This window comes from Bos taurus, chromosome 2 (genome assembly GCF_002263795.3).
Source record: "Bos taurus isolate L1 Dominette 01449 registration number 42190680 breed Hereford chromosome 2, ARS-UCD2.0, whole genome shotgun sequence".
NCBI classification, from domain to species: domain Eukaryota; kingdom Metazoa; phylum Chordata; class Mammalia; order Artiodactyla; family Bovidae; genus Bos; species Bos taurus.
Genome location: NC_037329.1, coordinates 70963721 through 71099151, shown reverse-complemented (window position 1 = coordinate 71099151; position 135431 = coordinate 70963721). Strand labels below are relative to the sequence as shown.

At 46.1% G+C, this 135431-nt stretch overlaps 1 protein-coding gene across 3 annotated transcripts; it reads right to left on the bottom strand.

Moving 5' to 3' along the window:
* Nucleotides 1–37808: 37808 nt before the first annotated feature.
* On the bottom strand, nt 37809–89524 carry STEAP3 (STEAP3 metalloreductase). Of its 3 annotated transcripts, none has more exons than XM_002685438.6 (5): nt 89385–89524; nt 59109–59608; nt 56954–57481; nt 48515–48679; nt 37809–40626 (listed from the first exon to the last, which is right to left on the bottom strand). In XM_002685438.6, exons 1-5 carry the CDS (start codon nt 89473–89475, stop codon nt 40345–40347), a joined length of 1566 nt encoding a protein of 521 aa, XP_002685484.2. In that variant the 5' UTR covers nt 89476–89524; the 3' UTR covers nt 37809–40344. The 3 variants fall into 3 exon arrangements, with proteins under 3 accessions (XP_002685484.2, NP_001291267.1, XP_010800450.1); NM_001304338.1 differs by lacking the exon at nt 89385–89524 and adding an exon at nt 83939–83987; XM_010802148.4 differs by lacking the exon at nt 89385–89524 and adding an exon at nt 76927–77337.
* Nucleotides 89525–135431: the final 45907 nt, after the last annotated feature.

Genomic DNA, 135431 nt, shown 5'->3' with positions numbered 1-135431 from the left:
CCTGATGGAAAAGATTGAAGGCAGGAAGAGAAGGGGGTGACAGAGGGCGAGATAGTTGGATGGCATCACCGATTCAATGGACATGAGTTTGAGCAAGCCCTGGGAGATGGTGAAGGACAGGAAAGACTGGTGTGCTGCAGTCCATGGGGTTGTGGAGAGTTGGACACAACTTAGCGACTGAACTCCCAAGTCCCCATGCTAAATTCTACCCTCTGCCTTCTCCATGTTTGCCTGGCTGGATAAAAACATGTGGGCTGGCAAACCGTTTTGTTTGGTTTGTGACTGCTAAACTCAGGTGAGTTCCTAATGCTGCCCTGCAGTTCTTACGCTTCCCTAGTTCCATCACTCTACTTGGCCCTCAATTTTAACACCTCCTTTCCAACTTTAAGCTGCTATCACTGCTTCCTATTTCACTTGAGAAAATAGAAGTCATCAGAAGATAACTTGCTTCTGTCCCGCCAGTTACTGATGAATGAGAAGACTCCTTTCAAGTCTGGCCTCTACTTGTGTATCCATCCCTGCCTTTGAAGCACCACCACAGCACTTGGCCTCTCTCCCTCTCTTGTGTTGTCACATCTGCCCTGTACCCCAGATCGTTCCCACCAGTATATGAACATATAAACATGCTGTAGTGTCTCTCACCTTGACCCACAACAGTTGTCCCCTTTTCCCTTTACAGCAAAGTTCCTTAACAGAGTTAATCATACTCTCCTTTCCCCACTTTCTCTCTTCCCATTTTCCCTTGAACTCTAGTTGGGATTTCATCCCCATCACTGTACTGACTTGGGTCTGGTCAGGATCACCAGTGGATTCCCTCTTGCCAAAGGAGTATGATGCTTTGGCTTCAAATTACTGGGCCTATCAGAAGCATTTGGTACAGATTCACTTGGCACCCTCCTGCTTGTGTTCATTCGGCTTTCTGGTGCTCCCCTGGCCACTCATCCTGATTTTCTTTACTGGTCCTTCCTCATCTTCTTTCCCTTTCTACTCCCTTGATGACCTCGTGCATCTCACAGTTTTAAATGACAACTAGATGCTGTGGACTCCTGATTTTTTAATAATTTTATTCATTCATTCATTTTTGGCTGCACTGGATCTTTGTTGCTTTGTGCGGGCTTTCTTTAGTTGCAGTGATGGACTTCTCATTGCAGTGGCTTTTCTAGTTATGGAGCACAGGCTCTAGGTGTAAGGGCTTCAGTAATTGCAGCACATGGGCTCAGTAGTTGAGGCTCCAAGGCATGTGGAATCTTCCCAGATCAGGGATTGATCCTGTGTCCCTTACATTGGCAGGCAGATTCTTATCTACTGCGCCACCAGTGGATAAGTTAGAAGTCCCTTCTAACTCTATCTACTCTTAAAAAATCTGTTTCTGGTCAGTCTGCTACCAGGCTGTCCCCACTATATAGAACTGTGCTGGCAATAGGCCAGCATAGATATTTCTTGAATGAATGCCTTTGGGACTATATCTGCATCTTAAAACTTTACAGACTCTTGAAGCTCATCTCTTAGCAAAGTAGACCCGAAGTAGATTGGATGAGTTCTAGACACTTTTTTACTTGAAGACAGTCATCTAGATTTGTATACTAATAGACTGGGCCCTGTAGTAATCGGCCAGCAGTCCTTAGGGCACATGTGTTTCAAATGGTATTGAGGAAATGAGATTAAAAATCTTGTTACAGTTGGTGTTTATTTGTCTGAACCTGGTGGCTGTCACACCTGCCTGTGCGTGCAGCTGACAGCTCTCTTCACTGTGCAGTCCCTGTGTGTGCCTGGAGGCCATCATGCACCTCGTGTGAGGGTTTTTTACCAGCTGGAAAAAAACACAGTGTTGAGTACTCACAATAGACAAGACAGGTGTCCTAGATTGTCATCTCTTTCTGTTTGAACTGTCCCTGGAAAGCTGAGTAGAAAACTGCACAGTGGATCTTACAACTGTACAAATTACAGCAGTATTTTTTCCCCTACTTGCCTTAAAGCAAAGTTTCTTGTTTTAAAAGTGACCTAGAAGTGAACTTGTGGTGACATTTAAAATTATACAAATTGAAAAAAGCAAATGGTACACTTCTGCCTGTATTGGAATTGTTTATCTTTCAGTGTTTGCTTTAAGCAAGTGTGAGCAGGAGGAAAGAGCATTGGCTCTGAAGTCAGCGCTGGGTTGGAAGGACAGACACACCGTCACGAGTACGGAGGTGTACCCTTGGGCAAGCCGCTCGGCCTCTCTGGGTCTCAGTCTCTTCTACTGTTGTTGTTTAGTCTCCAAGTTGTGTCCCACTCCTGTGACCCCATGGACTGTAGCCCTCCAGTCTCTGTCTATGGGATTTCCCAGGCAAGAATACTGAAGTGTGCTGCCATTTCATTCTCCAGGGGATCTTCCCAACCCAGGGATCGAACCTGTGTCTCCTGCATTGGCAGGCAGATTCTTTCCCACTGAGCCAGCTGGGAAGCCCCTTTTCTCCCATTACATGGAGCAGGGGGTGCGGGGGGGGGGATAATAATTCTGACTGCACAGGATTGCTCTGAGCTTTAGCAAAATGGCCTACTCAGTGCCTGGCATACAGATACTCTATTTTGGGAGGAACTATCATGTTGGCTGTTTCACAAAGAAGACCATTCATCCTATTTAGGGACAATCTAAACAGAGAATGGGGTTGTCCTACATCAAACACTGGGCAGTAGAGCCAAGCCTTTACAAGTATTTCCTGCTGCTTGCCAATTTTCTCTTGACCTGTTAGCTCCAATAATACAGCCCAGTAATGTTCTTGGGACCTGGTGAAGAATTCATTTTTCTTTTTCCAAGAAATCTTCCCATCTATTCCCTTTCCTGCAGAGCCTTGCCCTTGAATGCAGCTAACCATTAACAATGTTAAATGTTTCTTGTACCTGTCCCTTTTCTTCTGGTTGGCATTGTTCCCAGTTAGGATTGAGTTAATTGACAACAGCAGAACAATTTAAATGCCCCCTTTAAAAGAATAAGGACTATTCTTTTTCTATTCTCTGGATATAACTTGCTTAAAATGGGGATAAGGGCAGGAGTTGGTAGAATGAATGGATTCCAGAAAGGTGGATACAGAGGTTGTTCAAACAAATTTCATCTATGGGAAGAACAATTTTGAAAAGCAGATTTTGCCATTTGAATTTTCTAGATACCTGCTTGGGATTCTTTATTGGTGCTCATTAATTTCTGGCCATTAATGTGACGATCTTACACAGCAGCTCTTCCTCTAATGTAACATCATTCTTGCCCTTTTAGCGGATATCCACTGCAGACCAGAAGTCCAGGCAGCAGGGCAGGTAGAAGGAAATCCTCCGTGGACTCAGCGCCATCTGCCTGCTTTTCTGCCACCAGGTGTCAGCAGAGGCCGCTGGGCCTCCGAGTTGCCAGGGCAGAGAGGGCTGAGCCCTTTGTCAAAGACTGTGCTTAGTGGATGGGCTTTCCAGGAGGTGCTAGAGGTATAGAACCCACCTGCCAGTGCAGGAGATGGAAGAGGCGCGGGTGCGATCCCTGGATTGGAAAGATCCCCTGGAAGAGGGCATGACAACTCACTCCTATTCTTGCCTAGAGAATCCCATGGACAGAGGAGCCTGGCAGGCTACAGTCCATAGAGTCACAAAGAATCGGATGTGACTGAAGTGGCTTAGCAGCAGCAGCAGAAGGTAGGTTTGTACACCTATCAAGTCGGCCTTGCGGTACTTCAGCAGAAAGTCAAAGCCTTCAACCAGTAAATGATTTGTTGTACTCCTGTTCAAAATGATCCTGTGGTTTCTACTGCCTAAAATTTTAATTTGTTTCAGAAATCAGTGCCTAATGATTACAAAACCAATGGCTACTTTTAGTCAGTTGCACCTCTGTAATCTTCCTTATTTCTACAATGAATACCAGTAAGGTGTTCATGCTTCAGAAAATGCTCCTACTTATTTGTTGAGGATTATTTTTTGAAGGTAAGGATCGAGAGGTGGCGAACAAGTCTTAATAGATCCTTTGTTAAAAGCTTCCAAGTATACTGCATTATGTGCGACTTCCTTTGTTCGGCTGAAGTTAGATGCTTAAGCCAGTTCCTTCCCAAACCAGTGATGTTTGTGAAAACATTCTACTTGGTGGAAGGCCTTGGGAGCTCTCTTTTTTTGAGCTTTAAAGCAGTGCCCACAGCTCCGGGAGCAAAGAGTGACTCGCACCTCAAGGACATAAAAATTACTTTGCACAAGGTGGTGTCTCTCTTCCCTTTTAAAGGCTGAATGTTCTCACACATGATTAGGCAATGCCTTTAACCCCTAACAGTTTACAAAAACCCCTGTGTTTGTTTCTGAATTATTTAAAACAATTTTTAAAACATCATTTTGAGTTAGTGAACAGAATTAAAAACCAATTCGGCATGATACAGAATTGCCTCTGTGGGTTCTCTTCATGGTTCGGCTTCAGTCTGGCCATTAGAAGAGAACTTTTTGTGTAGACAGAGGGCTGAGCTGGTGCTGGGAGTGGGGCCTAGAGTAGATTTTAAAACTTTAAAAAAAAATTCTCTATTTTTTGTTTTTGGCTGTGCTGGATATTTGTTGCTGCATGGGGGCTTTTTCTCGTTGCAGAGAGTGTGGGCTTCTCTTCATTGCTGTGTGTGGGCTTCTTGTTGTGGTGTCTTCTCTCGTTGAAGAGCACAGGCTTGAGGCACACAGTGGCTGCAGCATGGCACGAGGGCTCAGTAGTTGAGCGGCATTTGAGTCGTCCCGGACCAGGGATTGAACTGGTGTCCCCTGCTTTGCAAGGTGGATTCTTAACCGCTGGACCACCAGGGAAACCCCTGACAGTAGATTTGAAGTAGCAGTGTCTTTCTGTAGCTTTGGGGACTCTATTGGTGTCTAATTTCAGCCCCCAGTGCTGTCTATGTCACTCAGCTCTTTAATGCATGTACCGCAGCTGGTGGATGCTTCCAGACTAAGACATTGATGAGAGGCTTGGCAAAGTATAAGATGAAACACAGTAACTGAAAAGGAGGAGGAGAATTCTAAGAAGCCTATTGGATGTAGGAATGAGTCCAACCCTCCCCTACCTCTCCATTTTCCAAATTCTTACAGCCCTGGGATGAAAGGGGCTTCTCTGATCTAGTGAGCATTCTGTGGCCTTAGGTCTCCTATATTTCATGGAAATGTGTTGGGACCTACCTGTTGTGCAAAGGCCTGGTGACTGCCCTTCCTCAAGGTCTCCAGCACAAGGGGACACAGTAGTATAGAGACAGGAATTTGTGTGTGGTCCTCTGTATTCTCCCCTCTTCTTATTCTAAGATAGTTGGGCTCTTTGGTGTCCTAGCCCAGGGGTGCTTGAAGGGTTGAAAGCAGAAGCAACTTGAAGATAAATTCTGTAAGTCTTTCTTGAAAGCCTTAGCTGGTCAGGTACATTTTGGAAGGCACAGTGGGGGAGACTGGGAAGCTGGAGTGATTCTCCAAGACAGGAGGGGAATGGAGGCCTGTGAGTTCTACCATAAGCAGCTGTCTGCATTCTTGGGGCATGGCGGGTGGGTCTGACCTTGGAGACAAAGAGGTAGTTGTACACAGGGGAGCACTCCAACTCCACTCAAGACCGCAGGCTTCTCTATTCCTCATGAGAGCAGCCAGGTCGTTAGCCTCTCGGAACCACGTGGATTGAGATAACAGGCATCTCTGGGAAAGCAAGTATGAACCGAAGACTAAGAGCCCCAGAAATATTTTGCCCCAGGACCTTTGCGTAACCCTCAGGTAGGGGATAAGGAAGATCGGTAATGTCTGAGGTTGAACTTCAAGCCAGATAGGGACTTGAAATCAGACTTCAGGAAATAAAAAATATGAAATTTCTTTTACACATTATTTCATAATTGCAAATTCATACACACTATACTATGAACTCTTTATTGACAAATTCAGACTTAAATTGAAGAAAGTAGGGAAAACCGCTAGACCATTCAGGTATTACCTAAATCAAATCCCTTAGGATTATACAGTGGAAGTGACAAATAGATTCAAGGGACTAGATCCTGATAGACAGAGTTCCTGAAGAACTATGGACTGAGGTTCGTGACATTGTACAGAAGGTGGTGATCAAGATCATCCCCAAGAAAAAGAAATGAAAAAAGGCAAAATGGTTGTCTTAGGAGGACTTACAAATAGCTGTGAAAAGAAGAGAAGTGAAAGGCAAAGGAGAAAAGGAAAGATAAATGCATTTGAATGCAGAGTTCCAAAGAACAGCAAGGAGAGATAAGAAAGCCTTCCTCAGTGATCAGTGCAAAGAAATAGAGGAAAACAATAGAATGGGAAAGACTAGAGATCTCTTCAAGAAAATTACAGATTTCAAGGGAACATTTCATGCAAAGATGGGCAAGATAAAGGACAGAAATTGTATGGACCTAACAGAAGCAGAAGATATTAAGAAGAGGTGGCAAGAACACACAGAGGAACTATACAAAAAAGATTTTCACGACCCAGATAATCACAATAGTGATGACTATGATGGTGATTACTCTAGGTGATCACTCACCTAGAGCCAGACAATCTGGAATGTGGAGTAAAGTGGCCCTTAGGAAGCATCACTACAAACAAAGCTAGTGGAGGTGGATGGAGTTCCATTTGAGCTATTTCAATACCTAAAGGATGATGCTGTGAAAGTGCTACACTCAATATATGAGCAAATTTGGAAAACTCAGCAGTGGCCAAAGGACTGGAAAAGGTCAGTTTTCATTCCAGTCCCTAAGAAAGGCAATGCCAAAGAATGTTCAAGTTCAGTTCGGTTCACTTAAGTTGCTCAGTCATGTCCAACTCTTTGCGACCCCATGAACTGCAGCATGCCAGGCCTCCCTGCCCATCACAAACTCCTGGAGCATACCCAAACTCATGTCCATTGGGTCGGTGATGCCATCCAACCATCTCATCCTCCATTGTCCCCTTCTCCTCCTGCCCTCAATCTTTCCCAGCATCAGGGTCTTTTCAAATGAGTCAGATAGCATCAGGTAGCCAAAGTAATGGAGTTTCAGCATCAACATCAGTCCTTCCAATGAATACCTAGGACTGATCTCCTTTAGGATGGACTGGTTGGATCTCCTTGCAGTCCAAGGGACTCTCAAGAGTCTTCTCCAACACCACAGTTCAAAAGCATCAATTCTTCAGCACTCAGCTTTCCTTATAGTCCAACTGTCACATCCATACATGACTACTGGAAAAACCATAGCCTTGACTAGATGGACCTTTGTTGGCAAAGTAATGTCTCTGCTTTTGAATATGCTATCTAGGTTGGTCATAACTTTCCTTCCAAGGAGTAAGCGTCTTTTAATTTCATGGCTGCAATCACATCTGCATTGATCTTGGAGCCCCCAAAATAATGCAAGCCACGGTTTCCACTGTTTCCCCATCTATTTCCCATGGAGTGATGAGACCAGATGCCATGATCTTAGTTTTCTGAATGTTGAGCTTTAAGCCAACTTTTTCACTCTCCTCTTTCACTTTCATCAAGAGGTTCTTTAGTTCTTCACTTTCTGACATAAGGGTGGTGTCATCTGCATATCTGAGGTTATTGAGATTTCTCGTGGCAATCTTGATTCCAGCTTGTGCTTCCTCCAGCCCAGCATTTCTCATGATGTACTCTGCATGTAAGTTAAATAAGCAGGGTGACAATATACAACCTTGAGGTATTCCTTTTCCTATTTGGAACCAGTCTGTTGTTCCATGTCCAGTTCTAACTGTTGCTTCTTGACCTGCATACAGGTTTCTCAAGAGGCAGGTCAGGTGGTCTGGTATTCCCAGCTCTTTCAGAATTTTCCACAGTTTACTGTGATCCACACAGTCAAAGGCTTTGGCATAGTCAACAAAGCAGAAATAGATGTTTTTATGGAGCTCTCTTGCTTTTTTCAATGATCCAGCAGATGTTGGCAATTTGATCTCCAGTTCCTCTGCCTTTTCTAAATCCAGCTTGAACATCAGGAAGTTCATGGTTCACATATTGCAGAAGCCTGGCTTGGAGAATTTTGAGCATTACTTTACTAGCGTGTGAGATGAGTGTAATTGTGTGGTAGTTTGAGCATTCTTTGGCATTGCCTTTCTTTGGGATTGAAATGAAAACTGACCTTTTCCAGTCCTGTGGCCACTGCTGAGTTTTCCAAATCTGCTGGCACATTGAGTGCACCACTTTCACAGCATCATCTTTCAGGATTTGAAATAGCTCAACTGGAATTCCATCACCTCCACTAGCTTTGTTCGTAGTGATGCTTCCTAATGTCCACTTGACTTCACATTCCAGGATGTCTGGCTCTAGGTGAGTGATCATACCATTGTGATTATCTGGGTCATAAAGATCTTTTTGGTACAGTTCTTCTGTGTATTCTTGCCACCTCTTCTCAATATCTTCTGCTTCTGTTAGGTCCATACAATTTCTGTCCTTTATTGAGCCCATCTTTGCATGAAATGTACCCTTCATATCTCTAATTTTCTTGAAGACATCTCTAGTCTTTCCCATTCTATTGTTTTCCTCTATTTCTTTGCATTGATCGCTGAGGAAGGCTTTCTTATCTCTCCTTGCTATTCTTTGGAACTCTGCATTCAAATGGGTATATCTTTCCTTTTCTCCTTTGCCTTTCATTTCTCTTCTTTTCACAGCTATTTGTAAGGCCTCCTCAGACAGCCATTTTGCTTTTTTTGCATTTCTTTGTCTTGGGGATGATCTTGATCCCTGTCTCCTGTACAATGTCACAAACCTCCGTCCATAGTTCATCAGGCACTCTATCACATCTAGTCCCTTAAATCTGTTTCTGACTTCCACTGTATAATCATAAGGGATTTGATTTAGGTCATACTGGAATGGTTTAGTGGTTTTCCCCACTTTCTTTAATTTCAGTCTGAATTCGGCAATAAGGAGTTCATGATCTGAGCCACAGTCCCTCCCGGTCTTCTTTTTGCTGACTATATAGAGCTTCTCCTCTTTGGCTGCAAAGAATATAATCAATCTGATTTTGGTGTGGGCCATCTGGTGAAGTCCATGTTTAGAGTCTTCTCTTGTGTTGTTGGAAGAGGGTGTTTACTATGACCAGTGAGTTCTCTTGACAGAACTCTGTTAGCCTTAGCCCTGCTTCATTCTGTACTCCAAGGCCAAATTTGCCTGTTACTCCAGATGTTTCTTGACTTCCTACTTTTACATTCCAGTCCCATATAATGAAAAGGACATCTTTTTTTGGGTGTTAGTTCTAAAAGGTATTGTAGGTCTCCATAGAACCATTCAACTTCAGCTTCTTCAGCGTTACTGGGAAGGGTATAGATTGGATTACTGTGATATTGAGTGGTTTGCCCTGGAAATGAACAGAGATCATTCTGTCGTTTTTAAGATTACATCCAAGTACTGCATTTTGGACTATTTTGTTGACTATGATGGCTACTCCATTTCTTCTAAGGGATTCCTGCCCACAGTAGTAGATATAATGGTCATCTGAGTTAAATCCCCCCATTCCAGTCCATTTTAGTTCGCTGATTCCTGGAATGTCGACCTTCGCTCTTGCCATCTTCTGTTGGACCACTTCCAATTTGCCTTGATTCATGGACCTAACATTCCAGGTTCCTATGCAATACTGCTCTTTACAACATAAGACCTTGCTTCTATCACCAGTCACCCCCACAACTGGGTGTTGTTTTTGCTTTGGCTCCACCTCTTCATTCTTTCTGAAGTTATTTCTCCACTGATCTCCAGTAGCATGTTGGGCACCTACTGACTTGGGGAGTTCATCTTTCAGTGTCCTATCTTTTTGCCTTTTCATACTGTTCATGGGGTTCTCAAGGCAAGAATACTAAAGTAGTTTGCCATTCCCTTCTCCAGTGGACCACATTCTGTCAGACCTCTCCAGCATGACCCGTCCATCTTGGATGGCCCCACACGGCTTGGCCTAGTTTCACTGAGTTAAACAAGGCTGTGGTCTATGTGATCAGATTGGCTAGTTTTCTGTGATTGTGGTTTCAGTTTGTCTGCCCTCTGATGCCCTCTCTCAGCGCCTGCCATCTTACTTGGGTTTCCTTTACTTTGGACGTGGGGTGTCTCCTCACAGCCACCACTCTTGACCTTGGACGTGGGGTATCTCATCTCTGCCGCTTGCCTCCCCTGCACTGCATAGCCCCTGCTCACCACCCTGACTACCGCACAATTGCACTCACTTCACACGCTGGCAAAGTAATGCTCAAAATTCTCCAAGCCAGGCTTCAACAATATGTGAACTGTGAACTTCCAGATGTTCAAGCTGGATTTAGCAAAGGCAGAGGAACCGAGATCAAATTGCCAACATCCGTTGGATCCTTGATAAAGCAAAGAGTTCCAGAAAAACATCTCCTTCTGCTTTATTGACTATGCCAAAGCCTTGGATTGTGTGGATCACAACAAACTGTGGAAAATTCTTGAAGAGTTGGAAATACCAGACCACCTGACCTGCCTCCTGAGAAATCTGTATGCAGGTCAAGAAGCAATAGTTAGAACTAGACATGGAACAACAGACTGGTTCCAAATCAGGAAAGGAGTTCGTCAAGACTGTATATTGTCATCCTGCTTATTTAACTTATATGCAGAGTACATCATGAGAAATGCTGGACTGGATGAAGCACAAGCTGGAATTAAGATTTCCAGGAAAAATATCAATAACCTCAGATATGCAGATGGTACCACACTTATGTCAGAAAGTGAAGAACTAAAGAGCCTCTTGATGAAAGTAAAAGAGGAGAGTGAAAAAGTTGGCTTAAAGCTCAACATTCAGAAAACTAAAAGATCATGGCATCTGGTCCCATCACTTTATGACAAATAGATGGGTAAATAATGGAAACAGTGACAGACTTTTTTGGGGGGCTCCAAAAATAGTGCAGATGGTGACTGCAGTCATGAAATTAAAAGGTGCTTGCTCCTTGGAAGAAAAGTGATGACCAACCCAGACAGCATATTAAAAAGCAGAGACATTACTTTGCAAACAAAGGTCCGTCTAGTCAAAGCTATGGTTTTCCAGTAGTCAGGTATGGATGTGAGAGTTGGACTATAAAGAAAGCTAAGCAATGAAGAATTGATGCTTTTGCACTGTGGTGTTGGAGAAGACTCTTGAGAGTCCTTGGACAGCAAGGAGAGTCAACCAGTCCATCCTAAAGGAAATGAGTCCTGAATATTCACTGGAAGGACTGATGCTGAAGCTGAAGCTCCAATACTTTGGCCACGTGATGCAAAGAACTGACTCATTTGAAAAGACTGATGTTAGGAGTGAAGGTAGGAGGAGAAGGGGATGACAGAGGATGAGATGGTTGGATGACATCACTGACTCTATGGACATGAGTTTGAGTAAGCTCTGAAAGTTGGTGATAGACAGGGAGGCCTGGCATGCTACAGTCCATGGTATCACAAAGAATCGGACACAACTCAGCGACCAAACTGAACTGAACTGAACACAGTATACCAGATTCATATAATCTAATGTTTAAGGAGGAGCAATGTAACCTCTTGGTTACCAACCAAAATGATAATTTAGTAAAAATGGAGAACAGAATTAAATTCTCCTGCCAAATTATCAAAAGAAACACCTATTTTTTTTTGGGGGGGGAGAATTAAAAAATATATGTTTATCTTACCAAGTTAAAAAAAAATAATGTCCGACAGTAGTAATGCCTTATACTAGCTTCCATCTCCTCTCTCTGGTCTCAAGTCCCCAAAGCAGCTACTTTAAACTCTTGATTAGTTCCTTCTGCTATTTTTCTTCATGTTTCATCTTATCTGCTCCTGTTCCTTTCCTTGATCTGCCCATTTGGGGAACAATCTATTGACTTTCTACTGTAGACGGGAATTGACTCACCTATTTTAAATAGATGAGGATTTAACTCTCTTATGCTCCTTTCACATTTCTATCCTTTATTTTCATGATTGTATACCATGATTATGCCTTTTCTTGGGAATTTGTAAATGCTTTCCCCCTTCACATGTATAGCATTTCCCCATCAGAGTGGTCTAAGGCTTTTGTTAGTTTTTTCCCAACTGCTGAAGCATATCAGATAACCTCTTCTCCGTGGCTTGCTGAATCTTAAGACCTCTATCCTGCTGTGACCGGATGGGCTGCTCCTTGGGTCTGCTGTAAAAATATTACAGGGGGCTATCATCTGGGGCTCCCTTCCTTGTTTTCCTGTCTTCTTGGTTCCTGAATGCTTTATCCTTTTTTGTCTCACTTCTTGCACTGTATCACAGCTTCTATTAGATTGGTGCAAAAGTAGCTGCAGTTTTGCATTGTTGATCTTTGCATTTTGATATTGGAATACATTCTTAAATAAATGTGATTATGTTATACATCATTTCAGTGCTCATTTTTTGCTTTATGTTTTTTTGCTAATGACTTATTGCTTGCTATTTATGTTTATTTTAGACCATGGAAATGATGTTAGATAAAAAGCAAATTTGAGCAGTTTTCTTATTTGAGTTCAAAATGGGTCATAAAGCATCAGAGACAACTTGCAACATCAACAACACATGTGGCCCAGGAACTGCTAACAAACATATAGTGCAGTGGTGGTTCAAGAAGTTTTGCAAAGGAGATGGGAACCTTGAAGATGAGGAGCGTAGTGGCTGACCATTGGAAGTTGACAATGATCAACTGAGAGGATCATCGAAGCTGATCCTCTTGCAGCTACATGAAAAGTTGCCCAAGAACTTAATGTTGACCATTCTATAGTCGTTTGGCATTTGAAGCAAATAGGAAAGGTGAAAAGGCTTGATAAGTGGGTGCCTCATGAGGTGACTGCAATTTAAAGAAATTGTCGTTTTGAAGTGTTGTCTTCTCTTGTTCTACACAACAACAACGAACCATTTCTTGATTGGATTGTGACATATACGACAATCAGCAATGGTCAAATTTGTACCAAAAAATGGGTCATGGTCACTGGTGGTTGGCTGCTGGTCTGATCCACTACAGCATTCTGAATCACGGCAAAACCATTACATCTGAGAAGAAAGCTCAGAAAATCAATGAGATGCACTGAAAACTGCAATGCCTGCAGCCAACATTAGTCAACAGAAAGGGCCCAATTCTCCACGACAGCACCTGCCCACACAGCATACAACCAACACTTCAAAAGCTGAACAAATTGGGCTACAAAGTTTTGTCTCATCTGCCATATTCACCTAACTTCGCATCAACTGAGTACCACTTCTTCAAGCGTGTTGACAATTTTTGCAGGGAAAATGCTTTCAAAACCAGCAGAACATGGAAAATGCTTTCCAAGATTTCGTTGAATCTTGAAGTATGCTACAGGAATAAACAAACTTATTTCTTGTTGGCAAAATGTGTTGATTGTAAAGATTCCTATTTTGATTAATAAGCATGTGTTTAAGCCTAGTTATAATAATTTAAAATTCAGGATCTGAAACCTCAGTTACTTTTGCACCAACCTAATAGTAGGTTCCCCAAAATGGGCTAGCCTGGTAGCTCAGCTGGTAAAGAATCCACCTGCAATGCAGGAGACCCCAGTTCAATTCCTGGGTCAGGAAGATCCACTGGAGAAGGGATAGGCTACCTATTCCAGTATTCTTGGGCTTCCCTGGTGGCTCAGCTGGCAAAAAATCTGCCTACAGTGCAGGGGACCTGGGCTGGATCCCTGGGTTGGGAAGATCCCCTGGAGAAGAGAATGGATACCCACTCCAGTATTCTGACCTGGAGAATGCCATGGACTGTATAGTCCATGGGGTCGCAGAGAGTCGGACATGGCTGAGCAACTTTCACTTTCTTTCAAAAATGGGCACATAGAAGGTCTGTGTTTTAAAATGTTTGAAAATGGCTGTTTTTTTTTTTTTTTTTCAGACACTGGTAGGTATTAAAGTCTAGACTGAAACACTGATGCTTAGAGTTTTGAAGGTGCCATCTGCTTTTAGATTATAGGAAGCTGTTGAGAGGACTAGTGCCTTATTTTTTGTTGTTCAGTGGCTCAGTCATGTACGACTCTTTGTAACCCCATGGACTGCAGCATGCCAGGCTTCCCTGTCCTTTACCATCTCCCAGAGCTTGCTCTAACTCATGTCCTTTGAATCGGTGATGCTATCCAACCATCTCGTTCTCTGTTGTTCCCTTCTCCTGCCTTCAATCTTTCCCAGCATCAGGGTCTTTTCCAATGAGTCAGCTCTTCACCTCAAGTGGCCAAAGTATTGGAGCTTCAGCTTCAGCATCAGTCCTTCCAATGAATATTCAGGGTTGATTTCCTTTAGGATGGACTGGTTGACTCTCCTTGCTGTCCAAGGGACTCTCAAGAGTCTTCTCCAACACCACAGTGCAAAAGCATCAATTCTTCAGTGCAGCCTTCTTTATGGTCCAACTCTCACATCCATACATGACTACTGGAAAAGCCATAGCTTTGACTATATAGACCTTTGTTTGCAAAGTAATGTCTCTGCTTTTTAATATGCTGTCTAGGTTTGTCATAGCTTTTCTTCCAAGGAGCAGGTGTCTTTGAATTTCATGACTGTCGTCACCATCTGCAGTGATTTTGGAGCCCAAGAAAATAAAGTCTGTCACTGTTTTCATTGTTTCTCCATCTATTTGCCATGAAGTGATGGGACCCAATGCCATGATCTTCATTTTTTGAATGTTGAGTTTTTTTTTTTTTAATTATTATTGACATTGCTTTATTTTCATTGACTTTTAAAAAAAATTATTTATTTTTAAATTGAAGGATAATTGCCTTACAGAATTTTGTTGTTTTCTGTCAAACCTCAACATGAATCAGCCATAGGTGTGTGTGTGTGTGTGTGTATATATATATATATATATATATATCCCCCTCCCTTTTGAACTTCCCTCTCATCTCCCTCCCCATCCTACCCCCCTAGGTTGATACAGAGCCCCTGTTTGAGTTTCCTGAGTCATACAGCAAATTCTCGTTGGCTGTAATGCAAATTTCTGTGTTGCGCTTTCCATACATCTCACCCTCTCCTCCCTCTTCCTGTGTCCATAAGTCTGTTCTCTATGTCTGCTTCTCCATTGCTGCCCTGTAAATAGATTCTTCAGTACCATTTTTCTACATTCTGTATATATGTGTTAGAATATGATATTGAATACAAATGTTGAGTTTTAAGCCAGCTTTTTCACTCTCCTCTTTCACCTTCATCAAGAGGCTCTTTAGTTCCTCTTCCCTTTCTGCCATAAGGGTGGTGTCATATTTCTCCCAGCAATCTTAATTCCAGCTTGTGATCTAAAGATGTTGCTTGTAGTTTTATTGAAATGTCTTATTCTGTTCCTTACATGGTTTCTGTTTCCTCTGGGTTCTTTTTCTCAGTTTCTTGTGTGGTAGAGGTATTTATCACAATGTCTGTCCATTTACATTAAGCTTGAAGTTTGAAGCTTATAAGCTTGAAGTTACATTACAAACAACTTCTTCAAAGTGCTCTGTGGATGGATGGGACCTTCTGAATGGTGCTCCAGGGCCCAGGGTCTGGAGGATAAATCTCCATTCTCCTGTCTGGGAATGGCCTGAGGTTCTGAGGATGCAGAAAGGTGAATTAAGCCAGCTTCTTATCACTTTTTGAGGGCACTTTACTAGGAGCATCTTAACTCTGGCAGTTCCTACTCCTCTATAAACTTTCCATCTTCAAAAATGGGATGAACTATCTTAATCTCTTTGTCTTGATGGGCTTATACCTATCCTGTCCCTTTATCCTCATTTTAGTGGAGTTTCCAGAGGAGATGATATAATGAATATGTTCAGTCCATCATGTTTAACTGGAAGTCTGCATGCAAGCTTCTTTCCCTGTTTCCTTTTTAAAAATTGAAGTATAATTTACATACAGTAAAATGCAAAGACCTTAAGTGGACAGTTCCATGAGTTGTGACAAATGTACAACTTACATCCCTATCTGTATCTTTACAGACTGTGCCCATGCCCCCAGATATTTCCTTCATGCCCCTTTTCAGGTCTCTCCCCTCTTTTCCACCATTAAAAGCCACTGTTGTGATTTCTGTCAATGAATTTGGGATCCTAATTTTTGAATATTTGAGGGAAGTATTTATATGGTACAAATCATCCTCCCAGCTTACCTAACTGAAGAACAGCTCTATTATTATAAGAAATTGAAATTTAAGTGAGAGCAATTCTGTTTTATTAAAAAAAAAACACACCAAATTTTGTCCAATTTAATGTCCTTCTTCAGGAGTGAAGAGAGGTTTATTGTTACCTCGAAAAGCTTTTAAGGAAATCAGTTTCCTCCATAACCACCAGAATGTCATATCACATATTTAGTTAAAAACTCAAGTACTCCAAAATGATCCTTAATATCTTTGAACAAACATCATGTCCTCTTTCCATGTCTTCAAGGTCACAATCCCCAGGTTCTTCTGAACAAAAACTGAGATCCCCTTGTTTTTAGATGGATATGTGATTAGCCGTCCTTTCAAATACCTTCTGATGTCTGTGCACTTGTGGGCACAAGGCTCTCCTGGCAGGGGTGGCGGGGAGGGTGGATCTTGACTGGCACTGTGTATATAGGGGGATCTGTGATACTGACATGATAAGGACTGGGGTGTGCTAATTGCCTGGCTTCTGCCTGGTGGTTGCTCCTTTCATATAGACCTTCCACGAATGACAAAAGTCATATTTTTAAAATGCTAAGTCTGAGTGTTTTTTCCACAACAAGAGTTAGCAACCTCTGCAGGACAAGCTAGGCCATCAGAAGAGAGACCCAGCCTGGTCCAAGAGCAGCTAGCATTTACTGAGTGCAGCTACTAATATTAATAGATTTATGTATTTGGTTACCCTGCTAGTAAGTGATGGAGCTAGGGTTTAGAGTCTGCTTAGGACCAGCTATCACTCTGTCTTCGTATGGAAGGCAGGAGGGACTCTAAGGTTAAGAGGGAAGATCCTTAGAATCACCAGCTGCACTGCAGAATACTTGCTAATTGTAACTGGAGCAAATGATATCCTTCTTTGCCTTTTACTGCTTTCTGATACCTCCTCAAGATGAGACAGCTCAAAATTTTTGGAACTGACATCTTACAAGACTGCCTTCCCTTTCTCTTTCCACTTCCTCTGCCTTCCTTTGGGCCTTCATTATTTTTCATTTTGATCATTGAGACACCATTCTGTCTGCAGGAGACTGTCCTGCAGACTCTCATCCAGTGTGTCCATCTGTCATGCGTATTACCTGAATAATCTCTTAAAAATGTAAGTCAGAAAGAGAAAAACAAATATCATATATTAATGCCTATATATGGAATGTAGAAAAATGATACTGATGAGCCTATTTTCAGGGCAGAAATAGAGATGCAGATATAAAGAACAGACCTGTAGATATGGTGGGGGTAAGGAGAGGGAAGGAGGAATTGAGAGAGTAGCATTGTCATATATACACTGCTGCTAAGTTGCATCAGTTGTGTCTGATTCTGTGTGACCCCATAGACGGCAGCCCACCAGGCTCCCCCGTCCCTGGGATTCTCCAGGCAAGAACACTGGAGTGGGTTGCAATTTCCTTCTCCAATGCATGAAAGTGAAAAGTGAAAGTGAAGTCTCTCAGTCGTGTCCAACTCTTCTCGACCCATGGACTGCAGCCTACCAGGCTCCTCTGTCCATGGGATTTTCCAGGCAAGAGTACTGGAGTGGGGTGCCATCGCCTTCTCCGATATATACACTACCATGTGTAAATTAGCTAGTGGGAAGCTGCTGTATAGCACAGGGAGCCCCGCCCCATGCTCTGTGATGACCTAGCGAGGTGGAGTGGGGGTGGGTATGGGAGGGATGCTCAAGGGGAGGGGATTTGTTGTTTAGTAGCTAAGTCCTGTCTGACTCTTTGTAACCCCATGGACTATAGCCCTCCAGCCTCCTCTGTCTATGGGATTTCCCAGGCAAGAATACTGGAATGGGTTGCCATGCCCTCCTCCAGGGGATCTTCCTGACTCAGGGATCGAACTCTTGTCTCCTACATCTCCTGCACTGCAGGCAGATTCTTTACTGCTGAGCCACCAGGGAAGCCCCTGAGGAAGGGGATATATGTATACATATAGCTAATTTGTCAGTAGAAACTAACACAACATTGTAAAGCAATTGTCTTCCAATAAAAAGTAATTTAAAAAATTCAAGTCTGACTATGTTCCTGTCTGCTTAAAACCAGCTGATGATGGGTTCCTGTTTCCTTCAGCATGAAGTACACGCTCTAGTGTGGTGCTGGGGACTTTTTGGTTTAATCTCGAGGCATATCTCCAACCTTTTCTCTTGCTATGTGAGCTGGCATGCCCCTCCTCTAGCCTACAGCTCTCCTTTGTCCCCAGCGTCTGTTTTTCTGCACATGCCATGCTGCCATGGCTTCTCTGGAATGTTCCACCCCTCCTCCACCAGACAGGCATTCACCTTGGGAGACACTGCCAAGGCCAAGGATCACCTCATCTCTGAGATCTTTTCTGACCCACCCCTCCCACCACCTCATGGCCAGTAGCCTAGACTGTGCTCTCCTTTGGGTCCTCACCAGGTCCTGGCCAGTTTTTATAGAGCTTATTACAACACACCATGGTCTTGCTTTTTCATATGTTCATCTTCCTAACAAGACAGGGATCTCCCCAAGATTGAGGATTGAGTCTAATTCACTGTTGGGGTTCCCTTGCCTGGCACATATCAGGACTTAATAAAGCTATAGTTCTATTTATTTATATATGAATGGATGGATTTGCTTTCCTTATTGCATCATATACTTTTCTAAAAGTTACTTGGCTTTCTGGAACTTATATTAAGAAATTTAGATACCAGCAATAATATCTGGTTAGCTCAGCCAGTGCCAAAATTGCCTGTTGAGATTATCTGTGCCTCTCAGCTAGGACCACAATTTCTGCTGTTTATCTATGTTCTCCCCATGGACACAGTGTTGGACATGCATTACCTGTGTACATGTATCTGTTGATTTGAGTTGGGGGGGGTGTGGAGGTGATGGAATTCCAGTTGAGCTATTCCAAATCCTGAAAGATGATGCTGTGAAAGTGCTGCACTCAATATGCCAGCAAATTTGGAAAACTCAGCAGTGGCCACAGGACTGGAAAAGGTCAGTTTTCATTCCAATCCCAAAGAAAGGCAATGCCAAAGAATGCTCAAACTACTGCACAATTGCACTCATCTCACATGCTGGTAAAGTAATGCTCAAAATTCTCCAAGCCAGGCTTCAGCAATATGTGAACTGTGAACTTCCTGATGTTCAAGCTGGTTTTAGAAAAGGCAGAGGAACCAGAGATCAAATTGCCAACATCCGCTGGATCATCGAAAAAGCAAGAGAGTTCCAGAAAAACATCTATTTCTGCTTTATTGACTATGCCAAAGCCTTTGACTATGTGGATCACAATAAACTGTGGAAAATTCTGAAACAGATGGGAATACCAGACCACCTGATCTGCCTCTTGAGAAATTTGTATGCAGGTCAGGAAGCAACAGTTAGAACTGGACATGGAACAACAGACTGGTTCCAAATAGGAAAAGGAGTTCGTCAAGGCTGTATATTGTCACCCTGTTTATTTAACTTATATGCAGAGTACATCATGAGAAACGCTAGACTGGAAGAAACACAAGCTGGAATCAAGATTGCCGGGAGAAATATTAATAACCTCAGATGTGCAGATGACACCACCCTTATGGCAGAAAGTAAAGAGGAACTCAAAAGCCTCTTGATGAAAGTGAAAGTGGAGAGTGAAAAAGTGGGCTTAAAGCTCAACATTCAGAAAACGAAGATCATGGCATCCGGTCCCACCACTTCATGGGAAATAGATGGGGAAACAGTGGAAACAGTGTCAGACTTTTTTCTGGGCTCCAAAATCACTACAGATGGTGACTGCAGCCATGAAATTAAAAGACGCTTACTCCTTGGAAGGAATGTTATGACCAACCTAGATAGCATATTCAAAAGCAGAGACATTACTTTGCCAACAAAGGTTCATCTAGTCAGGGCTGTGGTTTTTCCTGTGGTCATGTATGGATGTGAGAGTTGGGCTGTGAAGAAGACTGAGCGCTGAAGAATTGATGCTTTTGAACTGTGGTGTTGGAGAAGACTCTTGAGAGTCCCTTGGACTGCAAGGAGATCCAACCAGTCCATTCTGAAGGAGATCAGCCCTGGGATTTCTTTGGAAGGAATGATACTAAAGCTGAAACTCCAGTACTTTGGCCACCTCATGCGAAGAGCTGACTCACTGGAAAAGACTGTGATGCTGGGAGGGATTGGGGGCAGGAGGAGAAGGGGACGACAGAAGATGAGATGATTGGACGGCATCACTGACTCGATGGACGTGAGTCTCAGTGAACTCTGGGAGTTGGTGATGGACAGGGAGGCCTGGCGTGCTGCGATTCATGGGGTCGCAAAGAGTCGGACACGACTGAGCGACTGATCTGATCTGATCTGGGGGTGGGAGACAAAAGACAGAAAAAATAGGGTCCCTACTATTGAGGACCTGACGCTTAAAAGGGGAGACGGGACACATCCTGTAGGGGGAAAGCCAATTACTAACGACGTCCCTGGTGCTCCAGTGGTTTAGAATCCACCTGCCATTGCAGGGGACATGGCTTCAGTTCGTGGTCCTGGAAGATTCCACCTGCTTTGGGGCAGTTAGGCCCATGCACTGCAGCTACTGGGCCTGCGCTCTAGAGCCTAAGCTCTGCAATGAGAAGCCACCACCACAAGAAGGACATGCATCACAACTGGAGAATAGTCCCCACTTGCCACAACTAGAGGAAGCCCGTGTCCAGTGAGGAAGACCCATCACAGCCAAAAAGACTGTTCTAAATCCCTTATATAGGACAGTCCTTCGAAAAATAAACAAATAAATAAAAACATATTCTCTTGAAAAATGACTAAGACTTTCCTCCCAAGTCCCCAAAGGTGCTTGCACGTATCCCCAAAGAAGCCATTCTGAGTTGCATGACCCTGATGAAGGTCTTCCTTCACCATATGATTTGTTGCAGTAAAAATAAGGAAGGAATTTTTCAGCAGTTAAGGTCACTTTGTACCGAGACTATGGCACTCTATCATGTAAAATAAAATGTCAGTTGATAGTATTGTGTCATTCTTTTCAAATGATTTTATGCACAGTACATGGTTTTATTATAGATGAATTGGATTTGACTGTTGGTTTTTAAGAATTTAGTAAGAATATGCAAACAAATGTATATATCTTATTTAAAGAATCCTAATAAGGAAATTGCAACAGTACTAATGTTGAGTGAAAGCTGTGTTGGGTGTTTTGGATATGAATGCCCTTGTCTGATCTTCTCTACAATCCTGGGACAATGATTTTAAATTGCCTATTCACAGAAGGAAAAACCAAAGCTAATTAACTGGCTGGAGATCTCTACAGCCACTATCATGTACCATTTATAAATAGTTAAATCTAAATTCATTCATGTGAAATTCTGGGTTAAATCTTTTAGAAAATTGACAACTATAAGATTCTGTTGGCTATACTTATGTGTATTTATTTATTTATATTTTTATCCATGTATACATTTTTTAAAATTTAATTAAAAAATTTTAAATAATTTTTATAGGTTACTTTCCATTTACAGTTATTACAAAGCGCCGGCTATATTCCCTGTGTTGTACAGTACATTCTTTCCATGCATATGTTTTTAAGTTTCAAACATGAAAACTATTTTAGCCACTAGGCTGCAAAAGTAAATGCATAGCATACAAAACGAATGTGGGCTGCTGTATATCAGTATTTCCATATAAATATATTTTCTCAGGTAAAAGCCTGAGGAAACCTGGAGCAGTATTTTGGGGTGGAGATAATTTGACAGTATATACCTAAATCAACAGTACACAAATCCAGTGACCCACTGAGGCCTCTGGGGATTCTATATGATACAGTAACATGATAGTTAAGAGCAGAGGCCCTGGGGTCCACATGACTCTGGGAAATTTACTTTGAGCCCCACATTCCTCATCTGTAGCATTAGGCTAATGGTGCCTACCAAGTGAGGTGTCATTAGGATTAAATGTCAGATGTCTGTCTGGTGCTTGTTCATGTTGTTATTCAGTTGCTCAGTCATGTACCACTCTTGTGACCCCATGGGCTGCAGCATGCCAGGCTTCCCTGTCCTTTACTATCTCCCAGAGTTTGCTGAAACTCATGTCCATTGATTCAGTGATGCCATCCACTCATTTCATCCTCTGTTGTCCCCTTCTCCTCCTGCCCTCAATCTTTCCCAGTGTCAATTACACTGGCACTTATCACAAGCATTGCCGATGACTGAACAACAAAGGCATGCTGCTATAGCTGTTGACCTTCAACAACCCCTGAGGGAGTTCAGGGTGCAGTAAGGCTCTCTGTGGTCCAGGGAATCTGGTGGGACAGGTCTTTAGATAGTTGGATGTTTTTAGGAACAGATTTTATGATACCTATCCTTGCATCTCCTCATATCTAGAGAAGCACTAAATCCTTTCATGGTGACATCAGATCCTCCTGACTTACAAAAACCTTCTGTAAATTAAGTGCTTCATGGTATTGAACTCCCCCTTCACTGAAACCTTATATATTGACTTTCCCCCACTGCCGCTTTGGAGCAGTCTCTCAGAACTATCTGAGATCATGCCTCCCGGGCTCCAGTCCTCATTTTGCCCCAAATAAAACTTAACTTGCAACTCTCAATTGTACATCTTTTTTTAGTCAACACCAGAATCAGGATCTTTTACAGAGTCCACTCTTCACATCAGGTGGCCAAAGTGTTGGAGCTTCAGCTTCAGCATTAGTCCTTCCAATGAATATTCAGGGTTGATTTCCTTTAGGATAGACTGGTTTGATCTCCTTGCTGTCCAAGTTGCTCTCAAGAGTCTTCTTCAGCATCACAGTTCGAAAGCATCAGTTCTTCAGGGCTCTGCTTTCTTTATGATCCAACTCTCACATCTGTACATGACTGCTAGAAAAACCATAGCTTTAACTATATGGACATTTGTTGGTTAAGTGATGTCTATGCTTTTTAACATGCCATCTAGGTTTGTAATAGCTTTTCTTTTGATTTCATGGCTGCAAGTCACTGTCTGCAGTGATTTTGGAGCCCAAGAAAATTAAGTCTGCCACTGTTTCCATTGTTTTCCCATCTACTTGCCATGAAGTGATTGGACTGGATGCCATGAGCTTAGTTTTTTTAATGTTGAGTTCTAAGCCACCTTTTTTACTCTCCTCTTTCAAAGAGTACATAGCTCTTGTCATTGGCTAGAAGTACACTCTCCTTCTCACTGGTTAATGAGGTGCTCTCTTCTGATTATGCAGACTGAGAGGGCATGGAGAAACTGAGGTTGGCTGCTGGGCGATTATGGAAGGCTTCTAGGAGCTCCAGGAGGGAGAAAAGATGTCACTTAGAAGAGAAGTGAGCTTGATGTTTGAAGCCATTTTCATATCATCGGTGAGCAGAAAGCCCAGATTCTATCAAGAAACCACCCCTGGATGTCTTAGTTGTGCTCCCAAATGTCTGTAGTCATTTGATTGTGCAAATAGGGCTTGTATTCTCTACTTCCTGAGAAGTCTCAGTTTCCAAGATTCAGTCCTATCAGCAAAGCCCAATTTCTGATTTTTTGAATTTGATAATATGGAACCTAGAAGTGGAAAAACCCTCCAGTGTTAATCTTTAAACATTGTACATTAGTTATGGGATATGGCAAAGAGAAAGGGGAGCAGGTGGGAGGGGTACAGAAAGGACAGAGGGAGGAGAAAGGCAGGACCAGGGCTAACCCAGAGCTGGACACCCAGGAATGTTGGGAGAGGGGGTTGCTACACTGGGTTGAGTGAGCACATTACATAAACCAAAGACTGGGAGTTTAAGGCGATGCCCGCAGAGGCTGCAGAGTGCTGACCCTTGTACCTTCCACTTGCCCCTGCTGCTCTTTGGTGTCTCCAGGGGCATCCTGCCTGACACCTCAAGGGAGGTGGTCACCAGCATCTCTCTGGAATCCCCTCCTCTCCATCAAGGGGCCCGAGGAGAGATTTCCCAGGTTGGGACATGGGCCTATCAGGGCATCACTCAACTATGAGTGGCCCCTTAATTATTCAAGACACTCACCTAACGTGGCCAACTCTCCAGCCCTTCCTGTGCTCATCCACAAGGAGAGAAACTCTGAATTGGATACTCTTTCCTAGGGCCTTGGAAGAATTCTCCCAAGGGCTGGAATCATCTCCTACCTCAGTCTTGAGGTTTTAAAAGAGTGAAATGAGAGCATTTTGTGATTCTGGGCTTCATGCTTTCACTCTATTCCCCATTTCATCACACCCCTCAGTGCTATGAAATGTGGATTAGTTTTTAATCTTCCTTTCTCATTTTTGTTGTGTTGGTGTTGAACTGATTATGCAGAACTGTGTGTTGATATCTCTTGGCATCTTCCCTCCAGGGATGGAGCTGTGCTTTCTAAACATCACCTTTAATCCTCTTATGGAAGGAGGCTGTATAAGGTGCTCACCCCATCCATCAGGACCCATTGAGACTGACAGGTTACAGGCCCTTGTAACCTGGGCACACAGGACAGGAGGTTCAGAGGTGCCAAGATCCCAAATCTATTGCTACCCTCCAGCCATCCATCTCAGGTGACGCTGGTGGCTACAAGAATAAATACATGAAAATTAAGCCCACTCTGCCTGCAAAAGAGAAGAGAAGGCAAGCTGGCCGTAGGCTGTCACCTGGAATCACCTACTGGGAGGTGCTGAGTCACCTCTAGATGAAGGATGGAGAGGAGGCTTGAGTGACAGGCTCACTGGCAGCACCTTGTACAAGGGAGCTGCAGTTCAAGGTGAAAACAGATTCTCTGCCTTGGAGCCAACCTATCAGTGTAAAATATTTTACTCTTAATACAGGGATATTTGTGATAAGTAGATCAACACAGGAATGCCTGGTTTCATTTTTCATTTACATGTGCTCCTTGGAATACCTCTCACTTTCCTATCTTAATGGCCTTTCCAGAACTTTTCAGAGCACATCCAGCTGACTCCTAGTGTGTCTGGGGATAATTTCTGGTGGTGGTGCACTGAGAAAGTTACTCTTGTTTCATCTGCCCTGCTGCTTTTCTGGTTGAGTGGAGAAGAGGCTTCACTCTGGTGCTTACAACTTCCTTCGCCTGATTCTTTCTTGTTTGTTTTCTGTTTTTAAAGATACCAGGGCCAGTCCACTAAGCATTTTAGCAGGTAAATATCTAGCTAGACTTAGTAAACCCTCTTTTGTTTCTAAGATTTTATTTGTTTTAAGATTTTATGGAAGGTAGTACTGGTTTTCCATTTACATTAGAGGCATTTATTTAGCAAACACTCATATAGCATTTATTCTATGGAAGGCCTGTTTCAAACACTTTGTAAAGAGACAGCCCTTTGTTTCTCACAACCTGATTGTAAGCCTTTGTGATAAGAATTATAATCACCCTCATCATGCTTGTGTCCATGCTAAGTCACTTCAGTCATGTCTGACTCTTTGAGACCTTGTGTATCACAGCCCACCAGGCTCCTCTGCCCGTGGGATTCTCCAGGCAAGAGTACTGGGTTGCCATGCCCTCCTCCAGGGGATCTTCCTGACCCAAGGATCAAACCCAGGTCTCTTATGTCTTCTGTATTGACGAGCAGGTTCTCTACCACTAGCGCCACCTGGGAAGCCCACCCTCATCACATAGATGGGGAAACTGAGGCACAAGGGAGTTAAATCAGGTTAGGAAGTGGCAGAAGCAGTGTTGAAACCAGGGCAGCTTGACTCCAGACTGTGTTCTTCACCTCTGTGCACTGCTGCCTCTCCAGAAGGAATGCTTTAAAAATTGATATAGTCAAGGGGAAAAAAAAAAATGAGCCGATTCAAAAAACATGATATGAAGAAAATGAGGTTCATGTACTATTTGTAAATGGCAGAAATGGTGATGGTGAACTAAAATGAGCGTCGCTGGTCGCTCCCCTGGCCTGCAGGAGAGGAAGTGACTGGCCGACTAAGCACTCTACCTCAGACACAATGCACTGCACCTGGAGGATCCCTGGGGCTGCAGATAAAACTTCTTGCAGGTTGACTGTGTTGTAGAGACCTCCTGCTGCAGTAGACGATGTATTTGTAATAGTATGTACATGAATTCACAGGTACACGCATGTGCACAGTGCTGCTTGCACTGCTGTCATGGACCAGGAATGGAGCCGCACAGCTTGATCAGCACCATTCCTTCTTTTCTTTCTTAATGGAAATATAGTTGATTTACAATGTTGTGTTACAAAGGCAAAACAAAACAAACAAAAATACTAGTTTCTGGCATACAGCAAGGTGATTCAGCTTTATGTGTGTGTGTTTTTGAGATTCTTTGTCGCTATAGGTTATTGCAAGATGTTGAATATAGTTCCCTGTGCTGTACTGTAGGACTTTGTTGTCCTCCATACAGTGGTGTGTATATGTTAATCCCAAACTCCCATTTCATCCCTCCTCAACCTTTTCCCATTTGGTCACCATAAATTTGTTTTCTTTGTGAGTCTGTTTCTGTTTTATAAATAAGTTCATTTGAAACATTTTTTTTTAATTCCACAAATAAGTAGAATATGATATTTGTCTTTCTCTGACTTACTTCACTTAGTATAATAATCTCTATTATTCACATTGCTGCAGATGGTAATGTTTCATTCTTTTTTATGGCTGAGTGATAGCCCCTGGAGGAGGGAATGGCAACCTACTCCAGTATTCTTGCCTGGAGAATTCCATGGACAGAGGAGCCTGGTGGGCTACAGTCCATGGAGTCACAGAGAGTTGGACAGGACTGAGCGACTAACACTTTCATTTTCACAATATTCCACTGTATATATGTAGCACATCTTTTTTCATTCATCTTATTTTCTTTAACCTGTATTATCTCTTTAAATTTTCACAACAGCCTCTGTGGTGGGTTTCATCTTCATCCCAGGATGAGGAAGCTGAGTCTGGGCTATTCTACAGAACTTATTCAGGCCACCCTGCTGACAGGGGTGGGCCTGGGCTGGGAGACCAGGCCAGGCTGCTCCTAAAACCCAGCAAGGTCTCAGCCATGATATAACACTCTCAGTTACTTATTCCTTAAGGGTGAACTCAGTCTTCCTACATTCTCTTTCAGAAACAAAATGTTGGGTCTGACCATAACTCTTGACTATAAGTCTCAGACTCTGGCATTTAAATAATAAATAAATCTTAGAGACTGATTACATTTGTCAGCTCTTTATTTCATCAGGTAAACACATTACTTCCCTAAGTAGTTGCAAAGTTCAACAATGCTTCTTTAACATTGTCAATACACAAATGAAAGGAGATCATAACAAAGAAACATAGGGAGGACATAAGCTTGGAATAATCTGTGTGCATGTATGTTCATGTGCACAAACATGTGTACATGTGTACAGTATATTTTTAAGACAAATGAAAGCTTCTTCATGGAGCCAAGTTGGTAGTATTGGGGAACCACTGTCTTAAGAGTTCCTGCCTAGTGTTTCTGCTGTCTTCTGTTGGCTGGTAATTAGATAATTTTTTAAATTGAAATATTTATAATGTGTTAGTATCAGGTATGGAGAAGGCAATGGCACCCCACTCCAGTACTCTTGCCTGGAAAATCCCATGGATGGAGGAGCCTGGTAGGCTGCAGTCCATGGGGTCGCTAGGAGTTGGACATGACTGAGCGACTTCACTTTCACTTTTCACCTTCATGCATTGGAGAAGGAAATGGCAACCCACTCCAGTGTTCTTGCCTGGGGAATCCCACGGACGGGGGAGCCTGGTGGGCTGCTGTCTATGGGGTCGCACAGAGTCGGACACGACTGAAGCGACTTAGCAGCAGCAGCAGTATCAGGTATACAGCAAAGTGATTTGTTATACATATGTGTATATATGTGTGTTTGTGTGTGTATCTTTTCTTTTTCAGATCCTTTCCCATGATAGGTTATTATAAGATTATTGAATATAGTTGTACTATACAGTAGGACCTTTTTTTTTTAATCTATTTTATATAAGTAGTGTGTATATGGCACCCCACTCCAGTACTCTTGCCTGGCAAATCCTATGTACGGAGGAGCCTGGTGGGCTGCAGTTCATGGGGTTGCTGGGAGTCGGACACGACTGAGCGACTTCACTTTGACTTTTCACTTTCATGCATTGGAGAAGGAAACGGCAACCAACTCCAGTGTTCTTGCCTGGAGAATCCCAGGGACGGGGGAGCCTGGTGGGCTGCTGTCTACGGGGTCGCACAGAGTCGGACACGACTGAAGCGACTAGCAGCAGCAGCAGCAGCAGCAGCAGCAGCAGCAGCAGTGTGTATATATTGATCCCAAACTACCAATTTATCCCTCCCCGATCCTTTCCCCTTTGGTAACCATAAGTTTGTTTTCTCTTTTATGTATTTATTTTGGCTGCACTCAGTCTTCATTGCTGCACGCGGGCTTTCTCTGGCTGCAGAGAGTGGAGACTACTCTCTAGTTGCGCTGTGCCGGCTTCTCACTGCGGTGACGTCTCTTGTCGCGGAGCACAGACTCCAGGTGCACGGGCTTCAGTAGTTGAAGCATGCAGGGTCAGCAGTTGCAGCCTGTGGGCTCTAGGGCATGTGAGCTTCAGTAGCTGTGGTGCGTGGGCTCACTACCAGGCTCGAGAGCATGGGCTTAGTTGCTTTCCAGCATGTGGCATCTTCCCAGACCAGGGATGGAACTCGTGTCCCCTACACAGGCAGGTGGATTCTTACCTACTGTGCCACCAGGGAACTCCAGTAAGTTTGTTTTTTGTGTCTGTGAGTGTTTCTATCTTGTAAATAAGTTCATTTGTATCATTTTTTTTTAATTCCACAAAAAAGTGATATTATGATATTTGTCATTGTCTGACTTATTTCACTTAGTAGTTTAGTTGCTTCAGTCATGTCCAACTCTGTGTGACCCTATGGACTGTAGCTCACCAGGCTCCTCTGTCCATGGGATTCTCCAGGCAAGAATACTGGACTGGGTTGCTGTTTCCTTCTCCAGGGGATCTTCCTGACCCAGGGATGGGACTTGTGTCTCTTATATCTCCTGCATTGGCAAGTACGTTCTTTACCACTAGCGCCACCTTGGAAGCCTATGATAATCTCTAGGTCCATCCATGTTACTGCAAATGATATTATTTCATTCTTTGTAATGGTTGAGTAATATTCCATTCTATGTATGCACCACAGTTTTTAAAACCCATTTGTCTGTCAATGAGCAGTTATGTGACTTCCACGTCCTGGCTATTACTTCACTTTCACTTTTCACTTTCATGCATTGGAGAAGGAAATGGCAACCCACTCCAGTGTTCTTGCCTGGAGAATCCCAGGGACGGCGGAGCCTGGTGGGCTGCCGTCTATGGGGTCGCACAGAGTTGGACACGACTGAAGCGACTTAGCAGCAGTAGCAGCAGTATCCATTTAGTGAAGCCTTCTTGTCATGGACTTTTTTTGGGTAGGAAGTAATCTAAACAATTTTGATTATTAATTCATTGTTTTACTTGTTATAGATCTCTTCAGATTTTGTTTCTTCTTGATTTGGTGTCAGTAGCTTGTGACTTTCTAGGAATTTGCCCTGGAAGACTATCTAATTTGTTGGCATATAGTAGCTCATAGTATTCCCTTATAGTCTGTTTCATTTCTGTAAGGTTGGTAGTAATGTCCCCACTTCATTTGTGATTTTACTGATTTAAGGCTTCTGTTTTTTTTTGATCAGTCTTGTTTGTCTATTTTGTTGATTTTTTAAAAGAGCCAATTTTTTGGTTTTATTGATTCTATTGTTTTTCTATTCTCTAGTTCATTTATTTTCACATCGGTCTTTATAATTTTCTTTCTTCTGCCTTTTTATTGGGATTTTTGCTTGCTCTTGTTTTTCTAGTTTATTCAGATTATTGATTTGAGGTCTTTAGTCTTTTTAAATATAGGTATTTACTGCTATAACTTTCCTCCAACCACTGCTTTAGTTATATCCTAAGCTTTGGAGAAGGAAATGGCAACCCACTCTAGTATTCTCTCCTGGAGAATCCCATGGACAAGGAGCCTGGCAGTCCATGGGATTGCAAGAGTCAGACATGACTTAGTGGCTAAACCACCATAAGCTTTGGTATGTTTTTCATTCAACTCAAAATATTTTCTAATTTTCTTTGTTATTTCTTCTTTGATCCATTGCTATGTTGTTTAATTTCCAGATATTTTGAATTCATAAAATTTATTTTTGTTATTGATTTCTAATTTCTTTCCATTGTGAAGAACATACTTTGTATGATTTTAGTCTTTTAAAATTTATTGGAACTGGTAAATTTTATTGGAACTAATGTATAGTCTGTCCTGGGGAATATTCCATGTGTGGTTGAGAAGAAGGTGTACACTGCTGTTGGAGTGTTCTATAGATATGTGTAAGTCTGATTGGTTTATAGTGTTCAAATCTTGGATTTTCTTATTGTTCTTTTGTCAGGTTTTCTACCCATCCCTGAAAATGGACTATTGAAGGCACCAGCTATTATTTTTGAATTGTCGAGTTCTCTCTTCAGTTTTGACAGTTTTACTTCATGTATTGGGGGGTTGGTAGGACATTTATCTTTATAACTGTTATATATTCCTGATATATTGATTTTTTTTTTAAGATTCTGACTCCATTAAATTATTTTGTCTTAAGTCTATTTGTCTTTTTTCATATGGTCATGACAGTTCTCTTTTGGTTATTGTTTGCATAGAGTATCTTTTTCTATCCTTTTACTTTCAACCTACTTGTGACCTTGAATCTGAAGTGTTTCTCTTGTAGCCAACAGATAGTTGACTCATTAAAACAATCCATTTTGCCCTTTAAATGGAGTGTTTGATCTTTTTACATATAATGTAGTTATTTATAAGGTAGGAGTTATGTCTCCCATCTTGCCATTTGTTTTCTATATATCTTCTCTTTTGTGCCTCAGTTTCCCCATTATTTATTTTTTTGTGTTAAATAGACATTTTGTAGTGTACCATTTTAATTCCCTTGTCATTTCTTTAACTATATATTATTTTCTTACTGGTTGTCTTTGAAATTATAGTTAACATATTAATTTATAACAATTTAAGTTTGGGTTAATACCAACTTAATTTCAGTATTATACAAAACTTTGCCCCTATGCTGCTGCTAAGTCACTTCAGTTGTGTCCAACTCTGTGCGACCTCATAGACGGCAGCCCACCAGGCTCCCCTGTCCCTGGGATTCTCCAGGCAAGAACACTGGAGTGGGTTGCCATTTCCTTCTCCAATGCATGAAAGTGAAAAGTGAAAGTGAAGTCGCTCAGTCGTGTCCGACTCTTAGTGACCCCATGGACTGCAGCCTACCAGGCTCCTCCATCCATGGGATTTTCCAGGCAAGAGTACTGGAGTAGGGTGCCATTGCCTTAATTCCATCCTCTCTCCTTTGTGTTGTTTATTGTTGTACAAATTACACCATTATACACTGTGTGCCCATCAACTCAGATTATAATTATTGTTTTATGTGTTGTCTTTTAAATCACATGGTAGAAAATTACAAATTAAAAATATGTTTATATGTTTACCCCTGTCGTTACCTTTATTGGTGTTCTTTACTTTTCATCTGAGTTTGAGTTGCTGTCTAGTGTTCTTTTAATTCAGTCCGAAAAAAAATCCCCTTAGCATATCTTGTAGGATTGGTTCACTAGTGATGAATTATCTCAGTTTTTGTTTATCTGTGAATATCTTCATTTTTCTTTCATATTTGAACACATTTATAATGGGTATTTTGAGGTCCTTTCTGTGAAATTTGATATCTGGTTGTTTCCAGAGGCAGCTTTTGTTATTCTTTTATTCCCAAGGTGTATGGGTTACATTTTCTTGTTTCTTGCATGCCTCATAATTTTTTGTTAGAAACTGGACATTTGAGATGATATATTGTAGGACTCTGGGTACTCGTCTCCCTTCTTCCCCAACCAAGATCTGTTATTTTTGTTTGCCTGTTTTTTAGTGACTGGATTATTTTAGCAATATTATTTTCTCCATCCTATAAAGTGTGAAGTCTCTGATGTTGTTCCTCAGGGAGTGAAACCAAGCAAGACCCTCTGGGGCTCCTGGGTATAGAAGCATTTCTGTGTCCCCATTCCTTGTTTGTAGGGAACAGACCCCAACCTCCATGACCTTCCCTGCCTGTGTCCCAAAGAGCAGATTCAAACAGTTGCTAATCAGGGAAGGGAGGAGATTCAGAGACAAAGAAAACACAGCCAAGAAACAACAGTGCAGCCTTGGGGCAGGGTCCTGTTTCTTTCCGGATGGCATCAGATCAGATCAGATCAGATCAGTCGCTCAGTCGTGTCTGACTCTTTGCGACCACATGAATCGCAGCACACCAGGCCTCCCTGTCTATCACCAACTCCTGGAGTTCACTCAGACTCACGTCAATCGAGTCAGTGATGCCATCCAGCCATCTCATCCTCTGTCGTCCCCTTCTCCTCCTGCCCCTAATCCCTCACAGCATCAGAGTCTTTTCCAATGAGTCAACTCTTACCATGAGGTGGCCAAAGTACTGGAGTTTCAGCTTTAGCATCATTCCTTCCAAAGAAATCCCAGGGCTGATCTCCTTCAGAATGGACTGGTTGGATCTCCTTGCAGTCCAAGGGACTCTCAAGAGTCTTCTCCAACACCACAGTTCAAAAGCATCAATTCTTTGGCGCTCAGCCTTCTTCACAGTCCAACTCTCACATCCATACATGACCACAGGAAAAACCGTAGCCTTGACTAGACAAACCTTTGTTGGCAAAGTAATGTCTCTGCTTTTGAATATGCTATCTAGATTGGTCATAACTTTCCTTCCAAGGAGTAAGCGTCTTTTAATTTCATGGCTGCAGTCACCATCTGTAGTGATTTTGGAGCCCAGAAAAATAAAGTCTGCCACTGTTTCCACTGTTTCCCCATCTATTTCCCATGAAGTGATGGGACCGGATGCCATGATCTTCGTTTTCTGAATGTTGAGCTTTAAGCCCACTTTTTCACTCTCCACTTTCACTTTCATCAAGAGGCTTTTGAGTTCCTCTTCACTTTCTGCCATAAGGGTGGTGTCATCTGCATATCTGAGGTTATTGATATTTCTCCTGGCAATCTTGATTCCAGTTTGTGTTTTTTCCAGTCCAGCGTTTCTCATGATGTACTCTGCATATAAGTTAAATAAACAGGGTGACAATATACAGCCTTGACGAACTCCTTTTCCTATTTGGAACCAGTCTGTTGTTCCATGTCCAGTTCTAACTGTTGCTTCCTGACCTGCATAGGCATAGCAATATCTTTAAGCTCTTTATAGAACTAAAGTGAAAAAGTGAAGTCGCTCAGTCGTGTCCAACTCTTTGTGACCCCATGGCCTGTAGCTTACTAGGCTTCTAGGTCCATGGGATTTTCCAGGCAAGAATACTGGAGTGGGTTACCATTTCCTTCTCCAGGAGATCTTCCCGACCCAGGGATTGAACCCAGGTCTCCCACATTGTAGGCAGATGCTTTACCGTTTGAGCCACCAGGGAAGTCCTATAGAACTAAACCCCCAACAAATGCGAGATGTCAGCAGTTCTTCATTCTAGAGAAGACCATCTGAAGTCAGATTAAAGGAACCAGAGAAGCTCATCAAGAGATTACTTGAGAGCAGATTAAAGGAGTGCAGGCCCTGCACACACCCTGATCCTTATCAGCAAGCCCACTCTTGAACTATTGCTATAAAACTCTTCACCAAATCCTCCCAGGTTTGGACTGTTTTCAAAGGCAGGAGCCTGCCATGACTCCCTTTGCCTGGAAAAGCAATAAAGCTCTTCTTTTCTAATTCACCCCAACTCTGTCTCCAAGATTTGATTTGGCACCAGTGCACAGAGGCTGAGTTTTCGGCATCAGAAGACACAACTTGGATACTTCCACACCTTGGGATGATAGTGATATTGGTAAGTGCTCTTTCTGTCCCTGACAACACTCAGTTGTTAAACCCCACTAATTGCAAGCTTATTGCTCTATTGTTTCTAATAATGCCCTAGGGCATAAATTGTCCTACAAACTAATCCAATCAAAGTGTGGCTCTTTGAAAGAATAGTTTCTGAGGGATGTTTGATATTCTGACTCTAAGAGGATTCCTCCCAGCAGTGCTACTCCATGAGTCTCTCATAAACTAGCCATCCTACAGTTTAGGTTGTGTTTTCTTAAAAATCCATGAATCTCCTTCTCATTGTCTTTCACCAAAACCTTCACTGTGCTGTTAGGTTTGAAGTTTTCCATGCTCTACTGAAACTGAAATCAGTTCCTTTGGGAAGAGATTAGGAACTACCTATTTTACAATCTGCTTCTCACCCAGCCGAAATCACTGAGCCAGGGCTCTAGAGCTGCAGGCATGGACAATGACAAGCTTCTCTCTGAATCATACTTCTTCTCTGAGTGATCACTAGAATGTGCTGGCAGCAGCCTGTAGCCCCTTTGTCTTGTCTCTCCTGGCATGAAGCCGTCACATAGGATGAGGCAAGGCAGGTGGGCCCCAGTATTCTCAGCATGCCACATCTGGGGTATAACCTCTATTCTAAATGTGGGGGTTGAACATAAGAAGGGAGCCTCCACCTCTCAATGACACTTGCTTAGAATTAGCCTTGGAGAAAAAGGTCCATTTAGTCAAAGCTATGGTTTTTCCAGTAGTCATGTATGGATGTGAGAGTTGGACTATATAGAAAGCTGAGCGCTGAAGAATTGATGCTTTTGAACTGTGGTGTTGGAGAAGACTCTTGAGAGTCCCATGGACTGCAAGGAGACCCAACCAGTCCATCATAAAGGAAATCAGTCCTGGATATTCATTGGGAGGACTGATGCTGAAGCTGAAACTCCAATCATTTGGCCACCTGATGTGAAGAACTGACTCATTGGAAAACACCTTGATGCTGGGAAAGACTGAAGCTAGGAGGAGAAGGGGGTGAAAGGATGAGATGGTTGGATGGCATAATCTACTCCATGGACAAGCTTCAGGAGCTGGTGATGGACAGGGAAGCCTGGCATGCTGCAGTCCACGGGGTTGCAAAGAGTCAGACATGACTGAGCAAATGAACTGATAGGCAGCTAGGGATAGGATGTGAAACACTGAAGTTCTGCCTGTCCTAGGAATAGGGCCCTTTCAATGGTAGCTTGAGGAGAGGGAGCCCTATGTCCTTGGCTGCACAAGTCTGGAGTCTTCACTGAGCTGGAAGAGGGAGGAGGGTGGTCTTTGTTCAAAGACTGCCTACTTGTGCCTTTGTTACCAAATTTGGGGTGTGTGTGTGCTTGCTAAGTCACTTCAGTCATTTCTGACTCTGTGCGATGCTATGGACTGTAGCCCACCAGGCTCCTCTCTCCATAGGATTCTCCAGTCAAGAATACTGGAGTGGGTTGCCATGCCCTCCTTCAGGGGATCCTCCCAACCTAGGGATCAAACCTGTGTCACCAGTGGCTCCTGCATTGCAGGCAGATTCTTTACCACCAAGCCACTGGGTAAGCCCAATTTTGGGGGGTAGTTTTTCTCAAATATATGCACTAAAGTCACCTATGCTCTAGACCTTATCTCTTCCTATACCCTCTAGAACTTTGACCTCATTCTCTCTCTTCTTGAAAGACTCCAGTTCATCTTGTTCTTTTCCAGAAAGATTTAAAACATGTTCAGGTCAGAACCATGGGAAAAAATAACCAGCTCTCCTTCTAATCCCCCATTTCTCCAACCCTTTCTCTCCCCTACTTTACAGCCAAATCTTAAAATAGTATCTAGAAGAACTAGCCTCCATTTCCTTACTTCTCACTCATTCCCAGTCTTTACTTTATCCCCAACATTCCATTGAAATTCTCACCCTAAAATTTCCATATTTCCAGATTCAGTGGACATTTACTGGTTTTTACCCTACTTGACTTCTCCATAGAATTCAACACTGTTTCCAACATTCACATGAGCACACGCACACACACACTCTCTCTCTCTTACACTTCTTAGCCCTTATTTTAAAACATTAGTTTTAAAAGGGTCAACAGTGTTTAGTTGAATATCACTGAGTTTCTCTCAATACCAACTTACTGACTGTAAGATCATTACTTATAATAATTTCTACTCATTATTAATACACACACACACACACACACATATATATCAGTTCAGTTGCTCAGTCGTGTCCTATTCTGCAACCCCATGGACTGCAGCATGCCAGGCTTCCCTGTCCATCACCAACTCCCAAAGCTTGCCCAAAGTCATGTCCATCAAGTTGATGATGCCATCCAACCATCTCATCCTTTCACCCCCTTCTCCTCTTGCCTTCAATCTTTCCCAGCATCAGGGTCTTCACATCAGGTGGCCAAAGTATTGGAGTTTCAGCTTCAGCATCAGTCCTTCCAGTGAATATCCAGGACTGATTTCCTTTAGGATTGACTGGTTTGATATGTTAGCGTAAATTACTTTGGATTTGTTTCTACTTTATATTTCACTTAAGACCTTATATTGATTTAAAGGGCTTCCCTGGTGACTCAGATGGTAAAGAATCCGCCTGCAATGCGGGAAACCTGGGTATGGTCCCTGGGTTGGGAAAAAACGACATGTAGTAGTTTATATTATTTCTGAATTTCATTCATAGAAAGGAATTTTCAACATATTTGTTAGAAAAAGTTGGTGCTAGTCTGGTGAGATTGAGAGTTTCTGCTGTAGCAGTGCCAGTTTCCTCTTTCTAAAGAGATCCAGTGCAAGTGAGCTTCTGTACTTCCCAGCGTCCCCCTTCATTACTTTGGAAACACATTCAGCTTCTCAAGTAGCTGAATGATAATTCTCTTTAACTAATATGAGTTATTTTGGTTGCTCCTTAGTGCTTATGCAAGCTACCAAAATAATGGATATTTTTTCATCTACTTTATCCCTTCTTTTTAAACTTACCTCTCCCAGCCTTATGCATGGGAGGATGCATGCTTGCAAACCTCCAAGTACAAGATTTTGTTTTTCTATTGAAAATTATTTGTAGTGAAGTTTTTTTCTGGCCGTGGTTCTTATTTTGGAAAACTCTTTTCACAGGCTCAAAATGGCAAGGTCATCTTTTGGTTATTGTTCCCAAGAAATGGTTTTCAACCACTAGATTGCTTTCCGCACATGGGTTTCTTTTTTATTTCCTGGTACAAGACAGTTCTGGTTGCTTCAGGAGAAAAGCTTGACTGCGTGACAGGTGGGTGTTCTGTGAAGAGTTCCTGTTTTCTTGATGGACCCAGAGCCGATATGTGGGACCGCCTGGGAGCACCCTACATGAAGCACACAGAGGGCAAGACTGTGGCCAGTGGGGTGTTTTCTCCCTCTACTTTTAAGAGAACAAGGGTTTGCAGCAGCATCAGCAGTATCTCACCAGGGCAGCCAGGGAACCAGAGTCCAGGGGAAGCTTAATGGAGCAGGCATGCACTGGCTGTGGGCTGTAGACTGTAGCACAGCAGAGACTAAGAAAGCCATCGAAACCCTTGTTACTCTGTTTGGGGATCAGCATCATGTGTGGCACTTGGGAGCTTATTAAAAGATGCACAGTCCTCATTCCTGACCCATGGATCCAAATCGAGGTGTGGACGAGATCCTGATGCAACTCCTGTGCACATTATAGTTTGAGGAGCACTGCTGCTCTAATCAGACCACAGCACAGACACTCCTCCCTCCAGGAAGTCTTCCTGGTACTCCTTTCAATACCCCAGCACTCTGTCACCTGGATCTCCTCTGTGTCCTCATTGGCCTTGTTGCTGCAGGTCTGCATGTCCCTTCCTCAGAGGTGAGTGCTAACCCAGATCATTCTGTGCTCACCTTGCACACAACCTGATTCAGAGCATATTCTAATCAGAAGGCCCACTGGGCCAGTGAACCAGTGAATGGGCAGGTGATCAATGAGACAGACATAACAGCCTGAAATTCATGGAAGGCTAGGTGTTTATTTTTGCTGCTTCTCAGACAAGCTCCTCAAGGTAAAAACAAAACATACAGTTTCAATAGCATAGATTTTAAACGTTCAACCTCATACCATGGCATTTCAGGTTTCCAGAGCACTTTGGTTCAGGCACTTTTGTACCTAGAGGCACAGAGAATTTCCCAGGCTGGAAGGGAGTGACTTATCCTCATGGGGGTGCTGTTGTCAGCTGCCTGGTGAGGTACGGAAGAGCAGCAGATGACACCAGGTCAAGGCCAAACACACAGCCCACCCTGCCCTTCATGAGCAGGTTGTCCAGTTGGGGTGTGGTCAGGTCCTCTGCTGCACCTGCCCCCCTGAGGAGCACCTGCAGCAAAAGGTGGGCAGGGAAGGGGAGGGAGCATATTAGACTTGGCTCTGTGTCAGCATCTTTGGTGTAAGGAAACATCCCAGGCCCAGGGAGGGCCAGAGAAAAAGGGCAGCTAATACTGAGTTGGGCTGACAATCCTTGGTGAGTCCCAGCTGCCCATGTTCTCCCTGCTTCCTATCAGCAGGAAATTGACGGGCATTTTTGTCAAGCAAATGCTGAAATCTCTGCTTCGCCCACCACCTTTCCAGTGAGCTTCTCTGAGGCCAAGGCTGCCGCTCCATCAGGGCCCATCTGGGAGGTAAGCTCATGCCGCTCGGCTCTTGAGCAGCAGACAGAAACATCCGCAGGAAGCAGGCAGTTTTGTCTGCACTGCTTTCCCTCCATCAGTCACTGGCCTAATGAGATATGCTTGCACTTGGCTCCTTTTTTTTTTTTCCCTTTTTACTCAAGGACCCTAATGCGCTCCACAGACATGAGCTCATGCAGTCTCCATGGGGAGGCAGGAGCATTCGTTCTGTGGCACTCCTGGGTCAGCTTTTGCCAGCTGACTCTCTTTATTTCATGAGATGGTTAGATAATATCACCAACTCAATGGATGTGAATCTGAACAAACTCTGGGAGATAGTGAAGGACAGGGGAGCCTGGCGAGCTGCAGTCCACAGGGTCGCAAAGAGTTGGACACGACTTTGTGATAGAACAACAAGATGCCCCCTGGCCTGGGAGACCTAAGAATATAAGCATGACCAATGTCCCCTTTCAGGGTACATCTCACTGATGTCTTCCATCAGGACCGTACCCCATTGTGTTCAGAGATGACACATCATTCCGATGCTGCCAGGGGTTGGGAGCTTAGCCGAGAACAGCTGTTTCTCTCTACAGGGGAAATAAAAAGTTTCAGTATGAATCAGTGGGGGACAGCATACAATCCAAGGACACATGTTCTGTGGCCTCTCTTGTGCTTTGGGGCAGCAGTGTTTCCAGTTTGTAGCTTTGGTGGAAAAGACCTGCCACCTTACCCCCCACAGCTATTTTGAAACATAACCCTGCATTAGGAAGAACCTGGAGCCAGTGTAGCTTTGGGGTGTTCAGAAGGCAGGTTCTCTGCCTGGCGGCAGCAGGAAATTTAAAAAATCCCCAGTGTCCTTCCACAGGACAATTCAGTGAGGACTATCCATCCTTCAGCCCTCTGGCTGGGGCCCCAAGAAAAGCAGGCCTTGTTTTCCCCTCCCCCTTGAACCAACTTTTAGAGGGTCTGCTCTTGGGGAGACGTTCAGACTAATGATTTACAAGGTGAGAAGGCACAGTGGTTTAAAGAACAGTCATCACCAACTTAAAGAAAGAAAAAAAAGTACACTTGTTCTCAAGACAGGGTTAATTAGTGGCTCCGGTAAGGAGGTGATTTCACACTCCCACAGGAGGATCAATTTGCAGCTGGTGGGGTGATTTCTGACTTTTAGGAAAAAAAATCTCCCCAGCTCAGGGAGGATTAGGGGTAGCAGCCTCAGCCCCAGTTGTTCCCCCTTCCCACCTCCTAACCTGGCAAAGGATGAACCTTCAGATGGCTCCCTGGGCACAGATCTGGGCTCACCCCCAGTGCCCTCAACCCCACCTGGCCTCCTGCTGCAGCCAAAGGAAGGGCGGCACCCTGCTCCCCGGTGACTGGTCAGCTCTGTGCACCTGGATTGGGCTCCAGGCAGAGCTCCTGTCTGCCCTGCTACCCGAGAGCCTCAGCTCTGCAAACGCCTAGGGAAAGTAGCAAAATGGGCAGGGAGCAGGGAGGCGCACACATGGATGCAATCATCAAAGTACAAGCCTCTCATTGCCTTTTCTGTGCCACATCTGCTCAGCTCTGCAGATGTTACAAGTGTCAGCTGCCCTTCTCCTAACATCTGGCACTGGCTTTGAAATCTACAGGTTGAAATCTCAGGGACTCAACTTTTAAGCTAAGTAAGTGTAATTGTAAATCCTGTTATCTATATGAAATACATGTGGACATATATATATCACACACAGGCGTGTCATTCTGAATATTACTGCACACATCCCAGGAATCCAGACCTCAGCCCACCAACTTGTGTGTAATTCTGCTGTCCTGCATGATCGAGAAGTCCTGGCAAACTCCGGGCACTGTCCTGCCTGCGTCTGGTTCCCCGGAGCTGGGTGCAGGCCCATCACACGTGGCTTGTCTTCTGGGCCAGGGCGTGGTCCACTGGCAGTGTGAACCTGACGGAGCCATCTTTCTCCCAGCCCCTCCGGATCTTGGTGAGTCTGCGGCTGATGCACGGCAGGAGAAACAGGCCTTTGGCCAGGATGATAACACAGGGCACCAGCAGGGTGAGGGTGAAGGTGGGGGGCAGGAAGAACTTGTAGCGGCTCTCTTCAAAGGCGCGGGTCCAGCCGTAGGTGAGCGTGTGCAGGGTGCTCAGTACCAGAGCCACAAAGCCCAGAGTGGACTGCAGGGGAAAAGAAGGCTGCAGTAAGGGTGAGGATGGACATAGCGATCCCACCAATGACAGAGGGGAAGGAAGCAGGGTGGCTTTAGTGGGGCTCTGGGTTCAAATCCCAGCACCGTCACTCACTCTCTGCATGATCTTATTACTACCCAAACTCTCTGAACCTCAGTTTTCCCAACAGAAAAACGGGAACAATGCTCATATGCCAATGTGTGTAAGAATTGATTGATTCAGAAGGATTCAATAAAACAACAATGCTTTTCCCCAAACTGTATTATTCATACCTCTAGTGGCTGCCAAAGGACTTAAGATGGAATTAAATTCAAAGAAGTTTAAAAACACATTAGTAGTTTTGTGTATATATTCATGCATATAGAGTAATAAGTGTCTGCTAGCATATCAAAATCATAATTTCACAGATAATATTTGGCATAAGATAAGGCCAGGAGAAAGACAAGTGGATTTTAAGTTGATTTAAAGATAAACACAGGGACTTCCCTGGTGGTCCAGTGGTTAAGAATCTGCCTTGCAATGCAGGGGACGCTGGCTCCATCCCTGGTTGGGGAGCTGAGATCTCACATGCCATTGGGTGCTGCTGCTGCTAAGTCACTTCAGTCGTGTCTGACTCTGTGTGACCCCATAGACAGCAGGCAGCCCACCAGGCTCCCCCGTCCCTGGGATTCTCCAGGAAAGAACACTGGAGTGGCTTGCCATTTCCTTCTCCAATGCATGAAAGTGAAAAGTGAAAGTGAAGTCGCTCAGTCGTGTCCGACTCTTAGTGACCCCATGGACTGTAGCCTACCAGGCTCCTCCATCCATGGGATTTTCCAGGCAAGAGTACTGGAGTGGGGTGCCATTGCCTTCTCCAGCTGTTGGGTGGGGTATGGCCAAAAAGAAGAAAAGATAAAACACAACGCAAAAAGTTCCCTTGACACCAACAGTGAAGACGGCTCTCAGGGGCCTCTAGGCTAGGTGTCTTCATGCTGTATACAAAGCCCATAGCACCACAGAGATGCTGCCCATGGGTACTGGTCCCTTACTTCCTGCCCGTGCTCTGAGCTACAAACACCCCAGGTACAAACCCTACCAGGATTACTCTCCTGCCTGGAAGGAGATTAGTGATGCTAAGGAGATCAAGACCATCACAAATCCGAATGGACATGGTCCAGGCCATCTTACAGCAGAGCGTCCCACCCTTGAGCCAGGTGTGGGCTTTTGTGGATGACTTCCAGCCACGAGCAGCTCATCACCCCAAGTGCTATATAAATACGACTTTCTATGGGGACTACAATGTGAAAATAGCCAAGAAGTGCTGATCTGTAACTCTAGCCTCTGGGAATCTTTTTGCAGGCAGGGTTTCTTGCAAACTACAAATGACGCCTTCCAGATTTACTGTTGGTGCTATCCTCAACTGACACTGTGACCCTCAGCAAGTCACTTCATTAGCCTCAGAGAAAAGGAAGTGATTAAAAAAGCTGAAGTCAGAATTGTGGGGAAAGCGCTGTATCGATGCAGCATTCTGTAGCCCCCAGACCTGGCAGGCAACAGTGCGGAGCAGAGCGCACCTAGGGTTAGGGCTTTGTAGAGGTTGGGGAGGGGGTACAGGGCACTGAGAGAGTCCTGGTGGGAGAGACCTGTGTTCACTGCATAAGGAATATGCAATGACCCATCAAGCAATGAACACACGTGCATTTTCTCCAAGGAGACACTGCAAGGGTCTAATTGAAATGTGGCAGCTTGATGGTACCTGAGGGTGCTTTTTACAGGTTGGTTTTGAGCTTTCCATGGAGAAGCTGTAATTGGCCTCTTGGATTTCCTTCAGGCCCAGCTTGTCAGCATCAATCCAGGGGCTTGGCTGAGAGATGCTGTCTTGTTTTCACTCTCCTCAGACACGGCTCTAAGTGGGTCTGATTTTACTACCGTACCTCATGCTTACTCCTCACTAGCATGGGCAGCGCTTTGCTTATACCCACTCCAGTGTAAACCCAAGATGGTGAACCTAAGTAACTGGTTCAGAAGAATTGCTTGTAATGCTTCTACTAAAAATAGTAATAATAAATAATTTCTAATGGCTATACATACAAGTTCATAAATAGGTTCACAAGTATAACGTTTTAACCCTAAGTAAAATACTAGCTGGGGTCCCCTTGTGGCTCAGTGGTAAAGAACCCACTTGCCAAAGCAGGAGACGTGGGTTCGATCCTGATTGGGGAAGATCCCACAAGCCTCAGAGCAACTATGCTCATGCATGACAATTACTGAGCCTGTGTTCTAGAGCCCAGGAGCCGCAACTACTGACCTCGATCCCTGGGTTAGGAAGATCCCCTGGAGAAGGAAATGGCAACCCACTCCAGTATTCTTGCCTGGGAAAATCCCATGGACAGAGGAGCCTGGCGGACTGTAGTCCATGAGGTTGCAAAGAGTTGGATATGACTTAGTGACTGAACAAGAAAAAAAATACTAGCTGCCAAAAGATCCCATCTCTATCCTTCCTTAGCCATCTCTGGTTCTTCTTGGCTTTGTGACCACTTCAAGGATCTTTTTATCACATCCTTAACAACTTCTTGGCTCAGTACAGCCTGTTGGGAAAGGCCATGGTTGGCTCTGTGCTACCCACAGGTACTTCAGTTATCAGATGAAAATGGTTGGCCCCCAAATGGGAGGCTTCTTGACTGTGAGTCACATGTAACCAGAGTCACTTCCAGACCTGTCCAGAATTCCAAATCTCCTAGCAACTTCTGAACCACACTAACTTTTTCTAAGTTCTGATCTATTGACAATGAAGACTCGGGTTAAAGAAGTTCCCAGCATTGAGAAAATATTTGGGATTAATATACAGAATATATAGAGAACACTTTAAACTCAACAACAACAAAAACAAACAACCTAACTCAAAAATAGGTAAAGGACTTGAACAGAAATTTCTCCAAAGAAGATATATAAATGGTCAGTAAACACATGAAAAGATGCCCAACATGAGGAAAATGTAAATCAAAACCACTCCACATCCATTAGGAGGGCTACTATTAAAAACAAAACGAAACAAGAAAAGTGTTGGTGAGGGTGTGGAGAAATTGGAACACTTGCTGCTAGTGGGAGTGGAAAGAATGCGGCTACAACAGAAGATGGTGTGGTGATTCCTCAGTGAATTAAAGAACACTCACCATGTGCTTTGGCAATTCCACTTCTGGTATATAGCCCAAGTAACTGAAAGTAGGCTCCTGAAGAGTGCTAACTATAAGCCCAGAGTCCTCATCTGACCACAGAGTAATTCTCCATCAGGAATAAATCTTCAACTAGCCTTCCAACCACCCCAATATTTCCCAAACAATTTTCAAGTCCCAAACTACTGCTCTCCTTACTCAGATGAATTCACTGGGTTTTACTGAGATGGCTGGGATGTGCCTTTTCATAGCCAGAGACTATGTTTCTGAATATGGCTGCATAGTAACATCACTTGGGGAGCTTGGGAAACATCTTAATGCCCAAGTGCCAGTCCTGGGAATTCAGATTAAATTGGCTTGGGATGGGGCTCAGACATTGGTAGTTTTTACAAGTTCCGCAATGATGCTGTTTGCAGACAGGACTGCTGCTGCTGCTGCTGCTGCTGCTAAGTCGCTTCAGCCGTGTCCAACTCTGAGCAACCCCATAGATGGCAGCCCACCAGGCTCTGCCATCCCTGGGATTCTCCAGGCAAGAATACTGGAGTGGGTTGCCATTTCCTTCTCCAATGCATGAAAGTGAAAAGTGAAAGTGAAGTCGCTCAGTTGTGTCTGACCCTTAGCGACCCCATGGACTGCAGCCTACCAGGCTCCTCTGTCCATGGGATTTTCCAGGCAAGAGTACTGGAGTGGGTTGCCATTGCCTTCTCCGGCAGACAGGACTAAGAATCACCAATTTGGGAGATTCTCCTCACCTGAGACTTTCTAGCTTGAGGCTGAGATGTCTTCGTGGCCCCTCTACTCAGGCTGTTTGATGGGGGTGGACCCAGTCCTTTCTGTTGCTTTGACAAAGACCCACCCAGTGTGAATGGGCTCACACTCTGCACTGTGATACCTTCCCAGATGCTGCAGCAGTGAGAACTCACCCTGGCCCAGGAACAAGTCCTGGTGGCCCCAGTGAGGCCTAAGCACCTCCCTTGGTGACATGTCCTGGGGCTCCAGTGTTTTGCCCATGCTCTCCACTGTCCCTGGCCCTGATTTGGAGAGTGATGGACTGTGCTGGGCAAACAAGACATGCCCTGGGAGACAATAAAGACCTGCTCCCATTCAGACATCCTTTTCCCTTCACTATCCAGAATCCCACGGTGACAGATGGCAGGAGGCCCCAGCCTCGGGCTGATGGCTCACAGAGAGGGCTGACAGCCAAAGAACGGCCAATGACAAAGGGCCTTTTGACTTTCCAATCCCAATGAGAAGCTTGGATGACTCCAGCAAGTTTGTTTCCCTAAAACTCACTCTCCTTGGGAACAATTTAAAAATCCCAGAACAGCCAAAGGGAGGCATGGTCTTGGGGCAATTAATGACCCCCACAACAAGCTAAGGCCATTTCTATTATATGTAAGCTTGTTAGTGAGAAAGAAACCACCAGTTGTTGCTGGCTCCTGCCAGTGCTTAGTTACTGTGGTGGGAAGGGGCTTTGGACCATTGCTCACAAGGCTGGGATCAAAGCAGACCTCTGCTATCATTTCAGGCAAGTGGCTAGAGCAGGCAAGGCCATAGGAAGCTCCTCTAACTATGGGGCAGAACTGAGGTGCTAAGAGGTGAACCCTAATTTCTCTTCCAGTTGAGTTGCACTGACCTGGGTATTCTGCAATCTGACAATGTTTAACTGGCTTAAGTAGGAGCAGTTGGCACAGCCCCAAATAATAGCAACAAAAACACCCAGACAAACAAAACCCCAAATTAAAAACTTATTGAAAACAGACTCAGGAACGTAAGCACAGGTCAACTTGTTGAATCAACACACTGTTTTGATGGCTTGTAGCTCAGTAAATCATTAGAGACCCAGGGGTCAGGCCAGGCCCACTGGGAACCACGTTGTCTCCACAGTCAGTTTCCAGGCCCTGGTGACCTGCTGCGGTCATTCTCGGCTGGGGAGGAAATGTGATCAGGGTACTCCTTGTTACAGAGCAGCACTTACCTTACGGAGAAGCTCACCTCAGAGAGTATACAACCACCATTTGGGTGTGTGTGTCATGCACTACACATGTCCTCAACAGAGATTCTCCCAGTGACTACAGGAGGTGGACACAGACAAGTCAGGCCACAGTCAGGATGCTCGGAGAGGCTAAGAAACTGTCTAGTGGTGCAGGGCTGGTCAGTAGTGGTCTTGGAACTGAAACCCAGGTCTGCTGGCTCCACCATCTCAGAGACTGTCACACACCACATGGCATGCACTTAAGTCACTCAAAGAGCTTTTAAGACAGATTCTAGAGCCAACCCATAGATCGGGGTAGTCCTGGGTATCTGCATTTCTCCAAGAGCTCTGTGACTTCTGACTTTTTGATGTCAGCTCACCATAAGAATCGCATTTTCATTACCACCCAGGACACAATGACGTCTATCCACATATGTATCTATAACTACTGAGCTGATACAACTGAAAAAGAGATGTCTGTGCTTAGAACATGTAAAGTGCCCTGAAATTTTGGGAGACATTCTACTCTATTTAAAAAGCTTGTTGTAGCCCCAAAATTGATTTCATGACCCATCAATGAGTGCCCACTGCAGTTTGCAAACCCTGCCTTGGACCGTTCTAAGGCCCTCAGGGGAGTCTCTTGGCCTCCCCTGAGTGCTGAGTGACTCAACTGTTCAGTCTCTTGTTGCTTTCTACTGGGCTCAGAAATGGGCAATTGGTAGCTTAGTGATCATGGAAATGTGGCCACATGCCCTGAGAATAATGGCAAATCACTTTGTATTTGTGTTTTACACATAATCTTGCACAGTGAGTCGCAGCACCTCTGGAGGGAATTCACTCCACTTCACAAGAGTGTAAGTAAGGTAAGGCTTAGAGAGTGCATGATCTGCCTGCCTATGGTTCCAGAGCTGGAACAAATCTGTTCCTCCTCCATGTCAGCACTCTTGAGAGATAAAGCATTTGAGGACAGAATGTAGGCACTGGATTTCCACAAGTAAAACCCTGCCTTTCCACCCCTCCCTTGGCCTTCCACCCCCCTCTTCCTGCAGCATCAGCAGGACTTTCCTATTTGTATTTCAACTCTTCAGTATGTAAAGCAGAGCGGCTGCTGAGGTCCCTGTCAGCTTTTGCTAACAAAACCAAATCCCCCGGCTTTCTCTGGCAGCAGGAGCCGGGGCTTGTAATCTATGGCTGCTTAAGGAAGCAACTTTCTGGTGAGGGGAGCAAACTGCAGCCTGTTTTAATTGTGGATAAACCATGCACCCTTGCAGACTCCAGGCAGGAACTGGAAAATCCCAGATTTTTGTGTTTGACACATGAGGATTAGTGGCAGATAAATAAAATTCTTTCTTCCCCTCTTTTGCCAGCATGTAGTCAGGCCTAAGCATTCCTCCAGAGACCTTCCAAGATGAGCAGAGCCAGTGAGAGTCAGAAACTGATATAAAACACCACGACTCTGTTTCGTTCTAGGGTGTGCATGTGTCCCCAGTTAGGAACAATAAATTGGGATTATATAAGAGTACCACACCATTGGTGTCCCTGTTGGAATCTCATGCTGTGTCCTTGCTGCACAGAGAAGATATGCAACAGATGTTTGTTGGCAGTGGGGGCGGAAGTGATAGCTGTTCCCTGCCCTGATACCACGTCGATGGTAGAACCCAGTATTAGTCAGCACTCATCACTGGAGTGGGTGAGTTAGTGTGTCAGTACCGGGGGTTGACCACGTGCTCTGTATAGAGAACAGTAGGCGTTGCCAGAGGAATGCAAATGTCCCTTCCCAGTTGTCCTTAAAATTAAAACATGGCTATGCCTGGCTTTAGAGGACAAAACAGCAACCCACCCCAGCATTCTTGCCTGGGAAATCCCACGGACACAGGAGCCTGGGAGGGCTACAGTCCATGGGGTTACAAAGAGTCAGACATGACTGAGCAACTGGGCATGCACACGTGCACGCCTGGCTTGTTCACAGGCTAGCACAATGCTGGGTGCAGAGTATGTGTTCAGTAAACACTGAGTGAATAAATGCATGAAGAACCTTTGCCACTAGTAGCAGCTTCCCAAGTGTGTTCTGTAGAGTGTAGATAGCTGTTATGTGGGTGGCGGTGGTGGGGGAATGGGGTAGGGAGGGTGCTACGACTCAAATAAGTTGGCTGAACAAGGTTTGCCTGTGGTAGACATTAATTTGATGTGCCAAAGTGCATTGTGACTAATTCAGGGGGCAGCGGATCTTTTCCCAAATGTATTTGACCCCACATGTCCTTTTTCATAGGAGCAGTGTCCTTTGGGAAATGCTGTGGTTTATTTCCTATAAATTGGAGACCCTCATGCTCACCTCCCATCCACTCTGCATGAATCAAGAGGTCAAAGGGAATAACAGGGCCCGGTTGAGCTGAGGGTGCTGGGTGGGCCGCTAGATTCACTCAAGGGCTCACTGACTCCCTAGCCAGATCAGTGACACATCCAGTGACTCCATGTTATAGGATTTTGTTTCAGAAGCCCAAGAATTGCAGAAACTGAGAACGTGTAGTCCAGGGTTCAGCATTCTGCCATCTGATTTTTTCACGTGCCTAAGTCTGGCTTCCCCAGATGTTGTGAGGATGAGCTGGTCCCAGGCAGCCCCTTTCTCAGGAGACCTGGGTGAGCCTGCCAGGCTCCCAGGACACCGGAAAGAGTGGTTCTGTTGCACAGATTATGAAAGCCCAGGCAGCATGTGGATAGGAAGGCGCCTGCAGGGCCCAGGCTACCTTACCTGGACAAAGCTGAACTCCCTCCAGTTGAGTGAGTTCGCGATGGATGGCAGTGAGGTGACAGCCAGCAGGGACAGCATGCCAAGGGCCAGCACTCCCAGGGACAGGTAGATCTCCATCCGCCACACTTCCTCCTCATTCCAGAGGTGACTCTTATTGGTCAAGACCTGGTATAGAAGGAAGGAAAACCATGAACACTGGCCAAGGTCGATGCCCTGGGATTTGGGCCAGTGAGGAATTTCGGATGGGAGAAACACAGATACAACCAACATTTCTACTTTCCACCTCATGTAATGTGTGTCTAGCTCTGTTTGAAGCGCTTTTCAAGTATCAGCTCACCTGATCCTTAGAACGACCCTGTGAGGGAGAGTTCATTACTGTCCCCGTTTTTCAGATGAGGGAAACGAGGCACAGAGATCAAGTTACCTTGCCGTGGTCACACACACCTCAGGAGATGGCAGAGCTGAGATTAGGAACCAGGCAGCAGGCTCCGAAGACAAGGCTCCCTCCCCACGGCTTTCACAAATTTGCCTGGGGCCAGTCAACCAGAGCAGCCACATGAGCCAAGAGTAAGGAGCCAGAGAATTTGATAAGACACAAAGAACCTCCAAACATGACCATCTCTCAAGGTTTTCGGGTGCCCAAGTCCCCCAGAGGAGGGAGGAGCTCTTCAGCTCAGAATCCCATCAGCTAGGTGGGCTGCTGCCCTTGCTGCCCACCTCCCATCCCAGCCTGTCTCACCCGGGACCCTTGGTCCCCCAAGCTGCCCCCATCACTGGTTCATACTCCAGACACACACAGACATCAAACCCCTCAACATTTCCTTACTAGCCCCAGCTCTCATCTTCCCACCCAGCTCCTTATTTCTGTTTGAGAAATACAGCTTTGACTCAACTGTGGAGTCCCATACTGAGGTCACAGGTGTGAGGCCTTTGATGCAGAGCCCAGATCCAAGGTCACCTCTGGAACTGACTGAGCCTCATTGTAACCATTGCCAAAAACCCGCCCTGATCCTTACGGGCCAGATTCCTGACTCCAAATTAGGCAAAAATGCCCCTCCTCCCAAACCCTCCACCCTGGTACTCACCCTATTGCACTCAAACCAATCACCTAATGCCACCCTTCAAGCAGGAATTTTCTTTGTCTTGAGGCCATAAAAATTGGCTACCAACCCATGTAAAGCATCAGCTGTCCCTTGAGCCGACCAGCTGTTCTAACAGCATCCCGTTGGCTCTCCCTGGTCTGTCAGGAGATTGGCCCATGGTGCTCACAGCCCCCACATTACCTCAACTCTTTGTTCTTAATAAACTCACTCCCATCTGAAATGCTCTGTGTCTGGAAGTTCTTTTCCAACCTGCGCTTGGAATGCCATGACATCAACCACTGCTACACAGCAGGGGCCAAGATCCACTCACCAAGCAGACCCATGAGCACTTAAGAAGCACCTACTGTGCCAACATCTGTTGGATCATCAAAAAAGCAAGAGAGTCCGAGAAAAACAAAGCCAAAGCCTTTGACTGTGTGGATCACAACAAACTGGAAAATTCTTCAAGAGATGGGAATACCAGACCACCTGACCTGCCTCCTGAGAAATCTGTATGCATGTCAAGCAGCAAGAGTTAGAACGGTACATGGAACAACAGACTGGGTCCAAATCAGGAAAGGAGGACGTCAAGGCTGTATATTGTCACCCTGCTTATTTAACTTATATGCAGAGTACATTATGAGAAATGCCAGGCTGGATGAAGCACAAGCTGGAATCAAGATTGCCCAGAGAAATATCAATAACCTCAGATATGCAGATGGCACCATCCTTATGGCAGAAGAAGTAAAGAGCCTCTTGATGAAAGTGAAAGAGGAGAGTGAAAAAGCTGGCTTAAAGCTCAATATTCAGAAAACTAAGATCATGGCATCTGGTCACATGACTTCATGGCAAATAGATGGGGAAACAGTGGAAACAGTGTCAGACTGCTCCAAAATCACTGCAGATGGTGATTGCAGCAATGAAATTAAAAGATGCTTGCTCCTTGGAAGAAAGGCTATGGCCAACCTAGACAGCATATTAAAAAGTGGAGACATTACATTGCCAACAAATATCCATCTAGTCAAAGCTATGGTTTTTCCAGTGGTCACGTATGGATGTGAGAGTTGAACTGTGAAGAAAGCTGAGTGCCGAAGAACTGATGCTTTTGAACTGTGGTGTTGGAGAAGACTCTTGAGAGTCCCTTGGACAGCAAGGAGATCCAACCAGTCAATTTTAAAGGAAATCAGTCCTAAATATTCATTGGAAGGACTGATGCTGAAGCTGAAACTCCAATACTTTGGCCACTTGATGTGAAGAACTGACTCATTTGAAAAGACCCTTATGCTGGGAAAGATTGAAGTCAGAAGGAGAAGGGGACAACAGAGGATGAGATGATTGGATGGCATCACTGACTCGATGGACATGAGTTTGAGTAAGCTCCGGGAGTTGGTGATGGACAGGGAAGCCTGGTGTGCTGCAGTCCATGGGGTCACAAAGAGTCAGATATGAGTGAGCGAATGAACTGAACTGAACTGTGTGCTAGGCCCTGGGCCACAGAGAACAAAGACACCTGCCCTCACAGAGTTCCGGATGCCCCACTGAGCTCCAGGGATGCACCCATTGATGAGCCACTGCAGGCCCAGAGGGTGTCTACTTCCTTCCTCCCCACGGGGAGTGCTCTTGCACCTGAGCCCCCTCCAAGCAGGGCTGACAGATCCTTCTATAAAACTATCATTTCCCAACTAGACCAGGTAGCAGAGTTCCCGGAAGTCAAGGTGTTCTCTCAGAACACTGGGAAATGCTGGTGCTTCAATTCTACCCACAGGACAAGGAACAGCATTTCCCTTAGGAAATATGACCAGGCTTTAGCAGGCACATCTCCGCTTTGCAAAACAGAGTCAGTCAGGTTTTTGAGAAACTATTTCAGCAGAGGGAAAAAAAAAAATAACCCAAGTGAGCTAGAAGATGTAATAATAAAAATGAATCTAGTGGGCTGAGCAAAAATGGTTGAAAAGCTTATGAGAAAAAGTTGAAAGAAACTGAGCAAATGCCATCCATTGAATACTTTTCCTGTAGTTTGTGAAAAATGATGGACTCTGTTCTATTTCAGTGCAGGCTGGCTCTCGCTGGTGTCATTAAGCCACAAAAGGACCAGGAGTCTGGAGACCCAGGTTCTCACCCTGACCACAAGTCCTGTGAGACTCTGGGCAACTCCAGCTCTGGGCCTGTTTCTCCACAGAGCAGGAAGAGCTCGTGTCTAAAATCCTAGAATTTTGCTCCCTTACCAAACAAATGTCATCACCAGCTAGGGAAGGCGGGGCCGGATATTACCCTGAAGGGGGCTGGGAGGTCTCCCTCCTACCTGAGCCTGGTGGAGGCTTACTCACACCTTCCCATGGCTAACAACTGCCTCTTGTAAGTCATCCCCATGTTCTCAGTTGTTTGTTCTTCAGATATACTTCATTAGTCACTCCCTTCTGCCTTTTGGTAAGATTAGGCAGTTAATGTCACAAGTCAAGAGTCTGGATGATGACACACACCACATTTGCTTGCAAAATGTCTTGTTTTTTTCCTAATATTTCCACTCAGCAGTGATGCTGGGAAGGGGTTGGGTGAGGCGGGCAAGGGAGTAATGGGTGTTGAGGAACCTGTGTGAGCATCTGGATATTAGGCCGTGGGGGTCTCATCCAACCAAAGTGCTGTTCTCAGGGCTCCCAGTGACCAGGGTCACACACGGCTAACCGGGACATAGATTCAATAGCTCTCTACTCCCCTAGGGATTCTCCCGTGTTCAGAGCTAATTAAGCTGTCCACCTTGACACGATGAGGACAGTGCTCATCAACAAGAGATGGAATGCTGGCATCCACGCATGACGTTTCCTTTCCCTGTAGGTTTCAGCTTAGAGGCAGAAGGGTTCAGGGACAGGAGACCCAGAAGGCTCACCATGTCCCAAGAGTGGGTGGTGGTTGGCAAGAGGGTGATGCTGACCTCCAGCCAAACCCGGAGACTATGCTAAAGCAGGAGAAGGGTCAGTCTAGGGTGCTGGTGAGAATGGCTTCGCTGTCCCAAGGCCTGGGTTCCAATGCTGGGTCTGCTGCTGGGGGTCAGTCACGAGATCCAGGCAGTCGATTTCCAGAGTACCAGCACCTCTCTCTGTTATTGCAAAGACTAAATGGATGATGTTTGTGAAGTGAGAAGTGACTGGCACATAGTAGATGATTAATATAATAAATGGCTGGTGCTGTTGGTCTTAATGGCAGCTGGAAAGTTAGACTAGTCTTTCCCCAAGCTTTACCCAGGCTTCTCGTAAGAGATGCCTGGTGTTAGCTTCATGGTGGCCAAGTTAACAGTCACTCAGTGAATATGCACTGGGACTCTGTGTTAGGAACCATGGACCTCAAGGGGTGGAAGACCCATCCAGTCATGGAAATCTAGGCTGGGCAGACATGTAGATGAGTGATTATACAGTGATGCAAAAGAAATATCATAGAAATATGGACCAAACACAACAGAAAACAGAGGTAGGAATGGGGAACGGGAGAGTGGCTGGAGAGGCTTAATAGAGGTTGGGTTTTGAAGGAGGAATAGGAGTTTGTCAGACTGCCAAGCTGTCCCAGGTTGGGGTGTCCAAGCTAGAGGAATGAGCTCTGCCCATTCTGAGGACAGTATGGGACCTGAGTGTGATGTGTCAAAGAAGCACTGGGGAGATGAGGCTGGGGATAGAGCCCAGATGCATTGTGAAGGGTCTGTCCTTATCCTGAGTCACCAAATGCTTTTCAGTAGTGACATGGTCAGACGTGAGATCTAGATGGTTCTCTCTGACAGCTTAGACTAGATTTGGGGTGAGAGGAAGGAGAAGAGAGTGTGTGCATAAAACATTGTCTTTGATATTAATTTTGATCTTAAAATGTATTTCTAAGGCACCATTGAAGTAAATCAGAAAGCACTAGTAAATAAAATATGATTTACCATAGATGTAAATCAGAAAGTAGTAGTTACCATTGGTAATACTATTAATAATATCAATAAACATAGTCTTAGAGGTCTTCTCTGCAGCTGGTGTACAGCTGCGTCTCCAATTCTGTGGACTTCGGGTTAAAGGAAACCTGTGTTTCCTGTGCCCAGGCTAGCGTGCTCCCTTCCCTCCAGTCAGGCAGCCAAGGTGGGCCCTGAGAGGGCAGCCTGAGGGCAGACTGGAAAAGTCACAGGTCACAAACTGCCCCCAGAGCCCTGCTGTTAGGGGCTGAATGCAGGACAACCTCAGATGCCCAGTCTTGGAGCCTGAGGGCATGGTTGACCTGCAGACTATCCAGTATCTAAACCTCCAGGTTCAGGCAACTCATCACTTCCTGGGTGTGCATCCTACTTCTGTGCTACTCTGCTGTTAACCGGCCTCCCCGCCCCCGACATACCCACAGCAGCCCTGGCTCTGCACTACAGAACACTGCAGAACAAGGTTTGGCCCCTTCGCTTGACTTTGCTATCTGTCTCTGATCCCATCCTGTGGGAGTGATGGTTGCTTGGCAACCTCCACCGGGGCCTGCAGCCTTACAGGGCTTTGAAACCCAGGGAAAATGACCTTGCACTTGCCCCTCTGTGCCTTGGTATTTGCATCATGGCAAAACTATATTAACATAATATCAAGAAGAGCCTTGGGGACTTCCCTGGTGGCATAGTGGATAAGAATCTGCCTATGAGACAGGAGACATGGGTTTGATCCCTGGTCCGGTAGATCCACATGCTGCAGAGCAAAGAAGCACATGTGCCATAGCTACTGAGCCCACACTCTAGAGCCTGCAAGCCACTACTGAAGCCCATGAGCTCTAGGGCCCATGAGTGACAACTACTGAAAACGGAGTACCCTAGAGCCCGCACATCGCAGCTGCTGAGCCTGTGTGCCTAGAGCATGTGCTCAGCAACCAGAGAAGCCACTGCAATGAGAAGTCTGGACACAGGCAACAGAGTAGCCCCTGCTTGCCTCACCTAGAGAAAGCCCATGCAACAACAAAGACCCAGCATAGCCAAAAATAAATAAATGATTGAATTAAAAACAGAAAGAGCCTTTGCAGGGCGGAGAATCTGGAGAGTGGCAGTCAGAGGGTGAGCAGGGGAAGGGGCAGCCAAGGGTTTGCCTCATGCTCTGGTGGGAAGAGGGCATCACCTTCTTCCCTCCCCGCTGCCTGAAATGCCTGCCACCCAGATCTGCCACCTCCTGGGCAGCATACCCCGAGAGGCTATGCAGGGCCTCCTGCCCAGTGGGAGAATATCAGAGAGCATCAAAACCACTAGCACTGGGTAAGACCTCCATCTACATCAGGGTGCTGAGAACCAAGGAGGGGCCATGACTTGCTCAAGGTCAAGCTCTTTGTTCTCATCAGTGATGCTAGAGAACAAGAGTCCAGAGTTCTGGCCTGCAGGCCTGCACGCCACCCCATGCCAGCTAAGGGGAGGATGAGACTGTCCTATTTCTTCCTGTGGCCTTAGGGCCTGGTAGAGTAGAACTCAGTGAATGAATGAGCTCTGGGATCACTTACTCAACTGGTAATTTGGACTTGTTTTCCCTGTAGAAATTACATGGGCGTGAACATGGATCTGGAAGAGAATGGCTGGATCTGCATCCCACCTCAGCCCCTCACTGGCCGTGTGACTTTGGCCAAGTAACTTAAACTCTCTGTGCCTCAGTTTTATCACCTGTAAAATAAGGGTAGTACAGCATCTACTTTATAGAGATAAGAGCTAAATGAATTCATGCTGGGTATGTAAAGCTCTTAGAATGCTACTTAGAACACAGTAAGCTATTTTTAAAGAGTGTGTGACCATTATTTTTCTCTTTCTCTCTCGTTGCCAGCAGGTGTCTTGCCTTTTCACCTGAAGTCTGGGTTCCAACTTTCTCTTATGAAAGCCCAAGCCTACAGATGCAATGATGCCAGGTGTCCATGGGTGGGGAAGGACAAAGGCATTTGAGAAACTGAGAGCAGGGAGGCAGGAACCCAAGTGAGTAGGGGCTGAGGTCTGTGGTTCCCAGGAAGCGGCCCCACCTTGCCCCCACAGTCCTGCTCTGGGAAGTGGCCAGGCCTCTGAGGGGATGGCTGCATGGCAGATGTGCCTGGGGAGGGCACAGCCTCAGTAGGATCCCTGCTTCCCAAGCAAGAACAAAACTGCAGCTGGAACCAGGGGTAGATGAGAAGGGTCTCATTGGGTGACTTAAGTGTCCTGGAGTGTGTAGGACCCACACACCAGGCCAGAGGCTGAGGGCTAGAGGGAGAATCAAGCAGGTTCAGGAAAATAAAGAACAGCAGTGTTGCTTGCAGACCTGAGCTTTGGAGTCAGAATCAGGCCCTGTGAGTTTGTAAACCAGGAGGAAGCATCTAGGGGGCCTATTTCTGTAGGTACAGGTGCCAGGGGAGGCTGCCTGTGGTGCTATTTGGTTTGGGCTGAAGGCCCTGCATTCCCAGGAATCCTGATGGCAAAAGAGCACCATCTGGCTTTCCTAAATGCATAATTACTGTGCCCCCCGCAAAAAACATATTTCTGCAGCCTTCCCCATCTCAGATGATGGTAACTCCATCCCCCTTGGTACTCAGGCTGAGAACCTGAGCACCTCATCTATCCCAAGTCTATTACAGCAATCCTGTGTACTCAGGCTTCAAAACATGCCTTCAGTACCTTCTTGCCCCTCTGCTGCCCCCACCCCATTCCAAGCCTCCATCGCCTCTCATCAGGGTTTCTGCACAGCCTCCTAACTGGTCTCCCAGCATCTTCATCTGATCAAGTTAGAAGATCTTCTAGCTTCTCCACCTGGTAGCAGAGTGAGCCAATTAAAACCCCAGATGGATCATCAATCCTCTACTCAAAACCTTTCATTGGCTTAGAGTCTAAGGCCAAAGCCCTTTCTTGGCCTTCAAGGCCTCTCTGGTGTGGCTTCAGCCTCCCAGGCCTCACCCACCACTGCCTTCCTGGGCTCCACCAAGAGGTCCTCCTTGCTGTTCCTCAAAGGTGCCAGGCAGCTGCTCTCCTTCCAACCTGTGCTCACATATCACCTACTTAGGAAGGTCTCCTACACCACCCTTTAAAATCACACCCCACCCTTCTCCACAGTTTTCTTTTCCTCCTTAGCCATAGGCATGTGTGCTCAGTTATATCTGACTTTTTGTGACCCCATGTACGTAGCCCGCCACGCTCCTCTGTCCATGGGATTCTCCAGGCAAGAATACTGGAGTGGGGTGCCATTCCCCACTCCAGGGGATCTTTCCAACCAGGGATCAACCCACATTTCCACATCTCCTTCTCCTGCATCAGCAGGCAGATTCTTTACAGCTGTCCCATGGGGAAGAATTGGCAGATGACAAGTGGAACACTGTACCTACGGGACACCCAGTACCATGACTGGCAGGAGACGACTCACGAGGGCCGTACCTGCTTGATGGCCAGGTTGACCAAGTCGTAGCGGTGGGAGCGGCGCAGCGGCAAGCAGAGACTGTACAGCGCGTGCAGGGCAGCGCAGAAGAAACTGAGCAGGCCGATCTGCTTGCGGTGCTGCAGCCAGTGGTCCAGCCAGTCGGGGAAGCGTTGGTACTTGGTGCCGCGGCGCAACTGCAGGGCAGCTGCCAGCACGCCGGGCAGGTACACCAGCGACAGCAGCACGTAGGCCACGCAGGGCAGCGTTGTGTTGACCACGAACACAGGGAGCTTGTAGAACTTGTTCTTGCCCTCCTGCACGTAGGGCTCCAGCACATCTCGGACAAAGTTGTAGGCGTAGAAGAAAATGAAGAGCCCCAGGGCCAGGAGGGCGGGCACCTTCCAGCCTGGGAAGAGGCGCAGGGGCATGGCTTCCACCTCCCGGGCTGAGGCCAGGGACCCCATGTCCACAGGGGTGAAGCCCATGGCCCTCACCATCTCCAAGACAGTGCGCTTGGCTTCCGGCTGGTCACTGCAGATGGGCACCTGTGGGGAGGGAGGTGGGAGGCATCAGATGGGGTCCCTGGGTGGGGCCTCAGAGAGCCTCCTGGCCAAACTCCTCACTGAATAGCCGAGGAAACTGCCAGGTAAGGTACAGCTGGAGCAGAAGGTGGCCCTGACTCCCAGGCCAGAGGCCTTTCTTCCCTGTGGTCTCCCAGTCTCTGACCCAGCAGTGCCCGCTACTCAAGGATAATGGCCAACACTCATTCAACAGTGAGCATCTCACCCAGCTCATAGCCATCAGCATCCACACGCAGAACACCCATCTAGGCAGCCCCCAGGAGCCCTTGGAATAGGTACCTTGAGGACTCTGGCCTGCCCTGAGGGTTGCTCAGCTATTGGGCTTTGCATATGGCCAAGAACGTGCTGCTGTGGCTGCAGCTCCATCCCTCAGTCCACAAGTGTCCTCTGTGACCATGTCCTCTTGCCCCTTACAGCTCTCAGCCAACACACAAGGCAATCCACAAGTCAGCCCCTGCCTTGTAGCCCACTGCTCCCCTCTGTGAGCCCCCAGGCAGGTCCACTGGTGTCCTCTGGTCCCAAACACTCCATGTGTCTTGCTGACACTGCTGTGGTCAGCTGCTCTACCAACACTGACTCAGGACCTACTATGTACCAGGCTTAACACATGTGATCCCTCAGCATTGCCACAAGCCTGAAAGTAGGTACTACTGTCCACATTTTTCAGGTGAGGAAACTGAAGTTTGGGAGCATCAATTCTCACCTCTGTGTCTCAGAAGGAATGCCCTTTCTGTGCCTGATGACATGAGGTAGGGCCGAGGCCAAAGCTGACCTCAAAGGCTTCCCCAGCCAGCTGCTGGTTCTGCTCCCTCCAGGCTCTGCTATTCTACATTCAGCCACTGTCCATTGCCTGTCCATATATGAGAGTCCCAAGATGCAGGCTGTAAAGAGGACCCTCCAGTTAGAGGGGCTGGGTACCTTGGGCTCTCCCACAGCCTGGCATGGAGTTGGCAGAGGAGCCATCTGAGCTGGACTCATTGGAAGAGGGTCTCATACACATGTGGAGCCTGGCATCCTTCCTTCAGGAAAGTGCAGGTGGCCTCTTGACATTAGAAACCATCTTGTCTTGGTTAGAGCCCCTCTTGCCAACAACTGTATGCAGCAATGGCTGTTTCTGGAGCCTTTTTCCACTTCCAGAAAAACCTGCTATTAACTATTCTGAGAAATCTGCTCAGTTCTTGGAAGCCCTTGGAATAGATGAGATAAAGTTTGGGACTTGCCTGTTTCCTCAGGACCTGGCGCAGGTTCTTCTTTCTAAGTCCAATCCTAAAAGCAAAATCTCTCTTGTTCTAGACTCCAGATAGTAAAAAGAAAGCCATCAACCTTTTCCTCCTTATTTTCTTGGAAATCAAATTACAATAGAAGAACATGGATTTCCAGTTCAAACCCCAGCTCACTAAGTTATGGGACCTGGTGTAAGTAAGCTCATTAACAACTCTGCACCACACTGCCCTACTCTGCGAAATGGAACTTTGCAGTCATGTGAGATGAGCTGAGATAACGTACACGAAGAGCCTGGTTCATCAAGGGCCTTCAATGAAACTTAGCCTTTTACATTTATTATGGTGACTGGCATTCCTCCAGCACTTACCTGCCTATTTCCATCCCTTGGACCAGACTGCAGGGTCCAGGCAGAGATGACATTGAAGGCCTTGACCACTGCACAGGTGGGGAAAAGGGAGGCCAGGTACTCAGCGTTGGACTGATGGTGCTGCAGGTGCTCCTGCTCTGTGGGATTGCTCACGTCCACCAGGATCTTGCCAGCCAGCTGGTCACTGAGGCCACACAATGTGGAGTAGTGTTCCCGGAACATAGCCACGAAGATGACCTCCGGGGAGCCCACCGCCTCCTCCTGGAGAGTCACTTGCGCTGCTGAGGGAAACAGCCCAGCCATGCGTTTGGGGTTGCGGCTCCCCACCACCACACTGAAGCCGGAGCCCACCAGGCGGGTGGCCAGGGAGCGAGCAAAGTCCCCGCTGCCCAGGATGCCCACTTTGGGAACCTCACTGGGGGCCTCAGCAAGGCTGCCATCACTGTCCACCAGGTGGTGGCTGATGAGCGGCTTGTCCATTTTTCCTGATGTTCTGGTGGCTAGAAGAGAAAACAGGAAGTTGGTCAGCTTGTGGACTGCCCCTCCTACCAGCTCCCTCTCTGTCCATCAGAACTGCATGATGGTCCAACATTCACCCAACAGACCTTTCAGTGTTAATATGTGCCAGCATGGGGGCACAAGCTGAATAAGTCCCAGCCCCTTCTTCAGGAGCTCACAGATTCCAGAAGAGGAGAGGGAAGGACCTCTGCATTCTACTCTGTCCTTTGTCCTGAATTATTTGTTTGGTACAAATTTGTGAGAGTGAGTGTGCTGGGAAAGAAGGGTATGGAATTTCTATGATCAATGCTATGCATGTCTTTTCAAAAGCATTATGTAATAGTCAGTGTTAGTATCCGGGAGTGACCCCAACTTCAGCATCATCGGGTTTATCGGATTACTAGGAAGGGTAGACTGTGCGTTCCTGTGCTTGTTTACACTCTGCGTTTTGGAATGGTATCTCTGATGCTCTTCCTTAAGTAGACAGTGAGCAGCTTAAAGATAGCAACTTCATCTTATTTGACTGTGGATCTTACCATTTATCACAAGGCCTGGCACAGAGCTGGTATTCAGTGCTTACTGAATGAATGAACGAACGAACACCACAATTCTACTCTCTGAGGATAGGACTGGAGTGGGACTTGACAGTGAATGGGACCTAAGACTGGGCCCCTGAATTTGGGCTACAAATTTACAGTACACTTGGGTGGGAAAGTTATTTGTTTTAATTGTCACCGACTTCTAGCTGTAAGTTGCTATTTTCTTCAGTATGAATGTAAGCAGCAGCACAGTAGTATTGGCCTATCTGCAGCTTTGTCACCAATAATGACCAATGTCACATCACAAGTTTAATTGTGAAAGGGCTCTCCAAATATGATTTAAACTCATCATTAATTTAAAATTATGGTAGATAGAACACCTAAATACATAAAGCAAATATTAACATACCCCAAGGGAAAATAGCAACAATAACAGTAGGGGACTTCACTATCCCACTTTCAATAATGGATGGATCAGACAAATAAGAAAAGTCAGCATGGAAACATTGAACTTGAACTATACCTTAGACCCAATGAACCCAACAAATATATAGAGAACATTCTATCCAACAGCAGCACGATAGACATTCTCCTCACACGTCACAGAACAGAGCATATGTTAGGTCATAAGACACATCTTAACGATTTAAAAAAGCTGAAATCACATCAAGTATTTTTCCGACCACAATGGTATGAAACTAGAAATCAGTAACAGGAGAAAAATTAGAAAATTCACAAATATGTGGAAATTAACATACTCCTGAATGACCAATAAGCTGAGGAAGAATCAAAAGAGAAATTAAAAAAGAAAATATCTGAAGCAAGCAAAAATGGAAGTATAACATACCAAAAAGTATGAAGTGAAGCAAAAGCAGCTCTAGGAGGAAAGTATAGCTTAATGCCAAAATGAAGAAAAAAGAAAGATCTCAAAACAACTTAGTTTACATCTCAAGGAACTAGAAAAAGAACAACAAAGTCCAAGTTAACGGAAGGAAATAATAAAGATCAGAATGGGAATAATTGAAACAAAAGCTAGAAAAACAATAGAAAAAAATCAATGAAGACCTGGTATTCTGAAAAGATAAAATTGACAAACCTTTAGCTAATACACTAAGAAAAAAAAAAAAAGATTCAAATAAAATAAAAAAGAAAGAGACATTATAACTGACATCACAGAAATACAAAAGATTATAAGAGACTATTATGGACAATTATATGACAACAAATTGGACAACACCAAAAAAATGGATAAATTCCTAAAAACATACTATCTACCAAGACTGACTCATGATGAAATAAAAAATCTAAATAGGCCAGTAATGAGTAAGGAGATTGAATCAGTGATTTAAAAAACTCTCTGACTTAGCTGACTAGATAGATGCTGAATCAAAGAAGAATATCTATAATGATAAACTAAGACACTCTTCCCTTTCCTAACTACATGTCTCTGTGAGGCTGGATTTTCTTCATATATTTTAATCAAATATTGCCCCACAGTGAATGCAGAAACATGAGAATCCAGCTCTTTCATATTAAGCCAGCCCTTAAGGAGATATTAAAAAATATAAAACAATGCCTCTGTTCGCATTACTTTTTGTTTTGGAAAATATCATTTTCCTGAAAATATCTCACTATTTTAAAATAAAATGGATTTATTGTGACTATTTTAAAATAATAAGCAAAAAAACAAACAAACAAAAAGACCTCAAAGCCTCTCCCAACAAAGAAAGGCCTAGGACTGGATGGCTTCACTGGTGAATTCTTCCAGAGATTTCCTGACAAGTTAATGCTAATCCTTTCCTCACTCTTCAAAAAAACTGAAGAGAAAGGAACACTTCCAAGCTCACTTTATGATGCTATCATTACCCTAATACTAAAGCCAGATAAGGACAGTACAAGAAAAGGAAATTACAGGCCAATATCCCTGATGAACATAGATGCATAAATCCTCAATGAAACACTAAGAAATTGAATTCAGCAGCACATTAAAAGGATCCTACACCACGATCAAAGTGGGATTTATCCCTGGGATGCCAGGATGGTTCAACATAGGCAAACCTTTAAATGTGATGTACCATAATGAAAGAATGAGGGATGAAATTAATCCGATCATCTCAATAGATGCAGAAAAAACATTTAACAAAAGTGAACATTCTTTCATGATAAAAACTCTCAACAAGTTAGATACAGAATTAGGAATGTACTTCAGTATAATAAAGGCCATACATGACAAGCTCACACGTACATCATACTCAATCATGAGAAGCTAAAAGCTTTTCCTCTAAGTCATCAGAGATAATACAAGGATGCCCACTCCTGGCCACTTCTACTCAACATAGTAGTGGAAGTCCTAGTTAGAGCAATCAGACAAGAAAAAGAACAAAAGACATCCAGATTGGTAAGGAAGAAATAAAATTGTCTTTCTTTACAGTTGACATGATCTTATATATAGAAAACTCTAAAGACACCACCAAAAAACTATTAAAACTAAGAAATTAATCCAGTGAAGCTGCAGGATAGAAAATCAACATGCAAAAATAAGCTGTATATATACCAACAATGAACTATCTGAAAAAGGAATGCACTAAACAGTCCCATCAGTTCAGTTCAGTTCAGTCGCCCAGTCATGTCCGGCTCTTTGTGACCCCATGAATGGCAGCACGCCAGGCCGCCCTGTCCATCACCAACTCCCGGAGTTCACTCAAACTCATGTCCATCGAGTTGGTGATGTCATCCAGCCATTTCATCCTCTGTCGTCCCTTCTCCTCCTGCCCCCAATCCCTCCCAGCATCAGGGTCTTTTCCAATGAGTCAAACTCTTCGCATGAGGTGGCCAAAGTATTGGAGTTTCAGCTTTAGCATCAGTCCTTCCAATGAACACCCAGGACTGATCTTCTTTAGGTGGGACTGGTTGGATCTCCTTGCAGTCCAAGGGACTCTCAAGAGTCTTCTCCAACACCGCAGTTCAAAAGCATCAATTCTTCGGTGCTCAGCTTTCTTCACAGTCCCACACAGCACCATTAACAAGGACTTCCCTGGTGGTCCAGTGGTTAAGAATCTGCCTCCCAATGCAGGGAGTGCTGGTTTGATCCCTGGTCAGAGAACTAAGATCCCACATGCCTTGGGGCAACTAAGCCCATTTGCCACAACAAAAGATCCCATGTGTACTGCAACTAAGACCCAATGCAGCCAAATAAAACAAATAAATAAATATTTTTTAAAGAATAAAATACTTTGGAATAAATTTAACCAAGGAGGGGAAAGATCTGTACGCTTAAAACTACGGAACACTGATGAAAGAAATTGAAGAAGATGCTAATAAATTAAAAGACTTTCAGATTCATAGCAATCTATACAAAAATTCCAATGACATTTTTCAGATATAGAAAAAAAAAAATACTAAGATTCATACAGAACCATAAAAGATCTGAAATAACCAGAGCAATCTTGAGCAAGAAGAACAAAGCTGGAAGCATCATACTTCCTGATTTCAAATTATATTACAAAACTTTAGTAATTAAAACAATATATTACTGACATAAAACAGACATAAACCAAAACAGAATAGCCAACCCAGAAATAAACCCATGCATATATGGTCAAGAATATGCAATAGGGAAAGGACAATCTCTTCAACAAATGGCTTTGGAAAAACTGGACATCCTTATGGAAAAGAATGAAAGTGGACCCATATCTCATATCATACAGAAAAATCAACTCAAAATGGATTAAAGACTCACACTCAAAAAAAAAAAAAAAAAAACAAGACCCGAAACTGTATTACTGTCCTAGAAAAAAACTTGGGAAAAAGCTCCTTGACATTGGTCTTGTCAATGACTTCATTTAGATTTGACACCAAAAGTACAAAGATCAGAAGTAAAAACAAACAAATTGAGTTTGACTATATCAAACTAAAAAGTTTTTGCACAGCAAAGGAAGAATCAACAGTCAACAACATGAAAAGGTAATCTATGGAATGGAAGAAAACATTTGTAAATCATATCCATTAAGGGGTTAATTTCTAAAATATTTAAGGAAATCATACAACTCAATAGTAAAAACCCAAGTAATCCAATTAAAAATGCAAAGGAATTAACAGACATTTTGCTAAGGAAGACATACAAATGGTCAACAAATACTTAACATCACTAATCAGGAAAATGTAAATCAAAACCTCATACCTGTTAGGATGACTAGTGTCAAAAAGTCAAAAGATAGTAAGTGTTGGCACACATGTAGAGAAAAGAGAACCCTTCTGGGGGTTGGTGATGGACAGGGAGGCCTGGCGTGCTGCAATTCATGGGGTCGCAAAGAGTCAGACACAACTGAGCGACTAAACTGAACTGATGCATTGCTAGTAGGAATGTAAATTCATACAGCCATTGTGGAAAACAGCACAGTGACTCCTCAAAATATTAAAAATAGAACTACCAGATGCTCCAGCACACTACTACTGGATATTTACCAAAGGAAAGAAAATCACTCTCTTGGAGAGATCTGTACCCCATGTTTATTGCAGCATAATTCGTAGTAGACAAGATATGGAAACAACCTCAGTGTCTGTCTATGGATGAAGGATAATGAAAATATGGTGTATGAGTACAATGGAATATTATTCAACCTTAAAAAAAAGAAGGAAATCTTGATATTTGCATCAATATAATGAACCCGGAGGACATTATGCTAAGTGGAATAAACCAAATACAGAAGACAAATACTGCATGACCCCAATTATATGTGGTTCTGAAAAACCCCAACTTAGAAGTAGAGAGTAGACCGGTGACCAGGAGAAATGGGGAGATATTGGCCTAAGGGTAGAAACTTTCAGTTATGAGTATGTTTGGGAGATCTAATGAACACCATGGTGACTACAGTTGATAACAGCACACATTATGGGGGGGTTGTAGCAGTGAAGAAACCAATATGTGTTAAGCATCCAGAACAGGCTCTCTCAGCACTTAAGCCAGCACTGGGTGGATGGCGGCTCTGGTGATGAAGCAGACCCTGGGTGCCAGCACTGTCCCAGCGGCAGGGATGAGGTGATGGAAGGATGCAGTGACCCTCCCAGTGCCTCTGCACCTGAGGAAGAGGGGTGAGTGGTGACAGGGGCTTTTCAGGCGACCTTAGATTCCCAGGCTAGCATCAGGGATTTGGGCCAAGATAACTGTACATCCCTCTCTAGGGACTCCAGCTTTCCCTATGGCCCAGCTTTCCCTGGGGTCTCCCCAGTCCCTGCTCCAGCCACCTGGAGACACCGGCGCCAGAGCAGGCTTTGTTCCTATGGGAGGGAGAGTCACCACACTGAGGCCTCCAGGTCACCTTCATGTTTGCTAATGATTTGGAGGATCCCAAGCAGGTCCCCTCATGAACAGAAGCCTTTCCTCTGGCTTTGCTCTCCCCTTCTCCTTCCCATCTCCTGAGCAATTACCATGTGCTAAACACTCTTGGGAGCATAAAGATGAATAAGAAACACTCCCCACTCTCCAGTGGTTTATAATTGCATGTGTCTGTGTGTGTGTTGGGTGATGCAGGAAAAGACGGGATAGGGCTTCCAAAGGGGCAGCCAATGACAACATTATGGCACACACAGCCTCTGCTGGTCCTTGAAGAGCTCCGAGTGATCGACAGCCTCACAGTAAACATGAACCAGCCCAAAGAGAAGTCAGTGAGGTCTGGACTTGGAATCCTGTCTGTGTTTATCCCCAGACTTAGCATCACGAGGTGGGAGGAAGTGTTCAGGGCTGGCACTCAGGCTTCACTGCTCAGAACCTCATTTGTATTTGCTTCCCATCAGGGATCTGAGGTGACACAGCTGAAGCTGAGGGAAGCCACAGCCCCGGACTGGGGGACCTGGGGCTGGTCCCAGTTTTGCCCTGAACTGACCCTGAAACATTGGAACATCTAGGGACCTATTAAACATCCAGACTTATCATCCTCAGTGGCCCTGCTTTGAGCCTCAGGGTAAATGGGAACTAAACATGAAACACCTCCAAAGTGCTTCTTGCATCCAAAATCTGGTCCTCGGGACAGGAAAAGGCCAGCCACCTGGGCAGAGGTGCCAGGTTCTGATCATAGCCACGCCCATTGCTCACCACCCTGGTGCTTCTGCACTTTAGTCCTCTCACCTTTAAAATGGGGACACAAATTGCATCTTTCTCCAAGGACTGTTGTGAGCGTAAAATTAGTTAACAAGAGCTCAGAGCCACCTTTTCTGACTGGTGCTACGTGTACATGTACGTGTGTGTGTGTGTGTATCTATGTGTACTCTCCTCTGAAGAGCTTCACGGGCCTTTCAGAATTCTTCGGCCCTCCCAGTGCCCAGCATGAGGCCTGCAGCTGGCATGATGCTGGCAAGGGCAGGGCATGTGGTAGGATCCTGGAGGCCCCAAAGGTCTGGCGGAGCCCCTGTTGCCTGTCCATGTGACCCAAAGGTGAGAGGGCCTAACCCTGCCTGGGCCCTGGCTCCCCTGCTATTCTATTTACAGATCTGGGGGAGGTGGAAGGGAGGGGATCAAATTGCAGCTGGGTTGGGGCAGCTGGGGCCTGCGGCCTGCACATACACACCTTCCCGCCTCCCCTTCTCAAACTGTGGACGGAACAACATGCAGGCCTGGTTGTGCAGGAACTGGCACAAACCTCAGTTCCCAGTCCCCTCTGGGTCTCTGCCCTGCTTGCCACTCCTCCTTCCTGGCAGGGCCACAACATGGGTTGTTTGTGGCTGGGAGCCAGGCCTGGCCCACAGGCCTGCCTGCCAGCTTCTGTCTGCTCTCAGACAGGCCTTCAGAGGTGGGCAGTCAGGGCATGGACAGCGCTGCAGCCCCTTCCACACGGGCGGCACACGCCCGTCAGACCCCAGGGGCTGGAGCAGGCTGCAGCCACGAAGGCACTGCTTTGGGGCTGGATGTGGGTGGGGGCGGGGGTGCCAGCTTGGCACCCTGCAGCTGGAGGGTCTGCAGGCCACCTGGGATGCCACCCCCTCCACCCCCAGGGCAGAGGCTAACTTAGCTAACATTTCTGGCCTCATGGACTGCAAGAGGAATATGGCACAATTCTTGCCCTCAAGTGGCCCACAGTTGTGTTCGAGCTTTATTTAAAAATTTTAACATTAAATCTGGGGGGCTTACATTCCTGTAATTCTATGTATGTGCTGTGCTAAGTCACTTCAGTCATGTCTGACTCTTTGTGACTCCATGGACTGTAGCCCGCCCGGCTCCTCTGTCCATGGGATTCTCCAGGCAAGAATACTGGCGTGGGTTGCCATGCCCTCCTCCAGGGGATCTTCCCGACCCAGGGATCAAACCAGAACTGCTCTATTTATTTATAAATTAAGTATATTTTAGTATGACTTGTGTACTCTAATGTTATATACAGAATAAATCATATATAAACACACATAAATGTAAAGAGATAAGGCTAAAAATTTAAAAACAAACAGAAGCTCTAAGTTTTCTTCCCACTCCCAGGGATGATCCCTGACAACCCCTGGGGAAGTTCACACCCTCCAGACACTGGGGTCCCCACGGAGTGACATGCACAAGAGGCAACTGAACACGGTCCCCTGGGAGAGGACCCTGCCTACAGACAGGGCAGCTGGGCAGCTTCCTGCAGGAGGTGGGCCTGAGCTGAGCCTTGAAAGATGTGCAATTGAGCTCAGTAAAGCCTTCTAGAAAGATGAGCCTGTGTAAGAAAAGGCCCAGGAGCTGAAGAGCAGGGATCCACAGATAGCTCGTGGCCCTGGGGCAAAGGGTATATGTGTCCACAGCCAGCACCCGGGAGCTGGCAAGTCATAAATGAAAATGCAAATTCTTACCCAGAACTTAAAAAAAAAGACTAAAAAAGCATAGAGATGAAGATCATGGCTCTCAGAGGCTGAAACTCTAGGTTCCATCCTGACAATTTCCTCACAAGTAGACATGGACAAGTTCCTTCAGTTTCCTCATCTGTAAAATGGTGGAAGACCGCCTGGCTTCCCTCAGTGGGCATGGATTAGCTGAGCCTGGTACACACCTGGGCTTTGCCTGTGGTTAGGGACCTAGGGGGCTTCTCTAGGTCCTTGTCTGTTGGCGTCCCCATGCCTTGCCCAAGTCAACTTTGAGAAGGTAGAGATCACCATGCTTGTTCCATGACCCGACTTCTAAAACCCAGCCTTGTGCCTGAAACATTGCAGATGTTCCATGCATATTTGTGACTAGAGATACATGTCACAGGAGCTTCCAGCTTCAAAACTTACTCTATTTGTCCTTTGGGGGCAGAAATCCTTCCAAAATGCAGTGCCTGTTTCGAGAGAAGGCAAGCACATCCTCACCCAGAACCCAGAGATCAACCTGAGCCGCAAGAAGGGATGTTCCTGAGTCTCGTCTTGCTTTTATAGAACTGTGTTATAGGCTTACCTCCTCCCTCACTGGCAGGACATTTATCACAGCTGTCAGCCTGCTTGCCTCTTAATTAAAGCCCTCCAAGATCCTGCTAATTGGCTGTGGACAAGAAATACAGACGATGCACTATCAAGACAGTGAAAGGACAACCCACAGAATGACAGGGCAATTTTGCAAGCCATATATCCAATGAGGGGCTTGTTTCTAAGTATATAAAGAACTCTTAGAGCTCAATATTAAAAAGACAGCCTATATAAAATTGGGCAAAGGATTTGAGTAGACATTTCTCCAAAGATATACTGGTTTTCAAGAAACACACAAAAAGATGCTCAACATGATCAGCCCCCATGGAAAAGCAAATTATCAAGAAAACCATGAGGTATCACTTTATATCCACTCCAGTACTCTTGCCTGGAAAATCCCATGGACGGAGGAGCCTGGTGGGCTGCAGTCCGTGGAGTTGCAAAGAGTCAGACACGACTGCGAAACTTCACTTTCACTTTTCACTTTCATGCATTGGAGAAGGAAATGGCACCCCACTCCAGTACTCTTGCCTGGAAAATCCCATGGATGGAGGAGCCAGGTAGGCTGCAGTCCATGGGGTCGCTAAGAGTCGGACACAACTGAACAACTTCACTTTCACCTTTCACTCTCATGCATTGGAGAAGGAAATGGCAACCCACTCCAGTGTTCTTGCCTGGAGAATCCCAGGGATGGGGGAGCCTGGTGGGCTGCCGTCTATGGGGTCACACAGAGTCGGACACAACTGAAGAGACTTAGCAGCAGCAGCAGGATGGCTTAACCAAAAAAAAAAGAGGGAGACAAAGATAAAAATTGTTGGTGGGGATATAGAGAAATCAAAACCCCCATCCACTGCTATTGGGGAAGTAAAGTGGTACAGCCGCTGGAGAAGAGAGCCTGGAGGTTCCTCAGAAATTTAAACAGAGTTTCTATATACTCCAGCAATCCCACTTGTAGGAACACAGATACCCTAGAAAAATGAAAGCATATATACACACACAAATGTGTGCACCAATGTTCCCAGTAGCACATTCACAATAAACCCAGAGGAAACACCCCAATGGCCGCCACTCATGAATGCATAAACAAAACGTGGTTCATGCACACAGCGGAATAACATTCATAGTGAAAAGGAATGAAGAACTAATACACACGACAACATTATGAACTTGGAGAATATTATGTTAAATGAAAGGAACCAGTCTCAAAAGGCCACATACTGTATGATTCCATTTATATGAAATGCCTAGAAACAGGCAAGTCTACAGAGACAGAAAGTAGATGAGAGGCTGCCAGGAACTAAGGTTGGGGGCGGGGGGTATGGGGTTGGGGAAAATGAAGAGTGACTGCTCACTGGTACAGGGTTTCTTTTTGGAGTGATGAAAACGTTCTAAAATTGATTGTGGTGATGGGTGTACAGCTCTGTGCATATACTAAAAAACCACTGGGTGGCTTACTTTAAATGGATGAATTATATAGTACACGAATTATAGCTCAATAAAGTTGTTACAAAAAAACCTGAGACACTACACAGCCTGTTACTATGTGTAAACTAAGAGCAAACATGCTTTGGTGAGAGTTTAAGGACTGCTCATGAGTTAATGCATGGATTTTGTGACATCAGTGTTGGTGATTCTGCAACCTTCCCAAGTTATCTCCTAGTTGTTCCCAAAATTTGAGGTTTCTAAGCCCCAGGACATGTAGAAAAGTGAGGCTTATGTAATCAACACTATTAACTACTGCTGTAGGGGAGATGGTTGCTGTTGTTTAGTCGCTCAGTTGTGTCTGACTCTCTGCGTCCCCATGGGCTGTAGCTCACCAGGCTCCTCTGTCCATGGAATTTCCTAGGCAAGAATACTGAACTGAGTTGCCATTTCCTTCTCCAGGGGATCTGACCCAGGGATCAACCCCATGTCTCCTGCATTGCAGGCGATTCTTTACCACTCAGCCACCTCGGAAGCCCCAAAGGTAGATAGTACCATGGGCTAAACAGTCCTCTTTGCTTCTGAATGGGCCTTGCAGCTTTTGCCCACACAACTACTTCTCTGCATTCCATCCCATGTCAGCAGACAGCTGTTCCAGAGCCACAGTGGATGGCCTGCAAGGAAGGGCGCTAAGGCCTGAGGCTCACCTACCAGCTCCTGGGATGGGTCAGCGAATAGGGCACGTGTGTTCCAGTGAGTGGGGACAGACAGGCATCATCGGCTCCTCATAGTGGCTGAGGGTTTATATAAGGACCTGCAGCTGGAAACTAGCACACAGTTGCCAATCTGCCTGCATTAGGTCCAACACATTCATCTTTCCCCACCAAACTCATCCCTTCCTTAATTAGGCAGAAGATCGGCCCCTGAGAGCCATCAGTGGTCATTGGGAGGTTGCCTAGCAGAGTGTGGTCTTGTAAAACATTTGGATTTACTCAGGATCAGTCACCTTAGGAAAATGCAAAGTGGGCCAGCAAGAACACAGGCAGTTATGGGGTTATATTTCAGCTGTACCACTTACGAGCTGGGTGGCCTTGGCAAGTCACTTTACCTCTCTGAGCCTCAGTTTCTTCATCTGTACAATGGAGTGATGTCACTTACTTTAATGAAACATAGTAAGGATTATAGGAGGTAGCAAAGTGCCACGATCTGAGCCTGTTAGAACTCATATGAGTTTCATGTTGTTCCTCTCTGCCTAGGATTTTTAAAAACCTTTGATCTGTGTAAAGCAGAAATAAATGCACCTAAATCAATAAATGGTGTTCTCTGCTGAATGGAAAATTTTACTCTAAAGTTTTCTAAAAATACGCTCTGAGGTAATGGTCTGGATATCTGCACACACTTCTCACTAAGACAATTGGAGGAAAAGTCATGCTGCTCTTTGGGGCTCAGGAAGAAGTAACAGGGGGTAGTTGAGCAGGGAGGGGTACAGTGGAGAGAGGCTGGTGGTCAGGGGCAGGGCACCAAGGGACCGGGCTTTGCTAGTCTCAGCACCAGGCTCCCTCCCAGGGATGGAGCTCAAGGCACTGGTGTTGACAGGCCACCAGCAGCCCTTACCAGCAACCCCAGCTCCTAGATCAAACCCCACCAGCAGCCACTCTGCCTTCATGCTCTTTGAGAACAGCCCTTTTGCACTGACAGGATCTCTCTTTCCTGCCTTTGTCCTCCCCAGACTCCAAGGGCAAGAACAGTCAAATTCACTTCTGTAGTCCCAGCACTTAGCCCAGTGCCTCGCATGTATTAGGTCAATCCTGAGCTACACTTGAGTCATCTGGAGGGCTTGGTAAAACATACTGCTGGGTGGGACTTCCCTGGTGGCTCCATGGTGAAGAGTCTGCCTGCCAATGCAGGGAACATGGGTTTCAACCCCCGATCCAGGAAGATCCCACATGCCATGGAGCAACTAAGCCCATATTCTACTACAGCTACTGAGCCCACGTGCTGTGATTACTGAAGCCTGAGCCCTAGAGCCTGTGCTCCTCAGTGAGAAGCCACCGCAACGAGAAGCCCGTACACCACAACCACGGAAAAGCCAGGGAAGCAACAGAGACCTAGCATGGTCAAAAACAAACAAATCAATAAAACTATATATGTACTAAAAAAGGAACCATACTGCTGAGCAGGACTTCCCTGGTGGTCCAGTGGTTAAGAATCAGTCTTTCAAAGCAGAGCACGCGAGTTCAATCCCTGCTCAGGGGAACTAAGATCCCACATGCCACGGAGGATCTAAGCCCACTGCTGAGCCTGCACACCACAACCAGAGAGTCCGTGCTCTGCAACAAATGATCCCAAGTGCCACGCGGCCAAAAACAAAAGCAAAAACCTACTGCTGGGCTGCATCCCCAGGATTTTTGATGCTACTGGTCCTAGGACCACAGGCTAAAAACACTGCAGCAGATGCTCACAAAAGGTCTGTGTGAGGGGCAAGTGAATTAATGAATTACTTGCATGTAAGAACCACTTCCTATCTGACTTCTTCCTTGAATTCTTATAGTCAGGCCTAACCTTTAGGCCACTCCTTCATTAAGCCTCCCTGACCCCCAGGACCCCAGGTATCATTAACTCTTCTTATACTCCTTTCAGTCTTGAGGGCCAGGTGCACCCCATCCCTGCACACACTTTGGCCTCCCAAAGCTGGCTCTTTCTGGTAAAGAGAAGGCGGTCAAGGCTATAGTGGTATTGCCCACTCAGCCAATGAGGTGAACCCTCCAGGCAAACTGCTCCCATGGCCCCCTCCCCAGACTGTGTGTGGGTCACCAGGCCCACTGCAGGGGGTCACTTCTCCCACTGAGGGAGAAGAGAATAGTGAAACCAGGAGACCACACGGATCCTGTGGACCCAGGAGCCCCCAACACATCAACTGGGGTGATCTCCCCAGAAGACTTAGTTTCCTGAAGGACCAAGAATTCAGATGGCCTGAAGTCATATCCATATCCATGTATTCTTTCACTAGAATTTGACAGCCAGGCCTGGAGGAAATGCTCACTTGCACAGTTCATCACTACCCACCGTCAGCACAGAGGCAGGAGGGTGGTCAGTGCTGCTTGCAAGGGGGAGGGAGGAAGTCCCGGTGGTCAGCACCAAGACCAGTGGGGCAAAGCAGGGAAGATGCTAGCAAGGGGCCCTGTGCTCACAACCCCAGGGGCACCGTTTACATTGCGATCCATGCGAACAGTGCCCTCTGGAGTTGTGCAGTGCACATCCTGTGTGGTTTTACGTAAAGGTTGGTCCTGCCAACCCTGGTCTGAATACCCACTGCGTACCTAGCAGGCGTTCTGGCTGCTGCTGCTGCTGCTAAGTCGCTTCAGTCGTGTCCAACTCTGTGCAACCCCATGGACAGCAGCCCACCAGGCTCCCCTGTCCATGGGATTCTCTAGGTAAGAATACTGGAGTGGGTTGCCATTTCCTTCTCCAGGTGTTCTGGCAGGTGGCTAAAAAGACGGTTTGTCCTCTTGAGGCTCTTAGGGGAAAGGTCGGCTACACCCCATGGCCAGGAGAAAAGTGCTTGAATGAGGGCGTGCCCAGCACTGTGGGAGCCAGGGAGGAACACTTGCCTCTGCCCAGTGAGGTCAGGGTGCTGGCATGTGGAGGCAGCCAGCTCCCTATGGACCGGTTAAGCCAGCCAGGTTGGAGGCTGTCAGGCAGCGGCAACTGAAATCTGCCGCCTCAGCGATGGGGGTTGGATGGCTTCTCGCTTTCCAGGGACACCTGGTGCTGCAACTCCTGGGGCCAGATGGGTCTTGTGGCTGGTTGCTGCCTCCACCCTTTCCCCTTGCCATGATGTACCTTTGCACATCCAGAAATGGGCCCACCTGGCCTTGGGGGCTCCCCTGCCCCTGGGGAGAATAGAGGAAGGGAAAGGGCAGGTCCTCAGACTTTGGCCAAGCAGCTCAGCCTGCCTCACATGACCAGATTCTTGGGTTTGGGGTGCATGTTTCCTGGCTTTGCCCAGCTGATGGGCCACCTTCTCCAGAAAGCCTCTGGGGTGCCTGAAACTGACCCTCAGGGGCCTCTTCCTCTGAACTCTTAGGGACAGTGGGACTCAGCCTCCACTCTCCAACTGCTCTGTGTGGGGATGGTTGTCACGCCACTCCATCCCAACCACCTGCCACAGGCCAGCTCCACACAGAACTCTGACTTTTGTTAGAAGTCTCTGAGAGCTCAAAGAACTGGTCCAGGAGGTCCTGGGAGCACCTCCTGGCTTCCTCCTGGGCCCTGAAGGACAGGGGCACCTTGTGCTCCGTGACTGTCTGCACTCCTGTCACATTACCATTGACCACACGTACCGGTTTGCTCGTTTATCACCCCGCCAGACTAGGGGCCGCTTTGGACTCATTTCTGTGTCTCTAGCATCTGGTCTGGGGCCTAGCACCATGTAGGTGCTCAATCAATGTTTGTGGTTTGGATGACTTAACTGCTAGATTCTGTGCCCGAGGGCAGAGTGTGCTTGGGAATGAGCCCTGGCTGTTCACCCCAGCACCTAGCTGGGGTCCTCCTCTGCCCAGAGGGGATTAAATCACATGATGAGTTTTGAAGTCCTACTGTAGCTTGCTTATACTGTTAGAACTGGCCAGACATTTCACTGTTCGATGAACTTAGTAACACAGAAGACCAATGCATAGCTGCACTCACACACTGCAAAGAAACAGAATGATGCAGTTCAGCTCATGCAACTCTGGCCAAAGTAGGAAATCAAACACCACATCTGAGACACATTAGGGTGCAGCCTGGTAAGGACAAACCCAGGGAAGGAGGCTTCAGGGATGCTGGGCCAATGGCTCCAGGGTCCATGAATCTCTGAGCCAGGAGGTGGCAACCATTCAGAGCGATCTGCCCTCTCCATCAGGGAACAGTACCTGGGGCAGGTGAGGCACAGCTGTGGCTTCTGGCAGATGAATTCCTTGGCTTTTCCCAATCAAGACCCACCTGGCCTATGGTCTTGACTCTGGACATCCTTCCTTATGCTTTTTCCTGATCAAGTCATAGACTTAATCTTTGTGCCTGAAAAGTCTTTTCCTTCAAAATGACAAAATTCAAAGTCCAGCAGAAAGGCCATTCCTCTGCGAAGCCCTCACCCTACCTCCTCTTCGAGGCAGGATTAACCTCCCTCCCCTGGTCCTCTTGGCTGCCTGCAGCATGCTTACAGGATGGAACCAGCATATAATGGTAGGAACTTTCTTTGAGAGGCCCAAGGGGTGGATGGTGGTAGAGTTCCTAGCCTCCTTAAATCTCCATCGCCCTTCCCCATGTGCTAATGTTAATATTAAAATGAATACACTTTGATATGAATAATTCACATTTCCCAGTCTGGTAAAGTGAATACACCTCCGACAAAATCTTTCCCATTTTATAAATCTGAAAGAGACAATAAGTACAAAGCCGGCTACTTGTTATGCAAATAGATACGGTTTTCAGGGAAGTCCCCTAGTTCCTTCTTCCCTCCACATGACTGCCCCTAAAGCCACGGCATGTAGAAATCTGGGTCTCCCCAGGGCTATGAGGTCCGCCAGCCCTTCCCTACTGAGATGCAGCTGGGAAGTCACAGCCCAGTACCCAGCAAGTGTCTGGCACATGCCACATCACCAACAATCAGGAGTCAAAGAAGCGACGATGAGGTGGGGTCTGACTCACACAGTGGAGAGACTTTAACTGTGGACTTGTACACTCAGGGTATCACTGCTTCCATTTTACAGATGAGAAAGCTGACGTCAAGTCAGGACTTCCTGAAGGCCCCTAAGTGGCTCTTACCCCAGCCCCGTCCAGTCCTGCTCATTCACATGGGTGTGAGTAATAGCCAGTCGTCTGGTCTACATGGGGCTCTGAGGTGGCTTGGCTTCCTCTCTGCTCTCCCTCTGCCCAGCTGAGCTGCCCAAACCCATACTTTCCAACCTCATTCTCAAGTTGTTTCTGCGGATCCAGGGCTGCCCTCTGTCCTAGATTCTAAACCACAGCAGCACTGGCCCTCCCTCCCTGATCTCAGGTTGAGGGGTCCAGGGGGCAAGAAGGAGAGTCTACCTGTGTCCAGTTGCCCGCCCCCCCAAACCCCCACAGCTGACCTGACAGGAGACAGCATAGAAGATGCCATCTCAAGTACAGGTTTAAAAGCTGGGTCACAGACACACACATCTAATTGGTGCGTTTCTATTTTTTTTCTGAGGGCATTTTCCCTTTCTGATGGACTCTAACAAACATTTTACTGTTAGATTTCTTGTAATACTGCCTGGAATCATTATTTAGACATCATTAAAAAATCATTATATTTTTAAAAGGAAGGCTGAGAAGTTCCTACAGAAGAGAATAACAGAAAGCAGGAGTGCGTGCACATGCGTGCACACACAACCCTGTACACACACAAAGACATATATGCAAGTTTGGTTGGACAGAAAAGAGAGGTTTATCACCACACTGCCTGCAAAACAGAAGTGAATGAAAAATTTATAGGGCTTTTTACAAACATTTAGATTTTTGAAACATTCTAAAAAAATCCGGTTGGACTACTTACAGCAGCAGTTCTCTGATAAAGCAACCCAGAAGTGGTTACCAATAAGTAAAATTTACAATTCCCAAATGGACCTGCCTTCCACAAAAATATATCATAAACATTAACCTTTTTTTTTTTTTTTATAACACACCAGAGCCCACAAAGCCAGTGCTCACATTAACTGAAGGCACTGTGTGTGATAAATCCTTGAACCCTTTACTTTGAAAAGGTTTATGACTTAATGTGCAGATAAGATTTCCCATTTTGGCAAGATCACCAGATGATACTCTTTGGTGCCAGTTCTAAAACAGGGGCTCCCCGAGATGCTGGGGTACACTCAAGCAGCCCAGGATTGGAGGGGCTGGAGAGAGGGCCCCACATGCTGCCCAGGCCATGTGGCTCTGCACCCTATAACCAGACTCACCCACACAGGCCGATGCGAGGATCTGACGCATGCGTCCCCTGACAGCCCCACTGTGATCTGGCCACCCGTTCTTCCTGGAGTCTCCCCCTGACCCGTAAGCTGCCTGACTTTGGCTTGGAACACAGAACTCAGGCAGATGCTCAGAAGGCATGGGACTGCCAGGGGCTTGGACAGCTGGGCTGCCACTGCCTCAGCCTGCACTCTGGTTCCTGGCTGCAGGGAGTGAACGGGATAGTGACTGATGCTTGGTTTCAGAGTGCACTGCAAGCGAGTGGCTCTGGCCTGATACTTCCTGTTTAGGGAGGAAACCTCACTGGTGATAATTAGTGGCTCAGACTCAAGTCTCTTTGCTACAGGAACTGAGGCAGGACAGCCAGCAGAACCCAGGATACATAAAATGAATAAATGTCATCCAACGCAGGGCAGACTGCCTCACCACAGGAGTGAGTGTGTGTGTGTGAGAGAGAGAGAGAGAGATGCCTTTACTTCTCAGATACAAAGCCAAACATAATGGCTGCAGAAAATGGCAATTTACCAATTGCTGCAGGGGGTAATTTATTGCAATCACTGTGGTTGTCATTGGCTTAGTGCTAATTCTCTCTACATTCGGTGCCAACAAGTCTTCACAGTCATCTTTACTAGCTAGTTGGTGTCTCTCTCCAGTGGGGAGACAGACAGAGAGACAGACAGAAGGACGAACAGAAAGACAATAGTGTCCAGAGGACATAGCCTGGATGGGGAAGGCCTGTCTGTGCAGTGACCCTGGAGGCCAGGCCGCACCAGCAGCACAGGGGGAGGCCAGAGGTGTGGAAGCTTTTGTATCATTGAAGTAAACTATGCCAAGTTCAGTCTTACGACAAGTACTTTTGATTGTTTTCAAATTGTTGGAAAACTGGTGATTTTGGGAAACTAGCTCTGAGGAACCATGGGCATCTGGGCCTTTGATGACCAGAATACACACCCTGGTTTCCAGACAGGTTTACTCATTGCCAGCAACAGGTCAGGGCCTGCATGGTTCTCTGCTAGGGCTCCTCTGTCTCACCCTGTGGGCAGGCATGGAGAGGCATTGTGGAATGTTTCCAGAGTCCAGCCTAGACCAGCAATGCAGACTGGCTTTCCCCTGCTCAACTCATCTGCCACCCCTCCTTCCAGTCCCCGCTGCCCCCCTCTTCTGCCAGTACCGTCACCTCCACCTGAAGTCTTGACTTCCTTCTGTCCATTGACACTCCTCTTCCCTGAAGATCTAGCCTGAGCCCTTGGGCATGCAAGGCACCCACCCCGCCACAGCCCCCGACCCATCTCCCTCATTCTGAATACAGAAGCAGCTGTCTTCATGGGGGATCTAGTTAGACAGATCTAGGTGTGAATTCAGGTTTGACCGTGTACCAGCTATGTGACCTTGGGCAGGCTACTTTCCTTCTCTGTTCTGATGGTTAAGTAAGACAGTAAGCATGAAAGCTCCCAAATGTACATCTTAGAACTGTTATTTTGTATGCATGGCCTGTGTTCTGCTGTAGGCCACTGCCCACATGCAGCCCTGGACTCTTTCCCTTCCGCTGCCTAGGAGCATTTTGTATCCTCATTTGGCTTCCCAGTCGACGGTAAGTTCCTTGAGGGCTCTCCAGTCCTGTGAACCTACACAGCCCCTTGGAGAAGCTGCCCTGTCAGGAAACCACACTTCCTTCTGAAAGCAAACCCTCCAGGCATGAGCAGCACCCCCATGGTTCCAGCCGTGATGCCCTGCCCCCTGGGGTTCTCCCCAAGCCCCTAGTTGTGTCCTGAGCTCCCCCCATCTTGTGATTCCCCCTCCCTTCACATGTCACACAGAGCCATGCCAGAGCAGGATGTTCTAGAAGAGCTGTAGCAAAACTTTGTTGTTGATTAGTCGCTCTGTCATGTCTAACTCTTTGTGACTCCATGGACTGTAGCCCGCCAGGTTCCTCTGTCTATGAGATTTCCCAGGCAAGAATACTGGAGCAGGTTATCATTTCCTTCTCCAGGGGATCTTTCTGACCCAGGGGTGAAACCCCCATCTCCTGCATTGCAGGCAGATTCTTTACCATTTGAGCCACAAAGGAAGTCCACAGCAAAATTACGAGAGGACAAAGGCCACCAAGCCAGAACTCACAGAGCAGTCAGATCTCCAGCCTCCAGCCTTCTAATCTAGGAACATCAGGAGGGCAGGGCTTTCCCAGATCGAACCCCCTGAACTCTCATCATAACCCTTGGCCACCTGGCTCAGCATGTCTTGTTTCTTCCCTAAAAATTCCAGGCGCCACCTGATTTCCAGCCAGTGTGGAGCCATCTCTATACACAGCCACAAAGGGCCTGCTCTGACCTCCAGGACAGGCTCAGCCCCACACCAGGTTATGGTTCATTTGGCAGACCCCCACCCCACCGTATCTGTGCAATACTGACCCATGTACACATCTGGCTGGGCACCTGGGCTTGGCACAGACCTGTTTGATTCAAAAGGTCCATTGGGGTGACTCCACAGGCACTGTATTTGGCTAGCCTGTCTTTCACAAAATCTACCTGGAGGGCCCATCTCACAGGGCCACCTGAAGCCCCTTAACATTCTCAGCTGTCAACTCTGAATGACTCATCTTCAGAGAGACCTTCACCCCAACAGCAGGGCATGCTGTCACCTCCCCAAGCCCACCAGTCAAATCACAGGCCTCCCCTTTCCACAGCCTGACAGCCACCAGAAGCACTGGTTGCTACAATCATGGGTCCTCCCATCACAGACGGCACACAGGCTCTGGGAAACATGCTGTCTGCACTTGAACCAAGACAGCCTACTCCCCAGGGAAGACTTAGGAGGCCCATTCACCAGTCCATAAACTCCTTTACATTTACCTGGACTCATTTGATAGTTTTGAGACTGCATTTTTCACAGTTTAATCTCCTAATTGGATAGCTCTAAAAGGCTTAAAAATGTGCTGTGCTTTGACCCCACCTGGATCTCATTAAGCAGAAGAGGAAGTGAGAAGTTACTGCCTGATTGCAGGCCAATTAGGGCTCACCTGTTGCAGGCTTTGCCAGATGACAATGGTGACTGATGAGGACAGACTGATTGGAAAGAGTTGAGTGTCAGGTAATTCTCCAGTGACAGTGTTCCATGCCTGAGGACAGGGGAAATCTTTTGCTCTGGGTTGAAGAGACAATGCAGGGGTTTATGATTCTGCATAAATTTGCAGCCACTGATCCGGCCAGGGCAGTGGTCAATACCTCCAGCTCAGGGAGAAGCCATCTCTGGTTTGGAATCCTGGCTCCCTCCCATTAGCTGTGGAACCTAGGCCTCAGTTCTCCCACTCATATTCAGAGATAAGTGGAGGGTGTTGGTTTTCCTGTGACTATAAACGACAACCTACACTCATCCTGCTAGAAGTGGGACTCAAACCAGGTCCTGAGTGCCTGACACCAAGTTAGTGCTCAGTAGATGTTGAATGAAGAAACAATTAGGCAAAATTTGGATAAGTAGTTATAGTCAGTGGTTCAAAAGAATGGAGTCTCATGTGTTCTTGGGAAAGTCATAAGGCTGGGAGAACAGCACTGTCTATTTCACAGGACAGTTGGAAGGTTCAAGTGTGCTCACACCTATAACATGCTTGGCACGTGGGGAGCTGACTATTCACTGACGATGACGATCATATTTCAGGTATGAAGTGGTGCTCACTGTATGCCAAGGCATGAAGGGCTGACATGCAGAGGCCTGGGAACGGCAGATCAGGTTGGACAGGTAGGTGGCCCCAGCTCTGGGGCACAGATAGGAGGAAGTGAGCCTTCTGTAGCCAAATGTTTGAAAACCACCTAGTGTGCCTTGTCCCCACCCCTTGCCTTCCCACCTCCAAGTTCTATAACCCAAACTAGATTGAGACCTGGGCTCAAGACCAGGTCTGCAACAGAGAAGGGGACCACGGAGGCCATGCCCTAGTGAACTGAGGGGTTCAGACAAGAGGAGCAATGAGCCTGTAAGGTTCCCAGCTGCTTTTCACTCAAACCCTGGGAGAATGGGAAGGGGTCTGATATTTATTGTAGTCCTAAACCTCAGCACCATCACACAGGGCATCCTCCCCCAGCAGGCATTATTGTTCCTGTTTTATAGGAATATCAGGTCCCAAGCCCTTAGCAAGGTCTTGTAGATGAAACAGGTTCAGAGAACGGAGGCCGTGCTTTAGGCCACATGGTAAAGGGCTGTGATGACTGTGAAGGCAGGCACCCTCCTCTGCAGTCAGCCACTCCACTGTTCAGGTTTGCAGCTATGGACTTTAGTCCTAACATTTCCCCTTTTAACTCTCTGAAGCCCTGCCCAACACTCTGATATATCCTGCAAGGGAAGGGCCCTGAGTTAAGGAAAGAAAACTTGGAGGGGAGAGGAGTTCATCTGTTTGGCATCTCTAGTCCAAAGAGGGCATACCTATGGTCCCAGTGTGACCAGGCCTGGTCCTGAGGAGCTCAACAAGCTTGAGGCCGTCTGTCCAACCCTCCAATGAACAAGTGGCCTGGTCTGTTTGCAGGGAGCTCCCTGCAAACTCTGAGGCCAGGGTCACCACATGCCAACTCCAGGCCTTCCTCCCCCAGGCCTGGCTGAGGTCACTTGTCCATCATTCAAGGTCTCCTTCAGGAAAACTTTTCTATCCCAGTGATAGCCCCTGCCCCACGAAGTCCATTCATCCATCAGACATCGCTTAAGTGTTGTAGGGGAGAGTCAATTGACTCCATGTTGGATCTATTTCTTTGACTTGCTTTTCATCGCTTTTGTTATTATAATCATACGTTAGGGCCTGCCTCAGAGAACCCTGTCCCTCTACCTGACTATTAATCTAAAGCGCCCTTATTCAGCTCCTAGGAGATAATCTGAACCTGTCCACCAGTGAACGGCTGTAAGAAAGACGAGAATAGCATATCCCTTTCCCAAGGCTGGCCATTCCCAGAGATGTTTTGCAAGACTGATGGCCTTTTTTACTTTACTTCCTCATTGCCTCTATTCTGCTTTTTTGCCTTAGTTCCTCACTGCTTCTCTCTCTGGTTCTATAAAAGAACCTAGCACCCAGACCCCACAAGATGGTTTTTTGGAGATATTAGTCTGCCATCTTCTCGGTCAGCCAGCTTTCCAAATAAAGTCGTATTCCTTGCCTCAACACCTCATCTCTCGGTTAATTGGCATGTTGTGTGGAGAGAAGAGTGAACTTGTACTCGGTAACAAAAGCACCTGCTCCAAGCTGGCCCCTCTGGAGGCCACTGGGGATACAGATGACGGTAGAGATGACTTAGATACGGTCTTAGCCCTCCAGGCACTCCTGACTAGATGCTAGGGGGGTTCACTCTGCAAAATTGGACTCGGCCTGCTGTGGGTAGGACCTTGTTGTTGTTTAGTCACTTAGTCATGTCTGACTCTTTTGCAACCCCATGGACTGTAGCCTGCCAGGCTTTTCTGTCCGTGGGATTTCCCAGGCAAGAATACTAGAGTGGGTTGCCATTTCCTTCTTCAGGGGATCTTCCCAACCCAGGGATTGAACCCATGTCTCCTTCATTGGCAGGTGGATTCTTTACCACTGAGCCAACAAGGAAGACATAGGTATCTGTATTTTTAAGAAACCATGCAGGTGACTGAGGTTCACACCCAGGTAAAATTCTTTGGTCTTGTGGATTTTCTGGCCCCTAGCCTGGGATTCTTCAGGCTGCCACAATCCTCGGAGAGCATGACGTATCTCTCCAAGTAGTAGCACCCTCTCGGCTCTCAAGTCAGATAAATCTGTGTACAAATCCTACTTTTGCAACTTAGTACTTGTATGGCACCCCACTCCAGTACTCTTGCCTGGAAAATCCCATGGACGGAGGAGCCTGGTAGGCTGCAGTCCATGGGGTCGCTAGGAGTCGGACATGACCGAACAACTTCACTTTCACTTTTCACTTTCATTCATTGGAGAAGGAAATGGTAACCCACTCCAGTGTTCTTGCCTGGAGAATCCCAGGGACAGGGGAGCCTGGTGGGCTGCCCTCTGTGGGTTCGCACAGAGTCGGACACGACTGAAGCGACTTAGCAGCAGCATCCTTATAAAACACCCATGCTACCTGAGGCTCAGTTTCCCCATCTTAAATGAGATAATAATGGTGCCTTTCCATACTGAGGATTAACTGGAATACTGTGTGCAAAGCAAGAATTCAGGTGTGCACAATAAATGTCTGCTATTAATCATATCATCACTGGACTCTGGTGGACAGAAACACTTCCCTGTATTTCCAGGATCCATATCTGCAGCCTGTGTCTCAGAGGCGGCATTGGAAACCTCTGAGGCCTCTCCCCAGAGTCCTCTGCCAGGGCTCCAACAAGACTTGTCTGCATTTTCCCTGAGGACCCAGCCTCCTGGTCCTCAGAGGACATACTAACTCGTCGTACCCTCCCCTTCATCTAACCCAGAGTGAGCAAAGTTCCAACCACGCCTCTCTGGGCAGCCTGCCCCCCCAATTTCGGGGAAACCGGTAAGTTTGCCAGGCAAGAGCTCCGCGGGCAGAGGACACTGGTCAGCCCAGCCTCTTCCCGGTCAAGGTCGGGAGCCCCCGCCCCTGCCGCCTGCCCCGCCCGGGGCAGGCACAGGGCTGGGAGCCCTGGCGAGAAGATCCCGCCCATCGCTCGGGCGCTCCCCTGAGACCGCGGGCAGGGGCAGCGGGGAACGCGGGACCTGTGGACTCGGCGGGTCCGCGGGGTGGGGCGCGGGACACAGCATCCCGGGGAATTAGCTAGGTCCCTTCAGTCCCGCCCCTGCGCTGCGAGCACCCGGCCCTGCCCACCTCGGGTGGCGCACGAGGTTGGGGAGGAAGGCACACAGGGAGTGGAGGACCCAGGACCCGGGTTCGCTGCCGCCGGGCACACGTGGCTGGGTCCCAGTCGCCCAGGTTTCCTGCATGCGTGGGGCGGCTCAGGCGCAGGAGGCTACGGGGCAGCCTCCGGGGCCGGGGTCCCTGGCAGGGCGCAGCCCCGCGGCGACCTGGGCGAGGGGTCACTCACCTTTTAGGCCCGCCGCTGCTCCAAGCGGCGGCAGCAGAAGGTCCGCGGCGGCGGAGGCGGTGGCCCGGCCCGGAGGCTCCTCCTCTCTCGGTGCCCCGCCCGCCCGCGGGGCCGGACCTGTGCGGGAGGAGGCCGCCCGCCTGCCGGCTGCTGCTGCTTATCCGGCTTGGCCACCTCCCCCGGGACCGCAATCGGGGAGCTGCAGGGTCCTCGATCCCACCCTGCGGCACCAGCAGTGGTGGTGGGCCGCAGGGACAAACGACCCTCCCCTCCCCCGGCCTAATGTTCCTAAACTTCCGGAACTACACCTCTATGCTGCTGCTGCTGCTGCTAAGTCGCTTCAGTCGACTCTATGCGACTCCATAGACGGCCGCCCACCAGGCTCCCCCGTCCCTGGGATTCTCCAGGCAAGAACACCTCTATCTCCCCCATTAAAGTGGGCAACTCTTAACCAGGACAAGCAGGGCATCTGGTAACTTCTGGGACCAGCTGGCTCCCTTCATCCGAGGGACACCTCAAAGCCACGTCCATTTCATAATGCCAGGTTAAGTGGCAGGCCAAGTTCACACAGGTGGGAAGATGCAAGGTACCAGTTCAACCTGGCTTCCTTCCATCCTGCAAGGGAAGCAGCAGCAGAGGCCCCCTTCTCCACTAGGCTGCATCCAGGCCTCTGTGCTTCCATTGCTCCTCTGTTCCTGGTCTACCCTTAGCGCAGACCTCTGACCCTTCTTCAGAGTCCTCACTTCCAGGGCCTGGGAACTGGGGGAGGGCTCTTGGGAGGGCCCTAGTCTCCTCATCTAGACTTTCTAGGCTTGAAACTACCACCCTACCCTGAGACAGATGGCCTTTAGCCCTGGGCGCTGTCCTCCACTCCCCCATGATGGTGGCCTCCCAGCACAGCTGTGAGTCAGGTATAAGGTGGGGGTATCTTTCAGGTACCTTTCTAGAGCTGTGCGCTGTCATCTGAAGCCCTTTCTCACCTGCAGTCTCACATCATGTGCTGCTGACCACCATTCCTCTCCTTCCACAGGTGAGGACACAGGGGCTCTGATCGTTGTGGGGCACCAATGTCACACATCTTCTGGGAGGCTGACTGGGGGTTGCCTGACCCCTGGGACTCTCTCTGGATTAGTCCTTTAGGACATATTCTGCCAGCCCTTGATAAAGAGCTTCAAAATACTCCAGGATCCCAAGCTGTTCTGGGGAGATAAGTCCTAGGGAGGGACCGTCTGAACCCAGAAACCAGAAAGGCAGGGGGCTGGGCCTCAAGAATGGCCCCACAACTAGACCTCAGGGAGCACGATGAGGGGGAGAGGCAGAGCTCTGGCCAGGTGGTGGGGTGAGAGTCCTTTTCTTTGTCCTCTCGCTTCACCAGCATCTTGTGCTTTCTCACTTCCACAGGTTTCCTCTTGCATAAAATACCCACCCACCCCAGCTCTCCACTCTGCCAGACCCTGAGGCCCGGCTTCTCTCCCACCTCCTGTCTCACCCTGCCCCAGGAAAACATCCTCTCTGAGCTCTGGAGGCAGTTCTCATAGGTCCTTTGTGCATTCCACACTCAGGGAACCGCACCATATCACAGTATTCCAAGTGCTGGGGACATAGTTGCCCCATGCCTGGTTCTGGCCCTAGGACGGGAGGTTGCCTCTGCAGTGACTTTGGGGAAACAGGAATGAGCAGGTAGCCTTCTTTGGTGCCCCTCACATGGTGCCCTGCACACAGTAGGTGCTCTTTAAATATCTTCTGTCTGATGAGGGTCTCTGAGCACCCTTCCTGTTACTTCAGAGGAGTTGGAACACAAGGAGATGTAGCTTGGGAAACAGAGATGTGGAGAGGTCTTCCAATATTCTCAAAGGATCTATCTAGCATCCTTCCAAAGAGTCCTGGTAGGCCTCTGAGGGGCTCCCCATGAGTTGGAGAGAGGGCAAAGGCTGGAGCAGCAGAGATACACAGAGGAATGTCCTAGTGGAGCATGAACTTGTACAAGAGAACAATGAGGGGCCTGAAAGGCACAGGGAGGGAGAGAGGTGAACACCCTGCTGAGGCCAAGCACCTTGGTGGACAGAGCACCATCCACGCCACTGGCCTTTGATGCTTGGCCTGTCTGTCTCACCTGACGTGGGGCCTAGTGTGGCTGAGAGCTGAATCAGTGTTTCCTGGAGCCCAACTCCGGGAAGCAGATGTGCCATCTCCTGAGCCGGGGGGAGGATGGTGCCCTGACACTGGTCGAGCACCTCCTCTGTGCCAGACTCGTGTCCATGGCTAGGCCAAGGGCAGAGTGGCTGGAGCCATCCTTCGGAGACGTTTGTCAGATTGTGTTACTCCTTCGCTCAGAACTTGCCCCTGGCTCCCTGGTCTCTGAGAGTCAAAGCAAAGTCCTTTCTATGGCGACCAGGCCCAGCAGGACCTTGTCTCCGGCTCCCTTCTCTTTGCTATCACTCAGCCCTGCCACACTGGCCTTCTCCCTCCCTCCTTTGGATCCTTGAGAAATAACATCACCTCTGTGAGACTCACCCAGTTATCTGCATCCCTCATCTGGGTACCCTGCCCTATTTCTTTTCACTTAGCCTTTTTCTCCTTCTAGTGTGTGTTAGTCACTTAGTCGTGTCTGACTCTTTGTGACCCCATGGATTGTAGCCCGCCAGGCTCCTCTGTTCATGGGATTATTCAGGCAAGAATAATCCCATGCCATTTTCTACTCCAGGGGATCTTCCCAGCCCAGGGATTGAACCCATGTCTCCTGCATTGGCAGGCAGATTCTTTACCACTGAACCACCAGGAAAGCCCTTTTTTCTCCTTCTAACTCACTATAAGACACACCTTCTCTGTTTGCTGTTCATTAATGTTCTGCTCCCACAGAAATGGAAGCTCCTTCAGGGCAGGGAGTTTTATCTGCCTCTTTCACTTCTGTATTCCCAGTGCCTGGATCAGAGCCTGGCACATAGTCGGTGCCCTGTAAACAGTTATTGAATGAATGCTTGGCCATTCTCAACCTTCTGCACCTCCCAGCATCTCCGAGAAGCTTCGCCTAGGACTCCCCCCACATCTGGTCTCCTCCTTTGCTTGCCCCAGAGCTGGCACTGCAGGCACACAGGAGGTGCTCAGCACATGTGATGGTGGATATCTGGATATGGAGCCCCTGCATGTCAGTCTCCTGAGATTGCTCTTTTTCCTGCAGACAAGGCTACTCCTTTGGCTTAGAAGATGAGAGTATCCGGGAAGAGAATCTAGGTTTATCTCCTACTTGGCCCAGAGAGAAGGACATAGTTCAGACTCAGCTTCTTGGATTGATCCAGCACTTATAAGCTCGGACAAAACACATCCATTTCACAAAATAAATACTCTAATTGACTACTAAATCAAGACGGTCACTAGAAGCCGTGTGCCAGATGTATTCTGACAGCCTGGCTGGGAGCCAGGCCACCTGGACCTAGATGTGCTCAGGCTGGGCTGCAGCCCCAGAAAAGGTGTCCTGCCCTCCACTGCCCAGCCCAGGCAAGGTGAGACTCCCCAAACCAAGCCTCTGGGCACAGGGAACTGCTTCCTTCTGTGAGGGAGGGAGTGGGACTGCAACTTAGGGAAGCGATTTCAAGGGAAAATGGAGGGGTTGTGTCTTCTTCCATGATGACCCTGTGGATAAAGCTTTGTTGGAACCACCCAGAGGTGAGGCAGTGGTCACAGGCATGGGGTGGGGTGGGCTGTGGGGGACAGGTGCTGGAAGGGGAGGCAAGCTGCAGAAGTGTGCTCAGGGTTTAAGCTTACAGTCTCTTTCATGTCATGGATTATTTCAAGCCAATATTGTAAGGCATTATAAGGTGTGACTAACAGGGCCCTCAACCCTCTGCCCCTGCACCCAGGGCTTGGCACTCTGGTGTAAGTCTTGCCCTCCTTCTAGTCCTCTATTGCAACATGAGCTCTCTCCAGAGGAAAAGCTCTCTGAGTTCAGTGGAACGAGAGACTGTATCCACAAGAGATTTAACTGTGGCAGCACAAGAGCATGAACAAGGTTCTAGAGGCAGGTGCTTTTAGGGGGAGGGGTGGGCACATCCAAGACTAGGGGAAGGGTGGGCAGGAACAGCCATTTTGCTAAGGGCGCTCGGACACATGGTAGGCACTTAGTCTCTGTGTGCGTCGGGATTCATGGCTTGGGGCTGGACATCTGTGGTCAGTGGGAACCATGGCAGCACTGCCATTACTTTCAGCTGGGGGAACCGCATAGGTGCACAGCTAGAGAAGTCTGGGCTTTTAGCTCCTTGCTCCAAGTATGGTACACGTGGTACCCTGGGAGTTTTTTAGAACTACCCACCCCAGATCTAAATCAGAAAGGCATTTTCAAAAGACTTGCTGGAGATTGCATGCATATTAAAGTTTGAGAAATGTGGGTCTACAGCACAGATGAGGAAAGGGACAACTCGCTGAACACCCAGGCCAATCTGACCATCAGAAACCTATATTGGAATGCATTCACCTTAATGGGATGGTATTTTAATACCATTCCCTTTGCTCTCTCAAAGGCTCTTATGAGCCAAATAGCCTGATTTCATCTGCTTCTGAATTTTTAGAAATATGAAGTAAATGACCTGTTTCTCACAATGCTCAATGCCTATTATATAAAGCTCTAGGAAAAAAATATAAGACTAGTATGCATCTTCCTTTCCAGTTGCTGATCCTATTTCCCTTTTTACCATGGACACTAGGATACTCAGACCCGTATTCATGCTTATCTTATCTTTACTAAATATATTTAATGAAAGTCACTCAGTTGTGTCTGACTCTGCAACCCTATGGACTGTACAGTCCATGGAATTCTCCAGGCTAGAATACTGGAGTGGGTAGCCTATTCCTTTTCCACAGATCTTCCCGACCCAGGAATTGAAACGGGGTCTCCTGCACTGCAGGCGGATTCTTTACCAGCCGAGCTACCTTAAGTTCTACTTTATTTTTACCCCAGCCCACCATGGGCTTTAAAGTAGAATTTAAAGTAGCTCAGCTGGTGTTCTTGCCTGGAGAATCCCAGGGATGGGGGAGCCTGGTGGGCTGCCGTCTGTGGGGTCACACAGAGTTGGACATGACTGAAGTGACTTAGCAGCAGCAGCATGATTTCCCAAGTCTTATTTACTATTAACCTTATTGTGAAGCTCTTCTTTATAAGCTGTTCAAAATTGCTTTTGGAAAAAGCTGATTGTTTAAGGAAAATAAATAGGTAACATCTGTTTGTTACAATGGCAAATTCATTTCTCCCTGGGCAAACATTACCCTTTCATTCCCATCCTCTGCTGGATTTTTGAGAAGGTGGAAGGATTGGGAGACAGATGAGTCTGCCCAAAGTTACTAAGAAAAGAAAGCTCGACCAGCTAGGCGGCACTGGGGCGTCAGTAGTGGGATTCAGTGACACCCATACTATGCTCCTTCCTGCTTTCTCCCTCCCCATTTGTGCCCAACTCACCTGATTGGGGGTGCAAGGGGCTGTCCTCCATGTCAAGGGACTTACCGCAGCCTGGAGCAGGGGCTCTGCTCACCAGCTGCCCACTCTCCATGTGCTGCTTCTTCTCCCCTGGGCCCGAGCCTGGTGGCCAGGGCTCACTCAGCTCACTCAGCTCAGTGTGGGCGGAGTGTGGAGTTAGCCCAGACTGCTCAAGCGCAGCGGTGTCAGAGCCTCTCCTGGCCTAGGTGGGGTCACTGACCTCAGGGTTATCTGTACATGCACTGTGGTCAGTAGCTAGATAAGCCTTCCTTCCAGGCCTGGGAATGTTTTCATCCTGCCTAATTCTCTGCTTCCTGGGTATTGGCTCCAAAAGGGAGGAGGGTAGGAGGGTAAGGAAGTGACATTTTTGAAGTTCCACCACCTATTTAACTTATATGCAGAGTACATCATATGAAATGCAGGACTGGATAAACACAAGCTGGAATCAAGATTTCCAGGAGAAATATCAATAACTTCAGATATGAAGATAACATCACCCTTATGGCAGAAAACGAAGAGGAACTAAAGAGCCTCTTGATGGTGAAAGAAGAGAGTGAAAAAGCTGGCTTAAAACTCAACATTCAAAAAACAAAGATTATGGCATCCGGTCCCATCACTTCATGGGAAATAGATGGGGTACAATGGAACAGTGACAGACTTTATTTTCTTGGACTCCAAAATCACTGCAAATGGTGACTACAGCCATGAAATTAAAAGACATTTGCTCCTTGGAAGAAAAGCTATGACAAACCTAGACAGCATGTTAAAAAGCAGAGACATTACTTTGCAAACAAATGTCTGTATAGTCAAAGCTATGGTTTTTCTAGTAGTCATGTATGGGTAAAAGATTTGGACCGTAAAGAAGGCTGGGCACCAAAGAACTGATGCTGTTGAACTGTGGTGTTGGAGAAGACTCTTGAGAGTCCCTTGGACAGCAAGGAGATCAAATCAGCCAATCCTAAAGGAAATCAGTCCTGAATATTCATTGGAAGGACTGATGCTGAAGCTGAAGCTCCAACACTTTGGCCACCTGATGTGAAAAGCCGACTCATTGGAAAAGACCTTCATGCTGGGAAATACTAAAGGCAGGAGCAGAAGGGGATGATGGAGGACGAGATGATTGGATTAGCATTGAAGTAGACATTACTAGTCAGTGTAGAACTCTGAGACCTTGGTCTTGTTTTCAGTAAACATCCACTCCGTTGTTCTGAATTCCTGGAATGTCTCTTTAGTCTGATAAGTTATCAGCACTCAGATCCAGGGAATGGCAGTAATTGGATTCTGTTCCATATGCTTGGGGGAAAAGCAACTGGTGATTATTAATCTTCAGTTCAGTTCAGTCGCTCAACTCTTTGTGACCCCATGGACTGCAGCATGCCAGGCTTCCCTGTCCATCACCAACTCCCAGAGTTTACTCAAACTCATGTCCATCGAGTCGGTGATGCCATCCAACCATCTTATCCTCTGTTGTCCCATTCTCCTCCTGCCCTCAATCTTTCTCAGCATCAGGGTCTTTTCAAATGAGTCAGTTCTTTGAATCAAGTGGCCAAAGTATTGGAGTTTCAGCTTCAACATCAGTCCTTCCAATGAATATTTAGGACTGATTTCCTTTAGGATTGACTGATTTGATCTCCTTGCAGTCCAAGGGACTCTCAAGAGTCTTCTCCAACACCACAGTTCAAAAGCATCAATTCTTTGGTGCCCAGCTTTCTTTATAGTCCAACTCTCACATCCATACATGGAAAAACCATAGCTTTGACTAGATGGACCTTTGTTTGCAAAGTAATGTCTCTGCTTTTTAAATATGCTGTCTAGGTTGGTCATACTTTTTCTTCCAAGGAGCAAGCGTCTTTCAATTTCATGGCTGCAGTCACCATCTGCAGTGATTTTGGAGCCCCCCCAAAAAGTCTGTCACTGTTTCCACTGTTTCCCCATCTATTTGCCATGAAGTGATAGGACCAGATGCCATGAACTTAGTTTTCTGAATGTTGAGTTTTTTTTTTTTTTAATTTTATTATATTTTTAAACTTTACAATATTGTATTAGTTTTGCCAAAGATTGAAATGAATCCACCACAGGTATACCTGTGTTCCCCATCCTGAACCCTCCTCCCTCCTCCCTCCCCATACCCTCCCTCTGGGTTGTCCCAGTGCACCAGCCCCAAGCATCCAGTATCGTGCATCGAACCTGGACTGGCGACTCATTTCATACATGATATTATACATGTTTCAATGCCATTCTCCCAAATCTCCCCACCCTCTCCCTCTCCCACAGAGTCCACAAGACTGATATATACATCAGTGTCTCTTTTGCTGTCTCGTACACAGGGTTATTGTTACCATCTTTCTAAATTCCATATATATGCGTTAGTATACTGTATTGGTGTTTTTCTTTCTGGCTTACTTCACTCTGTATAATAGGTTCCAGTTTCATCCATCTCATTAGAACTGATTCAAATGTATTCTTTTTAATGGCTGAGTAATACTCCATTGTGTATATGTACCACAGCTTTATTATCCATTCATCTGCTGATGGGCATCTAGGTTGCTTCCATGTCCTGGCTATTATAAACAGTGCTGCGATGAACATTGGGGTACATGTGTCTCTTTCCCTTCTGGTTTCCTCAGTGTGTATGCCCAGCAGCGGGATTGCTGAATCATAAGGCAGTTCTGAATGTTGAGTTTTAAGCCCACTTTTTCACTCTTCTCTTTCACTTTCATCAAGAGGCTCTTTAGTTCTTCTTTGCTTTCTGCCATAAGGGTGATGTCATCTTCATATCATTATTGATATTTCTCCCGGCAATCTTGATTCCAGCTTGTGCTTCATCCAGTTCAGCATTTCTCATGATGTATTCTGCATATAAGTTAAATAAGCAGAGTGACAATATACAGCCTTGATGTACTCCCTTCCCGATTTGAAACCAGTCTGTTGTTCCATGTCCAGTTCTAACTGTTGCTTCTTGACCTGCATACAGATTTCTCAGGAGGCAGGTGGTCTGGTAGCCTTTGACTGTGCAGATCACAACAAACTGGAAAATTCTTAAAGATCATTAATCTTAAACCCATACATCTGGTAAAATGGCCAGAGGGCATGAAAAAGGGTGGTGACTTAATCCAAGGATAAAGAGAAACCATAAAGATTTTAAGTATCTTGACTTAAATTGATTGGTTTAAATTGACTTTAAATTGATTGGTTAGAAATAATGGTTATTATTGGTTAGAATAATAATTGGTTAGTAATAATTTGAGGAAGGATATAAAAACCGTTTTAAGTCCCACCTTGGGGGTACCCTTTACCCCCTCTCAGTGATAGGTTGGTACTTTCCTCCTCTTTAATAAATCCTATTCACTTGCTACCGTGAGTGTTTGTGTTCTTCAGCTCTGCAGACAAGAACTCAGATTCCCATCTCAGCATCTCTGACTCAATGGATGTGAGTTTGAGCAGGCTCTGGGAGATGGTGACGGACAGGGAAGCCTGGTGTGCTGCAGTCCATGAGGTCACAAAGCGTCCGACAAGGCTGAGCAACTGAACAACAGTAACACAAGCTTGAGGCAAGGCCTGTGCCACATTTAAATCATGTGCTTTAAGCCCCATCAAGACCTTGTGAGGTGAATAGAATGAGCCACATTTTCAGATGAAGAAAGCATCATGCAGTGAGGAAGTAGAGCTGGGATTTGAACCAGGTCTGCCTCAACCACAGGTCTTTCTGCTCCCGCTGCCTCACCAGGTGCACGGCTCCTGTGGGCAATGGCCAGCACACCTTTGTGCTAAGGGCTGGGGTCAGCCCAGTCAGGGGCAGAGCAGGAGAAGTCCATGTTAGTGTGGTCAGAGGGAAGATGAATCTGGATGGGGAAACACTTGCCCTGCCCCTCCTAGGTGGAGTCCTATGAGCCGCCCTAGCCTCTCAGAGGTGAGGCTCCACCAATGAGATCTGCATAGCCTGGAAGCAGGTCTGTGAAATGTCAGGTAGGTTTTCAAGAGTCTGGTTCTTTCCAGTGTACTGCCCGGTTTCACTGATGTGCAAAAGCGGGCTGTGATCCTCAGAGTCGTGTAAACATTTGCTATTCCCTGGCAGCATGTGAGAAGCTAGGTCCCTGCAGGACAAATAAGGGAGATAGCGGCCCAAGTCCTGGTATATCCTCCAAGAACCAAGGCCACAGTCAGCTAGATCCTGGGGACTCCAGCGGGGAGAGGGACCAGGGATTGGTCTTTAGAGGCATTTGCAGGACAAAGCAACATACTGACCTGGCTTCAGACTGAAGCCAGGATTCAAACTTGGTTTCCTCAGCTGCAGAATGAGAGCGTAGATCTCCTTCAGGTGATTGTAAGAATGAAGTGATAAATTGCCAGGAAAATGCCTGGCACATAGCAGGTGTTCATTAAAAGGTTGTCAATCAATTAAGAGGAAAAGGAAGAGTGAAGTGGGCAGACCACTGAAAAGAGTCATTTCCATAAGAAATGCACTTCCTAGCAGGCCTCTCTTCTCCCCCTTGGGAAAGTCTTCTTCCTTCTGTGTCCTGATCTAAACTCTCACTGTCTCTGAGAAGCCCTCAGGGAACTAGCTCTCCTCTCAACTCATGTCAAAGACCCCCAGTGAATGCCAGTTCCCCCACTCCACCCTCCTTTCATAGTGGTCAGTGGGCACTGTGGGCCCTCTAGTCAGCTTCCAGGCTGACTGTAGAAACTTCTTGCCCAGTTCCCTGCCCCTGCGAGCTCAAGGTGTCTGAAAACTTAAGTGTGTGAAACTTCCCCCAATGCCTTGTGAGTCCTGTGAACAGGGCTTGCCCTGTGCATGATCTGGGGGTCCCTGAAAGATGCTGCAGCAGATGGGGCTGGGGACAAAGGGGACAGATGAAGAGAGGCCTGGTTTGCCTTTGGGTGAAAATCGAGGCTTTGTCCTGCTGGCTGTGGGGGCCCAGGAAGATTTGAAGAGGCATGAGTGTGTGTGATAATAATAGCTAAGAGTTTCTGAAGCATGCTTTATACCAGGCCCTGTTCCTAGCGTGTTAACTGTGTTAACTCATATAATCCTTGTATGGGCAGTGTCAACTACAAATGGGCACTTGCCCAGAGTATTGCCAGTGACTGAACAAGGGCATTTGCCTCCCACCTCTGTGGAGATCGAAGCCTGTGCTGCTTCAGGTGTTCACCTTCAACACTCCCCGAGGGGAGTTCAGGGTGGAGTGAGGCACCCTGTGCTCCAGGGAACCTGGTGGGACACGTCTTTAGATAGGTGGGTATTTTAAGGAACAGATTTTATGATCCCAATCCTTGCATCTCCTCATATCCAGAAAAGCACTAAATCCCTTCATGATGACATCAGATCCTGGCAACTAGCAGAAAACCTCTTGTGAAGTAAGCATTGATGGCCCTGAACTCTCCCTTCACCATAACTGTATGGACTGACCTTCCCCCACTACCTCTCTGAAGCAACCTCTCAGAGCTATCTGAAATGCTGTCTCCTGGGCTGCAGTCCTCATTTCGCCCCAAATCAAGCTTAACTCACAACTCTCAAATTGTGCATCTTTTTCAGTCAACAGCAGGTCATTCAAGATAGCTGTTCTCTTACTCTCTGTATATCCCCTCTTCAACCAGACCTTGCTTCATTCACGTAACTACCCAATCCTTCTAAATTAATTAGTCACTGGTAACTGATGAGCCCACCTGATGTCAATAAATACTAGCCTTTTCCTCTGTGTATTTCCTCTCCTTTTCCTTTGAGTTTTCCTCAAAAACTGCTGTCATGTCTCACTTACCATCTCTCACACACTGTGGGGGGTCTCTCCAGGACCCTCTGCGTAAGATCCCCTGTCCAATAAACCACTGCTGTCTCTGTCACTGTCTCTGGGCTCTTTCTTTGATCTTGGGGTTGGGCAACTACAAGGCTTGCAGACCCACAGGATACAGCCCAACAATCTTCACAGAACATTCTCCCTATTTTCCAATAGGAGACAGGTATGGGGAGGTTACATCACCTATTGCATTGTATTGTTAGTCTCTCAGTCGTGTCCAACTCTTTGTGACCCCAAGACTGTAGCCTACCAGGCTCCTCTGTCCATGGGACTCTCCAGGCAAGAATACTGGAGTGGGTTGTCATTTCGTTCTCCAGGGGATCTTCCTGACCCAGGGATCAAACCCAGATCTCCTGCATTGCAAGCAGATTCTTTAAACCATCTGAGCTACAGAGATGTCCCTACATCACCTACTTGATGTGAAATAGCTCAGAAAGTGGTGGAGCTGGGATTGAAAGCTGATGGGTGTATTTTGGTGCCCACTCCCTACCACTTCCTTTCTGTCTCTTGGAAGCCATCGGGGGTGGATCATAAAAGGCATATGAGAGGCTGGGAGGGGGTGAAGTGTACTTAGGGGACAAAATAAGTCTGGTAAATCTTGTGTGTTCAGAGCTCCTCCCTCAGGGCTAAGGGCTGCATGTTTAATCAGAGATCAAAGCAACTGCCCAAGCAGTTGTCCGGCCGGGGCTAAAAAGGGCATTCAAAAAGGTCATTTAGCCAAAATCAAATCTCTTGCTTTCTGGAATCCAGGAAGGGAAGTGACTGAGGACTTATGGCCCACCCACTGCCTTGGACACCTGGAGAGAACAAGGCTTTTGATGTGACAAGGCTTTTGAAGTTGAAACCTGAGCCTCAGTTTTCTTATCTGTAAAATGGAGCTGATGACAGCAGGGGAGGAAACTACATGCAGATGGTGAAATTAGGCCTTGAACACACATTAATTCCCCAATCTGCCCTCACCTATATCCTTGGTTCATTGTCCTTCTCGGCCCCAATCAATCCCCTGGATTCCAGAGCCTGGAGGGATGGAAGGAGGATGCTAGGACCCTGGGTACCTGCTGCCCATTGGACCTGGCCCAGTCCTGGCTGGAAGACCTGAACTTTGTGGCTGCGAGGCCCAGTCTTCACTCAGCTCTCCCCTCACAAGCTTTCCTGACATTCCAGAAACCCTCATTCTTCAAAGGTGGGAAGCAGGTTGTTGTTCAGTTGCTCAGTCGTGTCCAGCTCTTTGCAGCCCCATGGACTGCAGCGCACCAGGCTTCCGTGTCCTTCACCATCTCCTAGAGTTTGCTCAAACTCATATCCATTGAGTCAGTGATGCCATCCAACCATCCCATCTTCTGTCACCCCCTTTTCCTCCTGCCCTCAATCTTTCCCAGCATCAGGGTCTTTTCAAATGAGTCAGTTCTTCACATCAGGTAGCCAAAATATTGGAGTTTCAGCTTCAACATCAGTCCTTCCAATGAACACCCAGGGCTGATCTCCTTTAGGATGGACTGGCTGGATCTCCTTGCAGTTCAAGGGACTCTCAAGAGTCTTCTCCAACACCACAGTTCAGAAGCATCAGTTCTTCGGTGTTCAGCTTTCTTTATAGTCCAACTCTCACATCCATACACGGCTACTGGAAAAACCATAGCTTTGACTAGACGGACCTTTGTTGGCAAGGTAATGCCTCTGCTTTTTAATACACTGTCTAGGTTGGTCATGGCCACCCACTCTAGTACTCTTGCCTGGAAAATCCCATGGACAGAGGAGCCTGGTGGGCTGCAGTCCACGGGGTCGCTAAGAGTCAGGCACGACTGAGCGACTTCACTTTCACTTTTCACTTTCATGCATTGGAGAAGGAAATGGCAACCCACTCCAGTGTTCTTGCCTGGAGTATCCCAGGGACAGAGGAGCCTAGTGGGCTGCCGTCCTTGGGGTCCCACAGAGTCGGACAAGACTGAAGCGACTTAGCAGCAGCAGCAGCAGGTTGGTCATAAATTTCCTTCCAAGGAGCAAGTGTCTTTTAATTTCCTGGCTGCGATCACCATCTGCAGTGATTTTGGAGCCCATGAAAATAAAGTCTGTCACTGTTTCCATTGTTTCCCCATCATTTGCCCTGAAGTGATGGGACCAGATGCCATGATCTTAGTTTTCTGAATGTTAAGTTTTAAGCCCACTTTTTCACTCTTCTCTTTCACTTTCATCAAGAGGCTCTTCAGTTCTTCTTTGCTTTCTGCCATAAGGGTGGTGTCATCTGCTTATCTGAGGTTATTGATATTTCTCCCAGTAATCTTGATTCCAGCTTGTGCTTCATCCAGTTCAGCATTTCTCACGATGTACTCTGCATATAAGTTAAATAAGCAGGGTGACAATATACAGCCTTGACGTACTCCTTTTCCTATTTGGAACCAGTCTGTTGTTCCATGTCCAGTTGTAACTGTTGCTTCTTGACCTGCATACAGATTTCTCAATAGGCAGGTCAGGTGGTCTGGTATTCCCATTGCTTTAAAAATTTAGAGTTAGAGGGCAGAAAAGCAAACTTCGAGACATGCAGAGTTAGAAGCAGTTAAAGTAAAAAAAACTAGGAATGTTCTCGCCTGCTCACTGTTCTCTTTACCTTCTTTGTTCTCAGGAAAGGGAAAGAAAAAAAGCTCATTTTTTTTTTTTTTCTTTTTCACTGCAATAACTACAACATGTGGATGGCTAGGGATGTGTTCGTTTTCTTGCTTCAAAGAATGGATTTCTATCAGCTGGTCAAATCATGGGGAAAGAAGCTAATCTGGGGGTGGGAAAGCAGGGGGCCTTAGAATTGGGCAAGGAGGTTCCCCACTGGGCCAGAGAGTGCTGATCTGAGTGTTCAGGTAAGGAGGAGCAAGAGTTCCAGCCAGTGGGGATTGAGTTGCAACTTCCTTCTTCCCCTCTCCAGCCTTTCCCTGTTCCAGTTTCATTTCTAGGGGATCACGTGGGCACAGCTGAGAACTGAGTGGAGTTGTAAGGTGAGTAAGTTGTAAGATCATGCAGTGAATGTGAGCTGTAAGGTTTGCATGAGCCAGGAGTGCTGGGCTTAAGTTATCTTCAAACTTTGAGGGATGTTTTGCTCAGAGTCATGGTTGGGCCTAGTTGTGCTGGAGGCAATCAGCAATCCCATTCCTTCTCCAAAGCCAGTGGGGTCATCAGTGGTCCCCAGTGGAGAGAGCTGTGCCCACATGAGTGCACATGTGACCATCTCATATGGTCATTGGCAAATGTAGGGGTCAGACCAGAGGCTAGAGAAAGGGTCTCATGCAAGAGCCCTTGGTAGCAGTTTTCTGGGAAATCTGTCTTTGTTCAGTCACTAAGTTGTGTCTGACTCTTTGTGACCTCATGGACTGCAGCACGCCAGGCTTCCCTGTCTTTCACTGTCTCCTGGAGTTTGTTCAAACTCTTTCCACTGAGTCAGTGACACCATGCAACCATCTCATCCTCTGTTGCCCCTTTCTCCTCTTGCCCTCAGTCTTTCCCAGTGTTGGCTGAAAAAGATGTACAATGTGAGAGTTGTGAGTTAAGTTTTATTTGGGGCAAAATGAGGACTGCAGCCCAGGAGATAGCATCCCAGTTAGTTCTGAGAGACTGCTCCGAAGAGGTAGTGGGGGAAGGTCAATATAGAAGATTTTGGTGAAGGGGGAGTTCAATGCCATCAAGCGCTTACTTTGCAAGAGATTTTCTGCTAGTTGTGAGGATCTGATGTCATCATGAAGGGATTTAGTGCCTTTCTAGATAAGAAGAATAGGCACAATAAAGGACAGAAACAGTATGGACCTAACAGAAGCAGAAGATATTAAGAAGAGGTGGCAAGAATATGCAGAAGAACTATACAAAAAAGATCTACATGACCCAGATAACCACGATGGTGTGATCACTCACCTAGAGCCAGACGTCCTGAAATGCAAAGTCAAGCGGGCCTTAGGAAGCATCACTGAGAACAAAGGTAATGTAAGTGATGGAATTCCAGCTGATCGAATTTCAAATCCTAAAAGATGATGCTGTGAAAGTATTGCACTCATGGAGTTTGCTCAAAGTGGCTACAGGACTGGAAAATATGGAAAACTCAGCAGTGGCCACAGGACTGGAAAAGGTCAGTTTTCATTTCAATCCCAAAGAAGGGTAATGCCAAAGAACGTTCAAACTACTGCACAGTTGCACTCATTTCACCTGTTAGCAAGATCATGCTCAAAATTCTTCAAGCTAGGCTTCAATAGTACGTGAACCAAGAACTTCCAGATGTACAAGCTAGATTTAGAAAAGGCAGAGGAACCAGAGACCAAATTGCCAACATCCATTGGATCATAGAAAAAGCAAGATAATTCCAGAAAAACATCTACTTCTGCTTTATTGACTATGCTAAAAAGTTTGACTGTGTGGATAACAACAAACTGTGGAAAATTCTTCAAGAGATGGGAATACCAGACCACCTTACCTACCTCCTGAGAAATCTGTACTCAGGTCAAGAAGCAACAGTTAGAACTAGACATGGAACAACAGACTGGTTCCAAATCTGGAAAAGAATACATTGAGACTGTATATTGTCACCCTGCTTATTTAACTTATATGCAGAGTACATTATGAGAAATGCTGGAATCAAGATTGCCAGGAGAAATATCAATACCTCAAATAAGCAGATGACACCACCCTTATGGCAGAAAGCTAAGAGGAACTAAAGAGCCTCTTGAAAGTGAAAGAGGAGAGTGAAAAAGCTGGCTTAAAACTCAACATTCAAAAAATGAAGATCATGACATCTGGTCCCATCACTTCATGGCATATAGACGGGGAAATAATGGGAACAGTGACAGACTTTATTTTTGGGGGCTCCGAAATCACTGCAGATGGTGACTGCAGCCATGAAATTAAAAGATGCTTGCTCCTTGGAAGAAAAGCTATGACAAACCTAAGCAGCATATTAAAAAATAGAGGCATTACTTTGCTAACAAAAGTCTGTATAGCCAAAACTATGGTTTTTCCAGTGGTCATGTATGGATGTGACCTTGGACCATAAAGAAGGCTGAGTGCTGAAGAACTGAGGCTTTTGAACTGTGGTGTTGGAGAAGACTCTTGAGAGTCCCTTGGACTAAAGAAGATCAAACCACTCAATCCTAAAGGAAATCAGTCCTGAATATCCATTGGAAGGACTGATGCTGAAGCTGAAGCTTCAATACTTTAGCCACCTGATGCAAAGAGCTGACTCATTGGAAAAAAACCCTGATGCTGTGAAAGATTGAAGGCAGGAGGAGAACGGGACGATAGAGTATGAGATGGTTGGATGGCATCACTGACTCCATGGACATGAGTTTGAGCAAGCTCTGGGAGATGGTGAAGGACAGGTAAGCCTGGTGTGCTGCAGTCCATAGGGTTGCAAAAAGTTGGACACAATTGAGCTGCTGAACAATGAAAAGGATTGGGATCATAAAATCTGTTTCTGAAAATGTCTAGCTATCTAAAGACCTGTCCCACCAGGTTCCCTGGAGCACAGGGTGCCTCACTCCACCCTGAATTCCCTGAGTGAGTGTTGAAGGTCAACAGCTGCAGTAGCACAGGGTTCAATCTCCACAGAGGCAGATGGCAAATGCCCTTGTTGTTCAGTTGTTGGAAGTGCTCTGGGAAAGTGCCAATTTGTAGTTGACACCAGTACCAGGGTGTTTTCCAATCAGTTGGCTCTTCTCATCAGGTGACCAAAGTATCGGAGCTTCAACTTCAGCATCAGTCCTTCCAGTGACTATCCAGGGTTGATTTCCTTTAGGATTGACTGGTTTGATCTCCTTGCTGTCCAAGGGACTCTCAAGAGTCTTCTAGAGCACCACAATTCAAAAGTATCAGTTCTTTGGCACTTAGTCTTCTTTATTTCTGGGAAATACTCAGAAATAATGGGGGGCGGTGGCAGGTGTACTTTGAGACGGGCTAACATTCTGGGTAGATGGTGGTAGGAACTCGTATTACAAAGACTTTAGCCTAAAAAGCAAGGGCACTTTCTTTTGGGATCACAGGCTGATGGGCTCAGAGACCCATATATTCCACCCTGGTCTCTGGCCTGCAGACTAGTCAAGTATGGGGTGGAAGAATGCCCTAAGGCTGGTATGGTGGTGACAAGGAATGGGCAGGACTGGCAGGGGCTGGGGAATCCAGGCAGAACTGATGGCAAGTGTGGGGTCCCTGCGCCCAGCATCCAGTCTCCTTTTACTGCCAACCCCAGAATGCTGAGATTTCCTCCCAAGCAGCGTTTACTTCAGAATTTGACTGGGGCTTCCCTGCTGGCTTAGTGGTAAAGAATCTGCCTGCCAATGCAGGAGACACAAGTTTGATCCCTGATCCTCAAAGATCCCACATGCCACGGGACAGCTAAGCCCCTGCACCATAACTACTCAGCCTACACTCGAGAGCCGGTGCTCCAAAACAGTGAGAAACCCATGCACAGTAGCTAGAGACTGGCCCCTTCTTGAAGCAACTAGAGAAAAGCCCACGCATCAGTAAAGCAATTAAAAAGAGAATTTGACTGGTTCCCTAACTATGACACAGCTTTTCACTTCTCCAGGCTTTTCATGCAGTGAAAAGTGAAAGTGTTAGTCTCTAAGTTGTATCTGCCTCTTTGCAACCCCATGGACTGTTGCCCGTCATGCTCCTCTGTCCATGGGATTCTCCAGGCAAGAATACTGGAGTGGGTTGCCATTTCCTTCTCCAGGGCATCTTCCCAACCCAGGGATCAAACCCCAGTCTCCTGCATTGCAGGCAAATTCTTTACCATCTGAGCCACCAGAGAAACCCCATTTCATGTAGGGACCAGGTACAATTACTGGTAAAATAACATGCCAAACCCCAAAGCAGAGGCTCAAGTTCTTGGCAGAGGGCAAACCGCAGTGACTGGCAGTGTGGCGAGCTGGGCTGCAGGGGCAGCACGGGCTTCTTGCCCAATCAGGGCAGAGGTGGGGGTGCCTGAGCACTTAGGCAGGGTTGGAGGCCCAGTCCATTTCCTAGACCATTAGCAAGGCGAGTGACTGTTGAAAAATTAACCACAGGCAGGGGTAATGCGTTTTGAAGAGGAAAAATCTCCTCAGAGGCTCAAATGCAGGACCTCAGCCCTAGAGGCTGGCCGCTGTGGGCGGAGCTTTTGGAAAAGCAAAGAGTGGAAAGATATGGAGTTTGCCTCCATAGCAGCCTTCCTCAGTAGTGTGGTTGAGTGAGTGACCCCAAGGGCTGGGGCTTCTCTTTTATGGCCTCCACTGAGCCTCAGATCTGGGAAGACTTCTTTGACCTCTTTCAAGGCTCTGCTCTCTCACCTCGAGAGTGTCCCCCCTCCGCCCTGTGGCACATGCTCTGAAGCAGGCCCATCTTCTCCAGTCAGCCCCCAAATGTGTTTCCTTGAGGCAGAAGTCCAGTTGGTTGTAAACACTCCTGGGCAGAGAGCTCACCTGAGCTGGGGCAGAGCACCTGATACTCCCTCTGCTTGGCATGGGGTCCCCTTGCCTACCAGCTGGCTCTCCTGTGCATGTGCCAGCTGCCCCACTTCCATTATTTCTAATGTCTTCAGCACCCTTCCAAGATGGTCCTTACCATCTGCCCATTTCTCAGACGAGGACACAGATCTCCCAGCAGTGAGAGCTGAGAAAGCCATGTGGCAGGCAGTGCTTCAACCAGGCCAGCTCAGTGCAGCATGGATCTTGAATGTGTCTTCAACACCCTCCCCTTGCTGAGGTAGGTAGCACCTGAACCATAGGTTTCTGTCAGGCTCACGTTCAACTGAAAAATGTCCATACCACCTGCAATGCAATAGATATGATCCTTGGCTCAAGAAGATCCCCTGGAAAAGGAAATGGCAACCCACCCCAGTATTCTTGCTTAGAAAATCCCTTGGATGGTGGAGCCTGGCGGGCTACTGTCCGTGGTGTCACAAGGGTCGTACACGACTTAGTGATTAACCCACCACCACTTCATATTTGAAAGCTTTTGATGGATGGTTGGTTTGTCAAATGGGTATAAAGCCAGGGCTTTCAGGCTTTTTCTTGGAGTCATACAATCTGGCCCAATGCATACCTACTTATATATAGCTTATAGATCCATACCTGAAACAAAAGTGTGAGGAGACAAAACATATCCTCACCACATGTGGTAAGATCTGATATTTAAACTTTTATTCTCTTCCACTTCATTAAAGAAAAAGCTTGTTGACCTAATCCTCTAATTAAGATGTACACTGAAATTTGCCAACACTGGCTGGTGGCCACGTGCAGCTGGTCAGGAAGCAGGGCCGCCAGTGTGCTGTGGTCGCTGTGGTGCGGTGGTGGGTTGTGGCCTTTGGGGGTCTGTACACTGGGGCCTGTGTGAGAAACAGATGGGAGACTGTCCAGCCACAAGCGTCTCAAGTCTGTACCCCAGGGAGTACCTGGGGTCTGAGGCATCCACCCTGCATCTCAGTGGGACCCAGATTCCCTAACCTAGCTGGGTGCCTTTGAACTTAGTCACTCTGCTCTAAGCTTCTTATCAGAGCACTGAAATGGTGGTAGCTGATAATGCCCATGGGCTGTTCTATGTTGACCATTCTGGGATGGCTCCAACTTGAACTTGACTTTCTGTAAAACCCTGCCCACTGAGGGGCCAGCCACCAGAGGCTGAGTGGGGCTGGGAGCACTGCAGGAGCAGGGAGTGGGACTGGGCAGGGGTGGCAAGCAGCAAGACTTGAGCTTTCTGTTATTGCTCTGGGCACTCAGGAAGCATCGCAGGTGGGGAGCCATGGACCTGTCATTCCCCTCTTTAGTGGGAGCCTCCATACCTCCTAGCATTTGGAATGCAAGAATGTAGTCATAATTACACACCCAGACACCCTAGCCAAGCTTCATACCAGCTCGCTCTGTTTTGAGTTCTTCACCACTTAGTGGGCAGCTTCATCTCTTTTGTGTTAGATGTTTCTTTAATGTGAAGAATTATATTATTCTTAACACAGGCTACAGTCTGAGTGCCCTGGGCCAGGAGGAAAGCAGAATTCATCTCAGAGAGGGAAAGAGAAAGAGGTCTGCCCCTTTGGGACTCCACCTTGGCCATGAAAGTCAAACTCCTGTTTAATCCTTCACCTCACACCTAGGAGCACAGGCATCAGACTAATGGGAGATACATTTTCCTTTTCATTTTCTTTAAAGTATTTTTATTTATTTGACTGCACTGGCCCTGGGTCTTTGTTGCTGTGTGCTGGCTTTCTCCAGCTGTGGCGAGTGGGGGTTACTCCTTGCTGTGGTGCATGCGCTTCTCGTTGCTGTGGCTTCTCTTGTTGCGGAGCATGGGCTCAGTAGTTGTGAAGCATGGGCTTAGTTGCCTTGCAGCACATGGAATCATCCTGATCAGGGATTGAACCAATATCCCCTGCATTGGCAGGCAGATTTTTAACCACTGCACCACCAGGGAAGTCCAAATTTTCTTGTATTTTAAATAACAGGAATTTTGCATTTCAGGCCACTTGCCACTTGGGAGAGAGGGTGAGGAGCCAGAGCTGAGTCAGGCAAAAGGAAGATCTAAAGAGATAAGGGTTCATGAAACAGGGTGGAATCTAGGAGCTTCTTGTTAGGAAGTGTGCTGTGGGACATCCGCTGGGAGTTTTCCAGCCCCACGTCAGTTATGTGCCCTGGGTTCTCAGACTTTCATGAGCGACTGTCTTGAACACCTGCTTGTGGTTAGCATGCTCTGGGGCCTGTGGGAAGGGGAGCAGCCTGAATCCATGTCGGGCACCTAGGACGTGGAACTGGAGCTGTGTTTGCTTCACTGTTGGCTGGGAGCAGACCACTGTGTGGACTGGCTAGGAAAACATGAGCCCCTGCACATTCAAGAAGCTTGGATTCCAGAACTTTTGGGTGGCCCTCCATTGGGTTTCAAGGCCATCTCTCTAGCCATCTGTGCAGAATGGTCATGCCTTTTGCCAACCCCTTCTTGTCCTTTGTTGAATGTGTGTTAACTTCTGCCTACATTATTTTCCTTTAGGATAGGAAATCAGTAAGGAAAAACCAAGATCCCCTAAAAGAAGCACTTACTCTAGCTCTAGCGTCCTTTCATCTTAAGAGACAAGTAATGAGACGTCACACTCACACGGCCCTTACAGTGCCAGACTCTGTCCTATATGTGGTCTGACATACATGATTTCACTGTCTTATGGTCAGCCCATGAGGTGGGCTCTGTGACTACCACCCCCATTTTATAGATGAGGGAACTGAGGCACTCAGAGCTCCCATAGGCATAACCTCTCTCCTGTGAATAGCTCTCAAACTGCAGTATGTTTCTTGAATGATTTCTGATTAACCCAGTGGTTCTCATCTGTGCCAATTATACCCATCCCCCGGCTCCACCACCCCAGCAGGGGACACGACAACATCTGGAGATATTTTTGGGCAGAGCCTCAGGCCAGTGTGCATGTGTTGTATTTGCAGGGAGAGCTCAGGGAGCTGAGTGTGGGGCTGGGGGAGTGAAATGGAGAGGGGGGAGCCAAATCAAGGGTACATTGCTTGACATGATGTCCATCCTGCTAGAAGCTTCTGGGGAGTTTATGTGATTCTGCAGATCCTCCAGCCTTATGGCCATGGAGGACTGCTCCAAGGCTCCTTAGCGGTCCTGTGCTTCTGAGCTGGGAGCAGACTAGGCCCTGCTGTAGTCAGAGGGGAAGTGAAGGGAGTATGAGATGGGGCACTAGAGCAAGGGACAGACCCAGTGGGCCAGTGCTGAAACCCCCACCACACCATTAACAGACATTGACACATACCCGGTGAGGATTGTGGAGAAGGCAATGGCAACCCATTCCAGTACTCTTGCCTGGAACATCCCATGGACAGAGAAGCCTGGTAGGCTGCAGTCCATGGAGTCGCAAAGAGTCAGACACTACTGAGCAACTTCGCTTGCACTTTTCACTTTCATGCATTGGAGGAGGAAATGGCAACCCACTCCAGTACTCTCGCCTGGAACATCCCATGGACGGAGGAGCCTGGTAGGCTGCAGTCCATGGGGCTGCAAAGCGTCAGACACGACTGAGCGACTTCACTTGCATTTTTCACTTTCATGCATTGGAGGAGGAAATGGCAACCCACTCCAGTGTTCTTGCCTGGAGAATCCCAGGGATGGGGGAGCCTGGTGGGCTGCCGTCTATGGGTTGCACAGAGTCGGACACGACTGAAGCGACTTAGCAGCAGCAGCAGCAGTGAGGATTGGCAAAACCCCTGCCTTCAGGCCATCATTGTCTGGCTGGGGAAAAAAGACAGGATTCTTTCAAACAGTTGGTGAGGCCAGGACCTTACATAACCCAGCTGCACACCCACTGAACAACAGATGACAATGTCAGAGCTAGAAGCTTCAAGGAGTCTCTTGTTAATTCCAGTCCAACCTTCTCACTTAGAGAAAAATTGAGGTTCATGTATTCATTTGTTCAACAACTATGCCCATTTTATTATAGTAAAATGAGAGAGAAGTTACTTGTCTTCAGAAGGCAGTCGGTGTTTTGGGTGATTCACCAGGAAGTCCTAGAGGACTGGCTGGGGTAGGGGGTGGGCAGGGCGGGCTTGGAGCACCTCTGCTGACTTACCACACCACTTGGAGGGTGATTCCCAGTTATTCTGGACACATCAAGGAAGACCTGGCTTTTGCTGGGGACTTGGCTGTCCTCCCTCAACGTTAATGGGTATTGATCTACAAATAAACTCTCGAGTACAAGAGATGAGGACTCTTTAAAGAACAAGCACCAGTTCATGTAGAATTTGGAGTCCTACAGTAATATGGACACTGTGTCCATACTTTTGGTTCTGTTTAACCTTGAGCGGTTTGTCTTTCCTCTCTCTGAGCCTACATTTCCCCAAGTTTTTAACCCAGCTAGAGTCTTCCAGAAAGGCAAGCTTTGTTGAATGCATGAACCAACCCACATAACAGTCAAATTTAGAAAGATGGTAACGATGACCCTATATGCGAGACAGCAAAAGAGACACAGATGTAAAGAACAGACTTCTGGACTCTGTGGGAGAAGGCGAGGGTGGGATGATTTGAGAGAATAGCATTGAAACATGTATATTATCATATGTGAAATAGATCGCCAGTCCAGGCTCGATGCATGAGACAGGGTGCTCAGGGCTGGTACGCTGGGATGACCCTGAGGGATGGGATGGGGAGGGAGGTGGGAGGGGGGTTCAGGATGGGGAACACATGTATACCCATGGCTGATTCATGTCGATGTATGGCAAAAACCACTACAGTATTGTAAAGTAATTAGCCTCCAATTAAAGTAAATAAATTAATTTAAAAAATACAAACAAACAAACAAAAAAGAAATAGCCTTGGAGATAATCTTACCTTGTTTAAAGATGGGGAAATTGAGTCCCAGGGACAGAAAGCATGAATTGCCCTCCAAACACCTACAAGCAAGTGAAGGCAGCGGACGTGTAACTAATGAATCCAAGGTGACAAGTATTAGAGCAGGGACGCGTGCCAGGAACAAAAGCATACGAGAGGGGTGATGAAATCTGTCCAGGCTTCTGTGGATGGTGGGCAGTGGGCTGGAAAAAGCCTTAAATTCCCCCAGATGCCACAGAAGTGTCTGTTACTATCATATTCTTTCATTTTCAATTTTTTAAAATTTATTTTTAATTGGAGGTTAATTGCTTTACAGTGTTGTATTGGTTTCTGCTGCACAATAACATGAATCAGCCATAAGCATACCTCTATTCCCTTCTTCTCGAAACTTCCTCCCACATCTACCCCCCATTCCACCCCTCTAGATCATCATAGAGCACCAGGCTGAGCTCCCTGTGTTATACGGCAACTTCTCAGTAGCAGCCTCATATTCTTTCTTCCCTCCCTCTCTGCTTCTGTCCCTCCTTCCCCTTCTGTGACCATGAGGGTTCTGGGTTGCCCACAATAGACCTGTGCTCTGACTGTCTGGAGCAAGATATGGGTCCTTACAGAATCGAGGGAGGCACCAGGGAAATGAGCTGGAACCACAGGCCACCAGGAAGACAGCTGAGGCCATGTGACAGGACTCTGTGGCCATCAGCATGGACACCAGATACCACTACTGGCCCTGTTGCTTCTGCTGCACCCAAGCCATCTGACCAGCCCTGCTTCCAAGTGTTACTCATTCTAGGCTAAATCCCTGATAGGAGATCCCTTCATCTGAACTTTGGGCATCATCTAGCTATCGGCTGCCCAGGCTAAAGGGAACAAGTCAGGGCCTTCCAGCTCTCCTGGAGGAGGCAGGGCTAACTTTCTCCAAGACTCACACAGCGGCCCTTCCCTGAAACATGGGGAAGTGGTCCATATACTGGGTCCCTCCTACTCTGTGTTCTGTCCTCTCCTGGCCTCCTTGCACTCACCCTACATAGGATGTGGTCCAAGCTGCAAGCAGCTCATGGCCCATGAGAAGGCAGCTTGAGACTGAGTCCTCCCAAAACCCCAGGCTGGGCCCAGGGCTGATCTCTTGCATTCCAGGAATATCTGAGAGGTGAGTCTGGCCCAGTAGTGCCCTGCATCTCCAGACAGCATCTTAGTGAGCATTCCGACGTCTGTGTTCTGACGCATCCTACAGATGTCAGGACCAAAGAGAACTTGATCAGAAGAGGACACTTCTGCAAAGTGGTGAGTGCTCACTTCACCCCCGGACTCTGAAGTGAGCGGTTGAGGATCCCAAGGCCACAAGAGGACCTGAATTAGCGCACTCTTCTCCCTCTCCTCTCCCTCCACAAGCTGCTCTCAAGAAGTGACAACACGAGGCATCACCTCCCTCCTGTCTTGCTAGATAAGCCTGTCACACACAAAAGATGATGCATGTGGATCTGCACCTTGTTTTTTTTCCCTTAGCAGTGTATCTTGGTGATACACTGGCCCTCCATGTCAGGGCACCTAGAAGTCTCACTCTTTGTGATAGCTGCAGAATATACACCTTATTTATTTACCTAGTCCCCTTTGGATGGAGAGTTTGATGGTTTCCATGCTTTGCTCTTACAGTTTTTTTTTTTTTTTTTGGTGTATGTGACTGTATTTGGGCTTCTCAGGTGGCTCCGTGTTAAAGAGTCCGTCTGCCAATGCAGGAGACCCAGGTTCAATCCCTGGGTCAGGAAGATCCCCTGGAGTAGAAAATGGCAACCCATTCTAGTATTCTTGTCTGGAAAATTCCAGGGACAGAGGAACCTGGCGGTCTACAGTCCATGGGATTGCAAAGAGTTGGAGATGACTGAGTGGCTGAGCAAGCACTCATGCACTGTATTTGGAGGAGAAATTCCTAGGAGTAGAATGCCTGGATTTACTAGTATGCACATTAAAAACGTTATCAGATATTGCCAAACTGCGCTTGAGTAGAGGCTGTATCAATGTGCACTCCCAAGGGCAATGTATGAAAATGGGTTCTGGTTCCATACCTCAGGGTATCTGGAATGTGGGGAGGTAGGAGAGGTGATGTATTTGCTCATCAGAAACCACCAAGATAGCAATGCCTGGTACTTGGCTGGGAAGATATTTTCATAGTTCTCTGGGTGTGTTATAAATGTTCATTTTCTGAATGCAAAGTATTTTGTCAGGGTTTTTCCCTTTTGATGGCAGAATTGGTCTCAAGGGCCTCCCTTAGCCCTCGGGGTGGTGGCTTTCAGGGTAAAGGAGAGACAGCAGAACTTTCCTCTGGCCGTGCACTCCCCTGCATTTCAAACTGACTGGCCCTGTGGCAAGTTCACTGCTCAGCCAACAGGAAATGGCAGCGGCCCAAATACATCACTCTGGAGCAAGCATTCCTTCACTAGCTCACTAGCCTGCATCTGTCAGTCCTTCTGTCCATCCAGCTATTCCCGCCATCTATCCCTCTCTTCTTTCATAAAACATTTATGAGTACCTTCTCTAAATTTGGCACTGGTATATGTGCTCGGAGAGCTACAGGGTGATGAGAATGGATGTAGAAATGCAAACAACCAACAATACTGTGATGCGGAGGAAGGCTGGTTACAGCAGATCCACTTATTACAGAGCTGCCCTGTGCTGGGCCCATGTACACGGGATGCAGAAACGCCGGAAGGAACAATCCTCCTTCCCCTAAGGAGATTAGGGTCTCCCAGGGAGGAAGGGTAGCTACTATTTCCTATTATCAGGGAAATGCCCTCTACATGTAGAAGCACTGAGGAAGGGATTTGTTCTTGCTGGGGGTGAAAGAATGTCACATTATTTTATTTGCTTTGCATGCTAAGTCACTTTAGTCGTGTCTGACTCTTTGCGGTCCTATAGATTGCAGCCCACCAGGCTCTTCTGTCCATGGGATTCTCTAGACAAGAACACTGGAGTTGGTTGCCATGCCCTCCTCCAGGGGATCTTCCTGGTCTAGGGATCAAACCAGCATCTCATTATGTCTCCTGCATTGACAGGAGGGTTCTTGACCACTAGCGCCCCCTGGGAAGCCAGTTAAGCTGGCTGCAAGCCCCCGTTTGTCAGGATAGAGGAGAAATCCATAGCTGCCATATTCTGGGCTGGCCACCCCCAGGGTGAGCGTTCAGGGGTCAGCACTCTGGTCTTCTGCATCACTGGTTCCTCTAAGTTCCCATCCCAGCAGGAGTGGTTCCTCTGCCTCCGTGTGGACTAAAGCTGGAGGTCTTTACTAAGGTGGGAAGCCTCAGGATGTAAGGTCAGCCTCCCTAGGGACCTCCCCTACAAGATCTGTTATCTGTGGGTGAGGCGTTCAGATGAAAGCGTGGGTTCCTGCCATCTCAGAGACTGCACTTCCAGAGTTTCTAAATTTCAATTCCTAGGTCTTGGGGAAAATGAAATCTTCCCTTCTCCCCGGATTCCAATCTTGCTGAACTTAAGTGTCCCTTCCTTCCAGTGAAATCAGTTCGATCAACTTGATGAGCACAGACAATGAAAACAAGAGCCTTCTGGGCATCATCTCCCTGGGTGCCTGGGCAGCTTCTGATCTCCGCTGGCTGAGCAACACACTACAGGGAATCAGAGGCCTGGTCCCTGTTCTGTATGGGGAGGTGAGCATCCCTACTGCAGTGTAGAGGATATGGCTCTGATCCCCTCAGATGTGTTTATCTGTGCCTGTGCACCCATCCCCCAGGGTAGAAGGGCATGTCGTCTAAGGCTCTGCACCTGTGACTCTGAAGCCTTCAGGCTTTTAAGCCACACTGCCTGCACACACGCACAGATGGCTGAGTGCAAGACTAGTGCTGGTCCGTGAAAGCCTAGCTACCCTACCTCAAGTGGTGTAATTGACATTGAGCTGAGTCTAGAATTTTGCCCAAAGCACCGTCTTCTTCCGTTTTTTTCTGTTCTGTTCCTCCTACTCCCTTACTGGTTTCTCCTGGGAGCACTCTCTTAGCCAATCTCATGAACTCCCATCTCAGGGCCTGCTTCTGAGGAATGGACCCATGACAACCAGTGGGGACAAAACACAGATATGGACTGTTCCTGGTGCTCCCCTTGGGAGTGCAGTGAATGTACTCTTTCAGAGCAGAGTTTCACAGCAGAAGGGATTCTTGAACCTACCCAGTCTCACTTGGTTCAGTTGGGTAGACCAGATGACCAGCACAGGCCAAGGAGAGGCAGCTTCCCAGGGTGCAGGTGAGAACAGCATAATGTTCGACTGCAGACTACAAGCTCAGGCCCCAGTGCAGCTCAGCTGCCCTGGATGAATAACCCTAACCACTTTGGTTTCTAGCCCCTTTGCCCAGTGTGAGCAAAGCCAGAGTCCAGAATAAGAGAAATGAAATCCCACTTAAACCAGTAAAGCCAGAGAGCTGGATGGAGTCTCCTAGGTGACCTTGTCTTGTATGGTGAAGGGGCTACAAACCAAGGTGTGTGGCCCTGGGGCAGCTTACTGTCTGCAGGCCAGGTGCAGGGACCTGATGTTCCTGAGTGCTCAGTCACTCAGGTTGCTACTTCCTCCTCCAGAAGGTCTTCCTGATCCAGAGATTGAACCAATGTTTCTTATGTCTCCTGCACTGGCAGGCAGATTCTTTACCACTAGCACTATCTGGGAAACCCCTGATGTTCCTAAAGGAATGAAAAAAGCTTGATAGAACGAGTTGAGATTGAGCTTTGAAGGATGAAGGGAGGTCACTAGTGAGAAAGGGCAGGCATTTGAGGCAGAGGGAGCCCCTTCTTACTTACTGCGTGACCTTGCCCAAGTTGTTTGTCCTCTCTGAGCCTTGCTTTCCTTTTGTGTAGGATGAGGGGAGCAACAGTACTTAATTCCTAGGGTGCTATAAAGGTGAACTAAGCAGGTGAAGAGCTTAGCACAGGGCCTGACCCATAGCAAATACAGAGATAACATGAGCTATTATTGCCATGTTTATATGAGGAAGAGCCGATGGAACTGAAGATGTTTGGATGGTCTACTGAACAAAGACCTGTATGTGCATACCAAGACCCAGACCACATGGGATCTCCTACTGTCCTCTTATTTCTTCTCCCTGCAAAATAGAATTGGCCATCCCCTCTTTAGGCATCCCTGTGTGTGCCCTGGAGTGGATGCTGTGCTGTGTTACCCAGGCCCCCGTTCTAGGCAGAGGCACTTGCTTCTCCAGCTGCCTGGAGTAAGTATTGGCTGCAATGGCAGGATCACTGCAGTCCTTTCTGACAATTGCCTTCAGCTGGAGCCAGACGCCCTGCCTAAGGCCCACACCCTTGCTGGGAGCGGCCCACACTCTAGGGCTTGGGAGCAGGGTAAAGGCCAATCTTCTTGCCTCATTTGAGACAGCTCTGAAGGGCCATCAGCTCAGCGTTCCTCATAGAATTAGCTGAGGACTCCATTGTGACTGCAGCTCAGTATAAGTCTGCCCTGTGTCCAGTCTTGCAACCGTCATGCCCTCACAGGTGTCAACCTTCTGCATGCAAACCTAAGACACACCCTGTGCATTTTCTCTATGTCTGTTTCCTCCAATAAAACTGGGGCCATGTGTTCTCCACACCAGGGTCCCCAGCACATAGCACAGAACAATGATGTATTAAGATTAGTGCAGCTGCTATCAGAGTGCAGAGCAGAAAATGCCCAATTAAGATGGGTGGCTTCCAGGCAGGGGTGGCATCGGAGCCAAGTCCAGGACTAGCCCTTTGTGAGCCAACTCGACTGGCCAGCAAAGCACAGAAGTCTTGGCTCGGATGAGGGGTTCCAGGACTAGTACCCATCCCCAGGCTGCAGGTTCCTGAAGAGGATGGTGATTACAAGCTCTCAATGGCCTCCAGGTGACACCTAAACCTCAGGATGAAGGCTGAGAATTCACAGGGAGGGAAGTGTGAACAACCAATTCCATCAGTGCAGAGTACGGCGAGAGGGATGGAAGCCAAGCTGACCCTGGACTCTCCAGCCCGTGTGGGCCGGAAAAGGGGGGCCCAGGTATCTCCAGCCCCACTGGTTGCAAAGACAGTGTGGGAAGGAAAGGTGAAGCGTTGCAAACACACATCTAGAGCTGCGAAGAAGTTTGGGGAGAGCTGTTCAAAAAGGGTGGACAGACAAGGGGTAGAAATAAGAGTTGGAACTTGAAGCCAGCTAGTAAAAGTAGAAGGGGAAGAGAAGGAGGCTAAAGATCTGACCTGGGGTGGAGGAAGGGATGGGGTCCTGATGGTCAAGAAGGGAGGGTGGAGGGGAAGAGACACAGAGGAGAGGCAAAGAGATCTCAGCAGTCAGAGGGGTCAATTGTTACTTGGATATCAGGGAGGTTGAGGCCAAGGGAAGCCACGGGCTGGTTTGGGGAGACCCCTGGTGGCCTATGAGAGGCTGGTCAGGGCACTGATTGAGAGCACAGGTTTTAGAATCAGAAGCTGGCTTCAGGCTGTAGTACCTTTACTTCCTGCCTGTGTGACCTTGAGCAAATCACTTAACCTCTCTGGTTTCTATGTCTAGATCTGTAAAATGTGGTTGTTACAAAGACTAAAGGACACAATAGTTAGAAAAGCACTTGGCACAATGCTTCGCCGTGGATAGTTTCAGTCACTAACAACGCAGGTGGAAGGTGAGGACAGAGAGGAGAATATACTTGAGAGGGGGCCAGCGTGAGAAAGGCTTTGTAAGGCTGGGGGTGGGGTGTGCTGCTGTGTGGATGGGGCCAGGAATGAACAGAGCTGAAGTTTCCAATGTGGGCAAGGGTAGCTGATCCTGGAGGTGTGGCAGGTGCACAGAGGCAGAGACGGGGGAGTGTGGAAGCATCCTTAGTCCCTCCAGGCTCGGAGGAGGCAGGGCCCTCACTGACAGTGACACAAAGCCATTTTCCCCTTATCGTGGTTCTACTTATGGCCATAAAATATGGGATGACACTAGATTTGGCCATCAAGTAAATGGTATAAAGAAATAATTGGAAAATGGATCTGGAAGGAGTGGAATTTTTCCCTGGGCTACTGCTGTCTGTGCCCCGCTCTCTGAGTAATCTGCAGAGCCAGGCAAGTAAGTATGTCAGGCTAGGTGTGATGAGAAACTTTACCTTAAAAAGAGCCTGAAATTACCCATGACGGTGGAAGAGCCTTTGTCTCCTGAACAGAAGGAGGAAGAAAGACCTTGAGTGTTCCCTGGGGGTGGGGGGGAGGGAAGGGTGTTAAATGTTAAAGGGGCACCATGGTGTCTTCCCTGGGTGGGCAAGACTCACGGTCCCACCTGGGGAGGGGTCCATGTGCTGGGATGGGGGTACACTAGGCTTGGCGGAGAAGGTGGCTGCATAGGAGAAACACATGCTTTTGCCTGCAAGTCAATTCATCCACCTCCTGGCCCCTGCAATTCATGTCCTTACACCTGACTTTTGGCATACTCCGCAGACCAGAGCTCTTGCTTGGACTTTTAGGGGGAAGAAAAGTGGGGTTACTGGTATCTAGGACAGCCCTGGGAGGAAGAACTAGTTTTCCAGTGGATAGAGTGTGAAGAGAATAGAAGGGAACCCTCCTTTTGCATACCCCCAAATCTTTTACAAAGAACCCACAGTGTTGTATGGAAACGCCACCCTGATGTGCCTCTCTGTGGCTTCAGACCTGGTCATCCCTCATGCTGTCGCCCCCAGGTGCCTGTGGCCCTGAATCCCACTCACCCCTCCCATGGTCCATTGTCCAAGGGACTAAAGTATTGCAGAACCATGCTTCCTCCTTCTGCTGTGCCTTCTGGACAGGAAGCACTGTTTTAGGTAACTGTTTTATCTTCCTGCCTCCAAAAACAAGTCAGGAGCAGCCCCACGAGGAGCTTCCCAACTCCAGTCAAGCACACAGGACAGGACCCCAGTTTTCCCGTCTCTGGACGAGAAGAGAATCTCCCACAGGCTGGTGGACTTCCATAGCATCAGCCTCACTTCTGACACTTGTTCATATAGAGATTCCTGGGCCTTGCCCCAGAACCCCTGAATCAGAATTGTATTTGGAAACCCGGATACTTGACTTGGGGTTTTCCAGGTGGTGCTAGGGGTAAAGAACCTGCCTGCCAAGGCAAGAGACGTAAGAGACTCAGGTTTGATCCCTCGGTTGGCATGACAACTCACTCCAGTATCCTTGCCGGGAGAATCCCATGGACAGAGGAGGCTGGCGGGCTACAGTACATGGGGTCACAAAGAGTCAGACACGACTGAAGCGACTTAGCACACACGCATACTTGACTTGAAGGAAGAAGTCTCTACTTAGCGTGTTGTATCCCCAGCTAAAGGCAGATTGCCTTACAAGAAATGGTCAAATGCCAGAAAGTTAGAAAACACTTCTCAGCTTTACAAAAAATGGAAAGTATGAAAATTCTCCAAATAAGATATACAAGAATTTGTTATTGTTAAACAGTGACAGCATAACAATTAATTTACTAGAAGATAAAAGTGGAATGAGCAAATCGGTAATGAAGAAAGGGAGTATTTCTACAAAATCCATTTTTATTCATCTCCATTTGATGTCCATCAAAATGAATCATTGACCATGTAGCAAATAAATAAAACTGTGATACACTTGTGCACATGCATTAGTGGCTTTATGTGCAATAAAGGAAATGGAAGGAGAGAAAAAACTGGAGTAGAGTCATCAGGATGTGGTAGACCCCTCCTGCCTGCTGCTGGAACACACAACTCTATGTCCAACCTCCCTCGACAACTGTGTGAGCTGTGTCTGGCATCACCCTTTGAGTTTGCATCTGCGCTCATGAAAGGTTTTACTGAGTAATGCATGACTCTTCTTTGAAAACCTCACCGTAGAAGCATCCTACCCTTCCCTTGTCACATTAATGTGAAAGTTGTTCTCAGTCCTGACCCCATCCTTTGGTTTCTCAGGGCACATGGCCAGTGCAGGGACCTTCTCAACTGCCCTTCCAAAAGAGGTACCCATTTTTCACCAGGGAGCATGTGGAAAGCACCAGCAGGGGCTTGTTTGACTGATGTGTTCTCCAAATGATTGTCAGACACATCAAGTGGAAGAAGCCATGGATGAGATGTCTGAGATGTGTGGCAGGGTTTCAGCCCCCATCACCTTGCTGGTTGGAGCCCTCATGGGTCCTCCACGGGTTCCTTGTCCATCCCCATCCCTCTCCCCAGTGTTCCTTTGAGGTTTGCTCCATCACATTATCCCTAACCATCACTCTAACCCCTGTTCCAAATCCCACTACAGCCCTGACCTAGTTAGTTCCTGCCCCACTGCAGTCAGGTTTAATATCCCCCCCTTTTTCCCCCCACTTTTTTAAATTAGAGGAAAATTCATACTTCATTGGTATATGGACATTGACAAAAACATGTAGTCATGTAATCATCCCATACACAAGATACAGGACGGTTCCACTTCCCCTCAGGATGACCTCATGCTGGCCCTTTGTAGTCATTTCCTTCCCTAGTCTCTAGTCCTTGACAATTACTGATTTGTTCCTATAATTTGGTCTTTCCAGAATGTCATAAATGTCCACGATATTTTCCAAACTGTCATAGCATCCTACATGTGCACTCCTTTGAATCTGGCTTCTTTCACTCAGCATAATGTGTTGAATTTCATCATGTTGTTGAATCTATCGGTTGTTCATTTCTCTTTATTGCTGAGTAGTAGTTCATTGTGTGAATGGAACACGATGTGCTCATTCATTCATCAGTTGAAAGAAGTGTTGGGTTGTTTCCAGTTTTGGGTGATTATAAATAGTCATTTTAAACACTTGTGTGCAAGTTTTTGTGTGAACATATGTTCTATTTCATATGTTACCTAGGAGTGGGATTGCTGTGTCATGTGATAAATTTTGTGTTTAATTTTATAAGAAACTGCCAATTTCTTTTCCAAAGTGGCTATACCATTTTGTATGTATGTATACACAAGCAACATATGAGTTTGTACGTATGTATAGCAAGAAGAACTGATGCTTTTGAACTGTGGTGTTGGAGAAGACTCTTGAGAGTCCCTTGGACTGCAAGGAGATCCAACCAGTCCATTCTGAAGGAGATCAGTCCTGGGTGTTCTTTGGAAGGAATGATGCTAAAGCTGAAACTCCAGTACTTTGGCCACCTCATGAGAAGAGTTGACTCATTGGAAAAGACTCTGATGCTGGGAGGGACTAGGGGCAGGAGGAGAAGGGGACGACAGAGGATGAGATGGCTGGATGGCATCACTGACTTGATGGACGTGAGTCTGAGTGAACTCCGGGAGTTTGTGATGGACAGGGAGGCCTGGCGTGCTGTGATTCATGGGGTCGCAAAGAGTTGAACACGACTGAGCGACTGAACTGAACTGAACTGAACTGACAGCAAGGAGATCAAACCAGTCAATCCTAAAGGAAATCAACCCTGAATATCCTTTGGAAGGACTGATGCTGAAGCTGAAGCTCCAGTACTTTGGCCACCTGATGTCAACTCATTGGAAAAGACCCTGATGCTGGGAAAGATTGAGGGCAGGAGGAGAAGGGGGTGACACAGGATGAGATAGTTGGATGGCATCATTGACTCAATAAATATGAGTTTGAGCAAACTCTGGGAGATGGTGAAGGACACCGAAGTCTGGCATGCTGCAGGCCATGGGGTTGCAAAGAGTCGGACATGACTTAGCGACTGAACAATGTATACATATACAGATATGTTTTTATTTGTATATACACACACACAAAAGCAATGAGAGAATCATTTGTTTGCATGTGTGTGTGTATACACAAGTATGTATGTATAGAATACATTTATTTGTATTTGTATGTTTATATTCACAAGCAATGTGTCAGAGCTCCAGTTCCTCCTCAGCAGCTGTATTTTTTTTTAAGTCATTCTGTTAGGGCAGAATCATCTTTCATTGTGGTCTTGATTTGCATTTCCCTAAGGCTTCCCAGATGGCACTAGTGGTAAAAACCTGCCGGCCAATGTAGGAAACATAAGAGATCCCTGGGTTTGATCCCTGGGTTGGGAAGATCCCATGAATGAGGGCATGGCAACCCACTCCGGTGTTCTTGCTCGGAGAATCCTATGGATAGAAGAGCCTGGTGGGATACGGTCCATAGGGTCACAAAGAGTTGGATATGACTGAGTGACTAAGCGTGCAAGGATCAATGATGTTAAGCACATTTTTATATGCTTATTTGCCATCCATGTATTTTATTTGAGGAAGTGTCCAAATCTTTTGCCTATTTAAAATTGGGGGACTTCCCTGGTGGTTCAGTGGTTAAGAATCCACCTTCTAATGCAGGGGATACAAGTTTGATTCCTGGTCGGGGAACTAAGATCCCGCATGCCATAGGACTACCAAACCTCAGCGATATAACTACTGAGCCCACACACTCTGGAACCTGTGAGCCACATCTAGAGAGGAGCCCACAAGCTGCAACAAAAGACCCCACGTGCCACAGTGAAGCCCTGACACAGCCAAAAATAAATCAATGAATAAAGAAATAAGTACATACAATAAATAAATAAAATTGAATTGCTTTGAGTTTTGAGTTCTTTCTATATTCTGAAACAAATTACTTTTATGAAATGTGTTTTGCAAACATTTTCTCATATTCTGGATTTGGTTTTTTATTCTCTGAGCAGTGTCTTTCACTGAGAATAAGTTCTTAATTTTTAATAAAGTCTGATATATCAATTGTTTTTGGTGAATCATGGTTTGATTGTCATGTTAAGAAATCTTTGCTAACCCAGGATCGTGAATATTTCTCTAGATTTCTTTTATTAATAGAAATTTTATAGTTTTAGGTATATTCAGGCCTCTGTTCCATTTTCCTTGAGATTTTCTATGTAGACAATCATGTCATCTGCAAATAAGAATTTAAGTTCTATTTCACTTTTCCAATCTCTGTGCCTATTTCTTTATTTCACCTATCGCAGTGGCTAGGAACTCCAAATGGTATTAAATAAGAGCGGTGAAAGTGGACATCTTTTCCTTGTCCTTGATCTCAGAGGAAAGCCTCCTGTTTTTCATTATTAAGCAAGATGTTTACTTTTTTTCTAGATGCCCTTGATCAGGTTAAGGATGTCCCTTCCTGTTCTTAGTTTGCTGAGAGTTTTCTCTTTATTATGAATGGATATTGAAATTTGCTACATGCCTGTCCTGCATCTATTTTGATGATCATACATGGTTTCTGTTTTAGTCTCTTGATTTTGTTAATTACTTTGATTTATTTTTGAAAGCTGAGAAAATCTTGTATTCCTGGGATAAATCTTAAGTGATTATGATATAGTATCCTTTCAATATCGTGTTTAATTCAATTTGTTAATATTTCATGGAGGATTTTTGCATCTATGCTCATTTTTTCATTCCTGATTTTGGAAATTTCTGTCTTATTCTCTTGGTCAGTTTGGCTAGAAATTTAATATTACTGATCCTCTTGAAACAGTTTTTGGTTTAATCAATTCTATTATTTTGAATTCGTTGTTTCAGTGAAACAATTGGATTGTTTTTAATTTTATGTGTATTATTTTTTTCCCTCTATTGGCTATGAGTTTAATTTGCTTTAATTTTTGCAGTTTCTTAAGGTGGAAGCTTAGAGTACTGATTTGAGACCTCATTTTTTTTTCTAATATAATCATTTAATGCTATACATTCACCAGAAGCATTACTTTAGCTGCATCTCATAACTTTTGCTTTATTATGTTTTCATGCAATCAAAAATATTTTCAAATTTGCCTATTGATATGTGAAAGTGAAGTTGCTCAGTCATGTCTGACTCTTTGTGACCCCATGGACACCAGGCTCCTCTGTCTGTGGGATTTTCTAGGCAAGAGTACTGGAGTGGGTTGCCATTCCTTCTCCAGGGATCCTTCCCAACCCAGGGATCGAACCCATGTCTCCCACATTGTAGACAGACGCTTTACCGTGTGAGCCACCAGGGAGTTGATATCATGTATGACCTATGAATTGCTTTAGAAGTGCATAGTTTATTTTCCAAATATTTGGAAATTTCCCAGATATTTTTATGTTATTGATTTCTAATTTAATTTTATTAGTTGGCTCAGAGAAGATACTTTGTATAATCTCAGTTCTTTAAAAAAGCTTCCCTCCCTCCCCAAACAGTCTAGAATATGTTTTATTGTGGTAGGTGGTCCATGTGCAAACAAAAACAATTCTGTTGTTGTTGGGTCAATTAAACCAAGCTTGTTAATAGTGCTATTCGGGTCTTCTGTGTCCTACAGTTCAGTAGCTCAGTCGTGTCTGACTCTTTGCGACCCCATGGACTGCAGCATGCCAGGCCTCCCTGTCCTTCACCAACTCCCAGAGCTCACTCAAACTCATGTCCATTGAGTCGGTATTGGCATCTAACCATCTCGTCCTTTGTAGTCCCCTTCTCCTCCTGCCTTCAATCTTTCCCAGCATCAGGGTCTTTCCCAGTGAGTCAGTTCTTCTCATCAGGTGGCCAAATTACGTCCTTACAAATTAGCTGCCCATCTTTTCTAGTAATTAATGTGAGAGCAGTGTGAAGTCTCCAAGTGTAATTGTGTATTTCTCTGTTCAGTCCAACCAATTTTCCTTGCATGTATGTAGGTACATACATATTTAAGGTTTAATTGATTTTTTTATCATTATGTTATGGTTTATGCATAATGTTCCTTGTTCTGAAGACTACTTTGATATTAATGTAATCATTCTGGTTTTCTTTTGATTGCCATATCATTTTCTATCCTTTTACTTTCAACATACTTATGTTTTTATACCTATTTTTTTTCCCTTGAGAATAGTATATGGTCAGGTCTTTAAAAAAATTCTATCTGATAATCTCTGCTATTTAACTGGGATTTATATCATTCATATTTAGTATCACTATTGATAAAGGTTAGATTTAGTTCTACCATTTTATTATTTTCTATTTTTTTCTCCCTTCCTACTCTGTTTTTTTTCCTGCATTTTTTTTATTATGTGAATGTTTTTTAATATTTGATTTTTTCTGAGACAGAATCTCCTGTTTTTATTTTATTTTTAAACATTTATTTAATTTTAATGGATGATAATTGCTTTACAATATTGTGTTGGTTTCTGCCATACATCAATATGAATCGGCCATACATATGTCCTCTCCCTCTTAAACCTCCTTAGTATTTGATTTTATCATATTGACTTTTTATCTCTGTTGTTTTTTTTTTCCCCCTTTTTGGTGATTGCTCTAGAGGATATAAAGTATATAACTGTGTCAGTTTCCTGGGGCTTCTGTAACAAATAACCACAATCTGGGTAGCTTTAAGGACAGAGATTTATTTTCCCACAGTTCTGGAGGCTTGAAGTCTGAGATCAAGGTGTGGGCAGGGCCACACTCCCTGTGAAAGCAGCACGGAAGGGTCTGTTGCAGCCTCTCACTTAGCTTGGTAGTTCCTCTGCTTGAGGTGGCACAACTCTAACTTTTACATGGCATTCTCCTTGTGTCTCTATCTTTGTGTCCACATTTCTTCTTTTTTCTAAATTCACAGTCATCTTAGATTAGGGCCCACCCTAATGACCTCATTTTAACTTGATTACTTCTATAAAGAGCTTATCTCTTAATAAGGTCACATCTGAGGATTTCAACATACTAATTTTGGGGGACACATTTCAACCCATAGCCATAAATAACCTTTTGTAGTCTTCTGCTACTGCTACTGCTAAGTCGCTTCAGTCATGTCTGACTCTGTGCAACCCCATAGATGGCAGTCCATCAGGCTCTGCCATCCCTGGGATTCTCCAGGCAAGAACACTGGAGTGGGTTGCCATTTCCTTCTCCAATGCATGAAAGTGAAAAGGGAAAGTGAAGTTGCTCAATCGTGTTCGACTCCTAACGACCCCATGGACTGCAGCCTACCAGGCTCCTCCATCCACGGAATTCTCCAGGCAAGAGTACTGGAGTGGGTTGCCATTGCCTTCTCCATTTTGTAGTCTATTTAGAGTTAAATATTTTACCATTTCAAATAAAAGATAAAGTAACTATACAAGTCCTTTACCCTCCACCATTGTATAGTTATTGTGTGTATTACATGTCTTACATGAAAACTGCTCCATAAACCATTATAATTTTTGCATTGAGCACTCATGTATATTTTAAAGAACTTCAGTTCAGTTCAGTCACTCAGTCGTGTCCGACTCTTTGCGACCCCATGAATTGCAGCATGCCAAGCCTCCCTATCCATCACCAACTCCTGGAGTTCACTCAAACTCATGTCCATCGAGTCAGTGATGCCACCTAGCCACCTCATCCTCTGTCGTCCCCTTCTCCTCCTGCCCCCAATCCCTCCCAGCATCAGAGTCTTTTCCAATGAGTCAACTCTTTGCATGAGGTGGCCAAAGTATTGGAGTTTCAGCTTCAGCATCAGTCCTTCCAATGAACACCCAGGACTGATCTCCTTTAGAATGGACTGGTTTGATCTCCTTGCAGTCCAAGGGACTCTCAAGAGTCTTCTCCAACACCACAGTTCAAAAGCATCAATTCTTTGGTGTTCAGCTTTCTTCACAGTCCAATTCTCACATCCATACATGACTACTTGAAAAACCATAGCCTTGACTAGATGGACCTTTGTTGACAAAGTAATGTCTCTGATTTTGAATATGCTATCTAGGTTGGTCATAGCTTTCCTTCCAAGGAGTAAGCATCTTTTAATTTCATCTGCAGTGATTTTGGAGCCCCCCAAAATAAAGTCTGACACTGTTTCCACTATTTCCCTATCTATTTTCCATGAAGTGATGGGACCAGATGCCATGATCTTCGTTTTCTGAATGTTGAGCCTTAAGCCAACTTTTTCACTCTCCTCTTTCAATTTCATCAAGAGGCTTTTTAGTTCCTCTTCACTTTCTGCCATAAACGTGGTGTCATCTGCATATCTGAGGTTATTGATATTTCTCCCGGCAATCTTGATTCCAGCTTGTGCTTCTTCCAGCCCAGTGTTTCTCATGATGTACTCTACATATAAGTTAAATAAACAGGGTGACAATATACAGCCTTGACAAACTCCTTTTCCTATTTGGAACCAGTCTGTTGTTCCATGTCCAGTTCTAACTGTTGCTTCCTGATCTGCATACAGGTTTCTCAAGAGGCAGGTCAGGTGGTCTGGTATTCCCATCTCTTTCAGAATTTTCTACAGTTTATTGTGATCCACATAGTCAAAGGCTTTGGCATAGTCAATAAAGTAGAAATAGATGTTTTTCTGGAACTCTCTTGCTTTTTCGATGATCCAGCGGATATTGGCAATCTGATCTCTGGTTCCTCTGCCTTTTCTAAAACCAGCTTGAACATCTGGAAGTTCATAGTTCACATATTGCTGAAGCCTGGCTTGGAGAATTTTGAGCATTACTTTACCAGCATGTGAGATGCGTGCAATTATGTGGTAGTTTGAGCATTCTTTGGCATTGCCTTTCTTTGGGATTAGAATGAAAACTAACCTTTTCCAGTCTTGTGGCCACTGCTGAGTTTTCCAAATTTGTTGACATACTGAGTGAAGCACTTTCACAGCATCATCTTTTCAGGATTTGAAAGAGCTCAACTGGAATTCCATCACCTCCACTAGCTTTGTTCCTAGTGATGCTTCCTAAGGCCCACTTGACTTCACATTCAGGATGTCTGGCTCTAGGTGAGTGTGAGTGATCACACCATTGTGATTATCTGGGTCGTGAAGATCTTTTTTGTACAGTTCTTCTGTGTATTCTTGCCACCTCTTCTTAAGAGGGGGAAAATATTTTATACAGATATTTATGTTTGTTTTGCTCTTCCTTCATTCTTGAAGTCCCCAGTTTCTCTTTGGCATAGTTTCCCTTCAGCCCCAATAATTTCCTTCATAGCAGGGCTGCTGGTGATACATTCTCTTAGTTTTCCACCATCTGAGAATATTTTTATTTTGCCTTCATTCCTTAAGGATAGTTTCACCGAATATAGAATTCTGAGTTGGAAGGTCTTTGCACTTCACAGAAGCTGTCTTACCATCCTTTGACCTCTGTGATCATTCAAATGTTCTCCTATAAGTAATGTGTCATTTTTTTCTGACTGCTTTTAAGATTTTTTGTTTAATCTTTGTCAGTAGTTTCAGTTTGATGTGTATGGCTGGTTTTCTTTGAGTTCCTCCAGTTTATGTGCTTCTTTTCGTTTATGTCTTTTCCCAGTTTGAGACATTTTGACCATTATTTCTTTAAATTTGTGGTGCACTGCTATGTTTTCCCTCTTTTTCTAGGATTTCAATGACACACACATTAGATCTTCAATATTGTCCCACAGGTTCCTAAGGTTCTGTTTATCTTTTCAATCATTTTTCCCCCATTTCACTTCTTCAGTTAGTATAACTTTTACTGGCTTATTTTCAAGTTCATTAACTTCTTCCTTTGTCACTTCCATCTTGCTTATTGAAATTTGTCCAATGAGTGTTTTATGCCTGATATCATATTTCAATTTTTTTTACAGTCTCTATTTCTCTGATGAACATTTTTTCCATTAATTTAAGTGAGTTTACCACTCAGTGTTGTTATTACACTTGCTTTAAAGTCTATGTCTGATAATTACAATATGTGCATCATCTATTGATGGTTTAGTCGCTAACTCGTTTAGTCACTGACTTTTTTGCGGCCCCATGGACTGTAGCCCTGGAGAAGGTGATGGCACCCCACTCCAGTACTCTTGCCTGGAAAATCCCAGGGACAGGGGAGCCTGGTGGGCTGCTGTCTATGGGGTTGCACAGAGTTGGACACGACTGAAGCGACTTAGCAGTAGCAGCAGCAGGACTGTAGCCCCCCAGGGTCCTCTGTCCATGGGATCTCCCAGGCAAGGATACTGGAGTGGGTTGCCATTTTCTCCTCCAGGGTGTCTTCCTGACCCAGGGATCGAATCTGTGTCTCTTACTTCTCCTGCACTGGCAGGCAGGTTCTTTACCATCTGAGCCACCAGGGAAGCCCATCATCTATTGCCTCACTGCAGCTAGGGCACCATAGAGCTCACCTCATTATCCTCACCATTCCCAATTCCAGATGTTTTTAGCCTTTAAAAAAAGTTTTAGCAGCTCAAGACCCAGCCCGAGTCAGAGAGGCCCGATCAACAGCTTCCCACAGAGCAGACTCAAAACACTAGAACTTATAGTGCCACCGAGAGTCATCATCTGGTAAATCTCACTGTCCAGGAAGGCTTTGTTCTTGTTCTGAAGTTCCTGTTTCAACGTCTCCATATTCGGGCCTTCTTCAAGGTCTGAGAGAGTCTTACCAAGATGGCCACTGACTGCGTTGAAAACTGTTCCGTCTGGAATTGGGGCATATGAGTGAATTCTCCTGGCAGACCTGGACTGGAAGACCTCAGGCAGCCATACCCAGTCCAGCCCTTGCCTGTCACTCCTATGCTTTCTGAGAGCCCAGCCCCCTGAGTTCAAGTCCCATTTCAGCCCGTCTCCAGCTTGTCCTCAACCTTCTTGCTGGCAGCTTCTGTTTGTCTCAGAAGTTCAGCAGCCATCTCTCCAGGAGAACAAAGAGCAATCAGGAAGGCTGCTGCCTCATTTTTTTTAAACTTTTTATTTTGTATTGGAGTGTAGCTGATTGACAAAGTTATGACAGTTTCAGGTGGACAGCAAAGAAACTCGGTCATACATATACTTGAATCCCTTCTCCCCCACTCTCCTCTCCCATCGAGGCTGCCACATAACATTGAGCAGAGCTCCCTGTGCTATACAGTTGGTCCTTGTTGTTTATCCATTTAAATAGAGCAGTGTGTACATGTCCATCCCAAACTCGCTAACTATCCCTTCCTCCAACCCACCCCATTCCCCTCTCCACCTCCCACTCCACCCCGGCCTCACATTTTAACTTGCAGAGAGACTACAGTCCCCACCACAAATCCTTTCTCTGTGGAACCAGGAGATCTTGCTCTCTGCCTTCTCTGGAACTCTGTCCTGGCTTGCTTAGACTGTATCTCAGCAGCCGAAGAGACTGAACCTTCCTTCCTCTGTGCCTCTGAGAGCCCAGCAGAGAGGAAGAGGGCTGGTGAGGAGCCCAGTGAGAGAGGGAACTAGTTCTGGTGGGCTTTGCTCCGGGAAATCTGTTCACCCCCATCTTCAGTGGTAAGTTCACTCTTGTGAGCAGAGAGCCCTATGCTGGCATATCCATGAGGAAAGCTGAGTGAGTCATGTGGACATGTCCACAATGCCCTGACTCTTTGAGGACCCCAGGACCCTCAACTTTAGGCTCCTGTTTATCCTGTTTCCAAGGATAAGGCAGGAAGGTAGCAGGGGGCTTCTTCCTTGAGCTGCTTTTGTGAAACTTGAGATATTTGTCAGAGATTTTTTGGGGACTCAGAACAATGGTTTGTGGTGAGCTCTATGGTAAGCTCACCCACCTGGGACCCTCTCCCTCCTGGCAGTCCTCTCCCAATCTTTTCACCGCCCATCTGCTGCCTACTTCCCATGCCATTTCAGTCCCATAGTCACATGGCAGCTTCAGGGCCAGGCGCTTGGTGCAGAGCGCTGTCAGTCTTGGTCCCTGCCCTCAGGAGCACACATCCTGATTCCTTCAGTGATGGCCCTCAGGTGGTTCTGAGCTTCCAGCTTTCTGTCGGGAGCAGTGGTTCTCAGAGGATGCTCCCATGACCAGCCGCACCTGGATACCTGTCAGACCTAGGAATAAGGAGGTCAGGGGGTGGAGCCCAGCAAGCTGTGTTTTAACAAGGCCTTCATGTGAACCACCACTGCTCAAGGACTGAAGAGAAAATGAGAAGACAGAACTAGGAGAGGGTGGGGGCTGGGGCAGAGGCATCAGGACAGCGTGTCAGCTGGAAGGGCTCCATCTCATAGTGCCGCCCTGTGGTCTCTGCACACGAACTACTGCACAGTGGAGGTACGCTCGATGCAGGTTCCCTCTGGGGCCTTGTCCCCCTGCCTATAGACTGAGTCTAGGGACAAATCAGGACTTCAGTACTCCATATACTTCCTACCTCTAAGCCCCAGATCTGTTCCGCATGGCCTGTCAGTTAGGAGAGACCTAAATCTCCTGGTTCAAACATCCAGAGAAGGAAAGGCAGTTAGTCCTGGGCTCACCGCAATTCAGTTCAGTTGATTGCTGTTGCTGTTGCTTTGTCCATTCAGTCATGTCCGACTCTGTGCGACCCCACATAGAAGATCCTAATTTATCTTATCTCGAACTCACCCCCTTAAGTGAGGACAGCCTGGAGCCTCTGGATCCAAGTCCTTTTGCATAATCAGGGTGTGGAGAATCTAGGCAAGGAGAATGAATGGGAGTGGGGAGGGATGGTGAGAAGGAAGACAGGGAAGGAAATAGGTGGGAACAGCTTATAATCACTTGGTCAGCCCCCACTGGGACCATCTTTGTGGAGATAGTCGAGCCTAGAAGCTCAGAGAGCAGGTTAAGGTAAAATCAGATGGAACCTGGAGTCCAAAGCCTGCTGGGGAGTCTCAGTGGCTTAGGCCATTTCTGGATGCTGTCTTGGAGAAATCTGGGCAGACTGAAAGACCCACAAAGGACTGGGAGAATCATCAGATCTGAGCATAGAGAATTGAAGGGCAGATTTCACTGAATAGGAATGTATGTGTGTGAGGGGGAGGGGGTTGGGGGACGGAGTCAGGGAGGAGAAAATCCTGGGTCCTGGAGTCCCAGAGTTCCTCTGCTGGAAGTTGAGCAGCTTGCTGAAGAAATCGAGCAACAAGAAGTTGGCCTTCTTGTCTTGTCCTGCATCTGTGACACCCTTTGTCCACCAGGAGCATTGCCACCTACACAGACAGCAGGGAACTCTGCTTGAACTCTGTTTCAAATACAGCCAATCAGGGGTTCTGATCATCATTACATAGCTGTGTTATTTCCCAGAATTGACACTTTATCAGACAACAATAAAGAACTTGAACTCTGATTAATTTGGAGAACTTATAATGGACACGGACTCCATTTAGCTTCTTGAAAGATTGAAGATAAAACTTGTGGACATTCCCTCACTGGGGTCTCGGAGCTATAAGTACTGGGAACTATTATAATAAGGGAGGAGTCGGGGTGACTCCAAGATGCCTGGTCTGGAAGAATTGTGTCCTGAGAGGCTGGTATAGGGCACAAGCAGGACTGGGGGAATGCTGAGTTTAGCTTTAGACATGGAAAAGTAGAGATGAAGGAGGAATCTTCAGAAGGAAGCCTACAGGAAGCAATTGGGAAAGACTTTTATCTTCTAATATCTTGTTTACAGCCATACTGCCCTCAATGGGTCTGATTGTATCTAAAATCTGAGTGACAACATTTGCAAGATAATATCAGTCCTGGAAATAGATATTACTGGAGTCATTGCAAGCAGGTGGCAACCTTAAAAATGGGTGAACTCCCCAGGGCAGTTTTGGAAGTCTAGGAATTGGTGGTGGGTGGGAATGCCAAAGTTGAAAATGAAAGAGTTGTTTGCTTTCTCAGTCCAGGCCTCCATCCCAGCTCACCTAGTGATAGCAACCTGTGTGCCAAGAAGATGAATATAAAAACATTTGGAGAGAGTTATGAGTTGAACTGTTTTTCCACAAAAGATACATTAAATCTGTAAACCCTGGTATGTGTTAATGTGACCTTATTTAAAAATAGGGTCTTCTGTAGTTCAGATGAGGTCATTAGAATGGGTCCTAATCCAACATAGGGCTTACCTAGTGGCTCAGTGGTGAAGAATCTGCCTGCCAATGCAGGAGACACAGGTTCCATCCCTGGGTCAGGAAGATCCCCTAGAGAAAGGAATGGCTACTCACTCCAATATTCTTGGCTGGGAAATCCCATGGACAGTGGAACCTGGCAGACTAGAGTCCATGGGGTCACAAAAAGTTGGACATGATTAAGCGACTAAACAACAACAATCCAACATAACTGGTGTCCTTATAATAAAGGAGAAATTTGGACACAGATGCACAGGGAGAATGCCATATAATAGTGGAGGCAGAGATCGGAGTGATGGGGCTGAAAGTCAGTAATGCCAAGGATTGATGGCCACAACCAGAAACTAGGAAGAAACAAGGAAGGATTTTGCCAACATTTTGATTTTGGACTTCTACCCTCCAGAACTGTAAGATAGTAAGTTTCTGTTGGTTTAAACCATCCAGTTTGTGGTACTTTGTTGTGACAGCCCTAGGAAACTAATAGAGGGATGACTTCGTTTTTCTGAAAAGTGTTCTAGTCTGCCCATGCGGAGTGAAATAACAATGGCTAACATTTATTGATCACTTACAATTATACTAGGCACTGTTCTGAGCATTTCACGTGATTAACTCAATCCTAGAATGAGACTATTCTTTTTTTAATTTTAAAAATTACTCTGTTTTGGTTGCACTGGGTCTTCGATGCTGTGAGTGGGCTTCCTCTACCTGCAGCAAGCAGGGGCCTCTCCTCATTGTGGTGCACGGGCTTCTCATTGCAATGGCTTCTCTTGTTGCAGAGCATGGGCTGTAGGGTGTGCGGGCTTCAGTAGTTGCTGCACTCGGGCTCAGTAGTCATGGTGCATGGGCCCTAAAGTGCAGACCCAGTTATGGAGCATGGATTTAGTTGCTCTGAGGCATGTGGAATCTTCCCAGTCCAGGGATCGACTGTCCTCTGTGCTGGCAGATGGATTCTTAACCACTGGATCACCAGGGAAGTCCAAGGTTGTTCTTATTATCCCCGTTTTACAGATGTTAAATGTGAAGGTAAGTGGCTTGCATAAGGTCCCCCAGCTAGTACCTGGCAGAGTTGGAGTTTGAACTTAGTTCTCTGTGATTCCAAACCCCTTGCTGGCTTTAGATCAAACTGGCTTTCCACTAGTGCTAGCCTGCTTTTAATCCTTGCACATCATACTTGACCCTGTACCAGCTTAGTCACAGTCTGGGGACACCCTTGAGCAAGCAGGATAGTAAAAACCAGAGGAAAGATGTGACAAGATAGAAGTAAGGAGAAGATGAAGGAGGAAAAAGAGGGGAAAAAGGAGAGGTGGAAATAGAACCTCTCACCCAGCTTCCTCAGCATCAGGAAAAGAAACATCGAGGAGAGACTGACACAGGAAAATAAAATGTCAAGGCGGTGTGGTGGAACATGCCGGTGAATCCTGAAGCAGGGGCAGGGAGCAGAGCTGAGCAGAGAACAGCCAGCTCAGCAGAGGCTTAGAAAGAAGACAGACCTTAGGTGATGCAGGGAAAGACAAGAACTGCCCCCAAGCCCTCATTCTCTCTAGATAGTTTGAAATCTATCCTAGTCTTCAAAGGCAGTGAGCCCTCTTCTTTACAAAGTCCGATAAACATTCACCGATTTAGTCCATAAACACCTGTGGTTGTTGTTCCTGAGACCTGGCTCATGAAGTAAGAACAAATCTCACACTGGTCCTCTCAGGCTTCTCTACGGTAGAAGTCTCAAGAGGTAGGCTGTGTCTGTGACAGCTCCCTAAATGCCATTACTTCCTTCCTCTATAGTTTCAGGCAATGGTCCCAGTGTTGTTCAGAATAAATTTCTGTTTCTCTGTCTACTCTTTTTTCTTTTCTTTTGGTCTACTCTTAAAAAAAAATTTTATACATATATTTGGCTGTGCTGGGTCTTAGTTGCGGCATGTGGGATCTAGTTCCCTGACCAGGGATCAAACCTAGGCCCCCTGCATTGGGAGCTTGGAGTCTTTGTCACTGGGCCACCAGGGGAGTCCTTCAGTCTACTCTTGATAGAGGAACCCTGTTGGCACTAGGAACTCTAATGACCAAGTTGAAAGCACTCAGTTCTCCACTGCCTTGACCACCATTGATTCCCATCAGGATAATAACATCCTCAATCACTACTAATGAATGTTGTTTAAATAATGCAATAAGACAGAATAAAGGAATACAGGTATAAAGAAATGGAAAGAAAAGACAAAGTATTATGATCTAGAGGTGATTTTATCATCTTCAAAGAATTCACAACAAATAAAAGGAAAGTTTAAGATTAAAACAATGACTAGATATAAAACCAACATAGAGAAACCAATAGCATTTCTGTATATAAGCTATAATCAACTAATAAGACAATAGGAAAAAACACAATCAAAACTATAGTTAAAAAAAAAGCAAACAGCAAAAACCCCAAAACTATAATGTATCTTGGAGTTACATTGTCGTTTTCCTTGGAAGAAAAGCTGTGACACACTTAGGCAGCATATTAAAAAGCAGAGACATTACTTTGCAAACAAAGGTCCATCTAGTCAAAGCTACGGTTTTTCCAGAAGTCATGTATGGATGTGAGAGTTGAACCATAAAGAAATCTGAATGCCAAAGAACTGATATTTTTGAACTGTGGTGTTGGAGAAGACTCTTGAGAGTCAATCCTAAAGGAAATCAGTCCTAAGTGTTCATTGGAAGGACTGACGCTGAAGCTCCAATCCTTTGGCCACCTGATTCGAAGAGCTGACTCATTTGAAAAGACCCTGATGCTGGGAAAGATTGAAGGCAGGAGGAGAAGGGGATGACAGAGGATGAGATGGTTGGATGGCATTACTGACTCGATGGACATGAGTTTAAGTAGGCTCTGGAAGTTGGTGATGGACAGGGAAGCCTGGCGTGCTGCTGTCCATGGGGTCACAAAGAGTCAGACATGACTGAGTGATTGAACTGAACTGAACTGATCTTGGAATTAACCTAGCCAAAAATGTGTAACAACTTTATGTAAAAATTTTTTGAAGTTTATTGAAGAAATTGAAAGAAGATTCAAATAAATGATTTAGAAGTTTCAATATTGTAAAAAATCATTATTCCCAAATTAATCTATAAATTTAATATGATCCTAAATGATACTGTCAACAAAATTTTTAACACCACTTGGCAAATTGACATTAAAATTAATCTAAAAGGTTGAGTGGGCAAAAGCTAGTAAGATAATTCTGAAAAATAAGAATAATGAGGAAAAGTGAATGTATCAGATAAGAAGCCCTGTTACACCCTTTCCTTCTCCTGCTATGTCATGTGCCTGGCGCTCTGTGTCGACCTAGAGAGGTGTGACGGGGTGGGAAGGGGTGGGAGGTGGGACGGAGGTTCAAGAGGGAAGGGACATTGTATTCCTATGGCTGATTCATGTTGATGTATAGCAGAAACCCACACATTGTAAAACAATCATCCTCCAATTAAAAATAATAAATAAAAAGAACTGTTACAAAGTTATTTAACACTAATAGTATAATATTGAGCAGCTTTAGGCAAATGGATAAATGGAATAAGATAGAGAAGCTACGTATGCATGAGAATTTGTTCTATGTTAGAGCTTGGCATCATAAATCAATGAGGTAAAGACAGGCTCTTAATAAATTATATTGGGATAACTGAATAGCCATATGGAAAAAAATTAAATGAGATTTTAACCTATACTGTAAACAAATGAAACATTCCAAGCACATTAAAAACTTAATTGTTAAATAATAATATTTAAAAATATTATAAATGGTAAAATGGGATATGGGAGTCAAAAGGTACAAATTTCCAGTTATAAAATAAGCAAGTCCTGGGGATATAATATACAGTATGACAATACATAATAATACTGTACTGCATATTTGATAGTTGCTAAAGAGTGTAGTTTTTTTTTAAGGGAAGGGATATATGCATACATAGAGTTGGACTGTGAAGAAAGTTGAGCGCTGAAGAATTGATGCTTTTGAACTGTGGTGTTGGAGAAGACTCTTGAGAGTCCCTTGGACTGCAAGGAGATCCAACCAGTCCATTCTAAAGGAGATCAGTCCTGGGTGTTCTTTGGAAGGAATGATGCTAAAGCTGAAACTCCAGTACTTTGGCCACCTCATGAGAAGAGTTGACTCATTGGAAAAGACTCTGATGCTGGGAGGGATTGGGGGCAGGAGGAGAAGGGGACGACAGAGGATGAGATGGCTGGATGGCATCACTGACTCGATGGACGTGAGTCTGAGTTGAACTCCGGGAGTTGGTGATGGACAGGGTGGCCTGGCGTGCTGCGATTCATGGGGTCGCAAAGAGTCGGACATGACTGAGCGACTGAACTGAACTTAACTGATAGCTGATTAATTTTGTTGTACAGCAGAAACTAACACAATATTGTAAAGCAACTATACTCCAATTAAAAAAAAAATAGAGTAAATCTCAAAAGTTTTCATCACAATAAAAAAAATTCTGTAACTATATATGGTGACAGATGTTAACTAGAAGTATTATAATAATCATTTGGAAATATATACAAATACTGGATCATTATATCATACACCTGAAACTAACATAATGTTATATGTCAATGATACTTCAATAAAAAGCATTAGAAAATAATACAGGAAAACACTTTTATGGTTTAGGGATAGGAAAGACTTTTAAACAAAACTCAAACTTGAAGAAAAGATTTACAGGAATAAACTGGTAAATTTGAAATTATAACAAACAACTTTGACATGTCAAAAGAAAACACAAAGCTAAAAGATAAGTAATAAAATGAAAAAGCATATTGGCAACAGATATAATAAAGATTTAACATAGAAAATATATGAAGGACTGACTACCACAAACCAAGAAGAAAAAGAGCACCATTTGATAGAAAAATGAGCATTGGATACAAACAAGCAATCATAAAATAGAAGGTACAAATGGCCAGTAATTACATTAAGAGGACCAACCTCACCGGTTATCAGGGAAATGCAAATAAAAATGATGGTGAGAAAAATTTTCAGCCATTGTATTGGTTAAAATTGAAGTTGGATAGTATAAATTGTTGATGAGAGCAGGTGTAAAGAAATGTGTTCTTTGTGTACTGATATAGGAAACATATCTGATATAGGATGCTTCACTGGTGGCTCAGATGGTAAAGAACTCACCTGCAATATGGAAAACTGGGTTCAATCCCTGGGTCGGGAAGATCCCCTGGAGAAGGGTATGGCAACCCACTCCAGTGTTCTTGCCTGGAGAATCCCCATGGAAAGAGGAGCCTGGCAGGCTACAGTCCATGGGGTTGCAAAGAGTCGGACACAACTTAAGTACCTTAGCAGCAGCAGCAGCAGCAGCAGCAAAAAGCTTTTATGTGGGTTATGTGTGCTGTGCTGTGCTAAGTCACTTTAGTCATGTCCGACTCTTTGCGACCCTATGGACTGTAACCCTCCAGGCTCCTCTGTCCACGGGGTTCTCCCAGCAAGAATACTGGAGTGGATGGCTGTGCCCTCCTCCAGGAGATCTTCCTGACCCAGGGATTGAACTCGTGTCTCTCTTGTCTCTTGCACTGGCAGGCAATGTTTTTACCACTAGTGCCCCCTGGGAAGCTCTTATGTGGGTTATATCTACTAATATTTACAGCACTGGAAATGATAAGGCTGAGAAAGTTTTAAAATACTTATCAATTCATAAAAATAAGCCCATTTGATGTTAACATAGTATTTATAATAATATAAGCAACATTTAAATGAAAACTGGATGTATTTTCCAAAGCAAAAAAAAAATGTAGTGAGAAGAGTGGTATTGCTTTATATTACATTTTTTCCCCCAAATCTCTTCAAATTCTGGCTTACTAGAAGACAGCTGGATTCTTATACCTGCTTCTGAATTCAGACTATTGCACTTTCATATATAATATAGTTTCTTGAAAACTCCACTGTAGACTTGTGAGAAAGTAAGAGTGGAAAAAGGCAAATAAATTCTTAGTGTGATTATGAAAGACTTTGACCTTAGGGACCTCCAGAAATGGTCTCAGGAACTTTGTCCCCAGACCACATTTTGAGAACCAGTCAAGTAGATCCATATAGACTTATTTTTAACAGTATTTTTAATTTAGTGTTTTAGCTTGGTTTCTACCAAACAGCTGAAGCAAATGATTACATTTAGGTACTTTACTGTGGGAAGTGATTTCTGGGATTAGGAGTTGGGGGACTGAGAAGAATGAAATGGGGAAGCAGGAAAGCCAATACGGGGGTGTGTTATTAAGTTGATGATTTCTGTTGGCAACTGAGGCTCGGGTGAATCGGGGACCCCCT

Excerpts from the sequence above, each read along its gene's own strand:
- STEAP3 (XM_010802148.4), bottom strand. The coding sequence starts at position 77,077 with ATGCCTTCTGAGCATCTGCCTGAGTTCTGTGTTCCAAGCCAAAGTCAG. Across the intron at positions 57,482-59,108 it reads CAAGGGATGGAAATAGGCAG|GTGCCCATCTGCAGTGACCA; the intron begins GTAAGTGCTGGA and ends CCCTCCCCACAG. Across the intron at positions 40,627-48,514 it reads GGGAGTTCAGCTTTGTCCAG|TCCACTCTGGGCTTTGTGGC; the intron begins GTAAGGTAGCCT and ends TTTCCCCTGCAG.